The sequence below is a fragment of the Gopherus flavomarginatus genome, chromosome 4 (assembly GCF_025201925.1).
Source record: "Gopherus flavomarginatus isolate rGopFla2 chromosome 4, rGopFla2.mat.asm, whole genome shotgun sequence".
Classification (NCBI taxonomy): domain Eukaryota; kingdom Metazoa; phylum Chordata; order Testudines; family Testudinidae; genus Gopherus; species Gopherus flavomarginatus.
In genome coordinates this window covers 24,852,477-24,974,372 of record NC_066620.1, presented here as the reverse complement: position 1 = coordinate 24,974,372, position 121,896 = coordinate 24,852,477, and the positions used below count along the sequence as shown (strand labels likewise).

The window sequence follows — 121,896 nt, the reverse complement described above, 5'->3', positions numbered from 1 at the left end:
GCTTCTCTCCCTTGCTGGGCACTAGGCGGGCACACATAAATGCCCTGGTGGGTGCCATGGCGCCCGCGGGCACCACGTTGGGGACCACTGCCCTACGGTGATCTTCTGGTCTGAGAAGAAAGTCCCGGTTTGCAGCTTCCTGAACAGGCCTGTGTTCTGAAAGATTCATGCATCATGCGCTTTTCCGGACCAACATGCATTAAAGTCAATGAAATGCCCACTGTGATCCATAAGTGCTTGGAGAACCATAAAGAAATACACCTTCCGATTAACGTACTCGGAGGCTAAGTGGGCTGGTGCCAGAATTAGAATATGCATCCCATCTATCACCCATCCACAGTTAGGGAAACCCATTTATGCAAAGTCAGCCACAATGTCATGCATGTTCCCCAGAGTCACGGTTCATCTGAGCAGGATGCGATTAATGGCCCTGCAAACTTGCATCAATGAGATTCCAGTGGTCGACTTTCCCACTCCAAACTGGTTAGTGACTGATCAGTAGCTGTCTGGAGATTCCAGTTTCCAGATTGCAATAGCCACCTGCTTCTCCACCGGCAGGGCAGCTCTCAATCTCGTGTCCCTACTCTGGAGGGTAGGGGCGAGCTCATAACACAGTCCCATGAAAGTGGCTTTTCTCATCTGAGTTCTGCAGCCACTGCTCGTCATCCCAGACTTGCATGACAATGTGATTCCCACCACTCAGTTCTTGTTTCCTGAGCCCAAAAGCAGCGTTCCACTGCAGTGAGAATGTCCGTGAATGCCACAAGCAATCTCGTGTCATATGCATTATGCGAGTTGACATCATCGTCGGACGCCTCACTGTCAGTTTTTAGCTTAAGGAGTAACTCGACTGCCATTGTGATGTGCTGGTGAGACCCATCAGCATATTCCTCAGCACTTCAGGATCCATTCCCACAGACCGAAAGAGAAGACAGAGCGCACAGTACAAAAAACATTGAAAGATGATGCCAATGTGTATGGAAGCACAGAGATTGCTGGGATGTGAAACGATGCATCATGGGGCATTGGGACAGTACCCAGAAGACCCTGCAACCCCCTGCCCACAAGCCATAGTGCTAGAATGGGAAGAGGTGCTCTATAGGATAACTGCCCATAATGCACTGCTCCCAATGATACTGCAAGTGGCACAAATGTGGCCATGCTAGTCCACTTGCAGCTGACAGTGTGAACACACTGCGGCGCTTTCCCTACTGTGCTCTTCGAGGGCTGGTTTAATTCACAGTTATCCATATCTGCAAGTGTAGCCATGCCCTGAGTTGCAATCAGCTGTCCATGGTTCCTAGGGGCTGTTCTGGCAGCTGGGGATCAGTAGTGCACATGGATACTCTGGCCACACCTTTTTCTTTGGGAACACTCAGCATAGAATATCAGGGTTGGAAGGAACCTCGGGAGGTCATCTTGTCCAACCCTCTGCTCAAAGCAGGACTAATCCCCAGACAGATTTTTGCTCCAGATCCCTAAATGGCCCCCTCAGGGACTGAATTCACAATCCTGGCTTTAGCAGGCCAATGCTCAAACCACTGAGCTATCCCTCCCCCTGGCTGCTGAGATGGGGCTGGCATAAAGCCACTTGGTTGGTTCTACCGCACCTGGGGATTCCAGACTTACACAGGTGGACTTTTCAGGAGGCTGGTTAAATCTCTTTAATGGCTTCTTTGTGCTGCTGTAGCTATGCCAAGTGTCTGTAGCAGAGAGAGAGAGTCTTGCTGCAGATTACTTGCTTGTGAAAATGTTTACCTGTGTACATTTGGCATATGCAAAATTAAAAAAACAATTTAGAGTGAGGTAATACACAAAGCAGATTTATCTGTAAGTATTAACAAAAATAAATGTTTTACATTGTTTTGTCAGAGAACTTGTTAAGTGACAATGAGTGTCTCCTTCATAACCCATTAGTTGGAAGAGATGTGCAGAATGCAACATGCTGTCATGCAGACTGGAGGAGAGTTTGGTTCAAGTCATGTGACTGAGAACAAAATTAGTCATATGAGAAGAGTAATCCTGAATACCTGAATGAGATTCTATTGCGGTTTCTCTAATTCAATGTGTTTTATTTAGTTAATTTAATTATGCAGAACTCTCAAGTGTTGTGTCATACTGAAATTCACTGCTTCAAGTACATTATTTTATAAGTTTACATTAACACATTTAATGCATGAAAATTAGTTTATCCTGTACTACAGTATGTAGACTTAATTTATGACCTCAGATAGATGGTCATGCATTACTGAGGATTTTGGAAGAGAATTTGAACATTCAATGATTTTTATGTTTTGTAATGAACATGCTGGTTAGGTTAGAAATAAGAGGATGTATGACAAATCACTCCACAAATTGCCTTGTATTTTGCTGCGTGGGCGATTACACAACTATGTTTGAGTTAAAACAAAACCAGGGACCTATGCTTTGTGACTATAGAGGGATTTCAAGTGTTGCATAAGAGCTAAGGTGGTCCTTTCAGAGACTGATGTTTTGTGAATCTCAAAGTTTAGCGCAGAGTTTACAAAATTAATCTGAGGTAACTAAGCTAACTGGTAAATATACTGTCTACCCCAAGTTTAGATTCAATTAAAAGTGTTTTTCTAAAGGGAAACCTGTACTATTAGAGATAGAGACCATCCTTCCTCATGCCTCCAAAATTTAGAGAGGCATGAATGGATAACCTGGACATAATTTACATCAAATCTATTTTTTCTTCATAATTTTTGCCTCTCTCTTTCTTTCTGCTGTTTGTTTTAATAGTCTTTCTTAAGAAGGATGCAGAACCAACAACATTCAAGTTGAGACTGAATATTTGAATGTTTGAGCGGGTTTGAAATCAGGCAAAATGAGTTCACCCATCACTAATGAGAACAATGCCCAACCCTCAGGAGGACAGGATTTTCCACTTATTTTATATATTTCATTTATTTTTTCATTTTTTTCTTGCCTTATTTGTAACCTTGTTATATAGTTAGATTTTGATTGAATAGTGTCATGTAATTTTTTGAAAAGTAAAGCAATATACTGAATTTTGCAATAGAACATGCACTGAATTTTAATTGTCACTTTATGCACACAAGTACTTTATTTCAGTGCACACACATCAGGTAGCTGCAGACATAAGGTTCACATGAATGTATGTATATAGTCATGCATAATGAAGTTGGAAAACCTGGGGTAAATCCTGGTTCCACCACAGTCCATGGCACAACTCTAATTGAATTTTACCTCTGGTGCAATAAGTTAAATAATTTTTATGATTTATATTACTTTCTAGTTGCTAGCTTCATCAATTAATTTTATTCATAACTTGTCTAACTAGTAATATATTAGCAAAATAGTTGTTTTTTGAGGGTCACAAGTGAAGATTGAAAGCAACAATCTTTATCTTTTATGTTATTTAATTCTGCAAAAAATTAGATAACTGTGTTAGACAGTTTAGATTTACATAGCATATAACTTGAACTGTGTACCTGCCTCTGATGGAACATGCTTGCAAACAAAATCTGGCATCTCAACAGGCCGGTGGTAGATTCAAATTGTTCATATGCAATTAGATAAGTAAACAAATAAGGAATTCAGGGAACTTTTAAATTCTCTATCTCTCTCACATCCATACACCTATCTATGGACCTGCTTTTTAATCTATAGAGCTGTATCAGATGATAAGTGTATTCATTTGTTTGTTTCTAGGTCATTACCAGTGTTGTTCATCTTTGTAATAAACTAGCAGGACTTAATAGACCCAAGCACGGTATGCAGGCTTCATGACTGGGAGGAAATACCACACAGATGGAACTTTCATGCAGTATGGTAGTACATTTAATTAAACAGGTTCCTATACAGGGTGACCATATTTTCCAAAGGGAAAATGGGACACTGCGCAGGGCTGGTCTGAGTTGCTCACCTGACCCCTTCCCATGCAGGCTGGCCCGAGCTGCTCACCTGATGCCTCACCTGGAGCTGGCCCCAGCCACTCGCCCAAGCCCTGCTCCCCACACTGGGGGCAGGCAGGGCTCGGAGAAGCAGCAACACACATACTAGATAGGGTGACCATATTTCCCAAAGGCTGGGGCTGGCTGCTGGCTCAAGCCCTGCCTTCCTCCTGCCAGACTCCTATCCTCCCCTCCCCCCATGGGGCTGGCATCACTGCTTGCCCCCCCACACTCCACTTTTTTGACAAAAGTCAGCATTTATCCCATTTGCTCCTGCCAACAGATCAAGTAGGCGAGAGCAAATGGGACAAATGCCTACTTTTGCCAAAAAAGTTGGGACGGCTGGGACTGGGTTTAAAAAAGGGACTGTATCAGCCAAAATGGGACATATGGTCACCCTATCCCTATATTCTTCTCAAAGAATGTATGCTCTTGCGAAGAGCAACTTGTCATGTTAGTTACACAAGTTGCTCAGCTTAGCTCTTCTATGAAATGCCATTAATCTGTATAATCTTGGATATTTCATTTCAAAGTCCTAGGAAAGCCTGGTGAACACTAAGTAGGCATGCAGTTTCAAGGGAGACAGGATAAAAGGAGACTAGCCACAAAAGAACATGTTATGATGATTCCTAAATGTAAAGCACTGAATGTGTTTGAAATATCAGATATTCAAGTTTAAGTTGCCCCAAGGCAACTTTATCTTATGTGAGTGACATTTACATCATGTATAAACCAAGCAGAAACTGAGCTTTGCAGTTTTACAGGAATAATAGCTTCACTAGGACAAAGTGTTCTTGAACATATTATCATGTGTGTTAAGAGCAAACCTGCTTTTCTTGTGCAATGGGTGAGATTGGGTCTTCATGTCATACTGACACTGACCAGAATGGGATAATCTCACCCCTTATTCAAGTCTGAGTTCCACTTAGTCCTTTCTTTCTTTCTTTCTTTCTTTCTTTCTTTCTTTCTTTCTTTCTTTCTTTCTTTCTTAATGGATATGGGTGCAGCTGCTTTTTCAGCACATCATAAAAGACATAATCAAGAATAGACTGTGTTGTGATTGCTGTGCCATGTGGTATCCTGAAATCAAATGGGTTCTGTGCACAATGTAGTGACAGAGGGTACCTCTCTGATTCACATGCAAAAATGTTAATTTCATTAAATGTCTTGAATTGCTAATAGCCTTTGGAGCTTGAAGTGACTGATAGCTGTTGATGATATAAGTAGTGGTATGCATCTCAAGAAGCATCATGTGCCTTTCCCATGTGTTACCACTGGGACTTTGCATGCCAGTCTGCACAAGCCAAGTATCTTGATACTGAGCTAAACCTGAATATTTTGGCATAATTGGGGCTGGTTCTATTCTCATAGTGGTTTTACATTGATGACCTGCAACAGTGAAAGTCAGAAGAGAATTGGATCCTGGTTTATTTTTTGTTTTCTTCTTGAAGATTTAAAAAGATCTAGGGGTCAGTCCTGCAGAACTGAAACACCATCAAAGCACCAGTTCTAATTTTGGCTCCAGACATACCTCCCTGAGATATTAAACAAACTTGTAACAGATACAAATGTTACATTATATACAAGAATGCTGACATGAATTTTTTTACAGGTGTAACAGTAGCACACAATTTATATAGTCTTATAAACTCATAGACTTTAAGGTCAGAAGAGACCATTATGATCATCTAGTCTGATCTCCTGCACAATGCAGGCCGCAGAATATCACTCACCCACTCCTGTAACAAACCCCTAACCTATGTCTGAGTTATTGAAGTCCTCAAATTGTGGTTTAAAGACCTCAAGGTGCAGAGAATCCTCCAGCAAGTGACCCGTGCCCCATGCTGCAGAGGAATGTGAAAAACCTCCAGGGCCTCTGCCAATCTGCCCTGGAGGAAAATTCCTTCCCGACCCCAAATATGGTGATCAGATAAACCCTGAGCATGTGGGCAAGACTCGCCAGCCAGCACCCAGGAAAGAATTCTCTGTAATAACTCAGATCCTACATCATCTAACATCCCATCACAGGCCATTGGGAATATTTACCCCGCTAATAATCAAAGATGAATTAATTGCCAAAATTAGGCTATCCCATCATAGCATCCCCTCCATAAATTTATCAAGCTTAGTCTTGAAGCCAGATATGTCTTTTGCCCCCACTACTTCCCTTAAAAGGCTGTTCCAGAACTTCACTCCTCTAATGATTAGAAACCTTCATCTAATTTCAAGTCCAAATATTCCTAGTGTCTAGTTTATATCCATTTGTTCTTGTGTCCACATTGGTACTAAGCTTAAATAATTCCTCTCCCTCCCTGATATTTATCCCTCTGATATATTTATAAAGAGCAGTCATATCTCCCCTCAGCCTTCTTTTGGTTAGGCTAAACAACCCAAGCTCTTTGAGTCTCCTTTCATAAGACAGGTTTTCCATGTCTCAGATCATCCTAGTAGCCCTTTTCTGTTTGAATTCAGTTTGAATTCAGTCATCAAGGGAGCTGCCATAGCCTATTGCAGAAATCTACTTTTAAAAACCTGTAGATAGGTTAGTTCCTTATCAATAGTCCCAGGCTAGCTGCGCTTTTCTTGCTTCAATTTTTATTTGAGGAAATCTGTGATCCATCCAGATGAACTAAAAGTCTACAATGTGAGCTTGAACACCCTGAAAGTCACCTGAACTGCAGACTAGGTATAGTACTGTAGATCTCCTCTCCTGATTAGGGAGACAAGGTGGTGAGGTAGTATCTTTTATTGTTTGAAGTTCTGTTGAAGAGAGACACCCTTTCAAGCCACACAGGGCTCTTCTTTTCCCAGACTTGAAGAAGAGCCCAGTGTAGTTCAAAAGCTTGTCTCTGGGATCAACACAGCTATAACAATATTCCTCCCCGATTGTTGTTTAGTAGGACACACATGCTCAGCTGTTACTTTTCTGTCCCACAGGGGATCTCCTGGTCCTTACTAAAGCCTTATCCTTGTACCTCATGTTAATCTCTTCCTTAGTGCCTTTCACTGTTGAAATAGATGGGTAGGCGTTAACATCTTTAAACCTTTTAATGTTTGCACAGACTAATGACTACGTGGTTATTGGCTCCAGCATCAGTGCCTTAGGGCATGATTTCAGCCATATCTATGGAGACCAATTTACAACATCAAAACAAACCAATATCATTGGGATTGATATTACCTTTTAAAAGATAAGTCAACAGAGCTGAGGACTGTACTTCAAGGAAGTCTCCTGGGTTGGTTCAGGGAATTAGGCAGTGCAGATTTAAAAATCTTGCAGGGATTGTAGACAATTCCAAGGAGCTGTTTTCACGTCCTGCCTTTATGAGTGATGGAGATCACCCAAATTGCAGACCGATTCAAGGCTATCTTAAGAATCCTGTAATAATGTGTGATATCACATTTTGACAACAAATAATCCTTTATTTTGATGGCTAGTTTGGTAGGTATGAGCTTCCTAGGTGATATTTTCTAAACGTCTCATAAATCTATAATCTAACAGGGTGGTGATATTATTATTGTTATTTGTATTATCATAGTGCCTAGCAACCCTAGTCATGGACCAGGACCTCACTGTGATAGGTGCTGTACAAGCACAGAACAAAAAGACCTGCCCTGTAGAGCTTACAATGTAAGTATATGACAAGGGATAACAGACTGATATAGACAGGAGCATGCAATAAAACAATGAGACAATATTGGCCAGCATGATGGACTGTGATTTCAGCCCACTAGCAGTGAAACTATTGTCAAGTTTTTTGTAGGGATCATGGCAGAAGAGTTTAAGGAGGGCCTTGCATGAAGACGATGAGTTGTTAGACAATGAGGAGGAGAATGATGATGATTGGGATTCCCGTTGGTAGTGGTTGACTAACTGGGGATAACCTTACCTTGGGAATTTTTTTAAAATGCATGCATATGTCACAGACTCACAGGACTCATGCTCTTTCTCGGCTCCATACGGTCCCTGGGAGGAACCCCCTTCAGTGCGACCGCCCTTCTCAGGGCTCCACTCTCTCTCGGGGGTTAAGCTGGTGGCCCCGTTGCCTCCTGGAGCAGCATATCTCTGAGTCCTCAGCACTCCTGTCTCTCATTGTGGGCTCCCTCAGGGAGTCCATTTGCTCTGGACCCCTGGGGCCTCCAAGCCCAGAGGGAATAATGCAACCCTGATCTCCAGACTGGAGTGACTCTCAGCCAGCATAAAACAGGAGGATTTATTGAGCATCTGAACACAGCATAGGAAACTCTCAGGCCTCATGCCTAGCAGCCCTCACTACAGAACATCTAGGTCTCTCCAGCCTCCAGGTGGGCTCTGGCTGCTCTCTCCTCCCAGCCCAGAGACCCACTCCTTCCAGCTGAGGCATCCTATATCATCAGCTGCAACAGCTCCTCTCTTGTCTTTGTCTTCTGTCCCAGGTAAACAGGTCTCTGGAGCCCTCTCTCTTCCATCCTTTGTTCCCCTCTGGTTGGAACTGGTTGGTCAGGTCATGGGGGTCCTCTCTCCTCAGCCCTTTGTCCTCTCACTGGCCAGAACTGGCTGACTGCCAAGCTGGAGTGGGCCTTTTAGTCAATAGGTCACTGGTTGTTAGGGTTCCCCATCTCCAGGCCGTTGTCTGTGGGTCCCAGCTGCTAGGCGTGGTCACACCTGGTCCTCTGCAACAGCAAACCCTCTCCCATCACCTTGTTAAACATGCAGGTCACAGGAAAACTGAGAAGCGCACACACTATTCATGTAAAACACTACAAAAATCTCCAGCTTCGTCACAGCATATGTAGTGTATTCCAAAGGGGCGGGGGGAAAGCTCTTCTGAATTATCTTAATGCCTCTGGGATAGAAATTATGCCTGGCAGGGATGGTTTAACAGTATCCAGATAGATGGGATAAAGGAACTGAACTTCAAAGGCAGGAAAAGTCTGCAATGAATTATATTAGGATTAATCTGGAGTCCTATTGACAAGAGGTAGTTCAGAGCTGCCATAACATCGGATTGCAAATACTCTATCCTCATCCCCTATATTCCTCAGAGTAGCTTAATGACTGTGACTGAATATCTTGCAGAATCTATAATGGAGTTTCCAGTATGCCATGCATAGTGACCAGAGGTGAGTTAGCACAAGATACTTATAATTAGTGATTGTAAATTTGAAACTTCATTTACAGTTCTAATGCAATAGCAAGAAATCACAGTCCTCTGGTCCTGAGCTCTGAGTTACAGAAGACACAAACTTTTGCACAGTATGGAAGCTACCTGAATTTGAGACTGAGTCAGGCTTATATCATCATCATCAGCTAAGGAAGTGGTCTTGAGCGGTCCTTCCTCAATTTGTGGGAGGCTTCCAAAGGCAGCCTAAGTATATGGCTAACCTTTGTACGCAAGCTCTGAATGCTCATTAGGCCCTGACACAGCAAAGCACTTGTGTATATAACTTTATGCCACATGAGTAATCCCATTGAAGCAAATGGGGTCATAGTCAGGGTCATAATTAGATTTGTGGGGTTCTTTTAAAGCACTGCTTCAGTACAAAGGCATGGGAAGCAAATAATTAAAATATTTTACACATCTATAATCTAGTGCATTTAATCTAGAATAATCCCCAAACATATAAAATACAGTACAAATTGGGTTTCCCCTGTTTATCACATCGTTAATAAATGCCAAGAATATTATGTGGAATTCCATACTAGATGAAAATGTTGGCAGTTAGGCCGGCAACAGGAAACTTCATAAAGAATCTTTTGTTATAGCTGTTAATCTTCTCCCATGTCACACCCCTCCAGCAGAAGGAGCACAGGAAAGAAAAAAACAGTCAACATTACTAGAGTTACAGTTTTAAAGTATCTTGTTTTAATGACTTTTTGGACTTAGTACAAGCATCAAATTATTACAAGTTGAATGGTTACTTAACAGCTATTTTTATGATAGCAGAGGACTCTGCCTACAAACTGCCATCTTAGAAATTGTATTCTAATTATGTAGGTGCCTTGCAGGTGAATGTATTTGACTGGAATATTAATATCAATATTATTTGATGTGAACATGAACACTAACAGTTTTGAATCTTCATTTCTTTTCTGATCAATGTGATATCTTTTAGGAGAGTTTTATCTGTGAGGTAAAGGAACAAAACTGAATTAGCAAAAGTGGATTGTTAAATAAACTTTCTGTGTAATATGAGAAAAGGCTAAGTTAGTCTTTTCTACTTTATATATCAATTTCACACAGTTCTTCTTAGAATCCAAAGTAACAGTATTGCTCCTAATGCTCATTAGCCCTTCCCTCCCGTAAACTGGTCTGATTTTACTCAGTGCGCTGAGTTCTGAAATAAAAAAAAACTCCTTTAGAGGTAGACAAGTGAACATTTACTTTTCATGGACAAGTCCTCCCTACATGTTTGCTCTTAAATTCTTTCTTCCCTCAGCTTCCTCCCACCAAAAGTCAACGGGAGGTTTGGGTATGCAAGAAATTCAGTATTGTCCCTGAACAGCATATTCTACCAGATCCTCACGTACCACCAAAACAGTCAATGACAAAACTCAGTCAGAATAGGAACAGGTGCTTGATTGTGTTAATTAAACTGCAGAAGTAATTTCACAAAGTCAAGTCCTCTGATGGCTGTTGTGGCAAAAATAAAAAATCGTAGTGAAAATAGGAGTAGGATTTTACACAAAGTGGAAACAATAGAATTTGTATCACAAATTGGCTTTTCTGGGAGGTGGTTAATGAAGTTTCTACTAGGAAAATTGATTCCTTTCTCTGTTTTCTTTTGTTAGCTGGGAGACTTTCTATTGCTGTCCAATGGCATAATCCCCATGTTCCTTCTAGGAGTGTCTTGTTTACTAAAGCATGGAACGTCCTGCAGCGGAGAAACTTCCTCACTTATAATAATTAAAAATTCATATTATCTTGCTATGTGGGCACTATTTGTTATTCTTTACTGAATCTAACATAGTGTATTTATCTAAAAACCTGAAACACTATTCTCCTTTAATTCCTATTAAAAATATGTGGTGCCTGTTTTCCAACTTATGTTTTCATCTGTATGTGAGTAGTCCTTGTACACCATTTACTTTTGCATTTTTCCTGTCTGGTAATTTTCCAATTATTTGCCACTACCCAAAATAAATTTTAACAAACCTTAAACTGATAATCATGAATAATTAAACTGCTTGTTTGTGATAGAACCAAGAACAAACTTTAGCATAGGTATGCTGTAAATAATAATAAAATAATAATGACAATAATCAGTTGCTTGTTAGGATTAGCCTTCAAATAAAAATGGGAAGCAGAATTGTACCCAATACATTTGGAAGTAATCTGGGCTGTGCCCTAAAACAGTGTATTCTTTTGTAAAGGTTTCACTACAGTTCCAATCAGATAACATTTATTTGAAACAGTGGAGAAATGGTACATGGGTCAGTCTGGAGAGACACTCAGCTCTGCTATGCATTTATTAAAAGAGAAGGAAAGGGACTTGTTTTGGCATATACATAATATGTTCTTAAAACAAACAAACCCCACTTTGACAGCCTAGCCTGAATTCCATGAAATTTTAGTACTTGATTAAAGATGTTCACTGTATAATTTAGGGCTTCCCCTTTCAGCATACCAGAGCAAATGCAGAATTCTTCCTATCCCAATAAGGTTTCATGTTACTATTTTGATCTTCGTGACTTGGTTTTAGGCATAAAATAGCTTGCCTCACAATGACTGCTCAGCATGTTGCTTCATGTTTCCCACTATCTACCTTTGCCAGTTCTTTTAAAGAACTCATGAAACAAAATAGCTTCATTAAGGATTAGGGTAGGATGGGGTCTGAGTTGCAAAATACAGATTGGGCTTTCAGATACCCCACAGTTCAGGAGAAGGGTTGTTTGAATCCAGGGCTGCCTGGAGGATTCAGGGGGCCTGGGGCAAAGCAATTTTGGGGGCCCTGTCCATAAAAAGAAGTTGCAATACTATAGAACTCCGTATTCTCAGGGGGGCCCCTGCAGGACCCGGAGCCTGGGGCAAATTGCCTCACTTTCCCCCTCCCCCCCGGGCAGTCGTGTTTGAATCAGGATTTTTGGTTTTACTCATTATAGAAATGGGAGCAGCTGAGAAATTTAGATCCATATCCAGGTTCACATGTCTATCCCCTTCAAAATGCAAGTGTACCATATTCAAAACTAGGATTTTAGTTTGCTCTTATGTGTTAAATGATCAGACTACATCTCCCATAATACAACATGATCTCCTATATAGGTAAGGGGACGAGGTGCATCATGGGAGATACTGAACTGGTTGGGGATACAGACCCTAGCCCATTGAAGAGAATGGGAACATGAGGAACGTGAACAATTTCCATGACGCACTCCAGTGGCATTTCTTAATTAAAATATTTTGGTTAACAGTAAAAATATTTTGGTTTTCAGTGCTTATTATTTTATTTGGTTTTCTCTAACAAGTTTGGGCAGCTGAAAAGCAGGGAGGTCCTAATTAATACATTAATCTTTTGTACACAGATGTAAAATGTGGTGGTTCAATAGACATTTTAATCATTTTGTGATCCTTTCAATGAATCAGCCCTCAACAAGTTGCTGTGTATTAGCTGACACCTTTTAAGTATTGGCTTTTTTCTTCTAGTTGTGCTTGTCAATCTGCTATGGCTTAAGGGCCTGATTCTGAAAGGCTCCTAAGGCCAACTGAAAATGCACCTTGCAGGATTAGATTTAGGATAAGGATCCCTATTCCATCAGATCTGGACTTTGTTTAGATAAGTTGATATACCCAAAGCCAGAATCTGGGTGCTTTTCAGTGTGGTGTTTCAAACTACAGATCTGAATTTAAATTTTCCCAGAGTTAATATGGAGAGAGACTAAGCTACATACTTGGACCCCGAGTTTAGATTCGCTGCCATCTCAGTTTCAGGGTGTATTAACGTGTGATATGGGACTGGTACAGAAACTGCCTGTGTTCCCCAGGAGCACCATACTTTGAATTGTCTGGTCCTCACTAGCTCTTCTTAGTATATCTTTCTGTGGGCTGTTCCTTGAAATTGGACAGAGACAAAAAACTGCAACTTTAAAATGAACATTTTGTAACAGGGTGCTGCTCACTGCATTACTCTGCCACCATGCTTAGCTTCTGTTGTGTTTTCTTTTTCTAATTCTGGAGCAGATGGCACATTCCCATCTAACACTTCAACTTCAAGCCTCTATTTTCATAGGTTTACTATAGCTTGGGTGAACAAGTCAACCTCTGTTTGAGGGACAAATTCCTGGGCACAAGCAAGTGTGCTGGAAGTTCACAGAGCTAATATAATGGTGAGAGTCCACACAATGGTTTCTGATTGATATTATTGGTGTGTGCTAGCAGCTGAGGGAGAAGATCCCAAAACTAAACAGAAAACATGAGTCAATTCTGCAAGGACAGCCAGCTTTGTAGATGCCAACTGTATTTATCTGTTAAATTTCTAGAATGATGAGTTGAGACCCTTCCTTTCATGTATGTTCAGCTGCTCAACTGCAGTTGATCTCAAAAGAGACTATATATGGTGGTACATGTTTACATATCTGAGGCCAGGATCAATCTCTTACTATCTGGCGGAGGGATAGCTCAGCCCACCCCTCTTTTGTACATTTCCTTTGCACATGCAGCTGATTGCTTCTGACTGGATGCACAGAAATTGAGAGTGGCTTGAGGCTGATTTGTCCCAGTATCTTTGGATCATTGCAATTAATAACTGGCAGTCTGAGGGTTACAAGCAGGCACACATTATATAAACCAGTTGTCAGAGGGTGTTTTCCAAAATGCTACTCTGTATAAACTCTGAATGACAAAAATAAAGCTAAGAATATGTACTCTTCACTTCTCTTACAACCTGTGTCCAGTGATCTGAGTGCCTTACAGTACTAATTAAACAGGTTTTAATTATTGCTGTTATTAATAGGTATGAATCATAACAGAAATATACTATACCAATGGTAACCACCTTTACACTAGCATAACTGTATCCAGGATAGGAGGTGGTACCACTTCATGTCATGTTCTTCGTTACAGCAGTATAAACACTATGTATAGAGGAGCCCTAAATTTCTAACCTGTTATTTATTATTGAAAGTATGTAATAATAATCAGTTTTTAAATATTCATCTTTAGTGAAACATTCTAGAGCAGGCTTAAGATTAGGGTCTAGGGGTTTTGCCTTCAATCAGTAGCCAGACAACTTCATGGAGAACATTGTACTCTCCTGGTCTTGAACCCAGAGGTTAAACAATGAAAAATGATATGCTACAGTAACACTCCCATGAACTGAATCTACTATCAAAGGGCTTGATTCTGGAAGCAGTGAGAGGTGTTGAGCACTGAACATAGCGGGAATTATGGATACTTACAGCAGTTAAGTGCAGGCTCAGAATGTTAGGTTACCCCAATGGCTTACTAAAAGGATGTGAAGAGGAAGAAATTGACACAAGATGCTACCAAACTGGAAGTTTAAGTCCAATATTTTGGTCTACAGAGCTCACCATCCTGCAGGTACCTACAGGAGGGTCACTTCACCTACAGCGTCTAGACAGTAGGGGTAAATTAAAGTAAGAGTTTTACATTTTTGGACTTACTGATATGAGCCAGAGTAAGCCTATTGCTTGATTTGCAGAGACAATTATATGTTTAAAATCATAGGGAAAAGGCTCTTTTTGCCAAACAGAGATGCATTTTCAGATAATTAATAGGAAGTTTTAAGGAAAGAAGCACTTTTGTGACTGCTAATTTGCTTTAAAAAGTTATTTGTTACATATACATGTCCAGTATAAAACAGGTTCTCATCTTTGTCCCATGCAAAGATGAAAACAACTGAATGGTTGTATTCTGCTCTTAAATTTCCTTTTGCAACTATATGCCAACTCCATTTTATTAAACAGGTCTGTCTTTTCCTAACATATACAGAAATGAATGCAGTGTAAACAGCTTATCGAGGCATCTATCTTTACCTACATATAAAAGGCAGTTAACTTTTTGCCCTGTTTCTGTTCACCAGTACTGATAAATTATTCTGCTAGCCAGATGAAATAAAATTGATTTAAATATCAGATGTAGCACAGTTGAAGTTTGTATTGTGCAGGTGTTCCTCCAGCTGGAAAGTATGGACACTTGCCACTTTGCTGAGATGAGGATTTGTGTTAGAAATGTGAGGGTGTTAAAAATAATTCTACTTGTTAACAGTGGGCTTTGTCCCTGGTGGGCTCCATGTGCCTAGCATATGACCAGGGCAGCAGCTGCTCTATATTTTAATAGGAGAATTATAAAGTTAGTAACATGTATAGCCATTCAAAACATAAGCAACTGCTTGCAGTCATGGAAACAGGATTCAACAATAAACTCTTATTTGTGAGTCTTCCAAACAAAATAATCCCATTGCATTACATTCAGGTGGTTTAGGATAAGTGAATGAACTTCGTTTCTATTTCTTTATGTCTTGTTTACTTAAAGTTCTGTTTGAGAGAAAAGATCAGTATTTCTGAGAGGACAGGAAGCATTTTAGCACTGTGCTCATGAAGGCAAACAGAAACTTGCATTGGATTTTTCACTAAAGTGCATTTTAGGTATTACTATAGCTTTGTAAGCGATAACATAGACGAGAGAATTGCTCGTACATATCTGATTACTCAAGCCATACAGGTACGCTTCAAGCAGCCTACTCTGTATTAGTGAGCTGTATTTTAGCCTCAGTAAAATTCTTATCTGGTTTTACATACCAAAAGGCCAACCACATGAAGGATTCATATAATAAATGTGTATCGCAGTCAGCATGTATGATGGCTAGGCGTATGCTTTGTGTTAAAAAGTTGTTCCATCTTGCCTTGCAGTGTATTAAGCCAAATATATGAATATGCTCAGACTTGGAGATCTACCAAGTACGGTATGGTAGGTAAGTATGGTAAGCAGGGTATGGTTAGGTCAAAAGTAGGAGGTCATAGTCTTCTGCACCATTTATTTTCATGTTTATTTGTGAAAATAGCATGTGAATATGAGTGCAGTATATTTCATACAGTAACGTCAATAAACACAAACCTTATTAGATGCACAATCATTAGGGATCTATCTACCTACATGGACTTTTGCCTCTTTCAGTTAGTCCAGAGATCCAAATGCAAAATCCATCATGCAGACAACAGGTGGATTGGTGACATCCACAAGGGATTCTGGATCCACATGTTAATTAACAGACCATACACAGCTTTTTGGAATTTACATGAGCTAGATATAATGGTCTCAATCCTAGGGTCCAATGTGCCTTGTTGGCTCTGTGCTTACCTGTGTATTAGAGTACTCCGTCAGCCTAGGGGACTGTCTGGTGTAATGTTGCCATAATGAGCCTATGCTTTCTGACACTGAGTGTCAGTGAGGAAACAGGTGAATTGGCAACGGGTATGTACTAGCAGTCTCTGGCTGCCAGAATAGTCCATTGGAACTTTGGGCAGCTGTGTATCAATTGGAGCAACCTCGCTCTCTGTCAGCCCTAGGATTGGTGGAGTGTAAAGGTGGCTGGAGCCACCTTAATCTCTGGTCTTGCACCAAATGCAGCTCTGCTGGATGGGAGAATCTAACTCAGTATGTATAATAATCTTCATTTTAACCTTAGTAAAAACAATGTAATTTCCAAGAGGATAATCTCTGGAAACATGGTTTAAGCAGTTAGGACCAAACTCTTGGGTGTTGTGGTGATGGGGGTAAGTGGGTGTGTTTTGGAACCGGCTGGGGGCAACTGTGTTCATTTGTGGGGGTAGAATATGAGTAGGGCAAACATGACAGCTTGGCAACTGAGATGGTGTGAAATGGAATGTGTGCCATTTGCTGGAGGTGGAGAAACTGTGGGAGGATCCGAAGCAATGGATGCTTGTCTGGGATAGTGAGATTTATCGGTGGATTAATTTTTTGGTATGTGAGTTATTATCAGGTGCTAGGCTATTGGCAGGGAGAATGAGAGGTGGGGATGTCTTCCTGGGGGGCGAGGAAAGAGGCTGTGTCTGAGGTTAGACCAGGGGCTGGGACTAGGAGGGGTGGGCACTGGAGGAAGCAGGGACAAGATGTTTGGAATGTCTGTGGTTAACTAGTGGGTTTCATAGCTGGGAAAGATCCAAAGTGCTTCAATGTACAGGTCTGACTGGGAACAGAACAGTTAATGGAAGAGTGTTGTAAGGGTTAATAAGCAATCCAAAGGTAAGTCAATAAATTACTAATGAATTAATGGAAAACTGACCCTAATATGCTCAGCCCACCTGTATAAAAATTCAGATTAAGAAAGCAAACAAGAATGAACTGTGAAATGTTATTTTTAAAAGACTTTGTTTGTAATTACCATATAAAACTTTAACAGATGTGCCAGTAAGAAGTGCTGGATTTAGGAATCCCACTATGGAAGTCAATGGATCTATGCTGATTCATGCCAGCTGAGGATTTGGCCAATTTACAGTTATTCAATATAAAATATCTTAAAAGACTAAATAACTCACTATAGGAGAGAGATTTATTTATTAAAAAACTTTGTACACCAAAGTATAAACTATTACATTTTAAACAAGAAATAAGAGAAGGTCTTACATATTACAAGGAAGATGTATTAATTCTTGAATTACTATGAACACTGTACATGAGAAACAAAAATCCAAGTTATAGAAAACAGGAATAGGACCAATTGCTTGAAAATATGGCATAAAACGTAATAATCAAGCAAATGTTCTGAAGTCTAAGTATACAATTTTGTATTTCTGAAAGAGTAGCATTTAAATTCTGTCTAGAAATGCAGTATCCCTCTACACAAAAACTAGTAGTACCATTCTCATAAACAAGCAGTCATACACATACAGAAATATTTCTTGGTTGATGATTTTCCTTTGAGAGTTTCAGATCCTTAAGAAACATCTAATGCTAAATATTTCTTGCAATGTTCATTTGCGCCACACCAGATTAAAAAACCAACTTGATAGCACATAAGTGTCTAAAAAATACATTTTTATTGACCTTTATCCTTTCTTACAAGTCAATTAAAAAGGAGAAATACATTGTAACCTATTAGAAATCTTTTATTTTGTATTTCATCAATGCTATATTATCCTTTTTGAGATTCAATGTAACTGTGCTAGAACTTAAAATCTAATATAAGCAACACAAGAGATCACCTTTTAATTGTATGACTACCTGGCTAGGAAAAGTGAAGTTTTACAAAATAGCGTAAGCATATATTTCTTGTACAAAAGTGTAATATGTAGATGTCTAATCCAAGTACAGTAATTAAGGCAAGACTTTAGTCTTTATACAGCAAGTGACAACACCCACATTATAATATGGAACACACGTATTAATTTTGAATTACAGGTATAATGTGATTGTATATTGATTTACTAAATAAATCTTAAAAAAAAAAAGCAAAATCTATAAATAAAATAGTAAGTGCTTTCTTTAAGATAATATTCTTTGGCTGCTTTAGGTGCCTGTGAAGGATTAATAACTAAAATGAGTAAGGTCCCACTATTATTGTTAATCTTAGCACTGAACTTGTACGATAATTCAAACTGTTGACCGTCAGCATCTCCAGATCTACAATATGTTCTCTTGGTCCCGATAGTGATTTCACCAGTACGAGCATTGCACTTATTGCACTTGTTTGCTGAAAAAAATATATAGCAAAGATAAAACTGTTTCATTCAGGCAAATCTGAAATCATTCTTTAGTTATGTCCATATGCTGCCTATATACATTGCTTCCCTGTAAAATAATTAATCTCAGACATCATCATAATGCATAACGCAAGCATTATTTTAACTTTTTAAAATAACTATAACAATACTAAACCTAGTTTTGATGATTATACATAGCAGATGTAAGGTAGTATGTGAGACAAAAATTGGATCTCAGGAGCTTACAAATAATTTTCCAAAAGGGACCAGAGAAAGGTGAGACCTCTTTCAAACATTTTAAAAAGTAGTTGTTTCTGATATCTTATTACGCCATTTGCATCAGCCCAGTCTACAGAGACCCATCACAAAACGGTCAAATGACACATGAATTCTAATGTCTGTGTTTTGTTTCCTGAAACTTTTATAACACTCCTGAAAAATAAAGATCTTCAAACCCCATCAAAATGAAACCTTTGCTGCAGTCTTAACTGTGTGTTGCTACCACTCCATCATAATATGTTATGTATATTTTAAAGAAAGCTGAGATTCTGAGCGCAACATATGAGTGAAGAAGTTGGGGGCCATAAGCATGGATTTATAGTGCTTACAGCTGCGGGGAGGGATAGCTCAGTGGTTTGAGCATTGGCCTACTAAACCCAGGATTATGAATTCAATCCTTGCAGGAGCCATTTAGGGATCATGGGTGTGGAACCTGTTAAGGACAATACTTAGTCCTCCTAACAAAGGCAGGAGATTGAACTCAATGACCTTCCAAGGTCCCATCCAGTTCTATGAGATAGGCATAGCTCCATATATTATGAATCCAGCTCTGGTCTGAGGTCAGAGCATTAGATCCCAGACTATGGTAGTTTTTACTTTTTACAGTAGAGAAAAGAAATGTCATGCAAATAAAATATATTAAAAGCTAAGAGCCAACGGTGACCACTATAGTACAGATACACTGGGGAACAGAATGAGGCATAAGAAATCCTTTCATAATTCTCCCCTTCAAATGCAGGACAGTCATAATCTGGGTGCTGACCTTGGGAATGCAAGATGTAGAGGGGTGCCCTCTGGACCCCTGGCAGGGATAGCAACTCCTCAAGGGGCATGTCCCTGTCCTCTCTGCATGCTACGATATCTATGGTGGGTATATTTAAGCAGCTGAAGTAAAGAGGTGAAGCCCTCCCCTCATTCCCCCTTTCAGGGACTTAATGCCTACAGACACCATGTTGTGCACAGAGCAGCACCTCCTCCTCCCCAATCTCAGCATGGCTCTGCCTTATAAGAGTCATAATTGAACATCAGCTTTGACCTGTTACACTGAGGGCTTCTTTTAGTTCCAAGGATAGACTGTCACTAAATCACATCTCAGTTTCCCCAAACCAGCAGTCTAGTAGTTCATTTTCCAGTACCAAAGAATTCTTCGCCTAGCCGTTTGGTTGTCATATGGTCATTTGGGTGTCTATAGCTCTGAGGACCACAGCCGTCTTTATAGCTCTCCTTTTTTCTTCAAGGACTTGCATCTGTATTTATTTTCCAGATGATTATAGTGAATACTTATGAAATCCTCTTATGAAAGGGAACATAAGTTGAAGACAATGGGTTCACATGGGTCTTAATTTGTATTGCTGAACCTTATTATCAGTGATGATGCACGGAATGAAAAGCACCTCAGAGATTGAGTTTGCAGGGCTAATAGAAGAGAACATCTTTTTACTTGTAAACTTAGCACATTTGATAGTGAAATTATAGAGAGACAATAAATATAGGATGCCAAAATACCATTTTTTACAGAGCAGAATTGTTTTTATGGCTATGAAAAACAGCCAAAGCACTGTAGCACTGGCTTTACCAACATGTCTCCCAATTCTCTTTGCATGCTTGCACTAGTCTGGCCCCCTACAATACTTACTCGCAGGTAGAATTCTCCATTTTCGTTTCCAGACTTAATCCGGAAAGTGTTTATAGTATTGGGGTAAATAGTTGTTGCCTGAATTTGGAAGATATCAGAGGGCACAGTTCTGTCTGACCGGATGCTCATGTATTTGTACACAATAGAGTATGGCAGCTCTCGACAAATGGCATTGGAAACTGGGCAAACACAGCGACTGAAAAACAAACAAAAATGGATCAAACTTGGTTCATGTGCAAACTAGCACGATGCTCTTTCAGTTGTAATTAGTAATGCTGCCTATTAAGGATAATCCTACAAACTATGTGTGGTTTTTCTTACTTCTCAGATGTCAGGACATAAGGTTCTTGACAAGGATTTCTTGGGTAACAACGAAATCCACCATGATAATTCCAGCACATTTCATCTTCTCTGCATTCATTAGTAGTCTCACATTCATTTATATCTAGATAGGAAGGAAGGAACCATATCAATTCCCAGTCTAAGTAAATGTAGATGGAATGCAAAGTTGGTATGAAAAAACCTATAAGGGACTGTTTTAGTTTAAAAACAAACAAAATGCCTCCTGCTTCTGCACTGAGGAAACCCAACACCCCCTGCTCCCCACCTCTCTTCAAAGGCCTTCTGGAGTAGGATTATTCTATGCAGAAACTGAATGTATTTATAAAATTGACTCTTGGTTTAAATTGACTGAACACATCCAATAGACCAGAGGTTCTCAAACTGTGGTCCACGGACCACCAGTGGTCTGTGAGCTCCATTCAGGTGGTCCGTGGATAGTTCCCTCTAAGGTGCGCAGCTGGGCAGCCGCACACGAGAGAATGAAGGGCCACCCACCTAATTAGTGGAGCCGCGCAGATGTGGCTCCACTAATTAGGTGCTTGGACTCTGGAGAAGACGCACATGTAAGGTGAGGTGGTGGCCTTGGAGAATAAGAGGTAGGTGTGAGTGGGCAATGGGGTGAGAAGAGGGGGTGGAGATAATTTGGGATGTGCAGGGCTGTGGCTGCCAGAGAAAGTGATGACTTTCCCCATCTCCAGGACTAAGGCTGCCAGGGAGAGACGGCCCTCCTTCCCAGCCCCAGCTCGGAGCCTGCTGCGGCGGGGGAGAGAAGGCACATCCATTGCATTAGAAAGGTAATACTACTGATATTAAAATATGAGTTGTGTGTTTTTATTTGTAGAACAAAAACGTTTATTATTATTAAGGGTTTTTTTATATAGCACTTTTATCCAAAGCGTTTTACAACAGTTAGCTAATGGTATAAACAACATTTGGAAAGATCATTAAGTGGTCCACCAAGACCCTCAGCAATTTTCAAGTGCTCTGCAGAAAATTTGTTTTGAGAATCACTGCAATAGACTAAAGAAATATATTAAATTATACTATATAGTACAAATGTTCCTATGTATTAAGAGTCTTAGTTCATAACAACATAGCTTGGTGAGATATTTGTTGTTAGAAGGAAGATTTCTGGTGGACAGGTAAAGGGTGGGCATCAACAGAGGAAGAGCATGAGGCTTGGTTTGTGGGGCCTCATTTATGAATTGCCTGGCTTTCAAAGGCTTATTTTATTTTTTATCTATATAGAACATCCTAACTGTCAATGAGGCTTTATTTAACTGATATATTTTTCATCTTTAACTTTCAATTTTTTTTAATCTGAGAATACCCTGGGTTTTATAGAAAGTGTTTAAAACACAGATACGTGAAAATTTCATACAGGGTTTCCCTCCGACCACCTTTCTTTCACAGGTTTCTTGAACCTGAAGCTGGTAGAACACTTAAACTCTGTATGGGTGGCAGTAAGGAAGGTAGTAGATTGATTCTGGGGAAGAGGTAGTTCCTATGCTCCAGCACTGACAGGTCACTTGCAGGGGGTGAATTGGGGTTTTGACATTCCCTGTACCCATCCAGGGCCACAATTGGCTCAGTGAGCCTCACCTACCTTTGTGACTTTCCAGTCTCCTGCCTCTATCCATATGCCTTCTAGTGGTTCTGCCAGTTTGCTGTGCCTGCTGTTTCTTCTCTCCCAGCCTTTGTGCCCCACTGTACCCATATCTACAATGCCCGGAACTTATTCTCTAAATGACGTTGGAGCCCAGCTGCCCTGTGCTGGGCTCCTGTGATATGTTGCATTCAGTGTATGTCATGCCGACCCCATTGATCTGTACACTGCGGCTTGTTCTAAACATCAAGTCATCTTTGTCTTGCATGACTGGTAGGGAAGTAAATATGCCACAAGGCTTCAAATCATCAGAGACAGGAATGGAGATTCTGCCTTTCTGATGGGATTGGGTGTGTTTGAGAAAATCTTCCCTCACCTGCCTCTTAGACTTCCACTTCTTGCAGAAGGTGAAGACCCTGTCCCAGAAAGCAAAGCACAGCAGTATCTGCTCTATCTCACCAGAGAGGAGTTTGGAGAAGCAGGGAGAATCTTCTAAGAGTGGTGCTGGAAGAGCTGCTATATCAAAGAGCAAGGGTTTGAGGGCAATGAGTGGGTTTGTGAAGATTCACCATTCTCTGACCTTCCTGATGGGAGCTATGAGTTAGGAGAGAGTAGCTGTGGGTGGAGCTGAGAGTGTCTGGAGCAGAAAAAGTGCAGGAAAGGGGAACGCTGGGTTATGGAGAGGTGTGGATGTTAAGGAAATAATGACTAGTGCACTTTCTGCTCATGTAGTCAGTATTAATGTCCACGACTTTTTTTTTTAAAGTTGCAAAAATGAGATCACACAAGTCTGAAGGGTTAGCTGAATCCACAATTTCTCCCAAAACATACCAAAGGTTTCAAAACACCAAATAATAATAACAAATAACCCTCTAAAATTAATTCACCCATCCATCCTTAAAATACTCGAAAGTACTCATTATCCTTGAGAAGAACTCATTGAAATAAGTTTGAAGTTTCTAGACCAAATCTCTTAAAGATGTTTCTAAAAAAAATTACTCTTTCAAAACCAAAATAAAAAATTCTACAAAATATTTTGTCAAATTAAGCTCTAATTAAAAACAAACAAACAAACCCAATCTAGTCTAAGAAGACAGTATGCATCAGAAATTTCTGGTGGAGGGTAGCTTGCAGATAAGAACTGTCATATTCAGATTTAGAACAGAAGCTTAGTTACAACTTCAGTTATGGAGATACTGCGGAGCCTCCAAAATAGTGACAGAGAATCCATTTGTGTTATTTCCTTGTTCTTTATTGAGAATAAGTTGCAAAATTATTAAATTCTAAAAATCAAGACTGCTTCAACAATTTTCTGGCTTATATAGCATACAGCTCTTATAATTAGTATACTGTGCTGTTTGTTTGATTTCACAATACAGAGTACTTGCCCAGGTGAGAGAGATCACTTCATGTATTTAACAGAAGCCCCCTCGGGCCTGTAGCAGCAGAAGGGAAAGAAAAATGATTTGAACGTTGATATATGTACATTTGTTTTGTTTTATAAATATACTATACATTCAATATGCTTTTGAAAAATTCTCGCACCTTTTTTCTGTTACTGAAAAGAACAGTTGTCTTTCACTTGTGGCATGATGTGACTCAGGAGTCTGTGTAAAATGGAACAGCTGATGTAAATCCATATTTAGATACCTGAACAACTGGCTTGATTTTCAGAGATACTCATCTCTCTGTGTATCAGGCTACTTGTTTAAGTGTCTAACTATGGATGTAGGGATCTAAATTTACTACACACCCAAGTTTGAAAATTGTGTTCTGAACTCATAAAAATCCCAAGAGAGAGACCAGAATTTTTAATAAATTGTAACTCATGTAAGTTATGTGGCAATTGTCAAGCAATGTTGTACGCTCTCTTACTCTAGTATATGGGTAATGCTGTTACAAAAGATACACACACACACAGACACACACAAAACTTGTAGTCATAGTCTTGTTTTAAATGTTAATATTGCAATAGTTTAAAATGTTAAAGATCAGTACACTTACCTTGACATGTTCTAGCTCCTACCACCTGGTATCCCTCAGGGCAGATGCATGAAAATTTCCCTGGTTCATTGATACACTGATACTGGCATATGTAACTTGAAGTTCTGCATTCATCAATATCTGCAGAACAGCAAAATAGTTTGAACTTATTGTCTTAAAAACCTATCTTCTCACAGAAAAAAATGGTTACTCACCTTTGTAACTGTTGTTCTTCGAGATGTGTTGCTCATGTCCATTCCAATTAGGTATGCATGCACCACGTGCACGGCTGTCTGAAAGTTTTTCCCTTAGCAGCATCTGTTGGATTGGCTGTGGAGCCCCAGGAGCGGCGCCTGCATGGTGCTCAATATGTGACCCTGACAACTCGGCACCCCCTCAGTTCCTTCTTGCCAGCTATTCCAACAGTGGGGAAGAGGGGTGGGTTTGGAATGGATATGAGCAACACATCCTGAAGAACAACAATTACAAAGGCGAGTAATCGTTTATTCTTCTTCGAGTGCTTGCTCATATCAATTCCAATTAGGTGACTCCCAAGCCTTATCTAGGGGGTGGGGTCGGAGTGAAGGAATGTTGACTGTAGCGCTGCTCTGCCGAAAGCTGCATCGTCTCTGGTGTGCCGAACGATGGCGTAGTGTGAGGCGAAGGTATGCACTGAAAACCAAGTTGCTGCCCTGCAGATTTTTTGGATTGGTACCTGGGCCAGGAATGCCGCTGATGAGGCCTGGGCCCTAGTGGACTGTGTGGTGAGAGCTAGGGTCAGCACGCTCAATGTAGAAAGCTAGGGCCCTGTGGACATCGAGAGAATGCAGCCACTGTTGCCGGGGACCAGCATGAGGTTTCGGGTAAAAAATGGGCAAGAAACTATCCTGGCTTGTGTGAAAGGCCAACACTACCTTGGGAGAAAGGCTAGGTGTGGTCTGAGTTGTACCTTATCCTTGTGGAAGACCGTGTAAGGCGGTTCTGAGGTGAGGGCCTTCAGCTTGGAGACATGTCTTGCTGACATAATGGCAACCAGGAAAGCTGTTTTCCAGGAAAGATACAGGAGGGATCAAGTGGCCAGTGGTTCAAATGGAGGTCCCATGAGTCGTGAAAGGACCAGGTTAAGGTCCCACGCAGGGATAGGCTGCCGGATCTGAGGACTGAGATGGTCCAAGCCTTTGAGAAAGCGACCAACCAGTGGGTTGGCGAAGACAGAATGGCCAGACGCGCCTGGGTGGAAAGCTGAGATGGCAGCGAGGTGAACCTGCATGGAGGATGCCATCAGGCCTTGCTGTTTCAGGTGCAAGAGGTACTCCAAAATGAGGAGCACCGGCACCTTGAGGTTGTGTGTGCAGAGCTGGTCACACCAACATGAAAACCATTTCTAAATTGCCAGATATGTGGCTTCAGTAGAGAGCTTCCTGCTGCCCAGCCTTATGTGGTCTGAACATAGACGCTCCATGGGGTTCAGCCATGCAGCTTCCAAGCCGCGAGGTGGAGGGACCGCAGGTCAGGATGACAGAGCTGACCGTGGTCCTGAGTGAGCAGGTCAGGAAGGACGCTGAAGCTACAGAATCACCCTCACCCATCCCTGCAGATTTTGAGCAGGACCTTGTGCACCAGGGGGAATGGAGGGAAGGTGTAGAGCAGGCAACCTGTCCAGGGAAGGAGAAACGCGACCGTGAGGGAGCAGAATGCTGGGCACTTGGATGGAGCAGAATGCTGGGCACTTCCTGTTGCTGCAAGTGGCAAACAGGTCGACCTGGGGAAACCCCCACCGTTGGAAGATGAGGTGGACGACATCCGGTCAGAGAGACCACTCGTGCGAGTGGAAGGACCTGCTGAGACGGTCTGCAAGCATGTTCTGGATGCCAGGAAGAAAGGACGCAAAACCCCTTGCCCCTTAGTACTCACGGAACCTCCTCTATCGTCCCCATGGTGAGGAGTGTCTGAGCCTCCTGAATAAGGACTGCTTGTGAGAGAGGTCCTTGAAGAGGGATAGGGAAGTGGGGGGGAAGAGGGATAGGGAAGGGGGGTGGGAGGGCTGGAGGGTGGAAATAGGATAAACAATTAAAAAAAGGTGAGGAAGGATCTGGGGGTAAGTCTGGTACTCTGTCATTGGGAGTCCCTTCAAAAGGCCTGCTAGGAACCCGGCGATGGTTTCATCAGGCCCTGGCCTTGCCCAGATGGGGGGTTGGAGGACTTCCTCTTGCCATTCTACCCCAACCGCCTGTAAAAGTCCTGCCTTGGACAAGGAGGGTAGGAGTGCTGCTGCGGCTGTTGGGACTTGAAATGCTTCTGCTGGGTTGCTGGGGTGTGCATACCCAGGGACTTCAGGGTCGCTTGAGCCCTTAAGGCTATGCAGCCTAGAGTTAGTCTGCTCCGCGAACAGACCCTCCCCATTAAAGGCTAGATCCTGCAGTGTCTGCTGAACCTCAGGTAGCAGACCAGAGGCTTGTAGCCAGGAAGTGCGCCTCATGGCAATCCCAGAGGACAAGGTATGCGTGGCCAAGTCTACAGTGTCCAATGAGGCCTGTAAAGAGGTCCATGCCACCATCTTGCCCTCATCAACAAGAGCCCCAGTCCCTGGACTCAGGAGGCACAAGCTCCTTGAACTTCAGCATGGGGTTCCAGGAGTTAAAGTTGTAGCAGCTCAGGAGTGCCTGCTGATTGGCAATTCAGACCCGGAGCCCACCTGTGGAGTACACCTTGTGGCCAAACATGTCCAGCTGCTTGGCGTCCTTCAACTTGGGCACTGAGCCTCTCTTTCTCATTCATGGCCACAACTACCAGTGAGCAGGGCTGTGGGTGCTTGAACAAATAGTCATACCCCTCCAAGGGGACAAAGTATTTACATTTGACTCCCTTGGCTGAGGGGGAATAGAGGCCAAATGGTTTTGGCATTGGTCTGGAAGGTCTTGATGAGGGGCAGGGCCACCCTTGACAGACCTTCTTGGGACAAAATGTCCACCACCAGGTCCTCCAATTCCACCACCTCCTCGGCCTGCAGGTTCATGTTGCGTGCCACCCTGCACAGGAGGTTCTGATAAATACGGATATCTATGGGGGGTGGCCCAGAGATAGAAGTGCCCACCACAGCCGCATCAGGAAAGAGGATGAAGAGGCCATAGGGGGAGAGGGTCATCTTGACCCCCCAGTGCCATGGGGGCCTGATGCCCTGCATCACTGACTGAAGGCCCAAGCTTGGGAACTGGAGTCAGAGGGGGTCTCAAGGTGGGAGGGGTCATGACATCTCCACACCCCCAGGAGTGGGCCGACCGTCGGAGGTACCTGTGGTTCAGAAGTGGCCAACCAGGAAGCACCACACTGTGCACCCTGGGCCTGGTGGTATGCCCATGGGGTCCAGAACAGCCACAGGGTGGGCCCCTGCCTGTGCGCTGCGATGGTCCTGCCCTCACATCAGGGCAGCCACAGTCAAATTGGCAGCAGTTCCAGTCTGAAAACTGCAATCCCATTTCCAAACCCGAGGAACGAGAACAGGACCATGAGGGCCAGGGCAGTGCTGAGCAAATCTGCGCTGGTGAGCGATGTCAAGGAGAAAGAGAGTGGTGCTGAGAGACTGGGGACCAGTGTCAGGACATGCAGCAGTACCAGGATCTGGAGAGGTACCGTGGCCTGGAGCTGCATCGAGATGATGAACGGCACCGGAATTGGTGCTGGGTCTGGGACCTGCTCTGTGACTGGTGGGCGGCGCGGCACTGTGATTGGGAGCATCGACAGGAACGAGAGCGATGCTGCGAGTCCGACCAGTGTCGTGATGGAGAGCGGTGCTGGAACTCCAAGAGGTGCTGGGAACAGGAGTGGTGCCGGGAATGGGAGTGGTGCTGAGGCTCGACCAATGGAGCTGATGGTGCCGAAGGTCAGATCAATGCTGGCTTGCCTTGAGACGATGCCATCCGCTACGGCACAGGAGGCTTAGCAGGGAGCAGAGGGGACCTTGATGCCATCATGGCGATGAGATCCCTTGCAGCCACAAAGGTGTGAGGGGTGGAAAGCAGCTGGACTTCCACAATGCTGCGGGCTGGGGAGTCCAATGGCACCAGACTCATCGGTTCCCCCCGTGGGGCTGAAGTTGATGGTGCCATTTCCATAACCTTCGCTGCTGAGCTCTCCCCTCGGGGATGTGTCACAGTGGCTGGTTCCAGGGAAGTGGGTCTCTGTGAAGGAGAACCACCCTTCTCTAGCTTTCAGTGCCACTTCGATACTGGGGAGTGGGAGCGGTGTTGCGTCAATGTTGCTGGCTTCAGTGCCGGGGAGCGGCGGTGCTGCAGGTCTCAGTCAGGGTCCAACCATGGTGCTGCCTCCACTACTACTACTACTGGGGCTCTGCGCACCGAAGAACTCGGTGCCGGGTCCTGCCACGCCGAAGGAGGCTGGGGACTAAGTGCCACCTCCATAAGGAGCTGCTTCAGGTGAAAGTCCCGCTCCTTTTAAGTCCGAGGACGAAATCCCTTGCAGATCCTGCACTTCTTGGCTTGGTGTGCCCCGTCCCCCGGACACTTAGGCAAGAGTCATGGGGGTCGCCGTTGGCATAGGCTTGGAGCAGGACTCACAGGGCTTGAATCCCGGGGACTTGGGCATGAAGCCCCGAAGAAAAATAGTCGGGGTGGAGGGTAACTCCCCAACCCGACTGCCACTAACTAAAACAAAAACAAAGAACTACCAACAAAAAACAAACAACAACTATCTACCAAAGCTAGGGAAACATGGAGAACTTGCAGAACAAGATGCCACAGTTCCATCATCATCAATGGGTGGTAAGAAGGAACTGAGGGGGTGCTAGGTTGGCAAGGGTATATATTGAGCGCCATGCAGGCACCGCTCCACGAGGCTCCACAGCTGACCCGATGGATGCTGCTAGGGGAGAAACTTTCCGACAGCTGTGCGTGGGGTGCGCGCACACCTAATTGGAATCGATATGAGCAAGCAGTTGAAGTATTGATATATTAATTTACAATTACTACACATTAGCTTTAAGAGAAGTAAAATATATCCACTCTGAAAGAAGGAAGTTCTCCATAATCTGAAATGAATGCTATGCTTAAGCAACTTAAAGTTGTCACCAAAAAGCTAATTCTACTGGTATATTTAACTATCTCTAAAGATCAGATTTTTAAGAAATATACTCTAGGAAACTGAGATTAAATGAAAAGCTTTCAGAACAGGTTTGGGAAAATAATTTAAAAAGTCATTTTTTAGTGTTCCAAAATGTGATTTTTCCCCCCCTTGATCAAAGCATTGACCACTTTAGATATTTAGTTCAGGGGAAATGTTTTGCACTCACATATGTATGGAACTCCCACTGTAATCAATGTGAACTGCTCTTGGGAAGAGGATAAGGACCATTTTCTCCCTTCAAATAGTATTGGCTGCATGCCATTCTCTTTTGGCTTTTGAAGCTTTGCCTAATTGATTAGCTGTCAGCAAAAGCAATTTAGGATGGAATTTAATTTTATTTAACAACTTATGTGATATTTCTGAAAAAATAGATGAATCAATAGAATTAGGGAGTGTCTTGACATTACCGTAATGTGTCTTATCATATTGGAGACCTGAGCTCAGTGCTTTACTCTTGGGCTGCGAGCTCTTTGGAGACATCATGTTGAAGGCTTGCTCCTGCTCCCTACGATCACTATGTCTCCAAAGTTGCCTAGAGGACACCAGTGGGGTTCGGACAGAGAAAATTAAGTGCTAATTGTATAATTGTCAGATGATGTATGCTGTTTGGACATCCACTTGCATAAAAGCAACTCAAAGGCACAATTGTTTCTTCTTTAGAATGACAAGTTTAAGAGGATTTGTTTAGAGCAATTTTACACCACACAGAGTTATCCTTGTTTAGGTTTGTCTTCATTTCTAGTTTGTCGTGATCTTCTGTATTAGATCAAATACTGTTCAAGTTAGTTTCAGGAGTAAGTTTTCAGAAGTGTGTCCCCCGACGCAGGTGTTGCCTGAAAAATGTGTACATGCAATTTTGTGCTTGCAACTGAATTGTGAGTGCACATCTGACAACAAAAATGATTAGGGGGCTGGAGCACATGACTTATGAGGAGAGGCTGAGGGAACTGGGATTGTTTAGTCTGCAGAAGAGAAGAATGAGGGGGGATTTGATAGCTGCTCTCAATTACCTGAAAGGGGGTTCCAGAGAGGATGGATCTAGACTGTTCTCAGTGGTAGCAGATGACAGAACAAGGAGTAATGGTCTCAAGTTGCAGTGGGGCAGGTTTAGGTTGGATATTTGGAAAAACTTTTTCACTAGGAGGGTGGTGAAGCACTGGAATGGGTTACCTAGGGAGGTGGTGGACTCCCCTTCCTTAGAGGTTTTTAAGGTCAGGCTTGACAAAGCCCTGGCTGGGATGATTTAGTTGGGAATTGATCCTGCTTTGAGCTATGGGTTGGACTAGATGACCTCCTGAGGTCCCTTCCAACCCTGATATTCTAGGATTCTATGGTCTGAGTAGCAGCATCTCTACCTACCTGAATATAGGTACAACTACTCACACACAGAATGTCTGTAATTCATTCTGGCAGGTGCAAAAATATGATACCAAATTTTATGGCTGCAAACTGTACCCACTAATAGGGATGCCAGACCTCAGTCTGACTAGAACCACGCATGCCATTTAATTCACAGAATAACTTCTCAGAAAAATTGCAGAATCAGAAAAAGGCTCTTATCATGTATCAATATCTTTCTATTATGACATTATGTATAAAGCGTAGTTTACCTTCACAGTTGATTCTGTCACTGCTTAACTCAAATCCTGGATTACACTGACAGATAAAAGAACCAAGTATATTGTAGCATTGTTGTGCGCATGGGTTGTTGGCATCACATTCGTTTATGTCTGAAAAGAAAGGTTACATATCTTCATGCACATCTTGTTCTTTGTATCTGATAATTAAGCTGATCAAATTGATTGGGTCCACCACTTTGCAAAAGTTAGTAGATTGTATCAATAAAGATTTTGCAGTTGTTGGAACAGTGTCGGATCTATGCTCTTCATTCCTTGTAGAAAAATTGGAATATTTTTCCAGGAATGAGAGTTATTCTAACATGTAATGAACTCTTCCAAAAATGTTTAGTACAGCTATTAAACTCCACATTCCAGCATCTTTTTTTTCCAGGTATGAAATACCAAGTCTATAAATAATTGATATAAGGAACACATACTGATAAGACTTCTCAGCATGCAATGATTTTATCTGAGCTATTTATTACTCTTAAAATCTGTTCTTTTAAATTCCATTACAATTATAACATATGCCATTGAGACCAGTACAGAATTTTGCAAAGCTCTAAGACATAGAACGTATTGGGGGAAGGCATTTTTTGATACTAGATTATTTCTATGATGTTCCTATCTTAAGAACATGTGTGAGGATACTGCAATCTGAAAAAGGAGGCATTTTCAATGGAAAGTTATGTACAGGAACCTGCAATACACCCCCTGTGGAGTCTTTAACACTTATTCTCCATACACTGTTGACTACTTTATTTATGTGTATCATCTTGTATGTAGATTTTTAGTGTATACAGAGGAGGAATACAAGAGAAAATACTCTTCATCCACATCCTAATGTGTTTTATCAGATGCAACCATTATTGAACTTTTACAGTTTTAATATATTTTTTATTTCATGGGCATTTAAAATGCATATAAACAATGTCAGAAATATTCAGATGCAGATACAACTAATACAACTGACAAAATTCACTTCTCTACAATCAAAATGTCTATTAAAATCAACCATTCACAAAAAATTCAACAAGGGAGTAAAACATTTAGCCCATATATGTTTAAGATGTGGATGGGGAGGAATGACTATGAAGCATTTTTTCTGTTAAATACTTTTTGATAAAAGTGTAGTGAAATTTGTGAAAACAATGTTATCAGAAACACTAAACAAAAAGATAGAAAAAACAAATTTATCTATTGTATATGCTTCTCTAAAGTTCAACCATTCTCAAGAGATACAAAAGTTTGAAAACTCGGCCATCAGCGGAGGTCCCGGGTGACTGGAAAAAGGCTAACGTAGTGCCCATCTTTAAAAAAGGAAAGAAGGAGGATCCGGGGACTTACAGACCAGTCAGCCTCACCTCAGTCCCTGGAAAAATCATGGAGCAGGTCCTCAAGGAATCAATTCTGAAGAACTTAGAGGGGAGGAAAGTGATCAGGAACAGTTAGCATGGAATCACCAAGGGCAAGTCAGGCCTGACTAACCTAGTTGACTTCTATGAGGAGATAACTGGCTCTGTGGATGAGGGGAAAGCAGTGCATGCGTTAATCCTTGACTTTAGCAAAGCTTTTGATATGGTCTCCCACGGTATTCTTGCCAGCAAGTTAAAGAAGTACGGGCTGGATGAATGGACTATAAGGTGGATAGAAAGCTGGCTAGATCATCAGGCTCAATGGGTAGTGATCAACGGCTCCATGTCTAGCTGGCAGCTGGTTTCAAGCGGAGTGCCCCAAGGGTCGGTCCTGGGGCTGGTTTTGTTCAATATCTTCATTAATGATCTGGAGGATGTCGTGGACTGCACTCTCAGCAAGTTTGCAGATGACACTAAACTGGGAGGAATGGTAGATACGCTGGAGGGTAGGGACAGGATACAGAGGGACCCAGACAAATTAGAGGATTGGGCCCAAAGAAACCTGATGAGGTTCAACAAGGACAAGTGCAGAGTCCTGCACTTAGTACAGAAGAATCCCATTCACTGTTCCAGACTAGGGACTGAATGGCTAGGAAGCAGTTCTGCACAAAAGGGCCTAGGGGTTACAGTGGACAAGAAGCTGGATATAAGTCAACAATGTGCCCTTGTTGCCAATCACAGCATCCATAGATTTCAATGGCCAATTCCCTTCCCAAATCCACCATACCCTGGGTAAAGTCTCAGCTCCACTCATGGCAATGGCAAAAACTCGATTGATTTCAGTGGGGCCAGGACTTCTGCAATATCCTCTCTTGGGGGCTGAAGATCTGTTTTCCCGTTATTGTCATTTCAAGCTCAAAGTGAGGGATGATTTAGTCTTATGTATCATATAACCATTTAGCTTAGTCATATTCAATGAAAACAGATTCCCTTCCCCACCCCACTTCTTAATTCGAACCCACACAATAGCAGTAGATGAAATGGAAACTTTAGTTCCCTTCTTCATAAATTAATTCATGGATTGCATGTATCTTCACTGGTGCGACTGAGTAGTTTTTGCCACATATGGAAATAAATCTATTCTTGGCCCCTGGAAAATCAACTTTCTTATCTGCTTCACTTTAGAAATAACATCCCTCTACCAAAAAGTTACTAAAAGAAATAGTCATGTTGAATGTATCTTGCACCTCATTAGACAAATCTGCTTGCAGCCCAATGTCCTCCTTTCTTCTTATTAACTCTAGATCTTCCAATAAAAAATCCTGTAGATTCCATCAAAGTCAGTAACGGTCTTATGGCTCAGTTACTAGGATTTTTTTAGCATTTTATTTACAATGGCACTAGTCCTCAGCATGCCCCAAATCACTCATTTTAATTTTTAATACTATTTCCCAAGGATTTACATTTGAAATGCCGAGACGTGTTTTCTTTCATCAATATATTTATCACGTGCTGCTGCGAATTAACTTTAGCTGTAAGAACTTGGCATTGCTTTCTCCAGTTTCCAGTTCTCGGGCCTGATTCTGATCTCATTTAAGCTGCTGTAGATAAGAAGTAACTCCACTAAAGTCAATAGAGCACTAGTGTAAAACCAGCATAACTAAGAGGAGAGTCAGGCCCAAGATTTAATAATGAGTTCAGTGCCCTGATGACAAGATTGCCAAATTCATGGCCCACAGAAACCAGTCTGCCAACAAAATAATCCATTTTCAAAGCGAGTCTCCATTTTTGTGTCCAAGGATTCTGTGTTCCTCAAGATAATTACTTTGATCAGTTCCAAGAGTCTGTAAGCCTAGGAAAGCATGACATACTTTAAAATATTCTGCCTGGTGACTTGAGCTGATGAAAGCTAGCAATGGGTCAGTAGTTGTCTTTTGTAACCACATGGGCTGGTTCATATGGATATACAGAGAAGTGCTTACCTACACAAGTGTGGTTGTTGGCTGCTAACTGGAACCCAGAATTGCACTGGCAGTAATAGGAACCTGGAGTGTTCACACATCTATGGTGGCAGTATGGAGGGAGATTGCATTCATCTATGTCTGTTACCATAACAAGAGCAAAACAGTAAAAATGTTAGCTCAAATGTAATAACAAAAGTTCACTGTTGCTATCTTGTGCCCAAATAAACAGTGTAAAGTGAGCTGGCTCTGATTAAATGAAAAGAGAGAAGTTAATTTGCAGCTCGATTCTGCTCTTACTTAAGTTACCTCCTTGACTTCAATGGGAGCAGCATTGTGCTCTTTTTCTTGTCTTCATGTCTTAAGTTTTGTTAAAATCAACTTTACGCTGAGTATGTTTGCTCAGCCAATGATGTCAATACATATAAACATTATCCTTCATTTGGGGTTTAAATCACACCCATACTGTAGTATTGATCTCTATATTTGTTATGTAACTTGCAACATGCTTCCTGACTACGTCTTGACCAGAAATAAAGCAGACCAGCAGAGTGGCTCTTATGCTCATTTTCTGTACAAAAGTACACATAGCAACAACTTAATGCTAAACCTCTGTAGTTCCATTAGCAATTCAGAATTCAAGCACTCTCTCTGTCCTGAGTCCATGGGAGTGACAGGGGTGTCAAGTGAGCAGGGATCAGGCCTGGAAAAGAAGCAGAGAGCTGGGATTTCAGGGGAATGTGGGCTCCATCCCTCCACAGGACTTGGCCAGCTACTCAAAGGACTCCCCACACCCCTCTCCATCCCTTCCTAGGCAAGACAGCACAGCAGTTCCCTATAGCCACTGGCTGCCAGCCCTTGGCTGTGCTCTCTGACTCAGTGGAGGAAATAAGATTGTATGACTGAAGCCAATGCTATCTCAGGCAGTGTTAACTTTCCCTGCCGACTGGCCATAATTCTGGGGTGGAGCATGCTGCCTTTCCCAGTTTCAGCATTCCTAAAGTGCAGCCGAGTGGGTATTCCACCTACCAACTGTATAAAGTGTTCAACAGCCCTACCTTGACCTCTTGGCACATTGCAAGCTATGCATGGGTCAAGCCACAGGCCTCTGCCTCAGCTCATGTGCATCTGCAGAACAGTTTCTACTACATAGCTAAGTTGGCCATGCATGCATGGGAGAATCTTCTTTAGCTATGACCTTTACAAGCTTAACAAAAGAAATCCATGCAAAGTCCTATGCGTGTAGAGAACATGATCTCTAAAAGGCTCAGCACTTGGTCAAATAAATCCCAGTTTTCACTGGAACACAGTGAAAGGCAGTTCTCATTTTCATGCCAAATTTAGAATTTCCTGCCCCCAGCTGTTTCTGTTGTAGATATGTTTTTAAAGATGTATTTTTTTTACAATGGGAAAAGAGTTCATTTTTTCACTTTAATATTAAAAAATGACAACCCCTTTTTTTGAAAATGTACTGGTCTACGCCCAAAAGCTGAGAATTTTAGACAGTTATGAGTGATGGAAAACAGGGCTTTGATTGGACGGAGTTTGGCAATCTTAACTATGGGGGTGGGGGAAGTGGAGAAGGCTCACTACAGCTCTTTTATTTCAGAGAAACAGTAGTGCCATTGAATCTTTTCAGTTCCATAAGACTACTCTTGTGCTTAAAGTTACTCCTGTGTGTACATATTTACAAGCTCTGACCCTAAGTCAGTGTGAGTTTAGTGTGAAGGACTAGGCTATACCATTTATGTGCATGATTCTATGAAAGACTATGGGAAACCTTAGCTAGGCAAGATTTGATCATAGAACCAAATCATCTGTTTGAAAGAATGTTGCCAGAAAAAGGTTTCCTTGTATCTGAAGTCTCCATGTTTCAGAAAATAACATCTTTGTGACATCTGAACAAACTGTTTTTAAAAAACAAACCCTTTAAGCAAATAATAAAAAAACCCAACCAGACATGTTTTTGGAGTAAATTAAAAATAAAATAAAGTTAGAAAAGGGTCTCTTTCTGTCTTCAAGCCAGAAAAAGTCTGGAACAATTTTTTTCAAACTTTGAAGGATCATTTCCTCCCAGGATAAGAGACTTTATCAAGGTTTTTCTGGCTCACTTATTTTAAAGTCTCAAAGGAGTGGTTTTATTATGAAGTGCTGACAGTACTTAACTGTAGCATTGTGTTTGTGCTGTTTTATACTCTGACCTAAGTCACATAGGAGGAAGTAGGAGAATGGAAACTTTTCCTTCTAGAGAGCGTATGTATGTTTAAATTAAAATATACATACAAAACTTTGACTTTTAGTAATTTATCATGATGGTTCTTTACTTTCAATGTTTCATTAGACCTTTAGGTACAAGCTGAACCCTAATTCTGTTAAAATGAAAAGGAGTTACTGTACAAAGGGAATATACCTTCTAGTGAAAGCATAACTTTTTTTATAAGAATCAACAACTTGTCATAATGATTCCCCTACCTATATGCCAAAGTACCCATCCTAGTCCTGCACAGAAAGCTGGCAAATATTGGAAAGAGTTATATATACAGAAGTCTGTTGGCCTGCTCTAAAGCCTAGTTAAGTCATTGAGAATCTTTCCATTGACTTCGATTGGCTTTGCATCAGGCCCCTAAAGAGAAGAGGTATATCTTTCTTACCAAATAAAAAAAAAATTAGCAATCCATCTAAATGGCCGCTAATACTGCCTCTGCTTCCCTCTCAATGTTCTCTTTTGAGAGGAACTGACTCTCATCACAGTAAGCCTTCTAGTCACATATTAGGGATCTTGCAGTTTTTGACAACTCCTTCAATTTAGGTTTTGTCTCTATTTTGAGGATGTGAAAAGGCCTTTCTCTCACCCGGGGTGCTGGAACAACCTGTATAGTGGGGATGCTGAGAGCCATTGAACCAAACTGTAAATCATGTATATAATGGTAACCACTTCAAGCCAGGGGTATGGCAGCATCCCCAGCATCGCCAGCACCCCTAGTTCCAGCACCTATGCCCTCACCTTGTCTGATCCAGTGTACATTACAGAGGTACTATTAGACATCAGCTAATGGTATGCCTTTTATTCTACTATTTCACACTTGTTTTCTTACATGTGACAAATGTATGGCCCAATCTTGTGGCCCTTATGAAGGCAAAACTTTCAGTGAAGTCAAGGTTTGAAACCTATTCCTTCATGAATTAGGGCTTATTATTATGCTAGTAGTTTAGAGTTTACAGCCCCTGCTCTTGGCTCTCAGGGATTCAGAACTGTGGCTGATATGTCACAAAGATCAGACATCTGGACCCAACATTTCCACTGAGTATAAGCTCTTCAAGGCGGGGACTGTGTTGTCTTGTGTGTCTGCACAGTGCCTAGGCCTGTATCGCTGGATCTAACTCTCACTAAAGTAAATGGAAAGACTCTCATTGATTTTAATGGGACTTGCACTGGGCTCACAATTGTGCCAAGGGTCACTGGGCACTACCCCCATACAAGTAATAAATATAGTAACAGCTAAATTCAATTAAAAGTATTGAATATGCTTAAAATAGTCTGCAGCTCCATCTTTTGGAGACTATTTACTTTTCATCCATCATCTTTCTAAACAGGCCCTCCAACAGCAATTCTGGGTCTCTGGGCAGAACAGTCAATGGGCTCCCAGCCTATGCAGACGTGGTCCACCTGACATTTAAGTGGTTCTGCCACCTACGTTGGCTGGTGCCCAACAAGCACTGCTGGTGCCAAGCGAGCTGCTGGCTGTGCTGCTGGGCATGCCCTTCCAACACAGCCATGGCTTCCCCATGCCTACCTGGCTGCCTTCACCAATGCCAGTACAATCCTGCGCATGCTTAGGAGCCCTGCCAGAGGCGACTAGTGGGAGGGACTCAAAGAGGAACACCAGATAAGAAGGGGGACATGTGACACCCCAACATGACCCCTCCCACAGGACTCCTCCCTGCCCTGCTTCCAGCCCGGGCCCTCTGTGCTCTCCCCGTCCCCTCCTCCCCATCCCACATTACCTGAGCAGGGGGTTCTGTCCTCCTGCCAGGGCCGGCTCCAGGCACCAGCTTCGCAAGCAGGTGCTTGGGGTGGCCACTCTGGAGTAAGGCGGCACGTTCAGGTATTCGGCGGCAATTCGGCAGAGGGTCCCTCACTCCCGCTGGGAGCGAAGGAGCTCCCGCTGAATTGTCGCAGATTGCAATCGCATCTTCTTTTTTTTTTTTTGACTGCTTGGGGCGGCAAAACTCCTGGAGCTGGCCCTGCCGCCTGCTGTGCCAGCCCAGCTTCCACTGCTGTTCAGTTGCTCTTCTGGCCACCAGGCTCTGGAACCACACCCGGATGCTGCATGGTGCAGCACAGCAACTACTTGGGAGAGTACCTGGCTGCAGCAGCAGATGTTGCTTCTGGTGATAGTGGCCGAGTGAGCCAGAGTCCCCCCACCGTCCCTGGCACACTTGGAGTCAGCTCCTGTCCCCAGAAGCTGAGCCTGGGCAGGGAGAGGGCTGCCACTGTTGCTGCTCCCTCCCTTGCCCAGGCTCAGCTTCTGGGGACAGCAGCCAACTCTGAGCATGCCAGGGAGGGTTCTGTCTCACTCGGTCACTAGAGAAGCTGAGCCCCAGGGCAGCTGCTGCACTGCACTGGGCAGCATGGCCGAAAAATGAGAGACTCTGGCCACGCCTCTTCCCTTCCGTCTCTGGCCCCGCCCCTTCCTCTCCCCAACCAAGGCTGACTGCTGGGTTAAATCCCTGAGCAGGCGTCCAGGGAAGGCGAGTGGGCGACGCTCTCTCCACCCCCCCGGCGTTGCCTCTGAGCCCTGAGCTACAGTATTGGCGGCCGGGAGCCCCTGGCCCCTTTAAGTTGTCCTGGCTCCTGGGAAATTGCCCCCTTTCTCTCTCCCTGCTCTCGGCAGGCCTGTTTCTAAATTATATGGAGTTACTTTATAGTTCCCCATAAAGTTTGAAAATGAACTTTGATAGCCAATGAACATTGCTTATGCTAGTTCAGAACTTACCAACACACTGTTCCCCACGTTTCTGGTAACCTGAGGGACACTGGCAGCTGAAAGACCCTCTTAAATTGACGCATACTTGATCTGCCCTGCAGTTATGGGTTCCTGTTGCACATTCATCTATATCTTCATAAAACAGCAAACACAACGTTAGTCAGAAACTTTGGTTCAAATTTAAAAATGTTTACCCATCTCCAACCATACTTTAAATGAAGATAGCAAGTTTCAAATTCATTCAAAAGATTTTTATGCCAGAGTTTATTCTGTTTACAGAACACACAACACTGTCCTGACGTTCCCCTCTGGTGTTATCTGGACCAGTGATCTGCTAGGTCACTCCAATCCTTGACTCTGGGAGCCAGCCTTACTCTGCTCTGCTGTGAGAACCCCCACTCCTGGGCTGTTCACGTACAGCCTCTGGCATGTAAGCTGCTCCCTGCATTGTGCAACCGAATGACAGTAGCCAATATCTCCGGTCCCAGACACAATCCTAGGAACCTCTGTCTTGCAGTTCCCAGTTATGCCCGCTGGACGCTGCAAGTTTATATGAGTTTGTCAATTTAACAAAGAATTTGATATGTACCAGACTTGTTATCCTAAGGGATGTCTCTGACATGCTTCAAACCAAACGCACTGCTTCAGGTACAATAAACAAACAGATTTATTAACTACAAAGATAAACATTAAGTGATTATAAGTCAAAGCATAACAAGTCAGATTTGGTCAAATGAAATGAAAGCAAAACACATTCTAAACTGATCTTAACACTTTCAATGCCCTTACAAACTTAGATGCTTCTCACCACAGGCTGGCTGGTTGCTCTTCAGCCAGGCTCTCCCCTTTGATCAGCGCTTCAGTAGCTTGGTGTGGTATCTGTAGATGTAGGTGGATGAGAAAGGAAGAGCATGGCAAAGTCTCTCCCTTTTATAATATTCTTTCTTCCCTCTTGGCTTTGCCCCTCCCCTCAGTCAGATAAGCATTACCTCATCGCAGTCCCAAACTGGCCAAAGGAAGGGGGGATGACTCATTTAAAAGTCCAACAGCTCCTTTTGTTGCTGCCTAGGCCAGTGTCCTTCGTTCCTGTGAGGCTGGGCTGGGTTTATCCTATACCTGCCCTGATGAGGTGTGAACTGCCTCTCTGCTCTTGGAGAGTTTTTGCCTGGGCTTATTTTAAGCCATGTGGATATATTTTCAGCCTCATAACTACATACATGAAATTATAACCTATAACATTACTATAACAACAATGCTCAGTGCATCAGGAGCCTTCTGAAGATACTCAACATGACAAACTTTGCACTGGATACCACACAATCATTTTACAAGAATGAACATGGGGGTGCTGGGTGTTCCCCTGAGGTACAGAGCGTAACAACTGTCTGATTCCTTTGGGTCACAAGCCAAAAATTTCTAACAATACTTAAATCTGACTGATTGTATTTTAACATATTTCCAATATTATTTTTTTCTCCATAGGAATTTATTCTAGGTGGGGCTGGTAGTGCCACCTGTTATTAATGTTGCCAGACACTCCCAATTATAAGACTTGTTTTCAATTGCTAACAACTTTCTAAATATTAACTATTCTAAATATTAACTGAAATTGTCACTGCTGGGTATCTTTTGTAGGTTGAATATTCAGCTACAATGCTTCAACTGTTTCCAAGAATGAGACTAGCAAAAAATATGTTGTTCTGTAGATGTTAAAAAAAATTCTGGTGATCTCTTTTTGTCCTGAGAAGGGGACAAGTTTCATTTAGAAGCCCAAGCGCAGGGCTGGAGTTTAAAGGGCTCTAGGATGGGGCTGAAGACCTGGAGGTGGACTAACCATTTGTTAAACTTTGTTACCCCCAGAAGGCAGTGGAAGTGAAGGAGTGACCTGGCTAGAGAGCTAGGGACATCACAGAACCCTAAAGGCAAAGAGTTTTCAGACAGAAAGCCCTGGGGGCATTGCTCCATACTAAGGCAGGGACAGACTTAAAGCTAGCTCAGAAGGGGCTAAGAACTGAGTCCAGAGACAGTGCTGCAGGTACCAACAAGAGCATAGTGATAGGCCCTGTTGTACTTTTGTTACTCTGGAAGGGACTTGCTTGTTTGTTCACATATTGACAGTGTGAACTGGCTGGAGGGCTGGGCCACTGAAGACCCACCTGATGAGGTTAAGAGCCGACACGGGATGTCAGGAGCAGAAAAAAAGAGAGTGTAGGTTCACACCCAACTGAGAGAAGGTGCTCATGAGAAGTGAGTGTCCCCCATCTCAAATCCATTAGCAAAATGCCTCAGCCTTCTGTAATGCTGGTCCATGTACAGGATTAAACAAACTACTACTATCAGTTATTTGTTAGCTCAAGTGGCAGAGGTCTGTGCAGCACATCTAAAGATTTCAACCCTGCTGATGAACCATGTGGATATCACTATAAGGCCACATGATTAATTTCTTTTTTTAAAGTTAGGAAATTACACACACAAAATGACATTAAGAGAACATTATTAAGTTTGCAAAGTTAAAGCACTTAAAGTTAGGAAATGACAGAATTAAGGTTGCTTGTACACCTGAATCTGCCCTCCTTCTACATACACATTATGATAGTCTTCAGTTATATGATCATGTACTCATCAATGGTTTAGATAATGGCATCAAGAGTACACTTATAAAGTTTGTGGATGATACCAAGTTGGGAAAGTGGCAAGTGTTTTGGAGGTTAGGATTAAAATTCATAATGATCTGGACAAGCTGGAGAAATGGTCTGCAGTAAATAGGATGAAATTCAAAAAGGACAAATGTAAAGTACTCCACTCAGGAAGGAACAATCAGTTACACACATACAAAATGGGAAATGAGCCTAGGAAAGAGTAGTACAGAAAGGGATCATAATGGATCACAAGCTAAATGAGTCAACAGTGTAACACTGTTGCAAAAAAAGCAAACATCATTCTGGGATGTATTAGCAAGAGTGTTGCGAGCCAGACAGGAGAAGTAATTGGTTCACTCTACTCTGCCCTGATAATTAGGGCCCTACCAAATTCAAGATCTATTTTGGTCAATTTCACAGTCATATGATTTTAAAAATAATAAATTTCATGATATCAGCTATTTAAATCTGAAATTTTACGGTGTTGCAATTGTAGAGGTCCTGACCGAAAAAGGAGTTGTGGGAGGGTGACAAAAGTTATTGCAAGGGGGGTTGTGGTACTGCTACCCTTACTTCTGCATTGCTGCTGGCAGTGGCGCTGCCTTCAGAGACAGGCAGCTGGAGAGCAGTGGCTTCTGGCTGCAAGTCCAGCTCTGAAGGCAGAGCCACCACCAGCAGCAGTGCAGAAGTCAGGATGGCAGGGTATGGCATTGCCACCTGACTTCTGTGCTACTGCCTACAGAGCTGGGCCCTCAGTCAGCAGCTGCAGCTCTGTCTGGCCGCCCAGCTCTGAAAGAAGCAATGCAGAAGTAAAGGGTGGCATGGCATGGTCTTGCTACTCTTACTTCTGTGCTGCTGCTGTCGGGGCGCTGCCTTCAGAACTGGGCGCCCAGCCAAAAGCCACCGCTCTCCGGCCGCCCAGCTATGAAGGTAGCACAGAACTAAGGGTGGCAATACTGCAACCCCCTAAAATAATATTGTGACCCCCCCCGTGCAACTCCCTTTTGGGTCAGGAACCCCAATTTGAGAAACACCGGTCTCCCCCACGAAATCTGTACAGAATAGGGTAAAAGCACACAAAAGACCAGATTTCATAGGGGAAGACTAGATTTCATGGCCTGTAACGCATTTTTCATGGCTGTGAATTTGGTATGGCCCTACTGATATGGTCTCAGCTGGAGTATTGTGTCCAGTTCTGAGTGCCACATTTCAGGAAAAATTGGAGAAAGGCAAGAGAAGAGCAACAAAAATGATTAAAGGTCTAGAAAACATGACTAATGAGGGAAGATTGAAAAAATTGGGCTTGTTTAGTCTGGAGAAAAGAAGGCTGAGGGGGGACATGATAGTAGTTTTCAAGTACATAAAAGGTTGTTACAAACAGAAGGGGGAAATTATTCTCATTAACCTCTGAGGACAGGACAAGAAGCAATGGGCTTCAACTGAAGTAGGTTGGTCTTTAGGAAAAATTTCCTAACTGTCAGGGCACTGGAATAAATTGCCAAGGGAGGTTGTGGAATCTCCATCATTGAAGATTTTAAAGAGCAGGTTAGACAAACATTTGTCAGGGATGGTCTAGATAATACCTAGTCCTGCCATGAGTGCAGGGCACTGGACTAGATGACCTCTTGAGGTCCCTTCCAGTTCTATGATTCTATTATTCTATTTTTTCACAGAACTCTGGCCACATTTAGTACACAGGATGGTTCTGCTCTGGGGATGATCAGGTTAGTGTCCAAAGAAGGCTATTGTCTGTAGAATCCCTGCCTCATTTCTTGCAGAAGTTGGAAAGTGTGTACTATTTGTACCACTGGGGCAGGTGGGTCTAGGCCTGCCCAAAACTAAAAGCTTGCCCTTCAGATAAGGAGGAGGGACCACAAAGCCCAGGCTACAACTGAGTTCTTGAGACAACAAATGAAAAAAACAGGAGCAGGAGTGAGGTGAGATTTTAAAAATGAGGGATCCAGAGGAGAACCCCAAGCAGGGAACCCTGGACAGCTCCCACTGCTTCTCTAAAGTATTCAAGGAGCCAGTGGATGCTGCCCAGAGGAACTCTGCCTGGAGATGTGAGCAGATAAGGTACAGGAAATAGAACTCACAGTCACTGAGTACCCTGTGCCCAGTTTCCTTCTCTTGAAGTGATGGATGGCCATCTTGGCTAGTTCTAGGAGGAGACTGAGGAGGAGGTCCTTTGACTTGGTGGGGCCAGGGATGGGGTGTGCATAGATTAGGGTGACCAGATGTCCCAATTTTATAGGGACAGTCCTGATTTTTTGGTCTTTTCTTATATAGGCTCCTATTACCTCCCAGCCCTGTCCTGAATTTTCACACTTGCTATCTGGTTACCCTAGCATAGATCAGGAGGAACAGGGATGGAAAATGTGTAGAGAATGAGGCAGGGAATTGCAGGAAGAGAAAGGAGGGTCTCATGATTAAGGCAGCTGAATGCTGCCCTAGAGCAGTGGTTCTCGAACTGTGGTCAGGACCCCAAAGTGGGTCACAACCCCATTTTAATGGGGTCGCCAGGGCTGGCATTAGACTTGCTGGGACCTGGGGCTGAAGCCAAAGCCCCCACGGTGGGCCTCAGGTTTTGGCTTCAGCCCTGGGTGACAGGGCTCAGGGAGGGAGGGATAGCTCAGTGGTTTGAGCATTGGCCTGTTGAACCCAGGGTTGTGAGTTCAATCCTTGAAGGGGCCATTTAGGGATCTGGAGCAAAAATCTGTCCTGGGATTGATCCTGCTTTGAGCAGGGGGTTGGACTAGATGACCTTCTTAGGTCCCTTCCTACTCTGATATTCTATGATTCTACAGGCCCCCACCAAAGGCTTTTGGCTTTGGCACCCCCACCCACTATGGTGGAGCTCAGGCTTCAATTTTGGCCTGCCCTCACCTGGGGTGGCAGGGCCTGGACAGCCTCAGGGCTCAGTCCTCTCTCCTGGGGTTGTGTAGTAATTTTTGTTGTCAAAAAGGGATCCCAGTGCAATGAAGTTTGAGAACCCCTACCCTAGAGACATGGATTCTACCCCTGCTTCTGGCAGAGAGAACCTACATGATGCTACTCAAATCATTTAAACCAAACTTTTCACAAGAGGGTGGCCACTAATTATCTTCCTCATTTTCCGATTGCCTGACTTGAGACCCTGTGGTCTGATCTGCAGAAGTTCTGAGCACTCACAGCTACAACTGAAGCCAATGGAAGCTGTGGTTTGAACATATACATGCTATAAAATGTTAAGTACTCTGAAAAATCAGAGTATTTCAAATTGGGCACCCAGAAATAGTGGATGGTTTTGACCTTATTTTGTGTGCCTCGGTTCCCAATTTGTAAAGTAGTAGTACTCTCTCACACACAAGGGGGTTGAATGAAGTTTGCACAGGCAACTGAATTCAGGCATTTCCTAACTTTTAAATGCTTGATTTTGTAATCTTAACAATGTTATTTTAATGTAGCTTTTTGTGTATGTAATTATATGTACCATTCCATGCAGTTTATGTCAGACTGAATGCAGATATATAAAAGTATACAAAGAGTAACTATTGTGTTATTCTGATTTATTTTCTTCACAATATCTTGGCGTACTTAGTTATAATTATGCTCTGTGTGTTGATAAGTATTGTATAAAACTAAATTACAATTTGGTTTATAATTTGATCATCCAACTTGTTTCTTAGAGTTTCTTATTGTAACCTGACACAGAACAGTGAAAGGACTTTGTAATGTTGGCATTCTACACGAACTGGAAGCTGTAGACCGAATAAACAAATTCCTTAAAACTCATGATCTCTAGTTTACGTATCTCAGCTAAACTCTCTATTTGTACAGGCACCGGGAATCTTAGAACATCACCTGTGGCAGATTCTGGGTGGTGCTTTGGAAAAAAGTGATGGATTCTTTCACATATCAAATGAAAATAATTTTGACCACAAAATTCAATAAAAAATAAACTATCAACAGTTTGAATTAATTCTCAGTGTTTGCCCTTTTCTCAAAAGTCCAAATATTTGCTATATACTTCCTCTCAGTCTGACAGCTCAAATAAAGGTCTAACTCTTCTGCTGTCCTTTTCATTTCTGCATGTTATCAGTTCTGAAGTTTGCATATTAATACAGAAGTAGCTGACTCCACTGTCCTGGACTGACAGCTGAGAAGCTCATGCTCAGACGCAGAGCAGGTTTTTCAGGCACTAGACTAGGCTGCCTAGCACAGAGCAGACAGGCCATTATTGGCTTGATCCAAAGTGCAGTGAAGTCAGTATGACTCTTTGCATTGACTTCAGTGTGCTTTGTATGGGACTCCTAGTCTTTGCATAAAAATGGAGGAAAGCTGTTTATACTGCTCATATACTTTCATCTTTTTTATAATATTCCTGGAACAAGGCACATTTAACCTCTGATGACAACTAAATGGGTAGAAGTGTCACTGCTCCAGAGCAAGCAATGCTCTGGACAAACAGCCTTGCCAGAGGGACACAGACTTTTCAGTAACAGGTACTCCAAAAGCGTACTGCAATAAGACAGTGTAAATACATGTTAATTTTATTTCTTTTTTATGAACTCATCAGCCTGTCATGAGAAACGTGGTACAATTCACTTTTGATAAAGGTTTTTACACCTACTCCATCACATCTCGTGATACTGTTGCTTTCTCAGAGTTCAGTTTTTAAATGACTGGGCCACCTTAACACTATATCACTAATGGAGAGTTAGGTTTGTCATGAACGCTTGCTTTATTGGATTGTGAAGTAGACTAGTCTTGTAAGTAGTGGCTACCTTTGCTGGAAAACTTAGCTTCAGCTCTAACAAGAAGGTCTGTGCTGGGGTGTATAGGCCCACATGGACAAGTAAGAGGCCAGAGAGGTCCTGGCAACAGGGCTAGCCCCACTCTTCTGGCCTTGTCATTTATGCATGATAGGGAGGAGGCCTTTAAAAGGGAGGAAAAAGCAGGAGGGGGCAGGGCCAGGAGGGGGAGGAGAGGAGAGAAGGATTGCCCCAAACAGCAGACTGTAGGAGTGACTCCTGAAGCTGTACAGGGAACTCTTCCTCAGGGTCAGGGTGAAGGTTTCCTGCCTAGGATATAGTGGACTTTTCAGGTAAGACAGACAGGCTGAACTTGTCTCAAAGACCCAGTCAGAGCGATTTCCCCAAACCCATTACACTGGGGCTGGATCGTTGGTAGCACTATAGACTAGCCAGTTCCCTAGCCCTGTACCTAAACCCCAACCTGTAGGACCAGAGTGTCTGTTCTGTCTGGCCCCTCCCTCACAGACCAAGCTGGCATGGCTGAACGTGCCAGGAGCAGAAAGCCTCACTGACACAGACTCTGGGGATCTTTAGACAAGGCACAGACACCAGAAACAGGAGTACATTGGAATGTGTCATGTCTGCAATCCTCTTCAGCATTCCCATTGACTGGGTAATGCAGCATACAACAGAAGACATGCCAAGAGGTATTAGACCTGGATTTTGCAGATGATCTCCCTCTCCTATCACAATACCCAACATCATATACAAGAATAAACAGCCTGACTCAACACATTCAGCCAGCAAATTGGACTGAAAATCAATCACAATAAGACAGATATCATGACCTTTAATATTGCCTCATCATCGCCAGTACAGATAGAAGATCATGTTCTCACCAATGTAGAAACATTCACATACTTGGGCAGCACCATCAACAAGGACAGTGGAACGAGCCAGGACATCCAGAACAGAATCAGTAAAGCCAGGAACACCTTCAGGAGCTTAAAATACAGTCTGGATATCATCAAAATACAACACCAAAACCAAACTCAAGATTTATCAGAGCTGATTATTTTCAATACTACTTTATAGTGTAGAATGCTGGGGAATGACAAAGTATGACATGTCCAAACTGTCCTCATTCCCTACAACCTGCTTCAGAAAAATCCTCCATATCTTTTGGCCAAGAATAATTTCAAACCAAGACCTATTCACACAGTGCAGCCAAGAAGATACGCGCACCATCATTGCCAGAAGGCGTTGGAGATGGATTGGGCATGTGCTTCAGATTAAAACTGATTCAATCACCAGAATAGCAATAAGATGGACACCTGAAGGCAAATGAAAAAGAGGCTGCCCAAAAGTAACATGTTGAAGAGCTGTGGAACCTGAGCTGAAAAACACAGCTGGGAAACCATTGAAAGACTTGCCAGAAACAGACATGCGTGGAGGAACTTCATTGCTGCCCTAAACACCAGAGATGTAATGGGAACTAACTAACCAACTAACTATAAAGGGCAGTGCTCCCCTTGCAAATAAGTAAATGGGCCTATATTGTGACCACTCCATGTAGATAACTGAATGTGGTCAGGTTCCCCTACTTCCTGAGGGAGGAATCACAAAGGACTCTGTTACAATATCAGTTTTTTAGTCCATTGCTATTGCAAACACCATTGTGTGGACTTCTTGGTTGGTTGGTTTTTTACCCTCTATGATTAAACTTGATATGTGCATTTCCTAAGCTCTTAACTGAAGACAACTATCAATAATTCATTTAAGTGATAATAGCCCTCAAATATAGGGCCTTGTGTCAATCTGATGATGCGGGTTGTTCCTCTGTATATAGTATAGGGATCCTCCTACTGCCATCTGTCCTTTGGTTGGTGATGGCAATAGATCATACACCTCAATTCTATATATATCTAATATAAGCTATGTGTTTTCTGTCCCCAGACTATTTCACTCACATTGTTTTGTACCATCTATCTCCTCTGACCACTATTTTTGTTTAAATTGAAAGCTTTTATTAGGATAAATGGTATAGAATATGCAGCTCAGAATTAAACACGGGAACAAGAGTGTCTGATCCGAGAGTGTCATTAAATCTGACAAACCAGTCACGTTTCCAGTAATTTTTATTTCACTTCTGCTTCTTCGCATTAAATGAACCACATATCTCATTTAGTACCAGCTCACTCATTGCATATGTCTGCACTGAAGCTGGAAGAGCAACTTCCAGCTTGGGTAGATGTATATATGCTAGCTTTAATTGAGTTAACATGCTAAAACATAGCAGTTTACACATGCTATTCCATGGACCACACCTCTTTGTTCTACTTGATCTTTCAGGACAAACCCTCCCCAGCAGAATATGAATAGCAATGAGGCTATTGGGAATCCATGCCTTTTGGCCTCTACCTAATGCAGATGCCTATGACTGCAGCTTATTTGTCACCACTGAGGGAATGCTGTTTGCAGAAGACAGTCTTTTCTAGGGGGTTGGCCCTTGACTGCGGAATGAACTCCTACAGGAACTAATAATCATCACAAACCTTCCACTCTAAATGCAAGGCATGTTTCTTTGACCTTGCCTTCTCTAACATAAACATATAGCTATGCGAGTGTATGTTTGTGTGTATAAATAAATTGTATTTTCCAAAACAAAACACTCCACTGTACACACACTTCTCTCCTTAGGAAGGCGATGAAAGAACAAACACAAGATGGATGTTAGTTACATTATATAGTGCATTACTGGAAGGTACTCATATACTACGATGATGAGCGTGGTATAAGAACCTCTTTAGAAAAGGAAAGAATGTACTTTTATGACCTAATTCTTGGACATCTCTCTATTCCCTCTTCATCCTCTTCCACCCCACCCCAAAACTCAATGTAATCAACATACTAATGTTTGTTTTCTTGAGTGTTTCAGAAATAGCTGCTATCTTACATAAATTTCTCCTGGGAAATGCCTAAATCTATTCCCACCAGGGCAACAAGAAGGCCCATGTCCCCACCCCCTGGGTTCCCTGCCCACAGCAGGTGAAGGGTCCGTGGCTTCTCACAACTTTCTGCGTGGCTCTTATCCTGACTTGGCTCCAGCTTCTGGTCAGGGGGTGGGGCCTCAGGGGCCAAAGAACAGCAGCCGGGCCATGCTAAGAGCCGCCTGAGCAGCTATGGGGTGCTGTGGACCCTCCACCTTCCCTGGGCGGGGAGTCTGGGGGGTGGGGACATGGGGAGCTGTTCTCGGGGCCCCTCACCCTAGACAGGTGGAGGGTCCATGGCTCCCCACAACTGCCCAGGTTCCCAGAACCCGGGCCACTCTTACCAGGCCTGGGCTCCAGCTTCCAGCCTGGTCAGGGGGCAAGACCTTGGGGGGAAGAGGAGGGGCACGGAGCTGGTCCTGTGGCAAAGAGTGGACTGACCAGGCCCGTTCACTTTAAAAACTGGGAGGTCCACGGTCCCTTGGCCCCCTGTGTTCTGGTGCCCCGACCCCTATCACTTTCTTAGTGACTGGTGACTGTATTTTTCTATTCCCTTTCCATATGTTACATAAGATCATAAGAACAGCTGTACTGGGTCAGACCAAAGGCCCATCTAGCCCAGTATCCTGTCTACTGACAGTGGCCAACACCAGGTACCCCAGAGAGAGTGAACCTAACAGATAATGATCAAGTGATCTCTCTCCTGCCACCCATCTCCACCTCTGACAAACAAAGGCTAGGGACACCATTCCTTACCCATCCTGGCTAATAGCCATTTATGGACTTCACCTCCATTAATTTATCCAGTTGTCTTTTAAATGCTGCCATAATCCTATCCTTCACAACCTCCTCAGGCAAGGAGTTCCACTGTTTGAAGAACTTCTTTTTATTTGTTTTAAACCTGCTGCCCATTAATTTCATTTGGTGGCCCCTAGTTCTTGTATTATGGGAACAAGTAAATAACTTTTCCTTATTTACTTTCTCCACGTCACTCATGATTTTATATACCTTTATCATATCCCCCCTTAGTCTCCTCTTTCCAGGCTGAAAAGTCCTAGCCTCTTTAATCTCTCCTCATATGGGACCTGTTCCAAACCCCTAATCATTTTAGTTGCCCTTTTCTGAACCTTTTCTAATGCCAGAATATCTTTTTTGAGATGATGAGACTACATCTGTACACAGTATTCAAGATGTGAGTGTACCATGGATTTATATAAGGTCAATAAAATACTCTCTGTCTTATTCTCTATCCCCTTTTTAATGATTCCTAACATCTTGTTTGCTTTTTTGACCACTGCTGCACACTGCGTGGACGTCTTCAACGAACTATCCACGATGACTCCAAGATCTTTTTCCTGATTCGTTGTAGCTAAATTAGTCCCCATCATATTGTATGTAAAGTTGAGGGTATTTTTTTCCAATGTGCATTACTTTACATTTATCTACATTAAATTTCATTTGCCATTTTGTTGCCCAATCACTTAGTTTTGTGAGATATTTTTGAAGTTCTTCACAGTCTGCTTTGGTCTTAACTATCTTGAGCAGTTTAGTATCACCTGCAAACTTTGCTACCTCACTGTTTACCCCTTTCTCCAGATCATTTATGAATAAATTGAATAGGATTGGTCCTAGGACTGACCCTTGGGGGACACCACTAGTTACCCCTCTCCATTCTGAGAATTTACCATTTATTCCTACCCTTTGTTCCCTGTCTTTTAACCAGTTCTCATTCCACGAAAGGACCTTCCCTCTTATCCCATGACAACTTAATTTACATAAGAGCTTCGGTGAGGGACCTTGTCAAAGGCTTTCTGGAAATCTGAGTACACTATGTCCACTGGATCCCCCTTGTCCACATGTTTGTTGACCCCTTCAAAGAACTCTAATAGATTAGTAAGACATGATTTCCATTTACAGAAACCATGTTGACTTTTGCCCAACAATTTATGTTCTTCTATGTGTCTGACAATTTTATTCTTAACTATTGTTTCAACTAATTTGCCCGGTACTGATGTTAAACTTACCAGTCTGTAATTGCCGGGATCACCGCTAGAGCCCTTTTTAAATATTGGTGTTACATTAGCTAACTTCCAGTCACTGGGTACAGAAGCCAATTTAAAGGACAGGTTACAAACCGTAGTTAATAGTTCAGCAACTTCACATTTGAGTTCTTTCAGAACTCTTGGGTGAATGCCATCTGGTCTCAGTGACTTGTTACTGTTGAGTTTATCAATTAATTCCAAAATCTCCTCTAGTGACACCTCAATCTGTGACAATTCCTCAGATTTGTCACCTACAAAAGCTGGCTCAGGTTTGGGAATCTCCCTAACATCCTCAGCAGTGAAGATTGAAGCAAAGAATCCATTAAGTTTCTCCGCAATGACTTTATCTTCTTTAAGCACTCCTTTTGTATCTCGATCGTCCAGGGGCCCCACTGGCTGTTTAGCAGGCTTCCTGCTTTTGATGTATTTAAAAAACATTTTGTTATTACTTTTTGAGGTTTTGGCTAGCTGTTCTTCAAACTCCTCTTTGGCTTTTCTTATTACATTTTTACACTTAATTTGGCAGTGTTTATGCTCCTTTCTATTTACCTCACTAGGATTTGACTTCCACTTTTTAAAAGATGACTTTTTATCTCTCACTGCTTCTTTTACATGGTTGTTAAGCCATGGTGGCTCTTTTTTAGTTCTTTTACAGTGTTTTTTAATTTGGGGTATACATTTAAGTTGGGCCTCTATTATGATGTCTTTGAAAAGTGTCCATGCAGCTTGCAGGGATTTCACTTTAGTCACTGTACATTTTAATTTCTTTTTAACTAACCCCCTCATTTTTGCATAGTTCCCCTTTCTGAAATTAAATGCCACAGTGTTGGGCTGTTGAGGTGTTCTTCCCACCACAGGGATATTAAATGTTATTATATTATGGTCACTATTTCCAAGCGGTCAATGTTACGCATATTTATAGATAGATAGATAGATAGGTAGATAGATAGACACACACATTTCAGATAGACACACACATTTCAGATAGCCATTTCAGATTAGATCAGTAACCCATAGTTAACATTGTCTTGTACTTTGCTAGAATCCTTTTTTTATTCCTTTATATTTTCTAATCTCACCTATCATTCTAGCTGATGACAGTGTGTATAAAGCAACAGCTGCATGACTGTGCCAAACTGTTAAATGTCTTGTATCATGTTTGATAGTTGAAACATGCAGCATACACATTGTATTTAGTATTTTATAACTTAAGGAATCTATCACAGTCTCATCATTGCAAATCACTCACATAAACAAACAGAAGTTTGGGCAGCGATACTAACTTTGTGGCAACTAGCCACTCCCTCACCAGAAATGATAGTAGAAAAGTGAGAACATATAAGACAATATCATAGCCAAAATGCATCCAGCAAAGGCTTGGCTGAACAGCTAAGCTCTGCATCATTCTCTGAAGGATAATAAATGCTGACAGCTTGCCAGAAGAAGTAAGCTTCATAGTAAGGGACTCTCCACTGAGATTACCCTGTCTCCAGTCCTCAAGCATAAACATCTAGGAGCTGTTAATTAAAGCACAGTGGTTAATGTCAGCCATCATGAAAGTGCATGGTAGTGTCTAATATATGCCTTTATTTAAATTTTCATCTTTTTTTGTGATAGGGATTTCTCATGTATTTTCCCCTCCTATCCTAGGATGTGTTCCAAGGAGACTCTCAGTTCCTTAAGGTGGTTAAGCAAGCTATCTAGTCTATCCCAAATAGAGCCAGTAAGCTTTTTATCATGTCACAGCTCAACATTCTGGGCCTCCATTTTTTATCTTGTTTTAAACCCAGTCACCCTCTTCAACAAGTACACTAACCCTACACAATTTCTTTTGAATAGCTGTATTTTCTCTAGCAATAGATATACACTAATTTATTTAAAAATTCATTTTGAGTTAAGCCACTTCCTTTATTTGCAATGCCTTAAACAACAGTCATATTACTTGAAGAGGCTTGCATTGAGAGCTAAGTTTTGTTGCTAGATTTATTTGTACTTGCTTTACAGTTATAAGCATTTGGTAGTTTTTATTTTACTGTAACTTGCATTGGAATTCAGTAGTTTGGTTACCATGTACTGTTCATAGTTATTACACCACAACAAACTACCTTAAAAGAATGTTAAGGTTGCAAAGTCAAACACTCAGAAGTTAGGAAATGCAATGTGTTCAACTTTAATTCTGCCCACTTGTGCATGTGCATTATAATAGTCTTGAATTACATGATCACATAACATTTTTAACACACACTTGCACTCAATCAAACCCCACCATTCCCAGAGTGGGATCAGGTGGCATGGCTTTCTCTATTCAAGCAGAATGTACCCAGATGCTACAAAAGATTAACGGTATATAAAGCCCTTAGTTAGATGTTATGGGTCAAAGTGATGGTGGGGGAAAAATAACTGAAGTTAACTACATTAGAATTTAGGGTAATGGGCTCTGAGTAAAAATACATTTCAACATCTCTTTCAGAAATGTTTATGATGGTATACTATGGTATTGCCACTAGACCCCAATCACTCATCATAATATAAATACTGCCTTTCGCAATAATCTCCAAGACATTTAAAAATCTATTGTAGAAGGCTTTCATATACATAAATATCTATAGAATCAGAAAGTGCTAATTGATTTGCATTGCTACTGTTTGAAGTTTGCAGGATGCTGCAAAAATAATGTGAGAACCATTAAGGGCAGCAGAGCTTGCCCCTTGCATTCTTGCGAAATATAAATCAACTTGCGTTTCATAGTTTTAATTCCACAAGCTTCGCTAATAGCTATACCCACTGATTCCCTCACTTTCCAAAAATGTACCCACGCTCCCTCTTGAAGTGATTTACACAATTATGTCCTTCCATTGCTAACTTTGGCAGCCTGCTCAATATTTCAACTGCTAGTTGTGTACAGACATTTTGCCTGACTTGCTTTTAGCTATAATCTTAGCTATAGTTTCCCCAAAATCTAATCCACAGATTCTTGCTGTAGAGATAGTTTTTCAAAATCCCTACTATATCTATCCTGTAAGTCTCTTATCTTTAATCCACAAAATCCTCTCTTAGTCTCTCTCTTTCTGAATTACAAGCCTGGCTCTATTCTTTCCATGCTGTGACTCATTCCTCCCAAGCCCCTGACTCATGCTGCTTGCTCATTTATGCAACTTTTTAATCCCTGCAGTTTTCTTCCTATAACTTGGAATTAGAACTGCACACAATATTTCAATGTGTCTTTCACCAGTACTTTACACTTCTGTGGAAAAATGAATTCAGTTCATAGTTACTCTGCACCTTTACCTAACCAAACAAAGCTCCTTTTTCTCTTTTAATCACTACCAGGTATGAGGCCATGGCTAGAGAACAATATCCACTATCAATCCAGCTATAGCCTATATTTAGGACAGTCCATTACTAATAAGGTTTACAGATGACACAGATGAGGGGTAGTGGTAAATAATGAAGGAGACGTGTCCCTGATCCAGAGCAATCTGGATCTCTTGCATAGCTGGGGGTAAGCAAACAAAATGCATTTTAATACAGCCAAATGTAAAGTTATATATCTAGGGACACAGAATGTAGGCCTTATTTGCAGGATGGGGGACTATTCCTGGGGAACAGTGACTGAAAAAAAGTCATGGTGGGTAATTAGCTGAATGTGAGCTACCAGTGTGATGATGTGGCCAAAACGCCTAATGCAATTCTTGGATGTATGAACAGGGGAATATTGAGTAGGAGCAGGGAGGTTATATCACCTCTGTTTTCGGAATTAGTATGACTGCTAGTGGAATACTGTGTCCAGTTCTGGTGTCCACAATTCAAGAAGCATGATGGTAAATTGGAGAGGATTCTGAGAAGGGCCAAGAGAATGATTAAAGCATTGGAAAACATGCCTTTTAGTTGGGCTTGGCAGAATTAGATATTTTTTAAAATAATTTTGATAGATAATATCAATGTTTATTTTTAGGCAGGTTTTTTTACTTTATTGATTTACAATTTTGCACAACTGCGAACTTTATTTTTTTCATGGGGGGGAGGGAAGGGCAGTCAGTATCACATGTCAAAATATACAAAATAAATATCCATCAATCAAACTCTAAGAAGTTCTGAATTTTTCTTCCTTTGCCTATCTGTAACCTTCAATTATTATCAATGAAAATATTTTTGTTGGTTTATATGTGCATGTTGAAATTGACATTTAATGGCATTTACCAAATAAAAAACCCAAATCTTGCCAAGCTTACTTCCAGTGATAAATTCAGGGAGCTCAATCAAGTCAGTTTAACAAAGAAGGTTAAGGGGTGACTTGAGCACAGTTTATAAGAATCTATATGGGAAACAGAAATATAATCATAGAGGGCTTGTCAATCTAGAAGACAAAGGTAAAATAATATCCAGTGTTTGGAAGTTGATGCTAGACAAATTCAGATTCAAAATATGGTGCAACTTACCAAAGGTTGTGGTGGATTCTCCATCACTGGTATTTTTAAAATTGAGACTGGATATTTTTCTAAAAGAGATGCTCTAGTTCAAATGGGAATTAATTCAAGGAAGGTCTATGGCCTCCATTATGCAGGAGGTCAGATTAGATTATCACAGTGATCCCTTCTAGCCTTTCTGAATGTTTACTGGCTTTGGAAGACAACCTTTTATATAGAATCACTTTGAAATACTGGCAAATTATATTTGCATTGCCTACCAGTTTAGGAAAGAGTATTCAAAGAACGTAAGGAAATACAAAGCCAAAACCTTTTCATTAACTTATGCTCACTGTATTTTACCAAATTAAGTATTCTAGCCCTTACTTAAATTTCTCATATTGTCCTTACAACTGAAGCCGAGCTCACTACTATTAGCTTCCAGGATCCTCCCTTGATCCTTTCTTACACACAAGAACAACATTAGTAACCTTCCAAACTCTCTGGTTCCCTCCCCAGCCTTAGCAAGCTATCAGAAAATTCTGTCAAAAGCTTTTCTATTTCCCTTGCTACTTCCTTCAACATTTGAGATGTTATTCATCTGGGCATGGTGCCCAGACAACTTTTAACTCATTGGTGATGGGAGCCTGAATTCTCCAAGGCAAGCATCAATGGAAAAACTGTTATATAACATTAGAAAAATAGATACCTAAAGGGTTAATAGTTTTAGCTGACTATCAGTTCTGGAATGATGGAGCCTATTAATATTTCAGTGCTGCTTTAGTGTATTCAGCATAAGCTAACAAATTCTCTTGCTTTTTTTTGCCTTTTATGTTATGTGTATGTCAGACTGACAGCCCAAGCAACTGAAGTTTTCAGATATTTAAGAGCAGACAGTTTGCACAAACATCTGTTTGCAAGGGCAAGATACTTGCATTTTTGTGAGCCAAAACCTGTATTTGTGCACATACCTCAAGTAATTGTGAGCAAATGGAAACACAGGTTTTCACCTGATTTTCATGCAGAGATGCAATTTTTTTGCATGCATAAATATATGCGCTCTCAAATTTTTCTGGGCACAGCTAAGGAGGACCCTCATCATTTTTTTTTCAGTGCTACAGGCATTCCTAGCAGGGTAAAAGTAACCCCTTCAGGACGACAAGCACAGTAGAGGTGAAACATAACCACCAGATGAGATTCCTATATACTGTCTCCAGTAAAGTGAGCATATAGTACAGAAAACTACCCACTACAATGAATTTCTGAAGAGGAAGACATAGCAAAAGTGTCCATTTGTTAAACAAAGGAGTGAGCTGTAACAGTTAAGGTTGGTTTAGAGTACTTTGTCACAATTATGTATTGTCTTTGGTATGTCCAAACTGAATTGATTTAACACAGGAGTGAGCCATACTTTTCAGCACTGAAACATCTACCACATGTTTTGTTTGGGAGTGGTAGGCGGCTGAAAGGAAAGCAATGAATGAAGCTGTCAACCAATGCATGACTTCCTTTCTGCTCCCCTCTGCCTGCACCGGGGTACCATCTTTCTTCGTTAGAAGAGAAGATAAGGTAAAGTGCTTTTGATTCAGATACTATTTTATATGATCTGGTACAAGACTAATGCAAGCCCTATAGACCTGAACATGTGCTACATGCCTCACTCCTTCCCTGAGCCCTGATTAAGGAAATACTTAAGCATGTGCTTAAATCCATGGACAGAAGCTCAGGGATGTCCTAAATAGGAACGTTTTCTTGAATTGGTGCCTCAGTGCATATTCTGTCTCTACAATTCCATTGAAGTTTATATTTTCTAACCTACCCAACATCTTTTAAAAAATGTAAGTTTGAAACAATATTCCTTTTCTTACTTACTTGGGGATTTGTCTAGAGTGAGATTTAAACTTGTGTTGTTTAGAAGGTTTTAGCTAATATGCTCTAAAACTCTCCAGTAGAGCAGTCTTTCCCAAATTTGGGTGGGTCACCACTTATGTAGGGAAAGTCCCTGGCGGGCCAGGCCTGTTTGTTTACCTGATGCGTCCGCCGGTCTGGCTGATTGCGGCTCTCGCTTGCTGCAGTTTGCTGCTCCAGGCTTCCAGCAGCTCCCATTGGCCTGGAGCAGCGAACTACGGCCAGAGGGAGCCGGAAGCCAGTGGGAGCCGCGATCAGCTGAACCTGCGGACACAGCAGGTAAACAAACAGGCCTGGCCAGCCAGGGGCTTTCCCTACACAAGTGGCATCCCAAGTTTGGGAAACACTGCAGTAGACAAATGCAAAGTTGTCATGTTGAATCATGTTGAATTCAAAGCTACTTGTTCCTGGGCTTCAATTCTACAAGTTTAGCTCTGACTGCACTATGCTTGTAGTAGTTAGAACGTGTTAGCTAAACACCTTCTAACAACACACCTTTAAATTGAAGTTGAGACAAATCCTGGAATTAATCAGTCCTGGGATCTACTATACCCTCCACATATCTAAATTGGGAAAATAGGTGTTCGCTAATGTGTTAAACAAAACACAGTCCCAAACACAGTCAGACTGTGATTATTTAACCCTAGGTTGATCCACTATGAGCTAATGTATTGTGGACCCCAGTTACAACAAAGTAGTGCCAAACACAGGTTAAAACATAATTTGGTTTTACAGTGCAGTCCAGACCAAACAGTGATTTAACTGTATTCTTAAAATGTAAGTGTGCTGAAGCACAGATTGTGCTAAAACCTTGGAAATACAGTAAGAGTGGAATGATATTGTAACCATGCAACCAACATGTTATAGCTGTGTCCCATGGTAGCTCTTCAACGTATAACTGGGATGGGTTCTAACTGTCTTACTGTGAATTGTAGACAGCTGTCCATATTAGTTAATACCATAGTTAGAAGCTTTTTTTGCTATGTAATAGCATTTTACTTTTTAGCATGGTGTTTTATACTTCAGCAGATCTCTAGCAACAGACGTCCATAATTCAGCAAAGTATTTAAGCATGTGCTTAACATCAAGCATGTGACTGAGTACTTTAGAGCCGGTCAAAATTCTTAACCACGTACAAAGAATCCTACCTGCAAAATGTCGCTGAAATAACAGAACATTTAAGCAGTTGACCATATGTATGTATGCAACCAATATATTAATCCAATATCGGGGCATAAAAGTTGTTCCATAAAGGCTTTTCATGTGAGTGTTTTCAATCTGAGGTTCTTTTCATTAAGATAATGAAAAAACTTAAGGTCCTGTTCATAAAATAAGCACATGGTCGTTACATTAAAAAGGAAAAAGCCTCTCAGAGGGAAGAGTAGAGTTTCCCCTAGTGCAAGAATGTAAAATTAACTATTATCTTCATCATTATTCAACAAGACAAACATTCCATGTTGTAAAATTGATCTCCATTTACTTTAAGGGCTGTATTTTTGGCTTCCCTGGTTCTAGTGGGATTGTAAATTGAGATATATTTACTTTTACATTATAATCTAATAGTTGAATGCAATATATCAGTAAGCTGCAGAAAGTCTCGGTGACTGGTATGTTAATACTAGCTGTCAAAATAGTAATCTGACTGATTTACACTATAATAGCTTATTTTTACATTTAGTGGAGTATTTCCTGCTGTTACCGCCTTATGATCTTATAGTAGAGAACTAACAGCTTAGGCAGGCATGAACTAAAAAGGACAAGTAAGGATTACTCACCCATGATGACCAATACAATTGGACTATATTCAAAAACAACAAGGGTGGATAAAAAATTCCATTATTGCAGATGAAAGAGTTTTCCCCTACATCTGGCATGTCATTTTCAAACCTGATATGAAACATTTCCATAAATTCAGCTTACCATTGTTTTCACCAGTGTTTCAAAGTATTTTTTAACATGAAGTAACAGCATTCAAACCCAATTTCACATCTGAAAATTAAGCTTCTAGTTCTCATTCTCTAACTAAATCACACAGTTATGAAAAAGATGACCACTTCCTTGAGGCATGATGTTTTGTTTAGTTAAGTTAATGGAAAAGCTAGCCAGTGTTTGATGTAAAGTTGTCACCCTTGCATGAAAGAACCAACTAGTTATTTATTATGAATATCTTCTAATAGTTTCCAGAATTATCTGAACTATGTATTTTTTCTTAATGACATAATTTTAAATTCCAAGTTCCGTATTCATTTCATTTTTGTTTATTTCTCTCCTTGGAAACCTCATAAGCATCTTCTTTTACTAGGCTTGACTGGACAAAATACTACTGTTACAACCTGCAATATTGGGAAGTAAAAGTGTGAATTTTTTTTGTGTTTTTTAAGTAGGATATTGGAGAATCACATTACATTTTTGCTAGGCTTTTCAAAACACTACCACTTCACAATCTCCCCACATAGGAAAGCCTGCATAGTATACTTTTAAAATGAAAGTCTGTGTATTATTTGGGGGACAAAAGCATAAAGAATCCCATAGGAAATGGTTACTCCAGAAGTTGCCTTTTGGCAACTAGCTCAGAATGGTATTTTAAACTAAAAGAAACTGTAGTTTATCAGTGTACAGAACAATTTGGTTTGTATGAAAAACTGCACATGCTGTGACCCAATGGCACTCAACCTTTCTAGACTACTGTACCCTTTTCAGGAAGCTCATTTGTCTTGCCTACCCCCAAGTTTCACCTTATTTAAAAACTACTTGCTTACACAATCAGGCATAAAAATACAAAAGCGTCACAACATACCATTACTGAAAAATTGCTTACTTTCTCATTTTTACCATATAATTATAAATCAAATCAATTGGAATATAAATATTGTACTTACATTTCAGTGTATAGTAATATATAAAACAGTATAAACAAATAATTTCATTGTCTGTATGAAATGTTAGTTTGTAATGACTTCGCTAATGCTTTTTATGTAGCCTGTTGTAAAACTGGGCAAATATCTAGATGAGTTGATGGACCCCCCGGAAAACCTCTGTGTATCCCCAGTGGTACATGTACCCCTGGTCGAGAACTGCTGCTGTAAATAATGACATTTTAAAAAACACACTGGAAAGCATCACTTTTCAGCGATAAATCTTCTCCAGCTGTATACTACAGTATAATTCCAGTTATCCAAAATCCCTAGTTATCTGAATCCATAGTGTGTTTCCCATGTAGTCCTGTGTTAGTTAACCACCCACCAATAACTTCTGAATTAGCTGCTTGACTCCTGTTAGAGCTAATCAATGGGTTTGTATTTATATAGTGGTTCTGAGTGGTTATCTGCAGTTACTGAGACCTAATTCCATTTTAGCTGCATCAGCTCAAAATAGCACTTCTGAAACTTTCAGATAACCAGGCATTCAGATAAACGGCTGTCCCCTAGCCAGCATTTCTCAAATGCAGGCACCGTGGCTGCATGTGGCCACCAGTGGGTTTTCCTCCTGGGCTGTGATTGGGGGAAGGGGGTAGGGGGCGGGATGGGGAGAGAAGAAGCAGTGGCCCCTCCCCCTTCCTCTTGCTCCTGAATGCACAGCCTTGGTCTTGGCTGCTGGGGCTGTAAGCAAGGGTTGGACCCGGCCCCCTCTGGAGATATCAAGGGCACAACCCTGGAGAAGCAGGAAGCTTGTGAGTTCCCCACTTTCCCAGAGGTGGTGGGGCTCAGGCTTTGGGCTTCAGTCCTAGGGTGGTGGGGTGGCAGGCTCTGGCCATGGGGCTTCATCCTCCAGCCCTGGGCTCCAGCTTTGCAGTAGCAGGCACCAGACTCCGTCCACAGGGCTTCTGTCTCCATCCCTAGACCCCATCCACCAGGCTTCAGGTTCTGGCCCCCCACTGCCTCTCCCAGTCACCCACCCACCCCCATCTCCCCTGGTCCCCGCTGCCTCCACCTGACCCCCCATCCATGGCTTAATTTGTCCCCAAGCTTTCTGGGACTGAGTAAGTCTGCTGTGAAAAGTGATACTTGTATGTTTGTTAATATCACTTTTCACAGCAGACTTACTAGCTAGCAATAAATAAATTACAATGATTTGGATTTGTATATTCACGTTTTTATTTGTTTTTCCTAAAGCTAATTAAGTATTTTAGGAAAAAGTGCAAGAGCAACCACCAGCAAGAGTTGGTGGCCACACTCTGAGGCCACCGAATAATTTGTCCCGAGAACCCCTGGGCCATTTGGATATCTGTACTGAGTGTACTGTACCTTCACCACCAGATATTAATGTAGGCCCTCTTTCTTGTCCCCACTAATCAAAAATGTGCTATGGGAATCTGTCCCTTGAGGTAGTTGTAACAAAATTTTAGAATATACCACAGGAATTGTTGATTTCAATTTCTTTAGCTCTAGATATTGCATTATATTTAAAATAGATAATGAAGTTTTCTATAATAATAATAATGGCTCATTGTTATCATAACAAAAGTCCTACCTCTGACCAATTTAGATCCTTCAGCAAATCCTTTACCTTAAAGTCCTGAGTGGGTGAGAAATCCATTCAGTAGCAGCCCAAGAGGAAAGTTAAAGGGAGGCTTTTGTTTCAATCTTCTGGCTATCAACTGTCCCAGTCACCCACCTAGGAGTGATCTACTTGTCTTGTAGCTAAAACAGGTCAATGGATTGCCAGCTGTTAGGCAGGAGAGAGGGACTACAACGATGACAAGAAAATGCCAAATAAACTGTTCACTACAACAGTCCAAATTATCTGAAACAACCCCTGGAATGCTTTAAGGAGTGAAACTAGATAGCTTTGGGGAAACTTGAGGCCTACTTTTAAGGTCTTTTAAAATAAAATTCAGCATCTATGCTGCTGAAGAAACTACATACATAATCTCTGTTTACTGTTTGGTATTTTGGCCTTCATGCCTTCCCCGGCTGCACGGCATCCCAACTGCATGGGTGAAAAATGCGAAAAGAGCATGCTAGAAAGACAAATCCTACATCCATCGTGACTGTAGGTAATCAATTTTGCAAATTTCTTTTTAATTTTCATGTAAATAAATTAAACGTTACCAATTTAGCAGCATCTGACATGACAAGCATTACAATTTCCCAGAGTTCCATTCATTATTACACTTCAAAAGAAAGTTTCTCATTTGAAGCATTAATATTTTGTTTGTGTGGCAACAGTAATTGATAATTTTCAATTTATTATACTGTAACTTCACTATTATCAGGGCTCCACAGAGGGGGCATACAGCCAAATCTGAAACTGAGATACCCCCTTCCAAAAAATTACCACTGAGGGGAGCCCTGGCGAAGGGGCGGGGGGGAGGGAGTTTGGTGAGTGAACCCACACCACACTCACCCACAGTGGTGGCTCAACTCTTGTCCTGCAGAGCTGGGCCTGGTTCCCTGCAGGACAACCTAGTATACAAGGTCACAGTGCCACTCCAGTTTAGTCATGACAGGGGGGCTGCCAGGCCAAATTTCAGTGAGTGGCATTGCAACCTAGCATGCAGGGCTGCTACACCACTTGTTTTGGTGGCTCTCTCAAATAGGAGGCTCAGGGAAAACCATCCTCTTCCTCTCTACCCCAAGGCAGTGCTGTTATTGCTCTCTGTCAAACACAAGACAGTGTGCTCAGTGCTCTACAGAACAAAGAACAGACACCGGCCCCTCCTCCTGCAAGGCCAACAGTTTCAAACCCAGATGCTTAAAAATAGGCACCTACATAAAAGTAATTTGATTTTATTCAGAGATAATGAGCTCTCACTGACTTCCACTCATTCCATATTGACTTCAAAGAGACCTGCAGGTGCTTGGAATTTCTCAAAATTAAATAACTCTTCTTAGATGCCAGACTTCAGGCACTCAAGTTTTGAAACATTTCACCTTTATTATTATTTGTTTTATCGTAGTGCCTGGGATTTCTAGTCATGTACCAGGACTAGGCACCCGTGATCCCCAAACTGTGGGGTGCAACATTCAGAGGAGGAGCGTTCATGGCAGGGCCAGGGCCAGCCCCCACAGAGGGTGGGGAGGGAGCACCACCCAACCCGGCTTTATCCCCAGCTGCAGCTCCACTCCGCTCTCAGCCCAGCTCAGGATCCAGCGACAGCCCTGCTCCCAGCTGCAGCCCCATCCTGCCCCATCCCCTGCTCTGCCTTCATTCCCTTGCTGCCCCCAGGCCAGTTCCACCTCTAGCCTCAGCTCCTCCCCCATCTCCAGGTCTGTCCACAATGCAAGCTCCTCTGCTGAGCCTAGAGTTGCCAGGCATCTGGTTTTTGTCCAGAACACCCAGTTGAAAAAGAACCCTGGTGGTTCTGGTCAGCACAGCTGACTAGGTCACTAAAAGTCTGGTTGTGGCAGGCTGGTTCCGTGCCCCGTTCCTCATGGCTCCCAAAAAGCATCCAGCATGTCCCTCTGGCTCCTAGGCGGAGGAGCAGCCAGGAGGGCTCCATACACTGCCCCCACTCTCAGGCGCTGCCCCGAGTGCCAGCTCTGCAGCTCCCATTGGCCAGGAACCATGGACAATGGGAGCTGTGGGGGTGGTGCTGCAGGCAGGGGCAGCCCTCAGAGCCCCCTGGCCTCACCGCTGCTTAGGAGCTGGAGGGACATGCCAGACACTTCCAGGGAACAGCCTGAGGTCACCGCCATCCAGAGCCCGCACTCCCCCTCACGCCCCAACCTTCTTCTCCAGCTCAGAACCCACTCCTGCACCCAAACTCCCTCCCAGAGCCCGCACCCTGCATTTGCAGCCTTCAGCCCCCTCCTGCACTCCAAACCCCTCATCCCTGGCCCCATCCTAGAGCCCGCATCCCCAGATGGAGTTCTCACCCTCCCCTGCACCCCAACCCTCTGCCCTAGCCTTGATCCTCCTCCTGCACCCTGAACCCCTAATTTCTGGCCCCACCCCAGAGCCCACATCCCCAGCCAGAGGCTATAACCACTCCTACACTCCAAACCCTCAGCCCCAACCCTCAGCCCAGAGCCCCTTCCTGCACCCCAAACACCTCATCCCTGCCCCTGCCCCCAGGCAGAGCCCTCACCCCCTCCTGCACACCAACCCACTACCCCAGTCTAGTGAAAATGAGCGAGTGAATGGGGGAGAGTGAGCGATGGAGGGAGGGGGGATGAAGTGAGTGGGAGGTGGGGCCTCAGAGAAGGGGTGGGGCAGGACCTCAGGGAAGGAGTGGGGCAAAAGTGTTTGGATTTTCTGCAATTAGAAAATTGGCAACCCTAGCTGAGCCAACTGTGCAGTAATGGAGCAGGGGTGGGGACAGATTCCATTCCCACACTATTCTTGCCAGCAAGTTAAAGAAGTTTGGATTGGATGAATGGACTATAAGGTGAATAGAAAGCTGGCTAGATTGTTGGGCTCAACAGGTAGTGATCAACGACTCGATGTCTAGTTGGCAGCTGGTATCAAGCAGAGTGCCCCAGGGGTCGGTTTTGGGGTTGGTTTTGTTCAACATCTTCAGTAATGATCTAGATGATGGGATGAAGTGCACCAGCAGCAAGTTCGCTGATGATGCTAAGCTGGGGGTAGAGGTAGATATGCTGGAGGGTAGGGATAGGGTCCAGAGTGACCTAGACAAATTGGAGAATTGGGCCAAAAGAAATCTGATGAGGTTCAACAAGGACAAGCATCTTTGCTCAGGAAGGGTGCTGACGGATGATCCTAATTTTAAGCCTATGATTAGGCTCTCTGGCTGAATAGGGATACTTTCTTCAATCAGAATTTAAAGTAGACAAAGAAAACAATGCATTTAGCATTGGGTAGTAAGAAGCTGTAGGAATAACAAGGCAGTGCAGAGAAATTTTTAAATAAAAACACTTTGTTGAGTGGAATATGATTGAGAGGCTTCAAGGAAAAGTGTGTTTTATGGAGGAAGAGGAGTAATATAAGAGCCAATATAGGCATGAGTGCATTTGTAGTTAGAGGAAAATGAGGACAAGGACATTGAATCTCACGAAGAAGGAGTGAGAGCCATTCTTCGAGAGGAGCAGGGTTTGGACACAGAGTGACTATTTTGGATAGACTGAAGAGGGTGAATGAGGAAATAGGAAGCCTGAAGAAAAGGGTTCAATTGGTTAATGTAAGATAAAATAATTAGATAAAAAAGTTTTACTGGTAGGAACGGAGAGAAAAGGACAGGATTTGGAACATTTCCCAAACTGGATGAAAGAGTGGTACCGAAAAGCACATAGATGTTATTCTCAGGAAGAACAACAGAAATGGATATTATATTACAACATTCTGTTAAGAAAATATTACATGCATATAAAACATCAAGCATCAAACATCAATTATTGTGAATGTATTATTTTATGTATTACAGTTGCACCTAGAGGACCCAGTCTAGATCGGGACCCCACTGTGCTACTGTACAAATGTATAGGAAAAAACAGTCCCTGCCCTGAAGAAATTACAATATAAATAGACAAGACAGACAAAGAGTATTATTAGCCTCATTTTACAGACAGTGAACTGTGGCAGAGAGATCAACTGACTTGCTGAAGGTCACACAGCATGTCTATGGCAAAGCTGGGAATAGAACTCAGATCTCCTACAAGTCCATCCTTCCTAGCCCCTACATCTAATTAAACTATAGATAACTATCAATTATTCTGTTCAACAATCAACATCCCAAAAGGACAAAAACAATGGTTTAAAAAAATAGTTGCAGTGTTCCTACACAGTCATCCCTTTATTAGTTTACATATCTTTTTATAATGAATGCAAGAAGTGGTCCCATGTAGTATTAAAAGTCACAAATCAACTCTTCATTTGTATGCCAGAAGCTCATTAACTGCACATTCAGTAGCAATGGTCAGAAAACAGGCTGTTTTCCTACAGAGAACTTCAAACTTTTGGCAAAAAAATCAAAAACTAAAATAATTTGGTTGAAAATTGAAATATTTTGATTAGGAAATGCTGATGCCTCATGTTTCCATTCTCCTGTGTGGGCTGGGCTTGGACTACATTTCCCATTATGCACCATTATGCATTATGTGGTGGAGGGGAGGTATTTGCATCATGGATGTTCCTGGCCATGGTGCATAATAAGAGATTTTGTTTGGCTTGGGTCTAATCATACTTTTATTGGCAGAACCCTTTACTCATATGTTGATTATTAAAAGTAGTTATAAAAAATAATACTTAGTTAACACAACAGGGAGCAAATGTGTTGAGAGAAAATAATTTAAAATCTGAGCCTACTCTGAAACACAGTGGCCTAAGTTTTCTAGCAGTGATGTCTCAGGCAAGACATAACTTAACAGTCAGTGAATTTCTTTTCTTTTACTAAATTGGGATGTTATAGGTATGTACCACTATAAGGACAACTCACGTAAATAAAGTTACTCATGTGCTTAAGATTTGGCAGGAAGATCCCCACAGGGCATAATCACTTAAATTTTTTTTTAAAAGATAACATGCGAGAAGCCATTTAAAATTATCAGAAACATACACCAGAGTATCTGAGTGTATTTTCCTCCCCCAAATTAATTCCCTTCGATGAATGAGCTCTTTAAGAATCTGTACCTATAATTCCCTGGGAACATTTAAGTTCATGTTGAGTTCAGTAGCAACTATCAGAAGTAGAAGCTTTATCTAAAAAATGATTTTTTTAGCACTAATCATCCTATCTGTTGGCAGTACCAACATTCTAAATCTCTACAACTCCCTGTGTAAATAAGCAGATTCCTGATGCTGTTCCAGCTTCAAAAAATGCCTTTCAGCTAGCCATGAATTTTTTCTACATGCTTGTGTAATACTTTAATGTGCTTCTGTGTGTACAGAGGTATGCTGTTTTGTAAGAAATATTTCCAAAACATATTTACTTCTAAACTATAACTGGATTATTTGGAAAACACTGTCCCATTTATGAACTTACCTAACAGTTAAGATGAGATGAATACAGTCTAATTCTTCTGCTCTCTGACGTTATAAATTACTAATTTATAAAACCAAATTATATAAATTATACTTTTTATAAGCAACAATGTCAGTAGATTTAGTCCAGCATCCAGGCTTTGTGGGGATGAGGGAAAAAGACAATGGTCAGGTTGCAGAGTTCAAGTAATATGTTAGGAAATGCATAAGTTAAAGTTTCTATAGCAATGTTGTTTCAGTCATCCCACAGGCACGCAACATTATATGGTATCATTTAACAAGAACAAGAGGAATATTATGTACTCCTATATTGACAAAATAGTGTTGCCACAGGAACCATATATCTGCATTACCTGATTTTTTTAAATGTGAATTGTGCAACTTGAATATTCATTAACAAAGATTTTTTCATTTAATGGCCTTGTTTTTTAGCAAGAAAAATGGATTATAACTAAGCTCTAAGAGTACCTAATAGATAAAAAGTTTATCAAAAGTTTGCTTTATTAAAGATTTCCATAGATTCTAAGGTCAGCAGGGACTATTATAACAATCTAGTCTGGCTTCCCACATATGACACACCATAATGATGGCCTGGCTGACGCTTTGGATGTTCACATTTTGTCTGAAAGGTTTATAGGTACTTGTCAAAATGTGAACATCATACTCCTATTCACTGTGCATATGAGGCTGTCAGGAGTGTTAGTTAGAAGGTGTGGGCTGAAGTGTTGATAACATACAGCTTTATATCTCCATCTTGTTTGTCTTGGCTAATGCAGGTGAAGGTGTCTCCCAGTGTCTGTACAAGACTGGGACATGGATGAGAACAAGCTAGATAAGATGAAAATGAGTACGGTGGGTTGGGGTGGAAAGCTTGACTGAAATTAGATTAGACACCTTTGACATAGTGATCACTCTACATTTGTTACTAAAGTTCAAAACTAGAGCCAGTTGGGAAATATTTTCTGTTCCTATGAAAAATTTAGATGAAAATCCAAAAACTGATTGATTTTTTTTCCTGTTTCTGACAACTAAAAACCAAAAATTTTTGGCTAAAAAATGAAATTTTCTGGATTTTAGCCACACTTTTTACTGTTTGGCAACTGAAAAAATTCAGGACTTTGGTTTTTTGATGAAAACCAGAAAAAATTCTCTGAAAATTTTCACACAGAAATTTCTATTTTAATGAAAAAGCCATTTTCCATCTAAAAATATTTTGAATTAAAAAAAAATTCTACTGGCTCTTTTCACAGGCTTGGGATCTGGTTTAACTCCCTGCTACTTTTAGAGGATCAAATTGCAGTAGTGATCATGACAGTTTTTCTTCTGTCATTGTCTGGCCAGGAGGTTGCATCCTTTTCTCTCAAATATCGAACACGCTGCTTCCAGGATCCAGACCTTTGCCACCTTGATATTAGATTACTACAATATGTCATACAATGGCTACCTCTTATACCACTTGGATACTGAAGATAGGGCAGAATGCAGTAGCTTTGTTAAATGTCATGCTGTGAGCATATGACACCAATACTTCATGATCTTAACTGGCTGTCTGTTGGCTTCTGGTGGAGTTTAAGATATTGACTTTGACCTGTAAAAGCCATCAATGGCCTAGGACTATCCTACTATGACACTGCCTCTCCACCAGTGTCACTAGGGCTAGAGCTCTATCTCTATATAATAAGTAGAATAAAAGAGAACGGGTAAATACCAGTAAAAAATGCAGTTTATTAAATATAAAAATGCAACATTACTGGACGGAAGGGATGAGATGCAGTAGGTGGTGCTTCAAGTCAGGACAAATAATCTCTCACTGACTAGCCAGTAGCAATGGCAATTCTCTCTTTGCTATTAAGCCTATTTCTGTGTTCTACATTTGCTTTTAAGCTTGAAGGATTTTGTTTCATAAGATCCTTGTTTTACTTCTCTGTATTTACACATCATTTAAACAAGCACGTAAATATATTTAGAATCTAAGTAAGGACTAAATGTTCTCCTTCCTCTGGTTTTTCTTCAGGAAGAGAAAAAGTGCTCAGAAAACTCGGAGGGAGTGGGATTTTCAAGGGGGAAGAGGGCTTTTACACTGAGGCCACGTCTACTCTATGGGTTCTACCGCAGCTCAAGTGCAACGCAGCAGCTATGCCACTGTAGCACCACAGCTTCAGACAGTAACGGAAGGGGGTTTTCTGTCAATGTATGTAATCCACGTCCCTGAGCAGTAGTAATTAGCTTTATGGAAGAATTATAGGGTCGACGTACCTGTGTCCACACCAGGGATTCAGTTGGCTTAACTACGGCACTCTGAGATGTGATTTTTTCATACCCCTGAGCAGCACAGCAAAATTGATGTCAATTTTAAGGGTAGACCAGACCTTAGTGGTGAGACCACAAAACACAGTATTGAAGCCCTGCTGTTCAGAAAACCCCATAACCTTTGAGTATCAGGAAAGAGAGCTGGGCACACCATGTGCACTATGGGAAATCTGATGGATCCCCAGGGTAGCATGCCATGGAAAGCACCTGCAGTACAGCTCCATCTCTGTGCCAGCCACAAGTTCAAGAATCAACACTTGAAGAGTTTTAACATGGAGTTATTTTGGCAGGCTCCCTAAAAAGGAGTAGGAAGAAGGTGCAATGTGCTGATGTTGTGGTAGTGTGACTTTTCAGCTCATATTTGAGGGACTTCTTTGCCTCCCTTCCACAGTTGAGAACATTAGGGAACATGGTAAATAGCACATTTGTTTGCAAAATATTTAAAGATACTAAACTGGAGCAAAGCAATAATGGATTGGTTAAGCTATACTAGAGCTTTGTAATTTTGTAATTTTATATTTCTCTCAAAATTCTTCCAAACACAGTAGGATTTAGGATCTGAAGCTTCTGTAAGCAAAAACCCCAAAGAAGTGTCTTTGTGTAAATCACAGTCATATCATCTAAGCAGAGCATAATCTCTCTTGAATGAGAATAAAGATATTCATAGTGAGAGACTTTGCAAAGGAGACTTGGTTGATTTGAACTTGATTCAGCTTTAGCTGAATCAATGAGGGTCCTTCTGTTGACTTCAATTGGACTGAATTTTAACAGGATAAACTGGCTTCTTTTAAAAATGCTGAATGTTTTACTCTGAATTTTGCCAAATTACTTGTGAGACACATAGGTGACATTAAGCTAAATCTAAATCTAGTTAACATTTCACTTAAGTCCACCATAGGTGAATTGTCTAAAGAGCTTTAAAACTGTACTTTCAACTATGACAAATCAAAATTTTCTCCTTGTTTGTTTCCTTCACCTCTGACCTCCCACCTTCCTTCTCCTCTTATTTTTCTCTGTATATTATTCTCCCTGGTTCTGCCCTTCAAAATACTGCAGGGCAGGGAATTTGTCTTCCTCTGTTTGTAAAGTGCCTATGGCATCCTATTAATTATATTTATTAATCATATCATATCATTAAAATCTAACTGAATTTTTCTCATAGTCCAAAAGTGGCCATATGCCCAGAGGCATTACTGTCATTAGCTGTATTTTCTATTTCTAAGATATATTTCAGTTTACATCAGAGGCTGAGGGAGAGACTTCTGCTTGATATCACTTCTGCCAAGTGAAATCCATGGAGAGGTTGTAACCAAAGAAATTCTATAAAAAAGTCCAGGATCTGTAATCTTGTTCACGTGGGTACACGGTAAAATAAATTAACTGCCAACAAAAATAAACTAAAATAGATACAGCATTGTGCTAGTCTCAAAATGATCCTAAGTGAGAACTGAAAGAGAACATACTTTGGCAAAATGCAGTTCTGTGAGAAGGTGAGCCCTGCAAGGTGGCCATGAAAGGATGGGAAGTTTCTCTGACAGTGTATTCCACTCTGCACAAGTTAATGAAATCCCAGAGAGAGTAGTTTATAAGTGACTTCGAGAAAATTGTTGTTTTTGAAAATATTTGTGGTTGTGACAGAAAATGTAGGTGCTCGAAAAAGCATATTAAAATTAAATATGTATTATGGCAGGGAATAGATAGGAATTAACTCTTTAAGTACTACAGGGTGTTACTAGTATTGGTAGCTCCTGAGACCCTCATAGGAATTACTAGTAAACTCCCTTGTACAAACAGGGAAGAGGGCAGATCCTGGCTGATCTACTGGGCAATTTGTTTTAATTGTGTGGCAAGGGATGCTTTTCTCACTCCTGATTCCAAGGGATGGTGGTGGCCAGGGATGATCTGCCCACATCAACAAGGAGTATAGTTTGTGGTGATGCCCTTTTCCCCTATTGAACTTTTTTTCTGGGGGTTGGGCATGACGTTTGGTCTGGTACGCTCTCATCTTTCAGAAACAACATTTCTAGGACATAACACAACCCCCTAAAAATTCTTCTCTGGCTAACTGCATGTACTTAGCCAGGGACAAACCTGCCTACAGCTTAGCACTTTTGAGGGATCAAATGAGCATGCTCAGTACATTCTCCAACATAATCGCTTCTTCGTCCAATTGCCATAGAAGTCACAGCTACTAATTCTTGGACACAGTCAGAAATGGATGTTTAATACTAATCTGGTCACCACCTGACAGCCACTGAGATGAACTAGCCCCTCTGAAAAGGGGAGGCACAAGGAGCCTGTTTCTGCTGGATACAGGCCAGTGATGGCTGGTTTAATTTTTTTTCTCATGTAAAAATGTGTTCAGTATGGAGGAGGGATTTTTTACCCAATTTGAGGTTTACAAAATGATTGGAAAAGACTGTCAGAGTCACTGAAGTTTTTTTCATAAAGTGCTATCTTCTTCAAATGCTTTCCAAATGGATTAGACCCAAGGTGAGTGACTGGCCACTCAGCTGCAGCTGTGCAGTCTAGCTGAGGAGCCTAGATCATGCTGATTCCAATGCTTGATGGCAAAAAATGACAAAAGAATTTGTCCAGCAAGAACTAAGAGGAGAGATTGCCTATGTCCAACTAACATATCCAAAAAAGAACAAGAAATAATTAAAATGAAGAGCAGGGAAAGATGTCTAAACAGTGCTTTATAAATGACTAACAGAGGAAAGGAAATCCAAGTATCTTCCATACAACTGCTAGAAGTATATCAACTTTACTTACAAATAACAGAATAATAGCAGAATTGCATAGAAAGACAAGTTAAAAATCATGTATTTTAAACTAATAATGCCTATTATTATTACTAACTTATGAATAATCAGATCTGCTCATCACCTAAATTCTCTCTAAGCTGTGCAGCCGCGCCGCAGCCTATTAAGCACCACGAAGGAGTTCAGGGCTGCGGTGAGGAGAGATGCCTCTCCCCCAGCCCTGGACTTAGGGTGACGGGGTGTTCCAGTCGAAAAGGGACCCTGGCGGCTCCAATCAGCACTGCCGACAGAATCGTTAAAAGTCCGGTAGGTGGTGCTAAGGCAGGATAGTCCCTTCCTGTCCTGGCACTGCACTGTGCCCCGGAAGTGTCCAGCAGGTCTGGCTCCTAGGTAGGAGGGCCCCGGGACTCTACGCACTGCCACTGCTGTGAGCATTGGCTCTGGTCCGCACTCCCACTGGCCAGGAACTGCAGCCAATGGGAGCTGCAGGGGCGGTGCCTGTGGGCGAGAGTCGTGTGCAGAGCCACCTGCCGCACCTTTGCCTAGGAGCTGAATCTGCTGCTGGCTGCTTCCAGGGTGCAGTGCAGAGTCAGGAAAGGCAGGAAGCCTGCCTTAGTCCCTGCACTGCGCCGCTGACTGGGAGCTGCCGAAGGTAAGCCCATACCCCAACCCTGAGCCCTAACACCCTGCCCCATCCCTGAGCCCCCACAAACCCGGAGCCCCCTCCCACACCCCGACCCTCTGCCCCAGCCCTGAGCCCCCTCCCACAACCTGACCCCCTAATTTATGGCCCTACCCATGAGCCCACACCCCCAGTTAGAGCTCTCAGCCCCTCCCGCATCCCAACTCCCTGCCCCAGCCCGGTGAAAGTCAGTGAGGGGTGGGGGAAAGCAAGCCACCAAGGGAGGGGGAATGTAATGAGCAGGATCAGGGCCTCAGAAAGGGGTCGGGCAGGGGGCATTGCCTCAGCAAAGGGGTGGGGCTAGGGTGTTCGGTTTGTGTGATTAGACAGTTGGCAACCCTACCTGGATCTGCCATGGTGGGAAGAGGGCCCCTACCCCGGCCCCAGCCCAGTCCTGGCCTTGCCATGGATGGGAGAGAGGAGCCCCAACCCAGCCCAGCCCCGGACTTGCCTCAACCATGGCAGAGGCACCTATCCCATGGCCCCAGCCCAGCCCCAGACCTGCTGCCGCCAATGGAGAGGCGCTTCTCCCCTCCCGCCCCTTGCCAGCCCAGGTGCTGCTGTAGCAAGAGAGGGCTGAGGGGAGTCCTCTCTCCCCACTGTAGCCTGCATCCCAAACTCCTCATATCCAGCCCCTCCCCAGAGCCCACACCCCAGCCAGAGCCTTCACTCCTGCACCCCAACACTCTGCCCCAGCCCTTAGCCCCCTCCCACACTCCAAACCCCTTGGCCCCACTCTCACCACATGAATTTTGTTATGTGCATCAATATGGAGGTGATGTCTCAGACATCACCTCCATATTGGTGCACATAACAAAATTCTGCACATGCGTGCGAAAAATTAGAGGGAACACTGCTCATCACTGTGCTCTTTGCTTTCTAATTCTCTATCTGGAAGGGCAATCAAAAGAGACTAGTCAGTTTCATGTTTGTTATCAATTTCACTTTTAGATTCCTATGATTGAACCAAATGCTGCAGTACTTGAATTGCAAACACTGAAGGAATATGGAAATGGAAAACCTTTCCTATGGAATTTAAAAAAGTTTACCAAAAGAGATTAGGAAAGTAAATACAGGTTAGGTGCAATGTTGAGCCTGTAAAAATGAGAGAGCAAAAACAATAAACTAGTCAGGTGAGTGTTGACTCTTCATGAATTGTAGATATCAATGAGACAAAATGGCTGCAGTAATATCTTTTATTGGACCAACTTCTGTTTGTGAAAGAGACATGCTTTTGAGCCCTATAGTCTTCTTCCAGGGGATATCAGATATCAATGGCAGTTAAAGAAAGTGGATTGGAAATTGTTTCTACAGCTGTAAGAAGGCTGGAACGTTGCTTAAAGGACTTGTTTTAATTACTCAGATGTTAGCTTAGTCAATAACTGCAAAACACAGGTGAGAGAACAATTGCAAGATTGAGTTCCATTAATTTGTTGAACATCCTACATGGATAGAGCCTATCAGCACCTAATCTTATCAAAGAGCACAACTGATGAGAGCATCTACAATCAACATTATTATTTGCTTTGAAACCCACATGAGAAAGTACCAGAGGAAGCAAAAGATGAGCTAGTCTTTAATATTGTTGATTTTATGGGAATGCAAACTGCTTAAGAACTTGTGAATGGATTTCTGGTAGGGCTGTCAAGTGATTAAAAAAAATAATCGCAATTATTTGTGCTGTTAAACAATAATAGAATACCATTTATTTAAATATTTTTGGATGTTACCTACATTTTCAAATATATTGCTTTCAATTACAACACAGAATACAAAGTGCATAGTGCTGACTTTATTTTTGATAACAAATATTTGCACTGTAAAAAAAAGAAATAGTATTTTTCAATTCACCTAATACAAGTACTGTAATACAATTTCTTTATCATGAAAGTTGAACTTACGAATGTAGTATTATGTACAAAAATAACTGCATTCAAAAAGATCACAATGTAAAACTTAAGAATCTGCACTCAGTCCTACTTCTTGTTCAGCCAATTGCTCAGACAAACAGGTTTGCTTACATTCGCAGGAGATAATGCTGCCTGTTTCTTGTTTACAATGTCAACTGAAAGTGAGAACAGGCATTTGCATGCCACTGTTGTAGCAAGGTATTTACTTGCTAGATGCACTAAAGATTCATATGTCCCTTCATGCTTCAATCACCATTCCAGAGGACACAAGTCCATATTAATGATAGGCTTTGCTTGATAATGATCCAAAGCAGAGCGGACCGACACATATTCATTTTCATCATCTGAGTCAGATGCCACTAGCAGAAGGCTGATTTTCTTTTTTGGTGGTTTGGGTTCCGTAGTTTCCACATTGGAGTGTTGCTCTTTTAAGATTTGTGAAAGCATACTCCACACCTCATCCCTTTCAGATTTTGGAAGGCACTTCAGATTTTTAAACCTTGGGTTGAGTGCTGTAGCTATTTTTAGAAATCTCACATTGGTACCTTCTTTGCATTTTGTCAAATCTGCAGTGAAAGTGTTCTTAAAAGGAATAACGTGCTGGGTCATCATCCGAGATTTCCATAACACAAAATATATGGCAGAATGTGGATAAAACAGAGCAGAAGACATACTGTTCTCCCGCAAGGACATTATTTTTTTAACAAGTGTCATCAGCATGGAGGCATGTACTCTGGAAAGGTGGCAGAAGCATGAAGGGGCTTGTGAATCTTTAGTGCATCTGGCATGTAAATACCTTGCTAAGTTGGCTACAAAATTGCCATGTGAATGCCTGTCCTCACTTTCAGGTGACACTGTAAATAAGAAGCAGGCAGCATGATCTTCTGTAAATGTAAACAAACTTGTTTGTCTTAGCGATTGCCTGAACAAGAAGTAGGACTGAATGGACTTGTATATAAGAACATAAGAATGGCCGTACGGGGTCAGACCAATGGTCCATCTAGCCTAGTATCCTGTCTACCGACAGTGGCCAATGCCAGATGCCCCAGACGGAGTGAACCTAACAGGTAATGATCAAATGATCTCTCTCCTGCCATCCATCCGCACCCTCTAACAAACAGAGGCTAGGGACACCATTCCTTACCCATCCTGGTTAATAGCCATTAATGGACTTAACCTCCATGAATTTATCCAGTTCTCTTTTAAATGCTGTTATAGTCCTAGCCTTTTCCTGAACTTTGCCACCTCACTGTTTACCCCTTTCTCTAGATCATCTATGAATAAGTTGAATAGGATTGGTCCTAGGACTGACCCTTGGGGGACACCACTAGTTACCCCTCTCCATTCTGAGAATTTACCATTTATTCCTACCCTTTGTTCCCTGTCTTTTAACCAGTTCTCAATCCATGGAAAGACCTTTCCTTTTATCCCATGACAACTTAATTTACGTAAGAGCCTTTGGTGAGGGACCTTGTCAAAGGCTTTCTGGAAATCCAAGTACACTATGTCCACTGGATCCTCCTTGTCCACATGTTTGTTGACCTCTTCAAAGAACTTTATTAGATCAGTGAGACACGTTTTCCCTTTACAGAAACCATGTTGACTTTTGCCCAACAATTTATGTTCTTCTATGTGTCTGACAATTTTATTCTTTACTATTTTTTCAACTAATTTGCCAGGTACAACGTTAGATTTACTGGTCTGTAATTTCCAGGATCACCTCTAGAGCCCTTTTTAAATATTGGTGTTACATTAGCTATCTTCCAGTCTTTGGGTACAGAAGCCGATTTAAAGGACAGGTTACAAACCGTAGTTAATAGTTCAGCAACTTCACATTTGAGTTCTTTCAGAACTCTTGGGCAAATGCCATCTGGTCCCAGTGACTTGTTAATGTTAAGTTTATCAATTAATTACAAAACCTCCTCTAATGACACTTCAATCTGTGACAGTTCCTCAGATTTGTCACCTACAAAAGCTGGCTCAGGTTTGGGAATCTCCCTAACATCCTCAGCCGTGAAGACTGAAGCAAAGAATTCATTTAGTTTCTCCACAATGACTTTATCGTCTTTAAGCGCTCCTTTTGTATCTCGATCATCCAGGGGCCCCACTGGTTGTAGGCTCCAAAGTTTTACATTGTTTTGTTTTTGAGTTATGTAACAAAAAATAATCTACATTTGTAAGTTGCACTTTCATGATAAAGAGATTGCACAACAGTACTTGTATGAGGAGAATTGAAAAATACTATTTCTTTTGTTTATTATTTTTACAGTGCATATATTTGTAATAAAATAATATAAAGTAAGCACTGTACTCTTTGTATTCTGTGTTGTAATTAAAATCAATATATTTAAAAATGTAGAAAACAGCCAAAATATTTAATACATTTCAATTGGTATTCTATCGTTTAACAGTGCAATTAAAACTGTGAAATGCTGCCTAAAAGCCATCAGACCCACTAGCTTGTCTGTTGAAACCTCGGAGAACTTCTCATCCCCAAACCATTGCACCCAGCGCATTCTGGAGATTGCCTGACATTTGGACGTGACTCTGTAGGAGACGATGATTGCAGACCACCAGGAGAAGCCCTTCATCTTCCCCACACGAGCTTCCCAATTCCAAAATCTTTCCCATCCTGGTATTCTACCACTTCCCTCGCAACTCTGCTCTTCTGCTCCCCAGCGACGAGCTTGAGGGATCTGTTCTGGTCTTCCTGGGTGCTGCTGGCAGACGTGGTACTGCTGCCCTGGGAGGACTCCTTGGAATCCTCCTCAGTGAGGTCAATCGGGGTGCATGGACAGACATGGCCATCCTCCTCTTAGAGCACCGAATGGGAGGCAGAGACTCCAGGTCATTCTCTTCTTTAAGTTTCATCTGATGGAGATTCAGTCCTGCCTGGAATATCATGCGAGCTGGAGGCTTCTGCCCCAGGCTGGTCTCCCAGCTGGCAGCACCGCGCAGTTGCACCTACCCAGCCTACCCCTTGCTCCCATTGCTCATGAAGCCTGGACAGTAGTAAGGAGCAGTTCAACTATAGGCTGAGCAAGTGCAGAATGGTGGTAGAATGTGCCTTTGGACGTTTAAAAGCTCACTGGTGCTGTTTGCTCTGGCTTTGGTGTGACAGTTGTGTGTGTTTCTCTTTGATGCAAACCCACCCCCTTTGTTGATTTTAATTCCCTGTACGCCAGCCACCCTCCCTCCTTCGAAATAAAGTAACTATAACCGTTTTATTAATTTTGTAAAAATGAGATAACGGACAAGGTAGCCCGAGTGGGTGGGGGAAAAGGGAAGGACAAGGCCACATTGCTTATTGTAGCCACACTAAAAATTGAATTGTTTGAATGACAGCCTTCTGTTGCTTGGGCCATCCTCTGCAGTGGAGTGGCTGAGTGCCCAGAGCCTCCCCCACCGTGTTCTTGGGCATCTGGGTGAGAAGGCTATTGAACATGGGGATGAGGGTAGGCGGTTATACAGTGGATGCAGCGGGAGTCTGTGCTCTTATTGGCTTTCCTGCAGCTCCAACAGATGCTTCATCATGTCCATTTGCTCCCCCATTAGCCTCAGCATCATGTCCTACCTCGGCTCTTGGTGCTCACTTAATTCTTCCCTGGCCTCTGACACTGTATGCCGCCATGCATTAAGCTGTGGCCTATCAGTGCGGGAGGAGTGCATGAGCTCGGAAAACATGTCATGGCGAGTGAGTTTTTTTCCGCCTTCTAATCTGCGATAACCTCAGGGACGGAGACGATAGGGGGAGTGTAGAAACATTCTACACTCTACGATTCTGGGGGGACTGCATGGTCACCTGTCCTGTTGAGTGCTGCTGAGTTTGCCATGCTGACCAAACAGGAAATGAAATTCAAAAGTTCCCAGGGCTTTTCCTGTGTGCCTGGCTAGTGCATGGGAGTTCAAAGTGTTGTCCAGAGTGGTCACAATGGAGCACTCTGGGATAGCTTCCAGAGGCAAATACCATTTATTTGTGTCTGCACTACCCCAAATTCGACCCAGCAAGGTCGATTTTAGCGCTACTCCCCTCATTGGGGAGGAGTACAGAAGTTGATTTTAAGATCCCTTTAGGTCGACGGAATGAGGTTGGTTGCGTGGATGCAGTCATTTTTAAATTGCCCTAGCGTGGCTAAATTCAACCTAACCCCATAATGTAGACTAGTCTGAGAGCTGAACTCCAGGCATTAAATATATAAATGACTAAATTAACATATTTCAGTATTGTGCATATTTCCTTCCATTAGGACTCTTTGGCTCTTTTGCTGAAAGCATTCTGATATTCCTATCTGATTTCTATTTATTGATACGGAAACACATTAAATTCTATTAGGTAGCTAATGTATTTATATATGATTTATATATGATTATTTGTACATAAGCTTAGTAATGTTACAGAAAAATGTCTGTATTTTACTCTCTTTTCCCTGATTTCTTCATGGCATATTAGTTTTATGACAAAAATACACTGGTTTGCTGACAGTAAAGCTGAAAATCTAATCCTGGTCTTTGTTCATGTGGCAGAATGGGGACAGGACTCCCATATGAATACACAAACCAGTTCTTCACTATTTTGACTGATCTGAGATCCAGTGCACAGAGAGGTCTAGAGGATCTATGTCAGCTCCATGGACCGCACTCACTGAACATAGGAATTGCCACACTGGATCAAACTCAAGGTCTATCTAGTCCACTACCATGTCTCTAAAAATGACCAGCATCAGATGCTTCAGAGAAATGTGCAAGGATCTGACGGTTGGAAGGCAGCTGTGTGGTACTTTGTCCCGCCAATATTTGGTCTCATCCTGATCTCTAGCAGTTAGCGATTGCTTTAAACCAGTGGTGAGCATCCTACAGGCCACACGTGGCCCATCAGGTTATCTGCTGGCGGGCCACGAGACAGTTTGTTTACATTTGCACAGCCACCTGCAGCTACCAGTGGCTGTGCTTTGCTGTTTGCGGGCAATGGGAGCTGCAGGAAGCGACGCAGGCCGCAGGAATGTGCTGGCCACGGCTTCCTGCAGCTCCCATTGGCCGGGAATGGCAAACCGCGGCCACTGGGAGCTGTGGATGGCCATGCAAATGTAAACAAACTGTCTCGCGGCCAGCCAGCAGATTACCCTGACAGGCTGCAGATTGTCCACCACTGCTTTAAACATTGAATCATCAGGTTTATATCACTTCCAAAAAATGTTCTGGTTATTTTTTTTTCATCCAAATAACCCATCCAATCCTTTTAAAAATCTTGTTAAATTCTTGGCCTCAGTGAATTCTTGTGGCAGTGATTTCTGCATTTAATTGCACATTAAGTCAAAAAGTATTTCCTTTTATTGGTTTTGAATATGTCACTCTCCTCAATTTCATTGAATGTCCCCTTGTTCTCGTGTTATGAGACAAGGAGAACAGAAGTCTCCAATCTACTTTCTTTAGAGTATTCATTATTTTAGATAACTTTTAACACGTTCCCTCTTATCTCCTGTCTGAGGTAGACAATTCCAATCTTTTCAATCTCTCTTCATCTGAGAGCTTTCCCAGGCTCTTGATCATTCTCTTTGCCCTTCTCTGAACTGCCTCTAATTCTGCAATATCTGTTCTGAGATGGGGCGAGCAGTGCTGCACAAAGTATTCCAAATGAGCAGTTCAACAGATGAGAAACTCATGCAAGTGTACTGTCTCTCCATCTGGAGCAGCTCTTAGCATATCCTGGTCCTGCTTCTCCCTGAACTGGGCTATAAGAACTCCCCTGCAGTGCCAGCAAGGGTGGGGAAGGTAGAAACAGGATCAGGACCACAGGGGAAGAGGAAGCAGGAGGGGCTTCTCTGGTTCATTAGTTTCTGATTTTGGCTTTATATATTACATGGTCTATACTTTTAATTAAAAGAAATGTGCCTGGAGCCTTATAAATCTAAATAAATCAATATGTATTAAGGAAGATAATCTTTTAACTGGTGAATAGTGAAATTCCAAATGAATACCATTTCGGGGATGTTTATACTGAAATATAGACTGAAGCAACCTTTCCATAAAGATGTTTTCTATTAAGCTAGATACAGCCTTCAATTGATGTACAATATTAGTACAGTAAAAGCTTTATCTGGCATTTTGAGGGAATGGGGGGTGCCGGTAAGTCAAAAATTCCAGTTAACTAAGAGCATCAGAGGAGTAGCTGTGTTAGTCTGGATTTGTAAAAAGTGACAAAGAGTCCTATGGCACCTTATAGACTGACAGAAGTATTGGACCATAAGCTTTTGTCTGATGAAGTGGGTATTCACCCACAAAAGCTTATGCTCCAATATTTCTGTTAGTTTATAAGGTGCCACAGAACTCTTTGTCGCAGTTAACTAAGAGTTATACTCACCAATGGAGGGAGGGAGTTTGGGTGCAGGAGGGACCTCAGAGTTGGGATGCAGGAGAGTGTGCGGGGCATGGGTTCTGGGCAGGAGTTTGAGTGCAGGAGGCGGCTTGGGGCCAGGGGTTGGGGCATGGGTTCTGGATCTGGGTGGTGCTCACCTCAGGCAGTTCCCCGCAAGCAGCAGCATGTCCCTGCTGCTCCCAGGCGTAGAGCCTTTATAGAAATGGAGGCCAAAAGGAACCATTTGAAGTGAACCAAAGAAAAATATTTGCTCTGGCTCTATGAAGAAGTTATTGTAGTTCCTTGCTGGTGAGTAGAAGATTATGCCATGATGGTATAATAATTTCACAGCAAAGGGAGGAGGATTCTCCGAAGATTGTTTGAACATGCTTTAGAAATGCTAGATCACTACTCTCATTAAAAGACCATTCCTGTTCACTGTTGTTAATAAAAGGGTATTACAATAATTTTTATTACCCTTTGACCATGTAAACGAGCAAGTATAGCCTTTTACTGACGTCAGCGGAAAAGTGTAACAACTCTTAGTAGAACAATGGAATTACAGTTATGGTTGGCAACTTTTCCAATGAAGAGGTCAATATGAATGCTTTATTAATGTAACAATGGTCAAATGTTAATCTTTAACTGCTTGATAGTGCCCCTTTAATAAATATTTAAAAATTTCATAAATGGTGTCTTAACATAGGAAATATTAAACCAGTGGTCTGGACAGCTAAACAGGCATGGGATGAACATGACTAAGACTGAGGTAATGTGGGTCAGCAGAGGTGCCAAGGGAAACTGGATGTAGAGATTAATGGAGCATGCCTGCACCAAACTGACCTGTTCAAGTACCGTGGTGGCAGGCTTATGGAAGATGGTGATCTTGAATGTGAGACACAGTCCAGACTGGGGAGTGCTGGAATAGTGCTGAATAACACCTCAGGTGTTGTGTATGACTCTGAGACTGAAAGTCCAACTGTTATAATACAATGGTACACCCCACCATGCCGTATGGTGTAAAAGCATGGCTGGTAGAGAGATGGCCTACAAGTGGTGCTCAAGATATCTTCACACAATGCAAGTTAAACGAAGGGACAGGTTTTGAAATGAAATCATTAGGATGGAAGTCAAAGTCATTGATGTGACTGACGAAATCCAGGAAGTGTGACTTCACTGCTTCAGACACATACTGAGGATGAATTAAGAGGGCCTGGTGAAGACAGCATGGACGGAGATGTTGTCAGGAAAGAGACCTTGAAGAAAGCCTAGGAAGCAATGGATGGAACTTAGTGCTGCCTTGGACAGACAAATATGGCAGATGCTTACAGGATGACCCGACTCCAGAGGATAGGCTATGGGGAACAAGAAGTTTATGACTCGTAGAGCACCCCATTGCCAGCTGGCATGCTGTTGTTATGATACTTACCTTAAAAGTGGCATGTAATATACCATTAGAAAATTAGTAACTCACTGTTCATTAATGTTCTTGTGTCACGTATATACGGCAAACCCACAAAGAACTTTATAGCGGTGTTGGACACATGTGACTAAAATGTGTGTGTTTAAATCAGGAGTGTCAGGGATGTTGATAAACTGGTTTTCTCCAGACAGAGGAAAGAGACCAACACCTCAAACCAGGTGTGACCAAAGTCTATGTGATACTTATTTGTATTGGAGGTTGCAGGAAGACATCATTTGCATTGTAAAAAGCACCAGAAGGGGGGGAACCAGCATAAAGTCTACACTAGACAACATAGTGTCTACAGCCAGGAGGGAAATGGAACTTTATGTGAGGATACCCTTCAGAAGAATACATCTTGAAGATTTACTACTATAGAGAGAGGGAGAGAGAATCCCTTCACCTGAGAAGCCAAAGGGTCTGACCACTTTGAGCGCTGTGAAGGGTCCTGGCCAGAGATTCTGGTCAGCCATGCTGGAGAAAAGACTTGGTGAGAAACACTTTGAAAAAAGATACTCTAGTTTGTTAAATTAGGTTTTAGAGACTTAGAAACATATTTTTATTTTTATTTGCTTGTAACCCTTTCTATCTTTATTCCTTATACTTGGTATCACTTAAACCAATGACTTTTTGTTTAATAAACTTGTTTTACTTTTACTAGCAGGGGCGGGTCTAGCTTTTTTGCCACTCCAAGCATGGCAGGCAGGCTGCCTTCGGCAGCTTGCCTGCGGGAGGTCCCTGGTCCTGTGGATTCGGCGGCATGCCTGCGGGAGGTCCACCGGACCCGCGGCTTTGGCGTACCAACCACCTAATTACCGCCGAATCCGCGGGACCGGGGACCTCCCGCAGGCATACCACTGAAGGCTGCCTGACTGCCGCCCTTTCAGGGACCGGTAGGGCGCCCCCTATGGCTTGCCGCCCCAGGCACACGCTTGGAGTGCTGGTGCCTGGAGCCACCGCTGTTTATTAGAAAGCAATCCAATACTTTGATTAAAACAGAGTGTTTGTTAACTCCAGTTAAGGTAGTAAGCTGCTGGGCACTGTCTCATTAAAGAAGCAGCGAACCTAATAATATCTGTAAGTGTTCAGCAAGAGGGCTGGACACTATAGGGCAGATGGTTTGGGGAAATTTGGGACTAGGTGGATGTTGAGGTCAGCCTGCAAAGAATAACTGGGCAGTGGAAGCCAGGGTGTGACCTGCATGTTTATATGCTGGCTGTTGGTGTTAGGGTTGTAAGCCACAGTAGCACAGCATTTAAGGCACCCAAGTTGCAGGGTAGGCAGTGACACAACCCCATACTGGTCTGGCTTGAACACCAAAGCATCACAAAGGTGTCTTAACATAGGCCCTAATTCAGTAAACACGTGCTTAAGTTCCATTGAAGCCAACGCTAAGCAACTGCTTAAGTGTTTTGCTGAGTCAAGACCATAATATGTAATTAACGAACATAATATAAACCAATCTCTGTGTGGGAAAAAAACAACAAACAAATTGGTCCAGGGACTGTGACATTAATTAGCACTAATTCAACTTCTCTAGGTAAAGTCCTGGATTGAATGTGGTAGATAATTGTGTAGGCTGTTACCAGAAAAAAAAAAAAAAAGAGGTTATGCAAAAAATAGAAGCTAACTGTATCAGTTTAAAAATACAACAAAATGCACAAACTCAAATGCACCTTTAAAGACCTATTGTATCCTAGGCTAAAAATAATGATGGAACACATTAAAAACTTACATGCTATAGAGGATTCTGTTAATGATGAAATATAAGTATTTGTAACACACACACAGTACTCTTTCATATATTCAGGGCTTGTTCCACACTACTACAAAAACACGTTTTGTACATAATACCAACGGTTACAGGCAGGTTAGAGACCAAAATAATAGTTTGCTTACTGAGCTGCTTGTGGAGCTTTCATGATAGGCTGGTACAAAATGTATTTTCTCCTTCTCAGACGTATCAGTTTCTCAGTGCATTAAGGCACATTTTGATTGTCATGCCATTCCAGCCAAAGCTAGTAGTTATATATAGGCCAGATCCTGCACCATGAAAGTCATTGGGAGTTTTGCCATTGACTTCAATGAGATCAGACCCTCAGTGATCTGAACAATATAGTAAAAGTAAAATATGTATACTCCTTGTATACAGTAGAGGTGAAATCCTGGCCCCAGTGAAGTTAATGGCAAAACTCCCATTGACATCAATGGGAAAACTTTAATGTGTTGCTCCCCCATATCATAAACAAATGTTGGTGGCCGTTAGTTAAAGTTTATTTAAAAATGTATTTCCTCTGCTATTTCTGTTCAGTAATCTTGCTGCTTCTTCCCTCTTTGGGTGATGTTCTCCCACGAGCCCTCACATTTACCAGTGTGAGAAGCGCTGATAAGTCTAGAAACCAGTCAGCATTCTAAATAAAGGTTTGTCTGCTTAGCTCAGCAATTCAGTAACAATTTGAATGCAACAGGGAGAGCTGTTTTAAAAGTAACGTCAACTCACTTTCGTCAGTGGAAGTTGTCTATGTGAATCAGAGAAAATGGAGCAAATTGAGGGCGTATTTTAAACCTAATTTTAAATGTTGAATTTTCTGAGTTTTTGCATTTAAATCAGACACCTGCTTTTACTGTATGCATTTTATATAAAGGTCTTTGCTTTGCAATATATGACTTAAGGCAAAAGACTACTGTTTCCTATCATATAAGTATATATTCATGCTATTTTTCAATTTTGTATTATGTATCTGATGTACGATGCATAATGAACAGAACTTTCATTTTTGGATAAATATGGCAGATTGTATGTTGCAAAAGCCACCTGAGAAGTACTTATTATACCGTACATGGACAGTAGATACTAATCAAAGTGAAATATCTTAATAATTTTCATGTATTTTCTTTTAAATAACAAAAATGACTGAAATATTATGGATGAACAGCTAAATTTCTCTTTTTTGCTAGTCACATTAGTTGCAGCATTGTTGTAGGAAGAGCTTAGAATATAGTGTTCATTGAAGTCAAAGCAGCTTTTGCCTTCCATGTGAGTAGAAACAGAATCTGTGCCCATTGTGTATCTTTAAACTTTACCCGTTGACTAAGATTAGCTGAAAATTGAAGTAAATTGAATGCAAATATGATTAATCTTTAGATACTCATTTATTCCAAATTTATAGACCAAAGTGAATGTATTTTGATTATCATACCATAGCTACACAATGTTTAAAAAGGGAGTGGACATTTGTATTAAAACAGAAGGCCCTTCTTACTCCAACATGATGTCAGTAATATAGCTCCTCAGAGCACGCTATTGTTTTAAACAGAGGTCCTCAAACTTTCACACTGGTTGTAAAATATTATTTAGTGTTGCTGGACTAGGAGGAAAATGTCATACATCTGTAAACAATTAGAAGGAGCTGAACTTTTTTTTTTATGAATTAAACAATAAAACATCCTTAAATGTGACTGTGGGCTCATCTACACAGTGTGGCAAAGCACGCTACAAGAGTTCTTTTCGTAGAAAGCTCTAATGGGTTGTTCTCTAACTTCCCCATGTAGACCCTGCTGGTGTGCTCTAAAAGGTACTGCATTCAAGTTAATGTCTTGCCCTGTAGAGCACTTTTCCATGCCAAGTAGACAAGCCCTGTACGTATGGAAGTCAGATTCCCTGGGTACTTCCTGCAATTGTCATATGCAATAAGAACTTTTAACAACAATTAAGTAAATCCTCTGTGGGGCCACTGGTGATCAACAATATCATTTATAAGATCTTTTCAGCATTGCAATGCATGAAGATATCCAAGTTGTGTGTGTACTTTAAATCCTCCAAAATCTTCTAACCTTTCTTTCAAACATAGTGACCATTACCCATTTTGGAACTGGGATTCATTCAGTATAATAACTACCACTGACTTTAATGGAGCTAAGATTTCATCCTTAGATCATACAGTCTGCTTCTCTAACATGATTAGCCAAAGTTAGATTTTAGCCACAGTTAGTTAATTATTGTTATAGTTAACCAAAGCCTTTACAAAACTGGTTTTATCTTTAATTAGAAAGCTTTCTGGAAGCCAAAGAATAGACAAAAATATTAATACCACAAGCACCTTTCCACTCAAAAAATGCTGGTATAAGAAATTAGAACGTTTTGTTCAACACTAGGAAATTAATACTTCACTATACCATGAATTTTATAAATTTGTATGAAAATTCAAAATACTCAGAACACAGTAAGGCAATAATACTACATAAAATTAAGCACTTCCATACTGGCACCTTAAATAATTGTAAACCTAAAAAGAATGTAGCAGGAAACACATTTCTATTTAAAACATTTTAGAGTTACTTATGAACACTATAATATATAGTATATATTACACAATCCATTAAATTGAAATAACATTGAAATTCAACAAAATGAATGTTAACGAATGTCACATTAAGTTCAGTTATATGTACCATAACTTTGAAATTAAAGACATAAAATACACTGGTCAGACAGACGAAGCATCATTGCTGAAATTTTGATTTATGGTAGTAACTAAAAACCGTTTCTATTACAATAACTAAGCTTCTACTTATTAGTAAGTAAATGATGTTGGTACTGTATATATGAATACTAAGGAGAAAGGAACTACAGCTGTGTAACGCAGCTTGCCCTGATTATAGACACTTTACTACTATTTTATATGATTACATTGATTTTGAAGCCAGATGATGGAAAAAATGAACAGGCCAAGTTTCAGTGGGCACTCTGAGTGCTCCACAAGTTTCCTATTGACTTGCCTGAAAACAATGCTTATGAATCAAGGGCAGAATTTACCCCAACATCTTTTCTTCCATAAATGTATACTTCCTAAAAGTAACAGATGTTCAAGTAAACTATTTAAACAAACAACAAATGAGAAACCATCTCAGTTTAGAATAGTGTTGCAAGTCTGACTCTTGAATTTAACATTAGCATTGCTAATACTCTGAGAATTGTGGAACTGTGCATGATGTATGTACACTCATATGGATGTTGTTCATTGCCACAGTTTCACAGGATAACTAACCTTCATATTGGAAGTAAGCTGGCAGGCTCTCAGCCGATATACTCTTTTAAAATCGGAAGAGCACAAGTTGTTCAGATATTTGGTTCCTAGACTTTCAGATAGAGATTGTAGGCAAATGTGATCTAAATATATGAAACATTCTACATTATAGCTTGAGTCTAAGTAAAGTTCATAGTGCAACTAATCTTTCATGCATTCAGATTTTAATTAGAGAAAATATATAGTTTAAGGAAATCTCTGAAACTGAAAGACTACCGCTCGCTTTCTCAGGTACTATGTTGCCTACTTTCTTCAATGCAGTGTATCTCAGACACATTTAATGTAATCCAAAATACTTAATACAACTGAATTTGCTTATCGCAAATATTGTTACCTTCAGCTGTGACAGTGAAATATATAAATGACAAATTTCAAAGAACATCCTGAGGAAATATATGTGTACTACACTAGGATGCAGCAATGCAATTGCTGGCAAGGACAAAACTCCACTGCTGTCATTGTGTGTACATATGGTTTTCTATCATTCACTTTGAGCATGAATGTAAAGGTTAATAGAAGGCAGTTGCTTACCTTGACACACATTATGCTCGCTTTGCTCATACCCAGTTGCACACTGTATTTGGTGAGTTGGATTTGGAGGTGGTCGATGAGGATCAGCAGGGGTCCGTCGAATGACATTGTTTCGTCCACCAGTGGATTCAGCAGCTGTGTCTTCTCGCCCATTATTTACAATAATTTGAGCTGTTCTAGGTAGACAGAGGTATCCTCCATAGTGGTTAACACATTTCATCCCACCTTTGCATGCATCTGGGACAATTTCACATTCATCAATATCTGTGGTTAGCAACAACACAAGTCATGTTTTAAAATGTGACCTTTACAGACATTAACATAAGTAATGTAACAAGGCATGCAAGCACACTTGTATTGTCCAAAATGTCAAAACAGGGGATGTAGAAGATAATAATTCTTTCACTTGTAAAGATTTACTATACCTTTGCACCGCTGCCTGACAGGATCCCATTCATAGCCATCTGTACATTGCTGTATAGAAAAGAGATTCAGAAAAATGACCAATTAATTCATATTTCAAATACTTCATGCACTTGTTATTGCTACAGAAAATTGTGTTCTGAGCAAACAATAACCAGGCTGGTTATATATTTTTGATAATATCAGGGAAATAGATCTCAGTGCAATACTGCTGTGTAACAAAACTAAGCAGTAGTTTATAACAGGAAATGGATAATCTTTTCCTAAATGTTGGCCTAATGTCTATTCTAAATTGACAAACTTAGGGCCTGATCTTTTAAGGTGACATGAGCTTCCTCTGTTCCCAGGGAAGTCAATAGTTGCAGAAGGCTCTCAAGATCTTGCAGGACCAGATCCTAAATTCTTTGACTTATAAAAGTGTAGATGACGCTCCAGTTCAAGACCTTGATCCTGCCAAGCCTTACCCACATGAGTAGTCCTACTGATGTCAATGTAACTATAGTATTGCCAGCTTAAAAATAATAAATCATGCCCCAAATCATGAGATTTTTAAAAATAATAAATTGTGGGCTCTTTTTTATCTGCCTTCTTGATTTTGAGCCATTAAGGTTCATGTTCTTAAGCTTTTCTCTGCAGCCAGGAGGGCTAGAGACTTACCTTATTTTTTTAAAGAAGAAAGTTGAGATTCTCACATAATCATATGACTCCAGGAGATTGGGCTTTAGGAAAAACAGCAAGTATTGTGAGACTCATGATAAAATTGTAAGTTGCAACACTGGGACTACTCATGTGAGTATGACTTTGCAGGATTCAAATGATAAAAATCATGCAGTCCATGTATCTATTCAAATCAGTATGGACTACAAATGTGAGGAAGAGTTTGAGGGTTAAGATCCCAGACTTTTTAGAAGGACATCTTCCCTCTTCTCCAAAGTATTCATTTTCTAGAACACAAGATCTAATTTTTGAGAGGCTTAATTATCATCTGACAATTATCATCTTAATTATCAATGACAGTTAGTGGAAACTGACTGAGCATCATAGTGCTGTTGAAGTGCATGAGGATACAGATGTAAAACCTCAATAGATAAACTAAGATGTAGTACATGTTTCTGTCCTGCTTGATATATTATTTCTCATAGTGTTGCAGAAAAGGAGTTGACTCAATAAATCAGCTGGTCATAGTGAGCCAAATTAATTCTTGCTGTATCTCCTTGGCTTTAGTGGAGCTACATCAGGGATAAACTTGACCCAGAGTGTTGATATCCATATTGCTCAATGTATTATGCTGAAGTTGTTTTGAGAAACTTGTTACTAATAGAGATTGAATCAGCAGTAGAAACAACAACATTTTGTTTATTCACAGGTGACATCAGTGATCTGCCAAATGTAGCAGTGAGCTGGAGGGAAAAGCCTCTAGTGTTAGGAGGGGGTAAGAGGACAGCTAATTGTATTATAATTCTAGCTCTCTAAAGGAATGACTGCATGCTGAGTTGACACCACAAAAGTTACTGTAGCTATGAAAACCCAAGCCCAAAGGAAAACAAGCAAATTCATGTATTTACTGAATCACCCAATTCCTGCTAATGCACAACAGAAGTAATGTATACTTAATACTAATGAGCCAAATCTGCTCCCATCAAAGTCAATAGGAATTTTGCCACTGACTTCGGTGGAACCAAGATTTGGCCCTAAATGCATACAGTACATGTATCAAAAATATTAGTGTAATAGGGGTACAATTTTCAAAAGCAATTAAATCCCATTTTTAAAAGCGAGTTAGAGACTTAAAGCCTAAGTCTCACTGACATTCTATGAGGTTTGGGCTTCTAAGTGCTAAAGCCACTTTGGAAAATGGGAATTGGCAGCCTACATCACTTACAGGCTTTTGAAAAATTTATGGTAGGTCTAAATGAAACTAGGCAAGCTTACTGGAAGAATGCTAGATTTTTTTTAGGGAATGCGCAATAAAAAATGGAAAATGAGCCTGGGTACTAGGCATAATCTCACTTTTAAACATTTTATAAATTGCATTTTGCTGTAACATAAGTAGTTATAACATATAGACTGATTCTGCAGCACTTACTGAAGTGAGCAGTCCCCTGACTTCAGTGAGACTACTTATGTGAGCAACAATTGCATGATCTCAGGCCCTTTGACCACAATCCTACAATTTGTTCCACAAGGACAAACTTCTCTGCTTGTGTGGAATCCCACTGATTTCAGTGGGGCTCTGTGCAGGAACAGCAGTCCACCTACATGAAACAAGTTTCAGGATCAGGGCCTCTGTTTGTAATAGGAGTCAAATATGAAAATGTGTTGTTTTTTTCATGATCCAAGCCAATGTAAACATTACTTTGCCAGTGATATTCATTACAAAAGTAAATGAGCAAACATAGATGAAAAAGTAACATATAAAGGAGACAGCCCTGCCCCTCTATTCTTATCATTTCAATTTTAGTGTGTGAGTAGAACATATTTCCAATATTTTATTAGCAGCTGGTCACAGCCACTCAAATAATTGTTCAAAACTATTCTTGACACTGACGATATACCAGCTAGAAAATTTTGTAATTTACATACAGCATTATATGTTGACTACCATTACAAAGTACTTATATTTTGTTAAACCACCTTGAAATCTCCCAAAGAAATGGAGCAAAACATTTTGACTAATAGCCAACATATATGATGTTTCATATATTTGTAATTAATATAATACGTTTGTTTTAAATAAGTTATATACAGTATTTCTGTAATTTTGAAGATGCTTGGGTGTCTTATTTCACAGAACTTGGAATAGCATATAACAATATGTCATACCCTTTTCTGTTATGGATGAGATTTATTTTGTATATTTATGATTTTCCAGTCTATTTTGTGCATCCATAAAACAAAACAAAAATACTTCCAGAGGGTTCAAATCTTTCTGAAAGGTAGGGAAAATGCCTCATCTTATAATTTTGTTCAAGTCATATAATTCAGTACCTAAATAAACCTTTCAAAACAGAAGGTATCACCAACAAGTTCAAAGTCTGAAACTTGGTTTCACTATAAAAGCACCTTAGTCTATGATGAAAATACAAAGTCAAAGAACTTTGAACTGAACACTATATTGGAAAAGAACTATGGTTTCTCTGTCAAGGGTTATTTAGAAAATAATCCCTGCTAAGCAATAAGTATCTTAAAGTCTATTAAACCTTACCGTGTATGTTATAGTTTCTTCAGTTTCCTGTGAATTTACTGTAGTAAGAGTGAAAGCAGCTAAGAACATAACTGTCAACATCATGAATCTTGAAAGAAAGAAATAAAACAAAACAATTTTTAGCACCTTTTACTGTTAAAAGACTAAGAATAACCAGCTATAGGGGCATATCCCACACTCCTTACTAGGATAAGACTTCCACTGAAGAATAAAGAGGGCAAGATGGAGCCCTTGTTAGATTATGAGGAAGTGGCTGAGATTTAGCAATGTCTTAGTCTGTTTTATCTTTCCCCAGCTGAAGTAACAGACATTAAAATAATATAGCAATTAACACTGCATCACACTCAAGTGTCTGTTCTCTAAAACAACATAACCCAAGTACCATACATACTTACAACATCCTCACAATTATCTGATTTGGTTTTAAAATTAATTTTCAAATGTCCCACCAGAAATGTGTGTGTGAGAAATATAACAAGTAAAAGAACCAGGGGGAAAAAAGGGTAAAAATGGGATTTACCTGGATCCTGCCAGTTTTTGTAAACAACCCCCATACTGTACTATCAAAATAGAGACTAAGTCTAGCCCTATCTAAGGCACCAAAAAATCCCAGACCCTGTTGAAACAGCACTGCAAAATGATAGATCTAGCACCTGCATCCTGACAATTGTTGGCCCTAGTCCCCCAAACTGCATCATCTAAACAGATAGGTTTAGCTGCTCTGACTGCACCTTAAAAATCCAGATCCTGAAGCACCCATATGCAATAGTCCCACAAAAACTCTGATTTGAAATCTAGATGCTGTTGGGTCTTGCCCAATTTTTCCACAAACCCAGAAACTGTATCACCTTCCATTATTCCACCAAAACAGTCTGGACCTCCACTCACCCAGGTACAAGGAAAGCTACCAACAACTCTCATTTGGCATATGTACTCTGCTGGATCTGGCTAAGTGCTGGCTGCCTACTCCCCAATTTCCCATTTAAATGTATGTGTCTCTTAGTCCACCACAATCCTCTGGAACCCTACCTATCATAGTGCAACAGTGCTGCAAAAACTTGTATCCAGTGACTAAATCTGGCTGACTTTTGGCCATGAACTTCCCAATCGCACTATTACCACCCAACTGTATTTGACCCTTCATTTTAAGGAATTAATTTATGTTTATCAACATACTGTGGCCACAAAAAATGCTTTTTGTGGCGCTGCTGCACTGGAGTGTATCAGGCTCAGGGTTTTTAAGGTTGCTAGGAGCAGCTAAACCTGTTCTCTGGGTGTTCAGATTTGGATCAGAAAATGGGAGATCCGGCAGCATCCAGCAGCCGGATCCAGAGCTGGTGACACTGACGTGCCATGATGTACCTGGGGCCAAAATCTGGCAGGATTCAACTTTTCCCCAAGTCCCTGGCAGAACCAGTTTATAAACTAAGCGTGGGAAGTTCCAATGTATTCCATTCTCAGAAGGTTTTTAAAAATAAACCCATCTAGTCATCTTCAGTTCGAGTTACTTCCTATTTCAATTAACTCAGAAAAGTTCTCTGCTCAACCTTCCCCCATGCCCTGATTAACGTTGCCAGCGTAGCCCAGATTCCAAGCAAAGCAGTCCCCCATTCCCTGCGCATTGAAGGGGCGGGGGGGTACGGGGGAAGCCAGCGCCCCTAACCCGCGGGAGTTGTATTCTGCCCCGAGCCCCATGATCCCATCCCCACTCCAGGTCTGCTCGGCCTCTGGTGCCCACAGAGCAATTCACCAGCAGCTCTCGCAGGACTGTGCCCCACGCCCGCACTCACCCCACGGCGAGCAGTGCGCAGTGCGCCCCCAACTCCTCGTCTCTCTTACCTGAGCGCAGAGCAGGGCTCCTCTGAGGGCACCTAGGAGCGGGGCTAGCCTGGCAAGCGCCGCCGGGGAAGAGAGCGAGTTTCCGCAGCAGGTTGGCCCCGCGCTCGGTTCCCAGCCCGTCCTCTCTGCACGCTCGCAAGGCTGCCTGGCGCGCCTGCTCCCCCCGCCGGCCTGGCATTCAGTGACAAGGGCCCGCTCCGGTGGTGTCTATTGAACGCCCCCTCCCGGCCCCTGCTCAGTGCATTAACCCCTTCGGCTAGGGCGCACGCTGCGGGGGAGGAGAGACAGACTGGGGATAGGGAGCGCCCTCCCCACGCCCAGCGGTGCCACCCACAGAGGAGCGTGTCACCTTTGCTGAGAGACCCCAGCTGCTGCCCCTCCGCCCCTTGCACCAGGCTGCTCCGAGGCTAAGCGAGAATAATGTGAACGCGTCGTTATTTCGGTAGCTCCAGGGGGCGGGCTGTCCCCTTCCAGACAAAATGGGACGAGCCCGATCCTGCACAGACTTCAGCACTCAATGGGACAATATGGTTGCAATGGGACTGCTCGTGCTGTTCAAATTGAGCATGTGCGGGAGTGTCTTCAGGAGTCAGACCCTTGTGTGTAAAGTTCCTCACAAAAGTAAGTGCTTATCGGAGTTGGGGGCTATAAAAGACAGGTCCCTGCCCCAGAGAGTTTGCCGTTGGAAGTCAGGCACATCTGCTTTAGCTGCGGTGGTCAAAAGGACACAGAGTGCACTAGGATGGAGATTAATATGGAAAACATTATAATGCCATTATATAAATATATGGGGCAGCCTCCTCTGGAATACTGTGGGCCTTAGCTAACAGAAAAAAATGCAGAATTAGAGGGAATGAAGAAAAGAGTGATGAGAATGATGAAGGGCTTGGGAAAACTCATATGAAGGCCGAAAAGATAAGGTTATTTACTTTAGAAAGGAGATGAATCAGAGAGCACATGATAAAAGTATATAACATGATGAATGGTCTAGAGAAGGTAGATGTCGATTTTCCATTCTCTCTGTCTCAGAACACAAGAACAAGAGGGTGTTTAAAGAACTGAAAGGTGGCAAATTCAAAACCAACCAAAATACTTTTTTTCACACAATGTATAATTGAACTGTGGAACTCATTGTCACAGGATGTTGCTGAGGCCAAAAAAGTCAGCAAGATTTAATACCGGATTGGATATTGATATGGCTAACAGTAACAACCAGCATTGTTATAGTGAATGCTAATATGCATTTTGGAAGATGTAGTAAACCTTATAATTCAGGGTTTAAGGTAAAGTCTAATTATTAGGGATTAGGAGGAGACATAATGTGGGGAGCAGAGTAAACTACATCTGTCTAAAGTTGCTTGCACTCTCCTTTGAAGGATCTGATGTTGACCATGTCAGAGACAGGGTACTGGACTAGATGGATCATGGCAATTTTTGTTTCCTGTGTGAATACCTTAATCATGCACCGAGGCCAATGGGACTACTATGTGCGGTTTTGTGGGCTTGGAACTGATCCTGCAATGAATTCAGCATGGGTGGATCTTTATAACTGACTTCAACAGGGAACTGCCCAGCCACCAGGATCCATCTATGCTGAACCCACTGCGACACTGGGGTCCAAATTAATGGAAAAATTATATTTGCCTTCCTGAACAAATAAAAAAAAAGAGATGAAGAGATTTTCCTTACCCTTGTTTTTTAAAATACACCATTGGGTTGAGGCCAAACATGGAAAGGAGATTTTTTGGATAGCTGTGAATGAAGACAGGATTAGAATGAGATGCCTTGCAACCTTCACTATATTTTGTCAACTCTAGGGGGTTGTACTGCTTTCAATATACTGGGGTAGTTAAAATGGTACAACTTTTGCTTGTAGATAAGTGCTTGTACATATGCTTAACTTTATGCACCTGAGTTGTTCCATTGGGACTACTCATGTATAGAGCTAAGCATAAGTTTAAGTATTTGCAGGATTGGGGCCGAGTTTTTAGAATGTTAAAATAACCCCAAAATCCTAAAAAGACAGATGTATTCAAATATTTTCATAAGCCTTTTTGAAATGTAAAATGTGTTTAAGAATTATTACTATATCCATCCCTTGTTTTCATGGGGCATTGTGCAATTCTTTTTGGGACATGATTTGGGTGAAACAAGCAAAAGTATATTGAAACAAAATAAATTAGTTCCTTTTTGAAAACTTAATCCAGCCTAAGACTCTTCAAGTATTAAGTAGTTTTCTTTACAGCCAATCCATTTTGAATTTGAAAAAGCATGGGTGAATTGGGTAAAAAACAATCATAAATCAGTAAACAAGAAGAAAATGAAGCAACATATCAGACCTCCAGCTGGAGAGCCTTCCAGAAGAGCACAATTATTATTAGTAGTAGTTGTAAATGTTTGTAAGAGTCAAAGGCCCTAATTGTGACTGGAGTCCAGTTGTGAAGAGTGTTGTACAAAGATATAAGTACAGTGAGGGCTTTTCCTGTACAAAGATAAAAGAGATGGAGGATAGGGGGCTTTCTTAGGGGCCTGTCTAAGACTGTGGAATGTACTCCCACAGGAACTAAGGTTGATCACACACCTCACCATTCTCAGTTTTAAATGCAAGATGCCTTTCTTTGACCTTGCCTTCTCTAACATAAACCCATAGGAAGGTGTGTAGATGTATTTTTATATGTAACCCTTCGGCCTGTCTGAGTTGGCAGCAACAAGGGCCGGGTTCAGTATCTAGGAGTTCTGTTTCAATAACACAGTGCAAAATCGGCCCGAGCCCCTACCCAGTGACCTGGGACAGTTACATACTCCCCTCCCCACCCCCGCCCCTGGCAACTCTAAGAGGCAATACTTCCTCTCTCACAAGCACGGAGCAAAATGTAGCAAAATCCTTTTACTAAAGAAGGAAACAATGCTGCATTATGTTGGGGAAACACCACAAACAGGATTCATAACACCAACCATGAGCAAAAGACCCACCCCCAAGTTAGTTTGGCAGTATCCTTTTCCCCTCTGGGTCTTAAGTCCAGCAACCCAAAAATATCACCCAAAGTCCCAAAAGTCCAAACCCCCAAAAGTCTCTTCAGTCCAGCAATCCAAAAATCACCCAAAAGTCCAACAACCCAAAAGTCTCTGTCCGTGGTCAGTGCAGCCCCAGAGTTCAAAAATTTGTCTGCAGAGTTTTACCTCCCAGCCTGGGGTGGGGGGTGCAGTGGTGTTAAGGGGCACCTTACATGGTCCGAGGCCGACTGCCCCATCTCTCCATGGGGTTTTGCTGCAGCCTTCACTGCAAGCCACTCCAACAGCCGCTCTGCTCCACCAGCCATCCCATGAGCTGCTCCAGCCATTCCGCGAACTGCTCTGCTCTGCCAGCTGTCCCGCGAGCTGCTCCAGTCATCCCGCAAACTGCTCTGCTCTGCCAGTCGCTCAGCAACATATATTCAGCACCCCCCCAGCACTCAGTGATTTCAGCTCTTAGTAATTTTAGCTCTTTATGATTTCAGCTTGTAGTAGAGGAGCCTCAGTGCTGGTGCACCATTGGCCCAAAGTGGATTCAGCTCAGTAGCTTGTAACTAGACTCCTAATAAAATTAAAATGGGCTTTGATATTCCACAGTAAAGAGAGAAGAAGGTGTAACTGGTATTTTAGGCCCTCAAAGGGGGCCTATACCATCAGGTACAATTACCAGCCCCCAGCCTCTCTCAGTTCACTGGGTTTTGGAACCCATGTCCCTTGTCTAGTGAGTGCTACTGAGTTGATGGCAAGTCCCTCTGTCATAAAACAGTTTCACTGTCCTTGATTCACATAATCAGGGTAACAACACTTTATTCTTCCTGCCCCAATAACAGCGAAACTGGGGATCCCACAGCAGCCAAAGTGACCATTTGGGCTGCTGTGGGCTCATGCTAGGCGAGGTGGGTGTGCCTATGCAAACAAGATAGCCCCTGAAGTTCTTTTCCACAACTCGCCATAATTCACCACCAGATGTCAGGGTAGAGCTCATCCTGACTCTGTTACATATATAAATATAAAAATTCCCAAACAAAACATTCCACTGCACACATGGGACAGATATGCAATTACATTGCTTAATGCACAACTGGAAGGTGCTTAGATAATGTGGTGATGAGCTCAGTATAAAGAACCTATCTAGAACAGAAGAGCGTAGGGTTTGGGGATATAACGTTAAAAAGTCAATGTATATGGTGAAGAACTGACAGAGCTTTACTAGTAACATTTTGTTGGTGGTTTTGTTTTGTGTTTTAATATGTTTAATTGGGGTACTGGTAAGGTTAGAAATGGAAAAGTCAGAGTTAGGGCGTAAGGGAAAGTGAAGAAGCATGCTCACAGCTCAGCACCTGCCAGCTATGATCAGCAGGCATCATGATAGAGGTGAGTCTTATAGAGGGATTTGAAGGAGGATAAGGGAGAAGTTTATATGGATTTTATCATTCATAAAAGGCAGATGGGAAAAAGCAAGAAGTGTTTATGGACAAAGCTGATTGGTGGGTGGTAAAGGCTGGGAATGTTGGAGTGAAGGCAGACGTTGATGTTGCAGTGCATTACTAGATCAGATGAGTAAAGCAGAGCTAAGCTGTAAAAGGCCTTAAAGGTAAAGTAAAGGGATTTTCAAAAGGGCCCAAAGGATTTAGGAGCACAAGTCCCACTGAAAATCAACGGGACTTGTCTTGTGCTCCTAAGTCACTGAAGTGTTTTTGAAAATCCTATCCAGGAAACTTGTGGTTGATGCAGTGCTGAAGGGAGAGACAGTGGAAGGACTCAAATAGGGGAACGGTATAGGCCAAATGAGCAGCCAGGAAGTGGGAAGATGATTTTAGCAGCAGCACTTTGAACAGACTTGAGGGGAGCAAGGTTGCAGTGGTCAAGGTCAGAGAGGAAGATGTTACAGTAGTTAAGACAGGGAGGCCCTTTCTCTCTTTGGTATCAACAGAAGACTATTAATGGAGAGGCTCAAAAGACTCCTTCAGTGCCCAGGTAAGCTCAGGAATCATTAGTTTATGACATCTTGTGTGTGAGTTGTGAGGCCTTCAAGCATGGGGCACCTGTACATATGAATGCCTTGCTGCTTTGCCTTTAGAAGTAAGAAGTCTGTTAGGGGTTTCCACAGAGATATAGAAACTCTCATAGGCTGTGTGGTTGCCATCGGAGGAGAGAGGAATAGGTTCAATACACAGGATTCTGTGCACTCTATCTGCTCTATCTTTCTCTCCTCCTCCTCCTCTGTATCCCTGTGCAGGGGCTGGCACACTGGTAATCCAGCTGCTTCTCTGAACTCAAGGACCACTCAAACCTAATGGTGCTTTGCTCCCTGGGATCCTCCAGGCTATCCTTAGAGGAAGGAGTGCCGGAACAATTTGTATAGTGGGAGTGCTGAGAGCCATTGAACCCCCAGCACCCCTAATTCCAGCACCTGTGCTTGGGGCTATATATATGGAAAAGATAATACTGTCCTGGGCTGTATTATTATTTATGGGTATCATAACCTTAGTCCCAGATTTGGACCTTAGCGTCCAAAATATGGGGGTTAGTATGAAACCCTCCAAGCTTAGTTACCAGCTTGGACCTGGTACCTGCTGCCACCACCCAAAAAATTAGAGTGTTTTGGGGCACTCTGGTCCCCCTGAAAAACCTTCCCTGGGGACCCCAAGACCCAAATCCCTTGAGTCTCACAACAAAGGGAAATAATCCTTTTTCCCTTCCCCCCTCCAGGTGCTCCTGGAGAGATACACAGACACAAGCTCTGTGAAACTACACAGAGAGACTCCCCCCTCTCTGTTCCCAATCCTGGAAACAAAAAGTACTTTCCTATTCCCCCAGAGGGAATGCAAAATCAGGCTAGCAATCCAACACACAGATCTCCCCGATTTCTTCCTCCCACCAATTCCCTGGTGAGTACAGACTCAATTTCCCTGAAGTAAAGAAAACTTCAACAGGTCTTAAAAGAAAGCTTTATATAAAAGGAAAGAAAAATACATACAAATGTGCTCTCTGTATAAAGATGATACAACACAGGGTCAATTGCTTAAAAGAATATTGAATAAACAGCCTTATTCAAAAAGAATACAAATCAAAGCACTCCAGCACTTATATTCATGCAAATACCAAAGAAAAGAAACCATAGAACTTACTATCTGATCTCTTTGTCCTTACACTTAGAAACAGAAGACTAGAAAGTAGAAAGTACTTCTCCAAAGCTCAGAGAAAGCAGGCAGACAGACAAAAGACAAAGACCTCAGTCACAAAATTCCCTCCACCCAAAGTTGAAAAAATCCGGTTTCCTGATTGGTCCTCTGGTCAGGTGCTTCAGGTGGAAGAGACATTAACCCTTAGCTATCTGTTTATGACATGAACCCCCAGCACCCCTAATTCCAGCACCTGTGCTTGGGGCTATATATATGGAAAAGATAATACTGTCCTGGGCTGTATTATTATTTATGGGGAATCCCCACAGTACAGAAGTGGGAACAATGGGCAACATCCCTGTCTCAGACATTTCTTCTCCCATCCTTCCTACTTTCCACCTCCTCCTCTCCTGAAGCCAGTAGGATTCCTCTGTGGAGCTTGGAGGGTGGGTAATGTGGAGGAAGTGGTTGAGTGTCCTGTTGATGTAGGAGGAGGAGATATTCGTGCAAAAGGATGCCCCTCTACATATGGATGATAAGGGCCAATGGATAGCTCAACAGATGTGCTCCTGCAGGGGTTGTGCCTGTCTATGGCATAAAGCCACCTGAGCCTCCTGCTGGGGTAGTGCAGCTCTGCATGGCTCCCTAGCCACAGCTGAGTCCATAGGGAGTTGTGGAGGCAGGCACTTCATTAACAAGAATTTTCATCTCCTCTGCAGCAGCTTATGAATCACTAACACAGATCAGAGAAGGCTGAGATTTTTTGACCTTCCATGGCAGGCTGATCTTTCCAGGTGAGCTTGTAGAGGCCTTCAGAAATATGCACGGCCTGGTCGGCAACAAATACTATGGTTACAGGTGAGTGAGGCTCCCTCTAAAAATTCAGGAGTTGAAGTTCATACAGTTCATTGATAATTACAGCATAGCAGTGGCAACAAAATGTGGTACAAGAAATGTATGTTCAACACAAGTTTTTAAGGGCATTTGGCACATATTTTCATGAAACTGGCAATTTAACAAGCTATCATTTGACAAAAGCCGTTTCTTTTCCTCAAAGTGCATATAAAGCTCCTAGAAACAGAAGTTCAAAGTGTTGCATAGGTTTTAACTGCATGGCTCCTAGATTGGATTCATGTCAATTGGATGCATGTGGCTAACGCCCTACACAGTGCTTTGGAAATGTTCTGGTCAGTGCTTATATCCAGCAGCATAGACATTAGGAGAAAACAATTTCATCTTTACCTCAAAAGAAGTCTTCCCAATAATCCGATGGATGCAAAATAATAATATATAGAATACAGATGTGATAAAAGCAGGGGTCAATGAATTTTTAATGTGTAAATCTTTCATCTCATAGGATCCGGATTCAAACCTAGATTAAGTCAAAAAGGAAAAAAAAACCCAGTTTGGTCTTAACCTAGCACTTAAGGAAAATGTTATCTGTACCACAAAACTATCTCAGATAGTCCCTGCTCTGGAAAAGCCTAGGACTGAGGAATACTGGCTGACCACGTACCCTGTACCGGCCTGTAGAAAGTGCTATACATTCATTGAAATACACCTCCACAATATCCCAAGAATTATTATTTCCCCTTTTATATTAATAACCATAATATCTTTTTAAAATAGAGATAATAGGTCCATGCCATAGTCCTGTAATCTGGAGGTTTCCACTGACTTTATTGGGGCTTTAAAGGGCAGTAGGATCCACACCCTTGACAATTTGAAGACGTAGTTGAGAGAGCTGAGTGAGCGTGTTGGTGTGACACTCTGTACCTTGGGGGAACACCCTACACCCCCATATTCATCTTTATGGAATGATTGTGTGGTATCCAATGCAAAGTTTGTCATGTTAGGAGTCTTCGGAAGGCTCATCATGCACTGAGCATTGTTGTTATAGTGATGTTATAGTAATAGTTACTGTAATTTTTATAGTAATATTATAGGTTATAATTTAACGTGTATAGTAATGAGGCTGAAAATGTATCCTTCTGGCTTAAAATAAGACCAGGCAAAAGCTCTCCAAGAGCAGTGAGGCAGTTCACACCCCATCAGGGCATGTATGGGACAAACCCAGCCCAGCCTCATAGGAATGAAGGACACTGGCCTAGCCAGCAACAAAAGAATCTGTTGGACTCTTGAGGGAGTCACCCCCTTCCTTTGATTAGTTTGGAACGGCGAGGGAAGAAAGGACATGATAAAAGGGAGAGACATTTGCCATTTGTCTTCCACCTACATCTACAGACACCACACCAAAAGACTGAAGCACTGATCAAAGGGGAGAGCCTGGCTGAAGAGCAACCAGCCAGCCTGTGGTGAGAAGCATTTAAGTTTGTATGGGCACTGAAAGTGTTAAGATCAGCTTAGAATGCATTTTGCTTTTATTTCATTTGACCAAATCTGACTTGTTATGCTTTGACTTATAATCACTTAACATTTATCTTTGTAGTTAATAAATCTGTTTGTTTATTCTACCTGAAGCAGTGTGTTTGATTTGAAGTGTGTCAAAGACTCCCCTTGGGATAAAAAGCCTGATACATATCAATGTCTTTGTTAAATTAACGAACTCAAATAAGCTTGCAGTGTCCAGCGGGCATAACTGGACACTGCAAGACAGTGTTCCTAGGGTTTTGTCTGGGACCAGAGATACTGGATTGAGTCATTCGCTTGCAAGTAGCTGGGAGCAGCTTACATGCTAGAGGCTGTGCGTGAACAACCCAGGAGTGGGGGTTCTCACAGCAGAGCCGGGTAAGGCTGGCTTCCAGAGTCAAGGATTGGAGTGACCTAGCAGATCATTGGTTCGGATAAAACCAGAGAGGAATGTCACGGTTGGTTGCCAGTGGATTACCTGTTATTTTAGAAATATGAATTAAAGTTAGATTACTTGTTTGAAGATGTCAGTGAAAAGTGTGGTTAAACCATTTATTTTACTATAGTTTTTTTTCCTCACTCTATGATATTGAATCCCTTAGGACAGATCCTGCCAACATTCACTGCTGGCATAACGCTTCCTACCATGAGTAGTCTCAAGAGGTTGGTCCCTAATTAATAACTCCACATCATATTTATTTTTTATCCCACTTTTCTCATATTAATGTACTTGATTACCCGCTGCTTCAACTAACTGATTTCCACAATGCAATTATTTTAAAAATAAGATTTTCATATATTTTGGTCTAAAATGTAAATTTATATATCATTTATATTTCTCCTTTTTATGTATAACTTATACAGTATTTCCACATTAGAGCTCTCAGGCCTGATTCTGCGGTCACTCGCACCATTGCTCAGTCTCCCTTGACTAAAGTGGTGACACTCCTGTTACATCTGAGTGGGGGTGAAATCAGAAGCACTGGTGGCCCTTTATGCTTGTCTTGCTACACCACTGATTAATGCATGAAACAATCAAGTGCAGTTCCCTGCTTTAGATGTCAGTGACCTCATCATCTATTGCACAGAACCTTGAAAATTGATCTTGGTAGGTCAAAGCTTTCCAGTTTATCTTTAAAATATGTTTAAGAAAACGTTCTAGATCATCTTTAAATGAGGGTGGCTACATGGTCAGCACACCTAATAAGATTATGTTTTAAAATCTGAGAATTTGATCCTGCAAGATGCCAAGCACTCAGATCTCACTGACAACATATGGGATTAAACTAAATCAAAGGGAGTGAAAGTCACCCAACACCTCACAGAATCAGGCTGGTTCATATCAGAGATGAATCTGAACAAACCCTCAAACTTTGAGGCTCAATTCCGGACTCTGCAGCTCAAGCCTGTCACTTATCAATCTAAGGAGCCTGATTCTCCATTGTGTTATGGTCCCTTTATGCCGATCTGCTCGTTCAAAGGGTATTAAATAATGTGGCTCTAGCCATTGGAGAGTTCCCCTGGCATGGCACGATCCATGGGTGATGTAGAACTAGCATAATTCTGTTCTGTTCTCTATAGGTTCTTACACTGCCCTCACAACCGTACTATTTGAATGCCTTCCAGTAGTGCATCAAGCAACATGACTAACATTTGTCGCATATAGTTAGTTCTTTCTCTTATTCTGTCCCCAGGGGGAGAATTGTGTGTGCAGTGCAGTATTTTGTTTTGGTACATTTTTTGTTTTGTTTTAGGAAAGGGAAGGAATAATTTTTTTTTTAAATGTACATGTTGCTAATAGCTCTATGCCACCCTCCCTCACAAGCCTGGCAGGTAGGAGGTGGGAATGGCTGAGGAAGGAATGTGTACTAAAGCTAGGGCTGGCTGCTGGAATTACCCTTTGGGGCAATAGGCAGCCAGGCATAATGTAGAGTAGCCCTGAGACTGACCCTAGAGAGACTGGCCCAAGAATAAGAAAAATTATTCTTCGAGGTTTAATCTCCTCTGTCTCCCACTCCCTGTTCCCCTTTTCTGGGCCAAATGTAGCCAAATGAACAAAAAATGAAGCACACAATGAATGTAAGTAACTTGTATCTATTAGCTCAGGGTGCTTCCAGTGTCAGTTTAGGAGGCATTCTTTTCCTGGGCATGTATCATGTAACAGTAGAGTTGTCTATACTAGGTGCTGGAATGGAGGTGTTATTTTCATGTTGGATTCACAGGAATTTTAGAACATAAATTATTTTGATAAGATGGCATGCTGCTTGTCTGCTGTAGTACATGGAAATATTAAACATTTTCCACATTTCTACCTGGAATTTACAGCATGTTGATGAAGGATATATTCTGAGGAATTACATTTCTGAATTTATTGCTGATTAAACATGACAAATGTTGAACTTTTATTTCAGGTAAGAGATTACAAGAGAGTATTGTGAGTGTATTGCATACAATGTGAGGATTAAAGATTGCTTGCTTTATTGTAAATTTAATTTAAAAAAGAAGAATTTTAATGGCAAATCATTCTTGATTTCAGTAGAAATCCAGGGAATGGTAAAATGGAAGAATTTTTAAAGAAAATTTCTGATCATTGATGCCAGGATTATAAATAAGTCAGTGAGGATCAGGAAGTTGATAGTGGGGAACATAGGGATATTCTCCCTTTCTCCTTTTGGCCTCATGTTGAAATGCATTTTATATTTTTACTGTTGTCGATATTTATTCATTTGTGTTACAGTAGTTACTAGAGGTCAAAATCAGGCACTGCACAAACTCACAGTGAGAAACAGTCCTTGTCCCATGAACCTTGCAATCTAACTAGACAAAACAGACAAAGGAAAAATTCCCATTGACTTATATGGAGTCAGGATTTTACCCACAGGGTATGTCTACACTGCAATTAAAAAAACATGGTTGGTCCGCGCCAGCTATCGTGGGATCATGAGGCTCCGGCTAAGGGATTGTTTAATTATGATGTGAAAGTTCAGGCTTGGGCTGGAGCCCGGGCTCTAGGACCCTGCTATCTCTTGCAGGGTCCTAAAGCCTTGGCTCCAGTCTGAGCCTGAATATCTACATTACAATTAAACAGCCCCTTAGTACAGGTCAGAGGCAGGTTTTTAATTGCAGTATAGACATACCCTAACTATTTGCTAAAGATATGAACTGAATGGAAGTTGATGCATCCTATTTTACTATGCTGATATCTGCTTTGCCTCTGGCTACCTTAGCATGTGAAAGACAAGTGATGCTTTCCAGTTAATAAAGTACAGTGATGTTGGCCTTTTTAAAAAATCAGAAGTGATGTATCAGCCATGCATTTTTGTTCTTCTAAGTGAATTTTACTTAGGATATGGTCCTTGTGCACCCAAAGCTCCCGTGGGAGTTTTGAATGCTATAGGAATGCAGGATTGGGCCCCCATGGAGAACTCAATCAACAGGAGTGTGTGTGTGTGAGTATGTGTCTGTGTGTGTGTGTGAGAGAGAGAGAGATCACAGAAATTAGCTGTCCTCTGTATGAGCCTTCCTTTCTGTCTGGGTCCATTTGTGCAACCATAAAGAATCAGAGTGTTGGAGGACTTGCAGGAATGAGTCATAAAGCTGGTGTGGGGGCATGTAAACAGCATACAAAATGAAGGTTTGGTGGTAGGACATATCCACCTTTTCTCCCTCTGCCACCTCCCTTCCCCACTGCCAGTGCAGTACACCTATGCCTGTGTCTTGTATAGCTTGTATTCTCCATACCAGAGCTCAGGGCTGCCCAGAGTTGGGGGCAAGAGGGGCAATTTGCCACAGGCCCCAGGCCCCACAGGGGCCCCCACGAGAGTTTTTCGGAGCCCCTGGAGCGGGGTCCTTCACTCGCTCCGGGGGCCCTGGAAAACTCTTGCGAGGCCTGGGCCCTCGGAGCTTCTTCTGCTCCTGGTCTTCACCAGCGGGGGATCCTTCCCTGTTGGAGAATTATCACTGAAGCGGGACCCGCTGCTGAAGTGCAGCCGGGTCTTCGGCAGTAATTCGGTGACGGGAGGCCCTTCCATTCCGGGAACCGTGGCCGAAGTGCCCCGAAGACCCATGGCGGGGGCCCCCCGCCGCAAATTACTGCCAAAGACCCGGCTGCACTTAGGCGGCAGGTCCCGCTTTGGCGGTAATTCGGCAGCAGGGAGCCGCGGCAGCGGGTCTTTGGGGCACTTCGGTGGCGAGTCCTGGAACAGAAGGGCCCCCCCGCCGCCGAATTACCGCCGAAGTAGGGGCCCCACGCTGCCGAAGACCGCAGGTCCCCGGAATCCTCTGGGCGGCCCTGCCGGAACTTGGTCCTGATTGATAGCAACAAGCTGATTCCAGGCTTACTTACGCCTCTGAGGAAAGAGAGGATATGGATTACAGGTGCATTCTCAGCATTTGAAAAGGATAAAACTTTGGGACCTGACCTTACATACCCTTATTCACATAAACAATCCTAACTCATATGAGTACACATAGAAATCATGTTAGTAGGGACTACACATGGGAGTAAGGTCTTGCAGGATCTCAGGCCCTAAATTAAATTGCTTTTGTTCTGAGATTTCTTTCTCCCTAATCAGTCTCTGTGTAATTCTCACAGTTGTTCTGTATTTTTAAAACTTCTATTTGTATTGGTATTTCTGGTTCATTCATTCATTATCTTTCTCTGAGAAGGTCTTTTCTATTATCACTACCCCTCTACCTACTGCATTCCTTTTTTCCTTCCACTGTCTCAGCTAGAAAAAAACACTAGTTTTGAAACCTGCACCAATGCAGTTGTACGGCTTAGGTGACTGCAAGGTACTGTGAAGTAAATGTAGCCATTATTCTTCCTATCCTTTTCCACAAAAAAACCCACAGGTATCAGCAAGCACAGGAGCTTGAATCTAATGCAGAGCTAGGGTACAACCTGTTTGATTATGGTGTGAAGTGGCTCAAACTTTTACACACAGCTCTAACCAAACAGAATACAAACTATTTTTGATGTTGAAAAAAGTCTGCTTGAATTTTATTGTTTTGTTTTATTATTATGTTTCTTATGTTCTTATGCAATTCCTGGTTCTGTCCAGGACATAAAATAGTAATTTAATCTCTCTCTGCCTGCATTCCCAATGTGTAAAATGTGTCGGCTAATATATCCCTGCTTCATAAGGGTGTAGTGAGAATAAATTCATAAATATTTGTGAGTGCTCAGATAGCTTGGATTTTCAAAGGTGTCTCGGAGGTAGATGTCAAAATCCCATTCAAAATCAGTGGAATTTGGATGATTTGGTTTATCTGAAAATCTCAGTCTATGAGGATAGGGACCATGAAAGTACATAGAGAGACTGCAATGGGAGTTTTGCCATTGATTTCAGTGAAAGCAAGATCAAGCCCATTCTGGCGTGTTGCCTTATGTAAAATGACTTAATTTCTGTTTATACACTTGCTTGGAACCTCCTTCCTTTTCCTATGTTGTTTCCTTATAGTGGAATTCTGTCATTAAACTGCAGATTCATTTGAGCAGTTTAAGACTTGGATTGTTAAAACCAACTTTCTTTTTTAATTTATTTGTCTGTTGTTTTTATTTATTGCATTCTTTGCTAATGCTTTTGTGCAATGTTCTATATTGTGCTCTTCTGCTTTCCAAAAAAATTAGAATGAGCTCTTCAAAAGCACTCAGCATTAGCCTAGTTCTGGTTGTCAAGGGTAAGCAAAGATAGGCCAACATTGAGTGCTTTTAAGAATACACCCTTATTAAATAATTATAAAACAAACAATGGTTGATTTTAAAAATCAGATACGTGGCTGTTCCTTTATAAGAAGATAAAATTTGAAGAAACCCATGGTATTGATACTTGAAATTGAAGAAATTAGATTTTTGAAACAGGCATTGCCAAATAACATGCTGTTGCTAGCATAAGGAACCAAAAAGTTCTGTTTTTCTAGTACTCTTTAGTTTTAACAGATGCTAGTAAATACATTGCTGCAGAAGAGGACACTGGAAAACTGTGATGTGCAAGACAGAACAAAATTTTAAAAAGGAAAAAAATTCTTTATGTTTTGCTAAGTATTAACTCTAAGGAAACCTGTAAAGCATATTTGCTTCAAGCTATGTACTTTAATAGAAAATAACACTTGATGCATAATATATATTCCTTTTTATAGCTGAATTAGAACTTTTCATTATGTTCAATGTAGGCATTCTTCTTAAACAATGTAATGGCTCTTTTCATGAAAGTATGAAGCCATACAGAAATCAGTTCTTATTTGGTCACTCCAGAAAATAGTTAGCACATGTTAAGGGCCATTAAAACTTTAAAAAAAAGATTGCTACACCAAAAAAGATAAAAGCCCAAAATAAACCGAATGCTTCAAAGAAACACAAACAACCCCCAGCCATGAGCAGCCTAGCATAGTTGAGTTAAATTGCTGATGTCACTCCAAAAGAGCCAGAGCTCTGCTCTGCCAATAATAGACTCAGTGTGTGCTGGACTGTGGGCCTCTTTGGCCCCACAGCTGCAGATCATAAATACAGTTCAGGAGATTAAAATATTAAAATGTCCCTTTTAGGTGGCTGCAGAATAGCAAATTAGGGATTTCACCCTGCTTGTAAGGCAATCTGGTAACTCCCAGTGATTTCAGGTTACCATATGGAGCTGGGATCGGCAACCTTTGGCATGTGGCCTGCCAGGGTAAGCACTCTGATGGGCTGGGCCAGTTTGTTTACCTGCCGTGTATGCAGGTTTGACCAATTGCGGCTCCCACTGGCTGCGGTTCACTGCTCCAGGCCAATGGGGGCTGTGGGAAGTGGCGCAGGCTGAGGGATGTGCTGGCCGCCGCTTCCCGCAGCCTCCATTGGCCTGGAGCGGTGAATGGTGGCCAGTGGGAGCCGTGATCGGCCGAACCTGTGGATGCAGCAAGTAAACAAACCTACCTGACCCGCCAGGGTGCTTACCCTGGCGGGCTGCATGCCAAAGGTTGCCGATCTCTGATATGGAGCATACTCAAAGAGGACTTAAGAGGAAGATTAGCTCTTCCCTCACTGATATATCCGCCATCTCTTATGTCAACCAGGGAGTGTTTTGTTTGCTGGAGTTGTGCCTTCTTCTCCTCTAAGTCACCATAAAGCTAGTAGAACAGTTTGTCTGGTGTACATGAACACAATCCATATAAGTAAAGGAGAGTCATTTGCCTTTGAAAATATAAACCCTTTCGTACAGAACAGGTTATAAGTGAGTCATCAAACCCTCCATGCAGTGCAAATCCCAAAGCTGTGCCCCCATTCTCCGGATTTATAAGGAAATAACAGAAAGTCAGAAAGGGCATTCGGAAGAGTTGCGTGTTGTGGTCCAAAAGAGGAATGTGTTTTATTTAAAAGTGTTTCGCTCGGCTCTGCACCTTTTTATTGCTTAAGGAACCCTTTTAACCTTTTTTGTGTAAAGAATATTTACTTTTCGAACTCCTTTTTGCCCCCACCCCCCGTTTCCCAAAATGTATCTTATTTTATGGCATTTTAAATTTGTGAACTGTATTCAGTAGGAAATTTGACTTCTAGAAGCAGTAATCTGACATGTCAGATTTTGAGGCCTTGGCCAGTTAGGGTTGCATTAATCAATCATTTTTTAAAGACAGACATATCTGTAAGAAAGAACAGGCCTCACCACGTAAATTCAAACTCTGAAGGAGAACACGAGGGCCAGAGAGGCATTACTGATTAGGACTGGCCGTTCTCTCTTCAAATGTAAAGAAATATCCAGGCTCAACTTTTTGCCAGCAAGTAGTGGCTTAGTTATTAATTATCTGACAGGAAATTATGAAATTTTGGGGGGAAAGCATTTAATGTGCAAGTCTCTAAAGTACATCACTTGAATTCTTGACTGATGTCTGTGTGCACTCAGTTCGAAACATGTCATCTTGGAAATTCAGAACATTAATTGCTAGATTGCTTGATAGTAAAATGGCTTTCCTTGGTTCTTCTTTCTATGGGACTGAGGGTCAAATTCTCCTCCCCATCCTTCCCAGGTGCAGGGCATCCCAGACACATTGGCACTAATATGCAAAATGGGCTAAATGAGTCTGAAAGCTTCCTGGGTGAGTGTACATATGTAAGCGGGGGAATGGTCCCCCTACTGTGGGGAACTTTCCTGGCTTATACACTACCCTGGTGAAATGGGCTAGCGAAAGGATATGAGTCCTCGCTCCCACTTCCTTAACCCAGAGGCCTGCCTGACCTCAAGGGCTCCCATTTCACTCTCCTATGTGGCAGAGTCCTCATAATCCCAGCAAGACTGGGCCCAGGATTCAACCCCCAACCTTGTCGTGGTTACCTAGGGCAGGGGCTAGGATGTCCCCACTCCGGTGTGTTCTCTCTGCATTGGATGGTTCCCTGACCTACTGATCATTACATACAGTTCAAAGCAAATACAATTTATTAAACAGCAATCAATTAAAAAAATAATTAAAAAATGGGAACGGTTAAAGGAAAACACATAACCCCGCTCTGTGGCAGGGGGACATCACAACTAGCAACTCTGGAATGTAAAGGAAGTTCAGTCTGTTCCTCACAAGTTCCAGGCCTCCTTCTCAGGCCCTGGCTGTGCTGCAGGGATGCTGTGGGTCAGACACTTGCTCAGGCGGTGGCCATACGCTGTAAGGCTATAGGTGGCAGGGCCCTTTCTCCCAGCGTTGCTCCCACCCCGTTGGAATTACGATTCCCCTTAGGGTGACCAGAGAGCAAGTGTGAAAAATCGGAACAGGGGATGGGGGGTAATAGGAGCCTATATAAGAAAAAGACCCAAAAATCGGGACTATCCTTATTAAAACTGGGACATCTGGTCACCCTAATCCCCCTCCAAGTCTGGCCTGCCAGGCGTCTTGGCTGGGGGCATCTCCCTGTGCTGGGCCCGCTGCCCAGGATCCCCCCTCGCTCTCCCCAGCTGTTCATCGCACTCGGCTCCGGACTGTGCCAGCCCCAGTTCCAGCTCCAGCTCCACTCTGTCTCAGCTCCAGTTCCACTCTGCCTCAGCACTGCTGCTCCTCTGCCTTCAGCTCCCTGGGCTGCGTCTCTGGCCTCTCTGGCTCTGGTTGCTATAGCTCTCTTCCCAGCACAGGTCTGCTCTGTGGGCTGCTTCTGTGACTGCTCCCAGCACTGATCTGCTTCCTGGGCTGCTTCTCTGGCCACTCTGGCTGGCATGGCTCTGCTCCCCAGCTCAGCCTGGGCCCCTGCTTTCTCCTTAGCTCAGCCGCACTCTGTCTGACCCAGGCAATTCCAGCTCACACAGAGGACGGGACCCCCCTGGATCTTTACTCCTTGATTAGCCTGCCCGCTCTGTCAATCAGGCTGACCTGGAGCATTGGCCTCTCCCCATTGTTCCTGAGGACTGTCAGTCTCAAGGTCCTGATTTCCCATCAACCTTTCCCTTTTCTTTTGGTACTGGATGCTAGCCAACCAGAACACCCTCAGTGAGTTTTAGTAAGGGGACAATAGTCCCCTTATACATAGTGGCTTTTGAGGGTAGGGCAAGTGGGCCTGCTGCTGAATGTTCCACCAGCCAGTGCACAGGAAAGAACAGGGCACAAAGGCCACGGAGGTTACTCCAGTCCTGAGACCAGAGTTTGCTCCAGCATGGAGTCAGAGCTTTGTCGCCTTTGGGGAAGGATTCTTCCCCTGCTTTCCCCCACAGATATCCTAATGGCATTACTGGTGCTGAGGGTTTGCCCAAACTGTTGAGTTATGGTTTAATTTAGTAGAATAATTTATAAATAATATTTTTAGGAAAGCGCTATTATTCCTGACCTTTACAAGGATTATTCTCATGTTGTCCTGGTTAGCTCTGGAAATAAGACATAATAGGTTTTGTGTGTATGTGCATGTGTGTGTGAGAGAGAATTTAGAGCCACATCTGTAGACAGAAGTCCTCTATTTTTTTTACCAAGCAGCTACATTGATGGTGTTAAGTACTCAATGATGCCCTGTTAATGTGTCCTGATACTAGGGGTACTAGAGGTCCTGATTTTAAAGGGACAGTGCCAATATTTGGGGCTTTATCTTATGGAGGGGGATAGTTATCGGGGGGAGGGATAGCTCAGTGGTTTGAGCATTGGCCTGCTAAACCCAGGGTTGTGAATTCAATCCTTGTGGGGGCCACCAAGGGAACTGGAGTAAAAATATGTCTGGGAATTGGTCCTGCTTTGAGCAGGGAGTTGGACTAGATGACCTCCTGAGGTCCCTTCCAACCCTGATATTCTATGATATAGGCACCTATTATCACACACTTCCATCACAATTTTTCACACTTGCTATATGGCCACCCTACCTGATCCTAACCCTAGTCTTCAGGAACTCTTCTACAGATGAAAGGGTAATTTAATCTCCATGACCAATCTGGCCTCTCTGCTGAGGTGGCCAACAAAGATGGCAATTAGTGCCACTTGTAGCACTGGTTTTGAGATGACGATACCTAAATATTAGGAAATAGAACTACATAAACTGATTTTTTAAATAAAAATTTCTCTAAGAGGGATAAAATATGCAAACAGTTATTATAAAAAGATGCAAAACCTTTAAATCATGCCACTTAGCCTTCGACTGCATATTAATCCATTTAGTTCCTTCTTTGCCAACTTGCATTATACATTGATAACGTCAAAACTGTAAAGACAGAAAAACGTATGCAGCTTTCTAGCATGAGAGTGATTCATCTCAGGTTATTAAAATGATTAGTGACCTCATAAGGTATAGAGCTGTGCTTCAGACAATCCTTCCACTGTCTCAGCTTTTTTTCGGGTGGCTGGTAGAAAAAAACCCAGTTTTGAAACCTGCACCAATGCAGTTGTATGGTTTAGGTGACAGCAAGGTGTTGTAAAGTAAATGTAGCCATTATTCTTCCTTTCCCTAAAAAAACACAGCTGTCATCAAGCACAGGAGTTTGAATCTAATGCGGAGCAAGGGGTATAGCCCATTTGATTACAGTGTGAACTGGCTCAAACTTTTGCACCAACTCTAACCTAACAGATTACAAACTGTTTTTTTCCTGTTCAAAAAAATCAGCTCAAATTTATTATTTTGTTTTTATTAATTTCAGGCAAGCCAAGGACCTGGATTCATATATCTGAAACATACACTCAGGTTTATGGCCCCAGTTCATCAAAACATTTAAGCACATTTAAGCTTAAATTCCTATTCAGCAAAGCATTTAATCGTGTGCTGAAGTCAATGGAACTTAAACACAGGCTTAAAGTTAATCATGTGCTCATAAGACTTTGCTGAATAGGGACGGACTGCTGATTAGGGGCAAATGTGCTCATGTTCAAATTTGGGTCCTCATCTAGAGCCAGTTTCTGCTCTTCTTACGCATGTTGACTAGTACTATGCCTCAAATAGTTTTAGTGAAATCAATGTGACTAGTCACCAGTTGAGGTACTACTAAACATGAGTCAAAATTACAGAATTTGTCCCTTAAGGAGCTATGTACTATCACAGGATCGCATCACAGGACTATGCCTGACTGGCTTTTCCAAGGGGTGTCGGTCATCATGCAACATTTTAGAAGGTATTTAAATATTCCATTCTCAGTTCTTCCACAACCTATTGTGGAAATAATTTTTTTAATCTTGCCTTTCTATTCACTTTCCAAATGCAGCATTATCCTCACTTACTTTAGACAGAGCTTTTTCTTTAACTCATCGGTTCTGTTCCCACAGGGTGAAATTCAACTCCACCCATAAAAGCCCAAGTAGCTGGACTCTGTGTGGGGAAGGTGAAAACACCTCCTTCCCAATCTAGGGCCAGGGTGTGGGGCTGCTGCATAGCCCCATCATGACTATAACACAAGCCTTTTGGCATAGAAGAGAAAGAGAAGTTGCAGCCCTTTCATATAGATTGCACAGGGCACTAGGGCTACTGCGGCCACATAGACATGGATTCACAGCCTAACGCTGGCCCTAAGCTAAATGGACATAACTCTTTGGCCTGTAGTGAGGTGGTGTGGTTCCCCTGCTGCCCCAGAGAGAGACAAGTCCCTCCAGACACCAGAGTGGGTGGAGCCAGGGAGTTCTGAGTCTGCCTCCCAAAGGGTCAGGTGTTGCCACGGAAGTATAAAGGCCCGACCTCACAGCTCAGTGAGAGAGCAGCTGCCAGGGAGGTCAGATGCCTGCGGCCTAGCTTGCAATTGGGAAATCCCAGTGGCCTGCGGTAAACCCAAGGACTGGCCCAACCTGCCCTGCGCCAGCTACCCAGAGGAGTTGCCGATCCTGCCCCGTGTCAGCTACCTGGAGGAGTTGCTGAGCCTGCCCCGCGCCAGCTATCCAGGGGAGTTACTGAGCCTAGATATCTCTCAGCAGTGGTTCCAAAGCCAGACCTACCCCACAGGTACCAGACTCTGGGTGGTGGCTCAAGAGCTGAAGGCAGCATTCAGGCGGTGGCTATAGCTGGAGAGGAGGACTGCGGACGAGATCACGGAACAAATTATTTTAGAACAGTTCATGCACATCCTCCCGGTGCGAGGAAGGGCCTGGATGCTTCACCATCAGCCAGCGACGCTAGCCATTGCCGTTGCATTGATGGAGACTTCCTCAGGACCAAAGTGCTGGTGGGGCCAACTACCAGAGCCCACCCCCCAGGGCCAGAGCACCGTAACCCTGAAAAGAAAGGGGGCATTCAGACCGATGTATGGAGTCTTCCCCACGGGCAAAAGGCTCACTTGGGGCTTCCGGCCAGACGCCCCAAACTCCCACCTCGACAAGGATCCATGCCCCGCTCCCGAACCGAGTGTCCTGTGGACCAATTGGAGTCCACCCAGGGGCCTGACAGGAGCCCCAACCCGGGATGGTCGCCCAGAACTCGGGCCCTGTTTTTAATGCAGGAAATATGGACACTTGCAATGTAACTGCACTGAGATGGACTGCAGCTTCGGCCACGTCTGTGCGGGAGAGACCCAGGCCCGGCTGCCACAGGGCCCCAAGATCACGGTTCCGGTAGTTGTTGGGGACCACCCAACCCTGGCCCTGATCGATTCAGACTGTGGCCAGACACTAATCCATCAGACCTTGGGCCCCGGGCCAACCCCACCTGGGGACAATTCGGCTGCAATGCATCCATGGTGACATGTGGCCCTGCCCCAGTGCCTGGATCCCACTAACGGTGGCCAGGGTCGTCAGCCTGACTCCTTGACTAGCCTACTTGGTGAGTCTGGGGCGGGACTGGCCAGTGTTTGAGGAGATCCTCTGCTCAACCCCTGTGCTGGAAGGAGATGACCCTGAGGCCCAAATGGAGGAGGAAGAGTAGACCCTGGACCCTGAGGGAGGGGCCAAGGAAACCAAGGAAACCAAGGACCCCCGGCCAAGGCCGACAGTTGACCCCTGACTTAACACCAACTTTTGCCGTGATCATAGAGCAGACCCCATTCTTAGTTAGGCCTACAAACAACTAGCCGCTGTTGATAGGGCTGTGATTGACCTGCATCAAGCAAACCAGTGGCCTCATTTCAATCTACGCCATGACCGTCTTTACTGGGTGGAATGGGATCCATGCACGAAAGAACCATAGACGCAGCTGTTGGTGCCTCGGTGCCACTGATGAGCAGTAATGAAGCTTGCACACAACATCCCTGCCTCAGGGCACTTAAGCCATGAAAAGACTCTCGTCTGGATTTTGATGCGGTTCTTCTGGCCCGGCGTTCACCAGGAGGTGAGGAACTATTGTAGCTCCTGCCTGAAGTGCCAGTTAGCAGCTCCCGCATGGGTGCCATGCCCATAGCGGAGATGTCATTTGAGCGAGTGGCCATGGACCTGGTGGGCCCGCTCCCAAGAAGTGCTGCGAGATTTGAGTCATTGTTGGTTATGCCACTTGTTTTCCCAAGGCTGTGCCATTGTGGAGCACCACTGCCCGAACCATCGCCAATAAACTAGTGAAGGTCTTTGCTCAAGTGGGCCTGCCTCAGGAAATCCTAATGGACCAGGGCAACAATTTCACCTCACGGCTATTGCAGCAGAGAAGGACCTTAGGGTATTGGTAGATTACAGGATGACTATGAGCCGCCAATGTGATATGGCCGTTAAAAAAGCTAATGCGGTTTTAGGATGCATCAGGCGAGGTATTTCCAGCAAAGATAAGGAGGTGTTAGTACCGTTATATAAGGCACTGGTGAGACCCCACCTGGAATACTGTGTGCAGTTCTGGTCTCCCATGTTTAAGAAGGATGAATTCAAACTGGAACAGGTTCAGAGACGGGCTACTAGGATGATCCGAGGAATGGAAAACCTGTCATATGAAAGGAGACTCAAAGAGCTTGGCTTGTTTAGTCTAGCCAAAAGAAGGCTGAGGGGGGATATGCTTGCTGTTTATAAATATATCAGAGGGATTAATATTAGGGAGGGAGAGGAATTATTTAAGCTTAGTACCAATGTAGATACAAGAACAAATGGGTATAAACTGGACACTAGGAAGTTTAGACTTGAAATTAGATGACGGTTTCTAACCATTAGAGGAGTGAAGTTCTGGAACAGCCTTCCAAGGGGAGTAGTGGGGGCAAAAGACATATGTGGCTTTAAGATTAAGCTTGATAAGTTTATGGAAGGGATGGTATGATGGGATAGCCTAATTTTGGCAATTGATCTTTGATTATCGGCAGATAAGTATGCCCGGTGGTCGGTGATGGGATGTTGGATGGGATGGGATCTGAGTTACTGCAGAGAATTCTTTCCTGAGTGCTGGCTGGTGAGTCTTGCCCACATGCTCAGGGTTTAGCTGATCACCATATTTGGGGTCGGGAAGGAATTTTCCTCCAGGGCAGATTGGCAGAGGCCCTGGAGGTTTTTCGCCTTCCTCTGCAGCGTGGGGCATGGGTCACTTGCTGGTGGATTCTCTGCAGCTTGAGGTCTTCAAACCACAATTTGAAGACTTCAATAACTCAGACATAGGTTAGAGGTTTGTTATAGAAGTGGATGGGTAGGGTTCTGTGGCCTGCTTTGTGCAGGGGCTCGGACTAGATGATCACATTGGTCCCTTCTGACCCTAGAATCTATGAGTCTATGAGCAGGTTTGTGAGCTCCTGGCAGTTAAACAGTTACGCACTTCCATCTACCACCCACAGACTGATGGGCTGGTGGAACGATTCAATCAGACCCTGAAGGAAATGTTGTGCAAGGTTCCCCCAGAGGAGCTACCTGGTGAGACCAGCTACTCCCACCCTTACGGCTGGCAATTCGCAAAGTACCCCAGTCATCAACAAAATTTTCCCCATTTGAGCTACTATATGGCCACTGCCCATGGGGCCTGTTAGACTTAATGCGGGAGACATGGCAGCAGTCTCAATCTCCAAGTCAGGGCCTCCTGAAGTATGTTCTCCAGCTCCAGGAACATCTCGCTCAGGCCGCAGCCCTAGCATGCGAAAACTTAAAAGCTGCACAGGAAGCCCAGGCACGAACCTATAATCAGGAAGCATGGGTCCATGCCTTTCAGCCAGGTTATCAGGTCCTGCTCCTCCTACAGTCGAGAAAATTGAAGCTGCTGGCCCATTGGCAGGGACCCTATGAAGTGGCCCAGAAGGTCGGGCCCATCACCTATGAAGTCCACCAGCCCAACTGGCGCAAGAAGACCCAGCGGTATCACGTAAATCTATTGAAACCATGGCGGGAACAGGAGGGCCTATTAATTAACTCTTACCTGCCAGAACCAGAATTAGGTCCCCACGCACCCCTGACAGAGGACCCCGTAGGCCCCCAGCTCGGCGACATGCTCACAGAGAAGCAGCGAAAGCAGGCCCAATGTCTCCTGCAGGCTTTCAGGAGAACCTTTACGGTCCCACCTGGTTACATGACCCTGGTCCATCATGCCATCCAGACCAAGCCGGGGAAGGTAATCTGGGAGGTGAATGGGCCCCTGCCGCACCAAATGCGGCAGGAGGTCGAGGAGGAAGTACAGGCCATGCTAGTCCTAGGAGTCATCAAGCCATCACAGAGTGAGTGACGCAGTCCAGTGGTCTTGGTACCCAAGCCTGATGGAACATGACGTTTCTGTATAGACTTCTGGTGGGTCAACACCATCTCAAGGTTTGATGCATATCCTATACCCCGTGTGGATGAACTGCTTGGCCACCTAGGGGAGGCCCATTTCATCACCACCCTCAACCTCATTAAACCGTACTGACAGATTCTGCTTGACCCCATCTCTAAGGACAAGACAGTGTTCGCTACCCCAACAGGACTTTACCAGTTTACCTGGATGCCCTTCGGCCTCCATGGGACCCCAGAAACGTTCCAATGACTAATGGATCACCTTCATAGTCTACAGCTGCCAGAGGGAGGAGCACCTGGAATGCACAGCCGTGGTCCTGAGATCCCTGCGAAAGGCAGGACTCACGGCCAATCCCAAAAAGTGTTGCATTGGATGGCAAGAGGCAACATACCTCAGATACACCGTGGGGGGAGGACGAGTGAAACCCCTCGTTGGAAAGGTTCAAGCACTGGCAGCCTGCCCACAACGAAATGCCAAGTGCAACAATTACTGGGGCTCGCTGGCTACTGTCGGCGATTCATTCCCCAGTTTGCTTCCATCACAGCCCCTCCAACAGGACTTTTGACTAAGGACAGCCCCAGCATGTGTCGTGGACCCAAGAATGTGAAGATGCCTTCCGGAAACTCAAGGAGTGCCTCTGCCGGGAGCCGGTCCTGTATAGCTCGGACTTCAACCGTGACTTTATTCTCCACACGGATGCCTCGGAGGTAGGGCTCGGGGCCATCCTGTCCCAATAAATCGATGGAGAAGGCCACCTGGTCTTATATCTTAGCCAGAAATTATTCCCCCGGGAGAAGAACTACGCAGTAACAGAGAAAGAAGCACTTGCGGTGAAATGGGCCTGTGACGCCCTGCGGTACTACCTCCTCAGGGCCCCATTTACACTAATCATGGACCATGCCCCACTCCAGTGGTTAACCAGAATGAAAAAACAACAACACTAGACTAATGCGCTGATACCTGGCTTTATAGCCCTATACTTTCACCATCCGGCATAGGGCTGGCAAAGACCATGCAAATGCTAATTTCCTATCCCATCTAGGAGGGATGGATGAGCCTGGCCTTGATGAATGGAAGCCAGACTTGAGCGTGTGTGTGTGTAGTGAGGCGGTGTGGTTTCCCGCCACCCGAGAGAGAGACGAGTTCCTCCAGACACCAGAGTGGGTGGAGCCAGGGAGCTCTGAGTCCATTCCCCAGAGGATCAGGTGTTGTGATGGAAGTATAAAGGCCCAACCCCAGAGCTAACTGAGAGAGCAGCCGCCAGGGAGGCCAGACGCCTCCGTCCTAGCTTGCAATTGGGAAACTCCAGCGGCCGCGGTAAACCCAAGGACTGGCCTGACCTGCCCCCCGCAAGCTACCTGGAGGAGTTTCCAAGCCTGCCCCACATCAGCTACCTGGAGGAGTTGCCAAGCCTGTCCCGCTCCAGCTATCTCGAGAAACCCATGGTACTGGACCCCTTGGAGGACACCCAACCCAAGTACCTCAAGAGGGGGAGTCTGGAAGTAGCCCGGGGGCAGCCGACTGTAGTCTGGCTGCAGCTCTGCCAGAACCCATGTCTGAGTGTTGTGGCCAGTGTATATAGCAACATTTGGGGACATAAATATAAATAAATTATTTCCTCAAAGTTGCCTGATTCTTAATTTTTTCCCTTCTCTATGTCCAGTACTTTTCTTTTTCTTTCTTTCTTTCTTTCTTTCTTTCTTTCTTTCTTTCTTTCTTTCTTTCTTTCTTTTGTTTTCAATATCTGTGGGTGTAGCCTTTTGTTTGATTTAAAGGAAAGACACAGGCTTGCTGCTAAGATCCCATATGCTTTATTTTTCACAGACATGCCCAGTTTCCTGTTAAGAATTCTGGATAGTGTAATCCAGAAGGTGTCTCCTGCAGTGAACAATACTGTAATTAGAAAGACCACTAGAATGCTTTCAAAACACCGCCCAGGGACACACTACTATAGTAGGCATTCCAATCTCTCTTTCCTGCTGGCAACGGTTCTCACTCCACTGTATTATAGTCTATGACCTGTTTATTATTTTCTGTCTTTTTTCCTTGTGTATCTCCACATTCTTGCCCACCCACCTCTTTTTCTCTCTCTCCAGGGTTTCTCTTCTTCATGTATCCAGATAAACTCCTCTAAATCTCCTCACATACCTTTCAACAGGGTTGCTCCATAGGCCTATCCCCTGACAGAAGCTGTCATTGGGATGGTGTTGAGTGCAAGACTTCAGAGTCTTATTTCTCCATCTCAGGAACAGCCTTCTGGCATGTGCTTACTAGCTCACTCCTGTAAGGGAAATGTTTTCCTGACAGCAAAGGTTTATCCAATCCCTCTACCTGGAATGATGGCCAGTAACCTTGATGGGTATTGGACTCCCCTTCAAAGCAGCTCAGCTGGCAATACGCTCCCTCATAGGTACCAGGGGACTAAACTTCCTGAACCTCATATTCCTATGTTAGAACCTCGGTCAGCAGGCAGACTAGAGAAGTGGTCTGTGTGGTTGAACATGTCTGTTAACATGTAAACACAGCCTTGCTCACCTCAGTGCGATCACATCCTGTGTTTGGGCTTCTGAAGCTCCAAATTGTGTTTTCTTTTTCTTTAACTATTAGAAATTTTAATAAGAAAATACATAAATCTATCCCTCTGAGACTACAGTTTAGCTAAGGTTGCCAATCCTCCTGGGTTGGTCGGGAATCTCCCGGAATTGGCCTCAACCTCCCGGAGGCTAT

At 42.5% G+C, this 121,896-nt stretch overlaps 1 protein-coding gene across 3 annotated transcripts; it reads right to left on the bottom strand.

The window, feature by feature from the left end:
- Positions 1-18,313: 18,313 nt before the first annotated feature.
- Positions 18,314-95,189, bottom strand: EFEMP1 (EGF containing fibulin extracellular matrix protein 1). Of its 3 annotated transcripts, none has more exons than XM_050952149.1 (11): positions 95,021-95,189; positions 92,833-92,920; positions 89,630-89,678; positions 89,205-89,468; positions 39,515-39,637; positions 34,539-34,658; positions 31,193-31,312; positions 24,465-24,584; positions 20,834-20,957; positions 20,513-20,708; positions 18,314-18,587 (listed from the first exon to the last, which is right to left on the bottom strand). In XM_050952149.1, exons 2-11 carry the CDS (start codon positions 92,914-92,916, stop codon positions 18,429-18,431), a joined length of 1,359 nt encoding a protein of 452 aa, XP_050808106.1. In that variant the 5' UTR covers positions 92,917-92,920; positions 95,021-95,189; the 3' UTR covers positions 18,314-18,428. The 3 variants fall into 3 exon arrangements, with proteins under 3 accessions (XP_050808106.1, XP_050808105.1, XP_050808104.1); XM_050952148.1 differs by lacking the exon at positions 95,021-95,189 and adding an exon at positions 94,672-94,769; XM_050952147.1 differs by lacking the exon at positions 95,021-95,189 and adding an exon at positions 94,623-94,641.
- Between the last annotated feature and the right edge of the window lie 26,707 nt (positions 95,190-121,896).

Bases quoted from the DNA above. Each gene is read 5' to 3' on its own strand.
- EFEMP1 (XM_050952149.1), bottom strand. From the start codon at position 92,916: ATGATGTTGACAGTTATGTTCTTAGCTGCTTTCACTCTTACTACAGTA. The intron at 31,313-34,538 runs GTAAGCACTTCT...CTTTCTTTTCAG, and splicing joins CAACAACCACACTTGTGTAG to ACATAAACGAATGTGATGCC. The intron at 20,958-24,464 runs GTAAGTGTACTG...CTTCCTATCTAG, and splicing joins AGGAGCTAGAACATGTCAAG to ATATAAATGAATGTGAGACT.